Source organism: Aquarana catesbeiana, linkage group LG03 (assembly GCF_042186555.1).
Source record: "Aquarana catesbeiana isolate 2022-GZ linkage group LG03, ASM4218655v1, whole genome shotgun sequence".
NCBI lineage: Eukaryota > Metazoa > Chordata > Amphibia > Anura > Ranidae > Aquarana > Aquarana catesbeiana.
In genome coordinates this window covers 378,191,920-378,315,473 of record NC_133326.1, presented here as the reverse complement: position 1 = coordinate 378,315,473, position 123,554 = coordinate 378,191,920, and the positions used below count along the sequence as shown (strand labels likewise).

The following is a 123,554-nucleotide window of genomic DNA, read 5'->3' as shown; positions in this document are numbered from 1 at the left end:
GCAGCCACTGTGCCCATAAATTGCCACCACTGTGCCCATTAAACGCAGCCACTGTGCCCATAAATTCCCACCACTGTGCCCATCAAACGCAGCCACTGTACCCATAAATTGCCACCACTGTGCCCATCAAACGCAGCCACTGTGCCCATCAAACGCAGCCACTGTAACCATCAATTGCCGCCAGTTTGCCCCATCAATTGCCACCAGTTTGCCCATCAAATCCTGCCAGTGTCCCCCCCGCCCGGCACTTACCTGTCTCAGGTCAGCGCGTTGCTCCACGCTCCCTCCGATAGGCATCCAATCACAGCGCCTGTCGTTTCAGCCAATCAGGTGACAGGTAACCAGACCCAGTGCACCCGATTGGCTGAGAGGCAAGTCAGTGTTAGGGAAGCGATTTATTTGATTTCCTAACACAGCACTGTGTAAGCAGCGAACGCACAGCAGTGTGCCCGCTGTTTACCAATTTGGAAGCCTATTAGAGCCGACGGCTCTAATCAGGCACTTCTAAAAACACCCCCGCCGCTGTAATTCAGATGCCCGATAAGGGGCTGGACACCTGAATAGGGGGCGGCAGCAGCGAAAATAGATAGATTCATGCAATGCATGAATCTGTCTATTGAAGATTGACGGGTGCAATGGACGCACCGCCACTGCCCAGTTGTATTTCCCCTGGGTGGGGAAATCCCACCATGTTTTACATTATACATTCCTATACACCGTGTGCCCTATAAAAAGGAGGTGGGCATTAAGGGACAGAGTGGTGTGCAGACAATTTTTTTATTTTTTGTGTGCATTACTGGGCACTTTCACCCCCTTCCTTCCCAGGCCGATTTTTAGCTTTCAGCGCTGTCACACTTTCAATGACAATTGCGCGGCCATGCAACGCTGTTCACACAAATAGAGCTTTCTTTTGGTGGTATTTATTCACGACTCAGTTTTTTATTTTTTGCGATATAAGCGGAAAAAAAGAGCGCAAATTTGGAAAAAAAAAACAATATTTTCTTCTTTCTATTTTAAAAGAAATCCAATACAATCTAATTTTGTCATAAATGTAAGCCAAAATGTATTCTGCTACATGTCTTTGGTAAAAAAAAATCCTGTTAAGTGTATTATAGTTGGTTTGTGTGATCACAGACATATGTAAGCAGATGATCATGTAGAGATGTGCGCAGGTGATCACGGACATGTGTGCAGGTGATCATTGGGACATATGATTTTACTGTTACATATGTGGGGGACAGGTGTTTTTACTGTGTGGGGACAGTGTTTTGGGGACTTTGTGTGTTTACATTGTGTTGGGACATGTGTGGGGACAGTAGGCTGGTGATCAATGTGTAAAAAGCAGCTCATACTTACTGATCACTGGCCGGCTGCAGAGATCCGCTCTCCTCTCCGAGAACTTCCGTGTGAGGAGAGGAGAGCCAATTGCCTAGAAAACGGCTCTCTATTTACATCACATGACGGCTGTGATTCGACACAGCCGTCATGTGATCAGGAGGGCCAATCACAGAGCCCTCCTGCCGATCGGAGATGCGCCGTGTCCAGGTGACACAAGAGCATCGGGATCGCGCTGCTGCGCGGGCACGCCGCGCACGATCCCCCTCCTTCTGAGGGACGTTCCTGAACGTCCACTCAGAAGGAGGAAGCGCCCACCCGGCCGTATATGTGCTGTGGCCGGGTGGGATGTGGGATTCCACTTTTGAATAAATAAATATATATATATATATATATATATATATATATATATATATATAGCCCTATGTGCTTTTATATGTGTCTTATCTATATATAATGCACTCTTTAAATGTGCTTTAAAATGCATGGTTTTCCATTTTATGAACAAGAAAATAATGACGTTATGCTGTTGGGCTGGTATAATAATGCTATGGGGCTGGTATGACATTTTTTCCAGGGCTGGTTTTCATCCCCAGTCCGGCCCTGTACGGTAGTGCTTTGCGAAGGTACTGAAGTTGGACCATGTCGCTGCCCGGCAGATCTGCTCCAGAGTTGCCCCTGCTTTCTCTGTGACCGAGGTTGCCCAGGCTCTGGTTGTGTGTGCTCTGATCCCGCCTGGTGGAGTGAGATTTTGTGCCTCATAGGTCATCTGTATGGCCATTCTTATGCATCTGCTGATGGTATTCTTGGATGCCCGTTTCCCTTTGTTGACTCCTGCATAGAAGACAAAAAGGGAGGTCGTTCTTCGCCAATCCTTCATTCTTTTGAAGTATGTTATGAGTGTGTTTCTTACATCGAGTTTGTTGTGTCTCATTTTTTTGCTGTCCATAGTTTTTGGAAGCGAAGAGATGATGATATTTTGGGTTCTATGGAACGTTAAAGAGACCTTGGGTAGAAAGGCTAGATCTGATGAGAGAATTATTTTGTCTAAATGTATTAGGCAGTATGGTTCCAATATAGACAGGGCTTGGATTTTACTCACTCATCTGGCTGATACTAGGGCCACAAGAAGTGCAGACTTTAGAGTGAGGTTTTTGTCTGAGCTATCTTCCATTGGTTCAAATGGAGGGGAAAGAAATCCTCTAAGCACTGTGGACATGTCCCAAGTTGGAGTTCTATTCATTTTGGCTGGTCTAGCTCTTTTAAGTGACATTAGGAATCATTTTATCAGCGGGTCTTCTGCGAGCCTGGTGTCCATGAACGAGGAGAGTGCTGCCACTTGTACCTTCAGCGTGCCTGGGGAGATTGTTTTGTCTGCTCCATCTTGTAGGAAATCCAGAATTGTTGGGATTATTCCTCTGTTGGAAATTGGTTTGTTTTTGTTCCAGGAGACAAACTTTTTCCTCCATCTCGTAGATTGCCCTAGTCACGGGCTTCCTGCTGTCTAGGATGGTATTGATCACCCTGTCTGACAGTCCTTTGTTCTGAAGTCTTACCCTTTCAGTAACCAAGCCGAAAGCTTCAGGATTCTGTTGTTCGGGTGGTTGACTGGACCCTGCGATAGGAGATCTGGCCGGTCCATCAGTTGAGGTTGGATGCTGAGGTTCTTCTAGTGGCTGAACCATGTCCTTTGGCGCCAGTGCGGTGCTATTAGTATCACCGTTGCTCTCTCTGCCTTTATTTTTTTGAATCACCCTTGGTATTATGGCAGTTGGAGGGAATGCATAGCACAGTTGCTATCCCCAGCTTTGGCTGAAGGCATCTACTCCGCTGTTGCCATCTGTGGGGTCCAGAGAGAAGAATGTTGGTGATTTTGCATTAGCTTTGGAGGCAAATAGATCTACCTTGTGTACCCCCCACTTTTGAGTGATTTGTGCGAAGGTCGTTTGGTTCAGTGACCACTCCGTCTGTTTTATGGTCTTCTGGGTCTCAGGAAGTCTGCCAGGGTATTGTCTGTTTCTTTCAGATGGATACCCGATATTGACTATGTTTGATTCTGCCCATAGTAGGATTGTCTCCATCAGCCTCATTAAGCTTCGGGACTTTGTCCCACCTTGCCTGTTTAGGTATGCCACAGTTGTGGCGTTGTCCAATTGTAACTTTATGTCTCTCCCCTGTATTGCTGGTTTGAACGCTTTTAATACTTCCCCCACAGCTTTTAGCTCTCTCATGTTTGAGGAGGCTTGGGACCATTTGGAGCTCCATTTTCCCTGTGAGTAGAGGCCCTCCCTGTGTGCCCCCCAGCCTAGGGCGCTGGCATCAGTGGTGACCCTGACTGGGTCGGATTGAGCCCATTTGCACCCTTCAATGTATCGAAGCAGATTGAGCCACCATTGGAGTGTTTGTTTGACTGTGGTCAGAACAGGAATGGACTTGTCTAGGGATGAGTGGCTGCTATCCCACCGGGACAGAATGTAATTCTGTAGAGGTCTCATGTGAATCTGTGCCCAGGTTGATAGCTGGAATAGAATACGTCATCAGCCCTAGTACGGCCATTCCTTGTCTGATTGTTATGGCGTTGGTCCCTCTTAGGGAGGTTACTGCCTGTGTGATTTTTTTCATTCTTTTCTTCTGTTAGGAAGGTTTTTGTTAGGCTGGAGTCTAGTACATAGCTCAAATATACCACTCTCTGGCTTGGGGGTCCATCCCAGCTTTTGCAGATAGGACATACTTGTGCGCAGGTTGTTCTCTAGGGCCTCTGCTGAATCTGCAAAGAACAGTAGATCGTCTAAGTATGGTATTATGCCAATGCCTTGTTCTTGTCTAAGACTTTTTAACACTTCTGCCATTATCTTTGAGAAGCTCCTGGGTGCCGAAGAGATCCCGAAAGGGAGAGCTGTATATTGCAGGTGCAGAGTAGTTGCTGGCCCTTGTATTGCGAACCTCAGGAATTTTTGAGGATCCTCCTTTATGGGGACATGTAGGTAGGCATCCTGTAGGTCTATTGTCACCATAAATGTCTCCCATGGTAGGGTGTTTCTGATCGAGTAAATAGACTCCCTTCTGAATTTTTTAATTTTATTCCTCGGTTGAGTGGTTTGAGGTTCAGTACGAGTCTTAGCTTGCCTGACGGTTTTTTCTTTGCAAAGATATGGGAATAAAACCCCCTTTGTTCCTCTTCTTGAGGTACATGGCGAATTACTTACTGATCCAGTAGGTTCTCCAGAGATTCTAAAATGGCCTTTGCTCGATCATGGTCCTTTGGTAGCATGGTTACTAGGTACTTGGTTGGGGGGGTGGAAAATTCTATTGCGTAGCCATCCGTTATGGTGCGTATGATGAATTTGTTTTTTGTTGCTTCCGTCCATTGGTGGGAAAAGGCTGCGAGTCTGCCCCCCACCTGGTGACAGTCATTGTTTTTTTCTTTTTTCTTCTTTGGGTTAGGAGGCTTGAGGATGAATTTACCCTTGCCTTTTTTGTTTTGATGTCCCTAGCGCTTCTGTGCTCCCGGCTTGTTGAATTTTTTGAATTGCCGAAAGGGCGCCTTTCCTGGTTTCTTTTTGGTTTGGGGAAAACCCTTGTTCTTTGCTGCGATCCTGTCTAGGACCGTTTCTAGTTCAGGCTCGAAAAGTAAGTCTCCAGTGAATGGAATCCCGCACAGTCTGTTCTTGGAAGAGATAACACCTCCCCAAAATTTCAGCCACAGGGCTCTTCCGGCTGAGTTGAGTAGCGATGTGGCCCTTGAAGATATCCTGACTGTTTCAGCTGAGGCATCTACTAGAAAAGCTGCCGCTCTGGTTAGTGTAGGGATGGTTTTTATTAATTCTTCCCTAGGCGTGTCACTCTACAGTAGTTCTTGAAGCTGGGTTAACCAGATTAGTAAAGTCCAGGCTGTGCAGGTGGAAGCTATTGCCGTATTCCGATACGCAGCCCCTGCTTCCCAGGCCCTCTTTAAAAGAGCTTCTATTTTCTTGTCCATGGGGTTGCTTAAAAGGTATCCGCGTCATCAAAGGCTAAGTCAGATTTATTTGTTACTTTTGCCAGAGAGGCATCCACTTTGGGGCATTTAGCCCAGGTTTTGGTGTCTGTCTCTGCAAACGGTTATCTGCGCTTTCACTGTGGCTGGTATGAAGAGTTTTTTCTCTGGGTCTTCCCACTCTTTTTTGATGATATCTTTAAGAGTTTGGTGTACAGGGAATGTTCTAGGTTTCCTGGGTTGTAGCCCTTTATACATCTTGTCATGTATTGTGAGCTCTGTGGCTTTTTGTTCTTTAATGCCTAGCGTGTCCACTATGGCTTTTAGAAGGCTATCCGTATTCTATGAGAGAAATAAGTTGCCCTCTGAAACCGCATTTTCCCCATCAGTGTCTGAGCAAAGTCCATCCTCCGATTCGGATTCATCAGAATCCTCTTCTTGTTCTGTCTGTTCCCTGAAGGAACGCGTGTCCCGCTGGTAGACAGGGTACTGGTCTGACTGGCACTTAATGGCGCTTCCAACTTTTAAATAGCTAAGCGTAGTGGTGCCATGGTGCTCTTTATTTCTTTCCTGAAGGAGCTGAGCAGATCTTTCAGATACCCTTGCGATTCTTTGGCCACCATTTTCTCTATACATTTTTGACATAGGGGTTTTTTCCATTCATTATGAGAGCCACTTTGAGAAATACCATGCATGTAGACAAGAAGTGGTTGCATGGGATAAGCAGCACTGAGATGCAACAACGCTTTAAAAAAAAAAAAAAAAAAAGGGAGTAAACCAAGTTAATTTAAAAACTGTGGCCATTATTTAACATATACAGTGTTCTAACAAACTAAAAGATTCACTGAGCCAAATATTCCATTGGTGTCTCACATGCTCCCCCTCTCGGACAATGCAGCATACAGCGGGAGAGTTTCAGCAACAGTGCTGCCAATCCAGAATGCAGTGAGCAGGAGTAGGTGTGAGCAGGTGCTGAATGGCAACTCTGCTCTGAATTTAGGAACAGTGCAGCATTGTTGCCACACTATCACAGGATGAATATGTAACTTTAAAGTATAGTAAAACTAAATGACAGTCTAAACAAGTGCCGAATCCAGTTACCATGAAATACACAAGCATCATAAAGCAAAACAAACATTCCCTTGCCTGCCCTGACTGAGGCAAATCCCTCATTTGTCTTAATAATGTCCTCCCTCCCAAAAACTTAAGCCCCGTACACACAGGCCGAATGTCCGGCAGCATCGGCTGGTTCAATAGAAACCGGCCGACATTTGGCCCGTGTGTACTGCAGCCGGTCCGACAGAACCCGGCTGTTCGGCTGGCTTCTGTCGAAGGGGCACAACCGAAAAAGGTCTGCCAACAACTCCCGATTAGCGGTCTCGGCACTGGCTGGAGTGTTCTGGCAGGGAGGCAGTCCCCCGTCAGAACACAATGGAACAGCAAGGGAGATCACTGTACTAATATCAGATTGTTAGTACAGTGGCTCCAACCCGCTGGGTTGAATGCAAAAAAAAAAAAAATACTAGGAGTGGGTACTTTCAGCAACAGAGGCAATAGTCAATCGAGATAGTGGACAGGCGCTAATTGACAACCTGCAAGCTTGTGAATCAGCTGTGACAATGCTGATAGCTGTGCCCCTTCAAGATATTTTTTCATCCCACCATAGTACAAGTACACACAGCCTATATAAGAGTGGAATTCAGAAGCAGTGCACCATTGTTACCTCACTATCACAGGAAGCTGCATTAGGTGGATGTTACTGGCAGGCTCAACAAGTATTTGTGAAAGTTTTGCAGGGGGACTAAGAGAAAAACCAATAGTGCAAATGCAACTACAGGGGGTCCCCAGGTTACAAACAAGATAGGGACTGTAGGTTTGTTCTTAAGTCGAATTTGTTTGTAAGTCGGAACAGTACCTTTAAGTGCAAATCCAGCTTGTCGTTTACTTTTTTGTTATTTTTGTATAACTTTCCTATTTTTAAAATTATTTTTCTTATTCTTTACTTTTTTAAATTACTTTGTTATTTTATTAATTCATTACTGTATTTCTTATTTTTTTTTATTCAATTTTTTTTCACTTAACTTTATTGCTATCACACAGGAGAAAACAATTCCCTGTTTGATAGCAATTGGAGGCGACAGGTTCTCTTTATTGACCCTGTCACCTCCAAAACAGGAGTCCTAGCACTGTGCTAGATTTCCTGTCACAGCTGAGAGGGGAGCAGCACAGCTCTCCCCTTTCACTGTTTACATCGGTGGCAGGGACAGGAGACAGCAGATGGATGGATGGTAAAAGCAGCAGTGTCTGCGATCCAAGTCCAGGCAGGCAGGATGACGAGGGGGGCCCCTTAACTTCGCAGTAAGGCCAGGAACGGCTCACTTCAGCAAGGAGAGGAAGATGGCGTCGGCCGGCAGTGACGTCACTCGGGCCACGATCGTAAGTTTGCAACTCGGATGTTCGTAAGTCGGGGACCCCCTGTAATTGCAATTTTTTTCTACAAAGAGGCTACAGTTTTTAAACCTTTTTTTTTTTTTTTTTTTTTTTTTTTACAGGTATTGGGGATATTATAAATAGTCCAATGGCACCATAGCTTATATCTTCACTCAGCTTAAAAGAAAGAAAAAAATAAAAAGCAAAACATCATACATTTATTAACCAAAAAGATTGATACAATGTGACATTAATCTTCATTGTGCTGGACAAGCCTGCAACACAGGGATGTTGCAAACTTTCTTATTTACAGACATGGCACTTTTTTGTTATACAATTCAGTTTTTCAATTTGATTAAGGCCCCTTTCACACTTATACGACTTGTCCCACGATTTTGTACTGCAAAATCGTATGACAAGTCATTCTCCATGATTTTCAATGACTACCATTCATATTGGCACGACTAAGTCGTGCCAACTTCAAAAGTAGTCTCTGCACTACTTTGATCCAACTTCCATGCGAGTTGTACTCCATAGACCTCGATGTTAAACCCTCAAGTAGCATGCAAATCGTACCTGAATATTATAGACACGATTTCAGTACGACTTTGTAAGCACAAGCCTCAAACCACTCAATGTATGTTTTCATTTGTTAATGCCAAAGTTGTGGCAAAGTCGTACAAAGTAGTACTGATCCCAAATCGTGACAAAATCGCGTAAATTCGCGCTAAAATCGCGCCTGCAAAATTGCGGTAAAATCGCGCGACTTTGAAGTCACACAAGTGTGAAAGGGGCCTAATTGCACAAAAAAATTAAAAGGAAAACAGATCATCACAGAAATATAAGAGCTGTCGTTGCTGCATTTTCTCTAAAATTGCTAATTATCAGCAATCTTCTACTTTAGTGCTTTCTAAATTCCGGCTTCCAGAAAAAAAAAAAAAAAAAAAAAAAACACAGCAAGTGAACGCAGAACAACTGATCTGCATACTTGTTCTGGGTCAGTGTTTGAAACCACTAAAGCCAAAGAATTACCATGACAGGGACACCACTAGCATTTATGCCCCATTCGCACCTGAGCGATTTTCTGCTTGAAGCCTGTAGCTCTAATACGCTCAACAAACCATTCCATTCATTTCAATATCCCCTGTTCACATCTGAGCATTTTTTTCGCATGTAGCAAAACTACTGTCGCTCAAAAAAGTACATGAGTTTTTTTTTTTTGTTTTTTTATTTTTTTTAGGCAGATTGGCCCCTAGGCTTCAAAGGGAACGCCTGAAAAATGTCCAACATGACCGTTTTAACAAGTATTTTGTTGCATGTTTTCTGACAAAATAGCAGCTCTCCACCCCGAATCTCCTCCCCCTATTGCTTTCTATTGGCTAGAATAAAAACACCTGAAGCTTGAATACACATGTAAAACGCTTCTAAAAAGCTCATAATACGATTGTAATACTCTGCTTAGTTGTGAACGGGGCCTTAAGGCCATCTACAATGGCAGTTCCTGTACTTCTATCCCAACAGGTTTACAAAAAAAATAAAATAAAACCAAACTATAATACTTAAAAAGTACTGGGCATATCACTCTATTCTCTTTTGTCATAAAAATAGAACACTATAGGCCACTCAGTTATTAATACACCCTGATATCACCCAATGTTTATTCAGATAAATCTTCCGTTATATACTCCTCTATAAAAATAACTCTCAAAAGCAGTATTATAGAAGTTGTTCGCTTTGAGAACATACATTTTACACCTTGTTATCTGTGCACTGTCACTCTATGGATATGATAAAATGAACACACACTACCTACATAATGCCTATTGAACTGTGTAGAAGACCTGGTTTCTCTATTACCCACTGCTATCCCAGGCAGGTTTCTAGCACACTACACTGTGCTACAGAAAGAAAATCTGACTTGTGAGCAAACATACAAACAGATTGGTTGTATACTCCCAAAGCCCCTTGTCTAAGCAGTGTCATATGCAAGAAACACTGCTTAAAAACAAAAGCACAAAAAGCATTGTGAAGTTTAGAAAAAAGCTCACATTTAGGCCATGAGGGTAACAGAGGTATTCAGCTCTCCCTTTTTTGGTCTCTTTGCATTGTGCAATAACCACTATCTAGCATGAATAAAATAACATCATACAGATTCTGCTCTCAGGCACACTTGTTGGTTTTCAATTAAATTTATACTTCGATGCAAAACCTCCTTAAAACCAAACTGAGGAGGGCTCACAATACCCATTAATCTCCTCCCCCCACAGATGCACTCCCAACCTCTTTTCTTTTTTGTACCCTCACCCCATACAAAAAAGTTTCCAGGCATCCTCGGTCTGATCACGTCACAGGACCTCTTCTTCCATTGGTAGCTGACAGATCCTCAATTCTGCAGAGAGGAGCACCACACACTGATGTGGTGCCATGGGGGGGGGGGCTGGGGGAGAGTCTATCATGTCCTGGGCTCACAAGAAATGGCTTGATTGATGGCCTTCATCATTCAACCCAGAAGAGGGACAGCGCACCATCAATGGATCCCAAGGGACCACACCAGAGGTTGGGTACTTTTTTTTTTTTTATTACTTTTAAAGCAGAGCTCCATCCAAAAGTGGAAGCTCAGCTTGTCCGTCTCCACCCCCAATCCACTGCATTTGGCACCCTTTTGGTGGAGGAATAGGCACCTGGCTTTGACAGGTACACACACCGACTTCCGGCTCAGTTTGCCGTCAGTTTCCCTTATTCAAGATGGCGGCGCCAACACCCGACAGCCAATTGAAGCTCGGGTGAGAACACTGCTGGATGCCTGGACAGGTAAGTGCCTAATATTAAAAGTCAGCAGCTACTATATTTGCCTGGAGCTCCTCTTTAAACATGCTGATGACTGTTGGTTTATTTATTTAGCAAAATATGGAGTTGGGCTTTAAGAACACCACCGATATACAAAAGCAAGATTTTTTTTTTCCTCTGGATAACAATAAGAACAGCCAAAGACAAGCAGATGTCTCAGTGAGAATGAGAGAGGATAGGATGTCTACCTGTCCTTGAATGACTTCCAAACTACCACAAACAATGATAACTTTCAACCCAATTGGATGATTGATGTTCCATAGAAAAGGGAATGGATTAACAGTCACATAGAGATATTCCATTCTGTGAAATGGTCGTTTCTGATGATCAGACATGCTTGTTGCCCAAACTCTACACAGTCAAATGAAAAATAAGTGGGGGTTTACCTATATCCGGCAGCATTCAGTTACAAATATTGCTTTCTGTAACCTAATAATAATGTAGATCAGAGTTTTCAGCCCTTTTTAAATTGGCACCACTTAAACGGTTTGCAGCTCGTCTGGCCTACAGGTCCCTAGGAATAGAATTCCTGACAAGACTCAACAGAATGAGAATCATATTTGATCATCTGGGGTACCTAAAACCAGTTGTGCAACCCCAAATAGCATTCAGATCCACAGGTGGCACACATTTGGAAAAGTATAGTTGCAAGACATATGCCATACATATAATCTGAAAGTATTTTTGGATCAAATTGTAAAACCTCTTTATGTTACCCTACATAGCAAATGGAGTGCAGAGATTATGTTAGAGTGTTGTTTTGAACGGTAAATATTTGGTCTTTCAAAGGGAAACAAAGTCACCATTAATTCTAGAAAGTAAAATACAGGAAAAATAGAAACTGATGTAAGCAATATTTCTAGTTTGAAATAAACATTCAGTAACAAAATCTAAGGATTGAAAACTTGTACAGGGTAGGACACCAAGTTCACCATTAAAACGGTATTTCTTTAAAGTATAGACTCCAAGAATAACGTCATTCCAATGTGGATGCCTTGAAAAAAACTGAGACAAATGCTGTCATCTAATGCTTTCTTTTCTTCTTAAGTGGCTCTTCATCTGAGCTACTGTCTTCTTCACTGCTGCTACTGGAGCTTGTATCACTGCTACTGGTAGTTTCTGACTCAGATTCAGACTCTGATTCAGACTCGGAGAAGCTGTCCTCTGATGAGGAGGAGGAACTGGAAGAGCTGTCCTCAGAGGATGAAGAGGAGCTGGAGCTATCCTCGCTGTCTGAAGAGGGATCACTGTCTGAGCTGTTGCTGCTTGAGCTTTCACTACTGGAGCTTGTTACACTCTTAGGCCTGAAAATGAGGGGAAAAAATAAAAAATGAATTCCTTTAGCTAGATATGTACATTTAAAGCAAACTTCTCACCTAATGTTTTTTTAAAGGCGAAGTTCACCCTTAAGAAAAACAACAAACCGCACATATTTTTGCTGGAAAAAAAAAAATGTGCATTTTGTTTTTCCACAGAAGCCTGCAAGGCATTGCACTTGCGATCAGTGGAGCATGGGTGCAATGTCAGGATCCTGCACTACACACTTCCTCTAGCTCTTTAGCCATACCTCTGTACTGGCTTTCAAAACAGAAAGGCAGAGGAAGTGGCAATGGACTAATTCCACTATGCAACATACAGTGTATAAAATATATTACATAACAATTATACACATTTTCTTTAATTTAATCATATTAGGGTCTATTAGTGCATGTAGTGCCTACATAATCACATGCCAAATTATATCTTTGACGTACCAAATGGTGTACAGCTTTCAAAAAGGAACTGAAGTCAACAGATGTCATTCTTGATATTTACATCCCCATTTCTACCGCCCTAACACCTAACAAGCAAGAAAAGAGCTTCATAATCGACTCAGGTATTCAACTAATAACAGATCTAAGCTTGGGCTAGTTGTTGTTCTATCTAGCAATAGTTAGGGAGACGCAATAATGCCACCATAATGCAGGAACTATGTTCAGGCAAATGCTCTGACTGGCTGTCCACCTAACCAAACAGTCAAAAGCTATGCCTAAACACAGTCCTCGGATAAAGATGGAGTATCTACCAGCAAGTCTTAAAGGGGTTGTAAAGGTATACATTTTTTCACCTTAATGCATTCTATGCATTAAGGTGAAAAAACTTTTGATAATACCGCCGCCCCCAGCCCCCCCGTTTTACTTACCTGACACCTCGAAACTCGGCCGCTCGTTCCCGACCTCCATTCAGCCGATCAGCCTGGTCGCTGATTGGCTATAGTGGATGGATTGAAAGCAGCGCAGCCATTGGCTTGCGCTGCTGTCAATCACATCCAATGACGCGGCGCTCCAGGGGGGGGGCCGAGTGATACAGCGAGCGGCTATAGCCGCCGGCTGTATCACGGGAGCGCACCCGCAATAACTAACCACCATGCGAGGGAGCTCGCATTAAGGTGGTTAGTTATTGCGGGGAGGAGCTGAGACAGCCGCCGAGGGACCCCAGAAGAGCAGGTTCGGGGCCACTCTGTGCAGAACGAGCTGCACAGTGAAGGTAAGTATAACATGTTTGTTATTTTTAAAGATAAAAAAAATTTACCTTTACAACCCCTTTAACTACAGCCAAGACCTGAAAGTCAGGAGTGGTTACCAAGCCAATTATAGCGTAACCATTTTTTCCTTTAACCACTTGCTACCCAAGGAAGCTCTTGTACATCCTTGAGATGCAGTGGTTATCCCGGGATAGAGCCGCACAATTAATCGTCAAGAATCGTTATCGCAATCTTGACTAAAGGGTTTCACAATTCTTTCTATGCAAAGAATTCTCTCTGCTCTTCTGAAGCCACAGCATCAAAAGAAAGAAAGAAAAAAAACTGGGCAGTCTGCCAAGAATCAAAACATTCTTTATCAGTTGAACTCAAGTATAAACATTGTACCAATTTGTCAATGGAATAGACTGTATGAAAGTGAAAAAAGTTTAACCACTTAAACACTAAACCTTTTTCTGACATTTGTTGGTTTCAAGTTGAAATCATTTTTTTTGCTAGAAAATTACTTAGAACCCCCAAATAATATATATTTATTATATATTATATAATTTTTTTTTTTTTTTAGTAGACACCCTAGAGAATAAAATGGTGGTTGTTGCAATATTTTATGTCACACTGTATTTGCGCAGCGGTCTTTCAAATGCAATTTTTTGGGAAAAAATGACTAAAAAAAAAAAAAACACTAACCAGTAAAGTTAGCCCATTTTTATTTTTGTACAATGTGAAAGATTTTACGTCACAAGAATTGTGAGAGAATCGTGATCTTTGTATTCTAAGCAAAAAAATCGTGGTTCTTATTTTGGCCAGAATCGTGCAGCTCTATACCGGGATGATGCCTGCAGGTTTTTTTTGGTCGGCAATGCTCTCTTTTGTAAAAGTAATCCTAGCGGCTAATAAGGCGCTGGATTGCTTTTACAGCCAATGGGAGGGGGTGCCCCCCTTCGCTACCTTCCTGGGCTCTCCTGTTCCACCAGGGAAGTTGGTATTGGGATTGCAGCTGCCACTTATGCTGGCTGACCATCGAGAACCAGAAGGTCCCCAATGATCCCTATGGTCTAAGAAACCGGAAGCAACGAGTATTTTGTCACTTCCGGCTTTGTGTTTACTGGCCGTTTGCTGCCAAATAAAGCAGCTGATCAGAATGATCGGTTGCTTCGGGGCCAGAGGAGAGGTCTGGGGTCTAATAGACCCCAGATCACTCCATAAGGTGTACCTGTCACAGCCTAATCATGTCACAAGGGATGTTTACATTCTTTGTGACAGCAATAAAAGTGATCACATTTTTTTTGTTAAAGAAACAGTGTAAAAATAAAAAATTGAAAAAAAAAAAAAATTTTCGTGTCCCTATTCCCCTGTGCAAAGGCGAGCACAAACGTAGGTGCGTACATACATATATATCTGACCAAGAACTGAGCAATCAGTAGTCATGCGATTGCCAGGGGACAGCTGCAGCATAACAATGATGCTGTAGTATGGAGGGGAGTGTTTTTTTTTTTTTTGTTTTTTTTTATACAAACCAAACGTTTTCTTTAAGATTAGGGACTAATGCAACAAGAGGGTTTTAAAAATAGCAAATATGTCCAGCGACTAGTTGATTGCACGTGGTTTCATTCAGGGGATGGCATCTTATGAGAACAAGCACTGTTTACTTTAGACAGAGGTGCTGTCTTTTGCAAATAGGTGTTCATGGATTTGAAAAGATACTTTTCAGGCATTGGCTAAATACAGTTTTCACTGAACCACTGCCCACAACTTATGAAATACGCTTTACATTGTTTATAGCCGAAAAAAGGCCATGGGCTATAGCCTTGCCCTAATTTTTTTTATTTAGAAAATTGTTACAACACATTTTAATAGCCTATGAACTTATAGTCTATGTAGACCTCCCATTAACTTTGGTATGCATTGGCCTGAGTTTAGAGGATCATTTACAGCAAGTTACAAGTCTGGTACACTGCCATTCATTGTGAATGGCACCCCAATTCAGAACAATGTTGTTAACTGTGGTAAGCAATACTAGCAAAAATGCAGAAGGTTTGATTTTTTTGTTTGTTATGGTGATGGGATAGGCTTTCCATTCAAATTAATTTGCTCCCTTAATGCAATGCACCTTAAAGTGGAACTGTATTCATTTCTCTACGGTCTTCTTTCCTGTCTCTGTCCAACAATATTTAGCCCAAATTCTGGCCTAGGCAAGGTTGATCTGACAACCCCCCGCATGCTCAGGTGCAGGTCTATGCCAGAACTCTGAAACAACAACGCAGAGTGTCTGTGCATGCACTACATCTTACAAAATGCCTCCTAGAATATGAGACACGACCTGATTTCAAGAGGCCACGTATGTACTGGCAGAGATCTGTAGTATATCTGTGTATGGGCATCTCTGCCAGGTCCCGTAGACCTGTTAGAAACTTGTGCCGTTAATGCATGTGTCAGATGTCGAGTAAAGATGGCAGCGCTGGAGAAAAGGGCTGAAAATTAAAAACTCTGCTTCAACGAAAACAATGCTGGATTTTAAATGCACCGCAACAGACTTTACTTGTGTGAATGGGCCCCAATTCCGCCCTGTAGTAATGTTGCTTTGTAGCTTATGAAGGTCCCTTTGGAATTTACCCAAAACAATAACCACACAACTCAAAAAAGTCCTAAAGAGACATACCTTTTCTTCTTCATCTTTGCTTCCGATATAGTGTTGCTGCTAATGCAAGAACAAAAGAAAATCTGAATAAATAAAAATGAAACAGATACTAGGTATGTGATAGAGGACACTACATTTTTGGCAATCAGCATAATGCCAGGCATAAATACAGACCACAAAAGACAGAAAATAATTCTTTAGTGACATGTATACGCTGCATTTTTTTTTAACTCCATAATATTTTTGAGATTTTTAAGTAGAAAACATGACAAATGAGAAGGAAAAGTGTGACATATATACTGCATTTTATTGAAACAGATTCTTAGACAAGCAAGCACACAACAGTCAAGCATGATGTAACCAGACTCTAAGGCTAAGTTCACACAGTAGTACTAATCAACATGTGAAAATGCACTACCCTGCAATGTGGTGTGCTGTGTTGGAAAAAAACAGCGCATGTAAATATTTTGGTGCATTAGACAGCCCATCCATATAAATGGGCTGCCTTAACGTATAGCATGCTAAGATGTGGCATAACACGCATTCGCTAGTGCACCTGAGCAGCATGGCCTAAATTCTTGCCCTCCTGTTTGCATGCATCTTACGAGACAGTAATGTCTATCCAGTTCTCCACTTGTGCAGCTATTGATACTACTCAACCACTGCCAGTTGCCTGAGCTAACAGAATGGGTAGCTACAAAAACGAAAAATGTAGTAACTAATAAGAATGGCAAAATGCAGTATTAGCTCCTCCCTGCACCAAGAATGAGGATTAGAACTCTCTGGTGCCTGAAAATGACTTCACTGCGAACTGGGATTAAAACCCCTGCATCATCCGGTCAGACGGGAACACAACCAAGCCACACACACCAACTCAGCTACCACGTGAGCCTCCACCACAAAGTGCTCTACACTGCAAGCAGCCAGACAGCTGAGCCTATGCTGCTAATGCTGGTCCCTGTCAATGGTGTGCCTCTTCCAGACATGGCCTTTACCAGGAGAAAAGAGAAAGAGAAAAAGGGAACCAAGCCACCTCCTTCCCATACAGAGTAGGGCAATCTTGCAGAGAATCCGAGCAGCTGCTCCCAGGGGAGCCAGGTAGGAAGAGGGGTGGGTAAAGAGAAGGAAAACCAGAGAAACAGAGGTCTCCCCCATCCAAGTTCCAAGTGTTGCATCTCCCCCAGCTGGAGGAAAAGCCAAAATTGACCGGCTCAGCTGGACTTCCTTTTAAAAAATATATTTGGTGATGTGCTTCCTGTTCCCATTGGAGGAGGTGCCTATATCTCATACAGTGCATCCGTAAAGTATTTGCAGCGCTTCACTTTTTCCACATTTTGTTATGTTACAGCCTTATTCCAAAAAGGATTTTTTTCCTGAAAATTCTACAAAACAATACCCTATAATAACAACGTGAAAGAAGTTTGAAATCTTTGCAAATTTTTCATTAAAAAAAAAAATATATATATGTGAAATCGCATGTGCACAAGTATTCATAGGCTTTGCTATGATACTCAAAATTGAGCTCAGGTGCATCGTGTATCCACTGATCATCCTTCAGATGTGTCTACAACTTGATTTGAGTCCACTTGTGGAAATTTCAGTTGGACAGGATTTGAAAGGCACACACCTGTCTATGAAAGCTCCTACAGTTAAAAGTGCATGTCAGAGCATGAAGTCAAGCCATGAAGTCTGAGGAATTCTCTGTAGACCTCAGACAGGATTGTATGGAGGCACAGATCTGGGGAAGGGTACAGAAAAAATTCCAGTGAGCACAGTGGTCTCCATCATCCGTAAATGGATGAAGTAGGGAACCACCAGTACTCTTCCTAGAGCGGGCCGCCTCGCCAAACAGGGGAGAAGGGCTTTAGTCAGGGAGGTGGCCAAGAACCGGATGGTCACTCTGACAAAGCTCCAGCGTTTCTCTGTGGAAAGAGGAGAACATTTCAGAAGGACAACCATCTCTGCAGTACTCCACCAATCCGGCCTGATGGTAGAGTGGCCAGACAGAAGCCACTGCTCAGTAAAAAGGCACATGGCAGCCCGCCTGGAATTTGCCAAAAGGCACCTGAAGGACTCTTAGACCATGAGAAACAAAATTCTCTGGTCTGATGAAACAAAGATTGAACTCTTTAGCCTGAATAGCAAGCATCAGGTCTGGAGGAAACCAGGCATTAGTCATCACCTGGCCAATACCATCCCTACAGTGAAGCATGGTGGTGGTGGCAGCATCATGCTGAAGGGATGCTTTTCAGCGCCAGGAACTTGGAGACTAGTCAGGATTGCGGGAAAGATAAATGCAGCAATGTACAGAGACATCTTTGATGAAAACCTGCTCCACAGCGCTCTGGACCTCAGACTTGGGCGAAGGTTCATCTTCCAACAGGACAACAAGCTCTAAGCACACAGCCAACATAACAAAAGAGTGGCTAAAGGGACAACTCTCAATGTCCTTGCGTGGCCCAGACTTGAACCCGATTGAACATCTCTAGACAGATCTGAAAATGGCTGTGCACCGACACTACCCATCCAACCTGATGGAGCTTGAGAGATCATACAAAAGAAGAATGGGAGAAACTGCCCAAAAATAGGTGTGCCAAGCTTGTAGCATCATACTCAAGGACTCAAGGAAATTTTGAGCAAAGGCTGTGAGTGAATACTTATGTACATGTGATTTCTTCCTTTTAATTTTGAAAAATTTGCAAAGAATTCAAACAACTTCTTTAACATTGTCATTTTGGGATATTTTGAATTAAATAGAATTTTGAAGAAAACAATGAATTGAATCCATTTTGGAATAAGGCCGTAACATAACAAAGTGGAAAAAGTGAAGCGCTGTGAATACTTTCCAGATGCACTGCATGCTGTCTTGGAAGATTTTTTGGGGGAAAAAAAAAAATTTGTGATCACAGATTAAACAGACTCCCCCTTTGTTTTTTTGTTCATACTTTTAGTAGTGAGAAAGAGTTAATGCAAAAGCTCTGTCAGGTCCTATTACTGCCTGTTCCCCTTTTGAGGAGCTTTCCCCTTAATACATAACGCACACAGAACAATTAACCCTTTCCCTCCCTATCCACTTACACTTTTTTTTTTTTTTTTTACGCAATTATAAACTACTACCCATAATGAATAGGAGACCCCATTAATAAAGTTTAACAGTCCACCTTAATTAGTTTTTATTCATTCAGTCGGGCACTGAACACCACTGGATCTGTGTTTTTCCTTATGGTTGAAGTAGTGAAATGCAAGAGATCTAAGCCCATATTCCACTGATCTGGTGGTTTTGCATGAGTTAAGGATTAGGAAATGCTCAAAAGATACCTGCTGTGCTTGCAGTATCTTTGTTAATGGCATCCCAAACATGCTAAGCAAGTACTGTCTCTTTATGCATACACAAGAATGTGTTAAAAAATGTGAGAAGCTCAAAAAGATGCACAAGCTTGTTGCACTATGCTAGTGAGAATGGAGGCTTGGGGAACTCACTTTATGTGATGAAAGTGAAAAAGAGAGCCGTGCTGTAAACACATTATTAAATGTGTGTTTTATACATAAAAATTGTAAAAAGTCCCAAGTGTGCATACTTTCCATCACAACCAATACATAAATCGGTTTCATCAATAGATTTCATCATTTCTATCCAACTTTTCAAAATGACATTAGTATTCAATACCACTAAACCAATAGCATAAAAACTGTGAGCATCTCACTGCTATAAAATACAAGACAATGTACAAGTCCGAAGGCAATATTTACCTTTGACCTAGAAGCATTCTGGTTTCTTTCTCTTTCAAGGTTCTCTTTAGCTCAGCTGTTCTGGAAGGTCTGTACAGATATTTTCTTTTCCCAGTACATTCATAGCTCCAATGGCCAATCTCTAGGCACTTCTGACAACGTACATTCTGCTTATTTGCTTCACTAGGATAGAAATGAATAGCACAGAAAAATATTTTTTTACTGCTGAATATATGATTTGACATAACTGAACAATAAATTTTGTAGTAAGGCTTTGAGTGCATACGCTTTTATTCTGCACTCCAAATCCACTAAAGACAAACTATTGGTTTGGAATCTCCATCAAAACCAGCAACGGGAGGCTAGTGCTGATTTTTCCAAAAAGATTGTGATGTCATCTGCTTGTCTCACATCCTCAATCAGAAGAAGCTTAATATTCATTCATAGAAAACAAAGCTTCACATCAATGGCTGAGTAGCGCTCAGGTCAACCCAATTTTGTTCTGGAGAAATAGGCTTTAAATAGAGAGAACTGATGGACCATGTAGCCTACATTTTATAAAATGGGAGTTAAAATGCAGGCTGTAGTGTCAAGCAATACAGCATTGTCCAGCATAAACCAGAAAGTCTTATCTGCTCCAAATATCTAAAAAGAGCCTTTAGTGCATACTTTGTCTGGGATAGTAATAAACCACTTGCTTCCCAAGCCTATTCTGACTCTTCTCTCCTAGATGTAAAAATCATATTTTTTTTTCTAGAAAATTAAGTTAGAACCCCAAAACATGATATGTGTTTTTAAACAGAGGCCCTGGAGAATAAAATGGTGGGTGTTGCAAATTTTTATGTCACAAGGTATTTGCACAGTGTTTTTTTTGGGGGGAAAAAATACACTTTAACGCACACAAACAAAATATCAGTTTTTTGGTAACGTAAAAGCGATGTTACACCAAGTAAATAAATGGCTAACATGTCACTCTTTAAAATTGCGTACACCGGTGGAACAGCGGCAAACTACAGCATCTAAAAATCTCCATAGGCGACAATTTAAATGCCTTTACAGGTTACCAGTTTAGAGTTACAGTAGAGGTGTGGTGCTAGAATTATTGCTCCCACTCTGATACAATACCTCCCATGTGTGGTGTGATCGCCGTTTATGTACATGCAGGACCAAGCGTTCACTTATTTTTTTTAACACTGTTTCTTTAAAAAGTTTTTAATCACTTTTATTGCTGTCACAAGGAATGTATACACTCCTTGTGACAGCAATAGGCAGTGACAGGTACTCTTTATGGAGAGATCAGGGGTCTCTTAGACCCCAGATGTCTGCTCTGCCCTTACAAGCATCTGATCACATGAAGATCGGCGTTTTCAGATGCTTTCCAAATTTAATAATGGCGCTGTTAACATCCGGGAAGCCAGAAGTGATGAAGATGCTCATTGCTTCCGGTCTTCTAAACCAGGGGTCTCCAAACTATGGTCCTCCAGTTGTTCAGGAACTACAATTCCCATCATACCAAGACATGTCTGTGAATGTCAGAGTTTTACAATGCCTCATGGGACGTGTAGTTCTGCAACAGCTAGAGGACCGTAGTTGGAAGATCCCTGTTCTAGACCATGGAGGTGATCGGAGATGATCCGGTGTCCAGACACCTATTTTAAGCCAGCACAAGCACCGGATCGAGTACTGGGCTCCCCGCTGGCGAAAAGCGAAGATCAGGGAAAGCAAAAAAGCTGCATTGCATTGCTGCATCAATCTACTACAAGGAATAAAATGTTTATATATGTTTAGGAGAATGAAGCCTAATACACGAGCCGAATGTTGGACGGCATCGGCCGGTTCAATAAAAAAATCAGCCGACATTCGGCCCATGTGTACTGCAGCCGGTTTGACAGAAGCCCGCTGTTCGCTCAGCTTCTGTTGAACGGGCATAACTGAAAAAGCCTTGTTGGATTGAACGAAAAAAAAAAAAAAAAAAAACTAGTAGTGTGTACTAGGCATTAGAAATGCAGTATTATTTATCTGATCCTCTGTGTTGTAAGTCTGGTTCCTGCAGCCCCTTCTCCCCTATGCTCCAGCGATCGCAGGTCCTTTGACATCGTTGTGCATTGCTGCAAAGTGTGTGATTTTGCATGTGTTCCCACAACACAGTGTGAACAAAGCCTTGGTCTACCTTCATTCAGAGAATGCTCTGCCTCTGGTAAAATATAACAAATCAAACTCAAGATCCGTGTTAGTATATCTAACATGGGGACCCTGACTTTTGACACCAAATAAGTAGGAGGGGAGGGCAGCTCTAGGGGAGGAGACATGAGAGAGCAGCTCTAGGGGAGGAGACATGGGAGGGCAGCTCTAGGGGAGGAGACATGGGAGGGCAGCTCTAGGGGAGGAGACATGGGAGGGCAGCTCTAGGGGAGGAGACATGGGAGGGCAGCTCTAGGGGAGGAGACATGGGAGGGTAGCTCTAGGGGGAGGAGACATGGGAGAACAGCTCTAGGGGGAGGAGGAGAGAACAGCTCTAGGGGGAGGAGGAGAGAACAGCTCTAGGGGGAGGAGACAGGGGAGGGCAGCTCTAGGGGAGGAGGAAAGAGCAGCTCTAGGGGAGGAGGGGAGGGCAGCTCTAGGGGAGGAGGGGAGGGCAGCTTTAGGGGAGGGCAGCTCTAGAGAAGGAGGGGATGTCATCAGGTTCAAACACATAATATGTGAAAGTGTCCTTCGCGCTAATGTGAGTAAATAGAATTGTATCTATGACCATGGTGTGGAAATAGAATGTGTAGGACCAGCATCAAAACCTAAAAGTGTTCACAATACACAAATTGAAAAAGGATAATAAAGTGATCTCGTGCAGTCTTGCAAAATCACCCAAAAATGGTAAACAATTCCTCCATGTGTGAATAATTAAAGTGTGCTTTCATCAGCAATGTGCATAATAAAATATATATGACACAGCAAAAAATAAACAACATGAAGCATAGTTTCCCAAAAGAAAGTTCAAGCTACAAAATGTGCAATAAATGTTGTGAATTAGCTCTCTACACACCCACAAAAAAAAAAAAAAAAAAAAACCCTTCAAAAGTACACAGTGCATGTGTTGTACATTCGGTTCTTCAGCCCTGCTGCCATTTCCCCCACCTGCTGGCAATGTCCAGCTCTTAAAAGGATAGGTTCACCATTAAAAAATAAATGCACTTTTTTGCAGTTAAGAAAATATGCCATTAGTTGTTTTTTTTTTTTTTTTTTTTCTGGAGGCTGTAAAAGCATTGGAGCTGCGATTGTGGGCACAACGTCAGGCTCCTGCAGACTGTCTGTGCAGCTGTCTACCCATACTTCTGATATTGGCAGGCAGTTACGGAATGACAGGAAGGATCAATGAACTACTTAGGCCCCTTTCACACTGAGGCGGTTTGCAGGCGGTATTGCGCTAAAAATACCGCCTGCAAACCGCCCCTAAACAGCCTCCGCTGTTTGTTCAGTGTGAAAGCCCGAGTGCTGGCAGGACGGTGAAAAAAGTCCTGCAAACCGCTTCTTAGGAGCGGTGTATTCACCGCTCCTAAACCGCTCCTGCCCATTGAAATCAATGGGACAGCGCGGCTATAGCCGTGCTGTACGAGGGATTTTAACCCTTTTTCGGCCGCCGAATACCGCTGCAAGAACGACGGTACAGCAGCGCTAAAAGTAGCGCTGTTGTACCGCCGACGCCCCCACCGCCCCAGTGTGAAAGGGGCCTTAGAGCGCTCATCAGCACCCTGGTAGTTCACGGAGACCACAAGCTGACAGTACTTGCAATTAATTCATAAACAGAACCCTGTGAAAGAATGACACGGAGCAGAACAAAACGGGCACATGCTAAACATCTTACACTCTAAATATGGGTGTAAAATATAAAATGTTCACAAAGGTGAACTGATACTTTAAAATAGAGCAAGAAGTTGCTATGTACATAGAGCAGCTCTAGCAGTTGCATCGGTCAAAAAATGTCTGCCTGACAGTGTTTATCAACACTGTTCAGACTGGAAATATAGATACACAAACATTACTTTTGTACCCTCTTAATTACATTTATTTAAAACATCAAAAGGGAGGAGCTTCATCTGCTGAGGATGTCAGTTGAAGCAATCTGACTAGAAAAAAAACACACACACCTACCTTTGTTTACCCTAACAAGCCCCAATTAAATCGTTAACCATCAATATTTAAAATTTTTCTCATTTTTGTTTTGTTCATTTTTAATTTTATGTCACATAAAGTGCAAAACTGAAAAAAATGCTGTATTCCAAGTGTAGATAACTTTGCAATGCTTTTCACCAGAATTATAATTTCAGTGTCCTTTCAAACAAATTATAGAATTAGGTTATTATTTATCTACCATGGCACCATTTTTTAAAGCAACACTATTCCCCCCCCCAAAAAAAAAAAAAAAAAAAAAAAAAAAAAAAAACACAAACACACGAACATTAGTTTTTTACTTTTATGTGTGAGGATTTAAAAAATAAAAGGGTGCAGCGCAATAATGAGTCAATACACATCCAGCTTATTATGTAATCCACCACGTGATATATTGGAATGAGCCAAATGCTATAGTCAATGTCCGCAATGTAGCTCCTCCCCCCATGTTACGTCCGCATTGGACGTAATGTATGTACAGGGGGGAGGAGCTACATTGCGGACGTCACCCACTGTTCGCCTGTGGATCTCATTGGTGGTTGTTACACCGCTGATCACTGTTGTCACTCATTGGCGGCCGGCACACCGCTGACCACTGCTGTGATACCGCTCTCACACCGCTGATCACTGCTATGGTACTGCTGTTACACTGCCGATGCAAGTTTTTGTTTTGGCTGATAGAATCCCATTATCAGTTTGTGCATGAGATACAGTACATTGTGCTTTGTTTTTTACTTTACCCCAATAAAAGACTTAAGTGTACACTTAGATTGTGTTCACTTTTTCATTTCTATATACCTCATCTATCCACCTGGGAAGTCCTCCGTCTATGCTGCTGGATCTACTCACCTTCTTCACCTAGTGGGTAACAAGTGTGTTTGATCATTTGTTCACTTAAATGGTCCATCTTATCGGGTAAGAGTACAATTTTACTGACGGTGGAAGATCTTTCACCAAGAACGTTGGCTATAGCATTTGGCTCATTCCAAAATATCACGCGGTGGATTACATAATATGCTGGATGTTTATGGACTTTCATCATTGTGCTGCACCTTTTTATTTTTTATATCTATTATTTTACATGTTGTGGTTTGCCTTTTGGTGTTCAGCTTGCAACTGTTATTTTAATTATATTTTCTTGTTTGTGTGCACTGATTGCCTCCATTTTATTATGTTTGAGGATTGCATAAAAAAAAAAATTTCAAGCTAGATTTACCGGTAACTTGTTTTCCAAAAGTCTTTCAGGACACCACCCGAGAGATCATGGCGCCTCCTCCCACAGGAAACACCTCAATCAAATCTTTAACAGGAGGCCTCCACGCTGCTTCCATCAGTTGTTTTTTTTTTTTTTTTTTTTTTTTTTTTTTTAGAGAACCTCCAGCCCCGGCTGCAACAAATAAGCAACAGTTATATCATAGTATTACAGCAACAGAATAAAATGGCGGGTTACTGCTGTCCTGAAAGACTATTGGAAAACAAGTTACCGGTAAATCTAACTTGAATTTTTCCAAAACGTCTTTCCGGACAGCACCAGAGAAAATAATCAAGACTTACCCCATTTAGGGTGGGACAACAGCCTGTAAGACTTTCCTTCCGAAAGCCTGGTCCCCAGCCGTCGGGAGGTCTAACATATAATGACGGGCAAAGGTCGTCAGACTCATCCATGTAGCTGCCTTACAGATTTGTTCGGGGGTGACACCAGCTTTTTCCGCCCAACTCACCGCCAAAGCTCTTGTAGAATAAGCCCGAATACCAACTGGACTCTCCTGGTCTGTAAGGGAATAGGCCTCTGAGCCATTCTCAACATCTGGCAATGGTTCCTCTGGTAGCTTGTCTTCCTTTTTTACTACCGGCAAATGAAACAAATAATGCGTCTGAAAGCCTAAAGACCTTAGTGGCTTCCAGGTAACTTAAGACTGCTCTTTTAACATCCAAGGTATGGAATTCTTCCTTCTTACCCAATGGATTAGAACAAAAACGTAGGATCATCTCCTGAGCTCGATTTTGGACCGAAGCAACCTTTGGTAAAAAATTAGGATCCTTCTTCAGAACAATTCGGTCTGAAAAAATAGAAAAAGAAATGGCTCCCTGATTGACAATGCTTGCAGCTCAATAATTCTTTAAGCTGTCGTTATAGCCACTAAAACATGTTTTCAAAGTAATCAGTTTCAGGGAGGTTGAATTAATGGGTTCAAAAGGTTCCCTGGTCAGGGCCTATAGAACAACTGATCAGTCCAACTTTGGACAGCTTCTGATTACTACTGGTCTGGACCGGGTGAGGGCTTTAAAGAATCTGATCACTAGGGGTTCTGATGAGATAGATTTTTCCAAAAATACCCCCAGTGCAGCAACTTGAACTTTGAGGGTACTGACAGCTAGGCCCTTGTCTGCTCCTTCTTGCAGGAACTCCAGGATAAAAGAAATCTCTTTTAAGGATCTGCCAGATGCTGTGCACCAGGAGTTGAAAACTTTCGAGAATTTGAAATAAATTGCTCTGGTAAAACTCTTTCTGCTAGATAGGAGGGTAGCAGCCAACCTATCCGAAAATCCTTTTCTCCTCAAAAGCTGCTCCTCAGAAGCCAAGCTGTGAGTTTTAGTTTTGCTACCTCTTGGTGAAGCAGGGGGCCTTGTATCAGCAGGTCTTGTCTCAACGGAAGGTGCCAATACAGTTCGAGTTGCATCTGTAGAAGGGATGAAACCCAAGCCCGCTTGGACCAGAAGGGAGTGATGAGGATTACTGTCGTATTCTCTTTACGGATTTGTGTTATAACCTGAGGTATAAGCTGAAAAGGCATAGCAGAGGTGAAATTTCCAACTGTGCGCCAGAGCATCTACCCCCAGGGATGACTCATTTCTGTTCAGGGAGAAGAAAAGACACCTGTGAATTTTCCTGAATCGCAAACAGATCCACTCTTGGCCGCCCCATTTCTTCATGATCATACACAAAAAGCAAAGATTTTTACTCTTGTGGGACTTTGAAAGGCAGGAGTCTTAAAGCAATATTCAATTCAAAAATATAAATTTATTATGAAAAGTTAAAACACGACAGTATTAAAAGAGATGGATGCAAATGAAGTCAGATGTTAGCATACAAAATGTGTGAATCTGATACAACATTGATAAAGAGACACCATACACGGCTGTCCAAGCAATGAGCTGGGACAGGAAGCCCAACGCGTTTCAAGGTTGTAAGTAGTTAGACCTCTTCTTCAGGGGCTGATGGTGAAGTATATGTTTGTCTGGAAATATTTTACAAAAATTACAAAGTAAGCAGACATAACTGATACAGAGCAATTAATGGTCATCTACACTAGACATACAAAACATCCAATTTAGTACATTTAAAGTATTCTAACCGTATCACTTTTGAGCCAACATCAGGATAGCATCCAGCTTCAAAGAAAAATTGGGGATAGTTTGCCGCCAGGGATCGGATCCGTGGGCCAGAGCTCCATATCAGGGTACGCACAGGACCAACACCAAGACTGAACACAGAGGGCGTCCTACCACTGAAGAATGTCACCTTGGATTCAAAAGACCCCTTACCCCTTGATCATCTAAGAAAGAAAAAGGGGGGATATGGGGGGGGGGGGGGAGCGTGGTAATTTACTCCAACAGGAAAAAAGGGGGAGGAAACAGCGGTAGAGTAAGCCTTGTAAAGGCCTGCTACTGTTAAGGTTTAGCCCAATATAGAAAATATAAGGGTGGCAATAGTGGGGATTAATAAATGATTAAATCTAACCCTTACATACCTGCTGATGCATAAAGGGATATCATATATCCATGAAGAATGCCTCAAAAGTATTATGTTAACAGCAATATTAGACCACAGATGGATCAATCCCAAAGGAAGGCCGTGGGGTCATAGAGATGACAAAAAACAGCTAAGGGAAGAAAGACAGGAGTACTCAGTGATTGATTCCAGTCACTACAGACCCCAAACACGTCCCAGACATATAGTGTAGGATGTGTAAATTAACCACATCCACTGTTGAGCATAATTAGTGAAAATTTGCACATATATCTTATATAGCTGTAACCCAATAGCTCTGCCATTACTAAACAATGTTCAAAAGATAGTACTATTGGTACTATACCTGGAGGAGTGAGACGACCACACGACAGTCCGTCCCCTCTCTCTGGAGGAGGTTACCTGGTGTGGGATCCAGGGGGCTGGCTTGCACGCCAGGGACTCGGAGGGCGAGCCCTCCCACTGCACCAATTACATCATCCAGCTGTTGGCACTTACTTCCAATCAGCTGGTTGATTTAAACACACACAGGGGGATGCTTAGGTGCATGCCGGCTCAGGCATCGGACTATCGTGTGGTCGTCTCACTCCTCAGGTATAGTGCCAACAGTACTAACTTTTGAACATTGTTTAGTAATGGCAGAGCTATTGGGTTACAGCTATTTTAGATATATGTGTGAATTTTCACTAATTATGCTCAACAGTGGATGTGGTTAATTTACACATCCTACACTATATGTCTGGGACGTGTTTGGGGTCTGTAGTGACTGGAATCAAAAATCACTGAGTACTCCTGTCTTTCTTCCCTTAGCTGTTTTTTGTCATCTCTATGACCCCACGGCCTTCCTTTGGGATTGATCCATCTGTGGTCTAATATTACTTGCTGTTAACATAATACTTTTGAGGAGTTCTTCATGGATATATGATATCCCTTTATGCATCAGCAGGTATGTAAGGGTTAGATTTAATCATTTATCCCAACTATTACCACCCTTATATTTTCTATATTGGGCTAAACCTTAACATTAGCAGGCCTTTACAAGGCTTACTCTACTGCTGTTTCCTACCCCTTTTTCCCTGTTGGAGTAAAGTACCACGCTTCCTCTCTTTTCTGACCCTCTCCCCTATATCCCCCCTTTTTCTTTCTTAGATGAACAAAGGGTTAGGGTTCTCTTGAATCCAAGGTGACATTCTTCAGTGGTAGGACGCCATGTGTTCAGTCTTGGTGTTGGTCCTGTGCGTTCCACTGATGTGAAGCTCTGGCCCACGGATCCGATCCCTGGTGGCAAACTATTTATCCCCAATTTTTCTTTGGAGCTGGATGCTATCCTGATGTTGGCTCAAAAGTGATACGGTTAGAATACTTTAAATGTACTAAATTGGATGCTTTGTATGTCTAGTGTATATGACCATTAATTGCTCTGTATCAGTTAAGTCAGCTCACTTTGTAATTTTTGTAAAATATTTCCAGACAAACATACTTCACCATCAGCTCCTGAAGAAGAGGTCTAACTACTTACAACCTTGAAATGCGTCGGGCTTCCTGTCCCAGCTCATTGCTTGGACAGCCGTGTATGGTGTCTCTTTATCAATGTTGTATCAGATTCACACATATTTTGTATGCCAACATCCGACTTCATTTGCATCCATCTCTGAATACTGTCATGTTTTAACTTTTCATAATAAATTTATATTTTTGAATTAAATATTGCTTTAAGACTCCTGCCTTTCAAAGTCCCACAAGAGGAAAAATCTTGACACTACCATACTCATGATCATATTTAAGACATCTGGGTTCAATCGCCACTCCGCTTCGTATACCTGGTTTCTGCTGAGGAAATCCACTACCCTGTTTAGAGTCCCCTTTAGGTGGACTGCGGACAAGGATGGAATATGGAGCTCTGCCCATCTTATAATGCTTCCTGCTAGGCACTGAAGAACTCTGCTTATGGTGCCCCCCTGTCTGTTTATGTAGGCCACCGCCGTGGTGTTGTCTGACAGGATCTGTATATGCAGTCCCTGAACTTCTTCGGCAAAACGTCATTAAGGCCATTTCTATTGCCTTTAGTTCGTTCCAATTTGAGGACCTTACTGCTTCTCTTGTGGACCACGAGCACTGAGCCCAGCAACTGCTCATGTGAGCCCCCCAACCCCAGGACCTGGCATCTGTTAATCTTACTTGGATTGGGAAGGATCATAACAGACCTGCTGAATACCTGGTCTGGTTCAGCCACCAAGACTCCTTTTCATCGTGGTCGGAACCTTTACTAGCGAGTCCAGTGAATCTTGCTGGTGACCAGAGGTTTTTAAACAAAACAAAAAAAAACAAAAAAAAAAAAAAAAAACTTTGTAGAGGTCTGAAGTTGAGCCTTGCCCACTGAAATGCCGGTATGGAAAAGGTCAGGGTTCCCAATGCTGACATGATCTTCCTTATGGACAGGAGCTGACTGCACTGTAATAACACCACTTCCACAAACTCATATGTTTTTCTTCTGGAAGAAAAACCTTTTGCTCCACTGAGTTGATACGGAAACCCAAGAATAACGCCTCCTGCGAGGGAACCAGATTCGACATTTGGAGGTTTAAGATCCATCCTATGGATTCTAGGTGAGCCCGAGCTCTGACCAAGTTCATCTGAAGCACTTCTCTGGTTTGAGCAAAAAACAGCAGGTTGTCCAGATAAGGAATCGTTGAGATTCCTTCTAAACGCAAAGGTGCCAACGCTTCGGCCATTACCTACATGAGCACTCTTGGGGAAGATGACAGGCCAAAAGGGAGTGCTCTGAACTGCAGGTGTGCCACCTTCTTCCCTACTTTCAATGCCAACCGCAGATATTTCTGGGACCTGGCAGCAATGGATACGTGGAGGAAGGCATCCTGTAAATCTATTGATGCCATGTAGCACCCTTGGTTTAGGTGTTTTTACTGAGAAAATGAAATCCATCCGAAATCTTCTGTACTCTACCAATCAATTTAGCATCTTGAGATTTAGGATGAGACGGAACTTTCCTGAGGGTTTCTGAACGAGGAATACATGCGAGTAGAAACCCTGGAAGAACTCCCCTGTAGGGACCAGAACAATGCCTCTCTGGGATTTCAGTTCCTGGATTAGGGACTTCATGGCGAGAGCCTTGGCTAGATCCCTTGGGGCGTTTGTCTCCAAGAATCTTTTTGGAGGTTCTTCCGTGAATTCAATCACGTATCCTGGGGAGAGCACGTTTACAATTAACTGGTTTTACGTAATGCCTCTCCACTGTGGAAGAAACTCCTGGAGTCTTCCCCCAACCGGGAGGGAGTAGTCACTGCAGCTTTCCGGAAGTCGCAGGAGGATTGAAGAGCACTCCACTCCTACCTTTGGGCTTCTGGAGAGACCATGGTTTTCTTTTGCTCTGCGTTTTTTCTCCCTGCTGTCCTTTTTGAGGCTGAAAAAAACCGCTTATGGGTCTGCACCCGCTTCTTCCTGTCCGGAAACAATTTCTTTTTATCAGCCGTTCGGTCAAGAATGGATTCTAATTCCGAACCAAACAGCAAATCCCCTGCAAAGGGAATGCTACACAGCCTGTTTTTTGATGCGGCATCCCCGGGCCAGGTTTTTAGCCATAAGGCGCTCCTAGCAGAGTTCGTTAACGCTGCGGACCTGGCTGACATGCGTATAGATTCTGCCGAGGCATCTGCAATATACGATACTGCTACAGATAAAGTTGTAAAGGAGTCCAAAATCTCCTGTTTCGGGGAATCCGCAGTAACATGGGCCTTCATCTGATTAATCCAGTGTTCCAAATTCCTAGCAACGCATGTTGCCATTGCTGGCTTCAGATTGTTCATTACCGATTGCCAGGCTCCTTTAAGAAGCAGGTCCATCCTCTTATCCATGGGCTCCTTTAGTGCGCCCATATCTTCAAAGGCGAGGTCAGTTGATTTTGAGACCTGTGAGAAAGCGGAATCCAGCTAGAGTCAAGATTTTCCTCAAAACGGGAATCTTCTCGTGACCCTGAGAAAAAAATGGCTTCTTCTCTGGTTCCAGCCATTCTTTTTTTATCATGTCTGATTATTGAATGGACCGGAAAAGTAAGGCCTTTTGAGTTTCCCAGACCTGCGTACATGCAGTTGTGCAGGGAGAGCTCCTTCTTTTCCTCCTCTATCCCCAAGGTAGCATGGATTACTTTCAAGAATCCTCCAACCTCATCTAGTGACAACCTGTACTTAGCGGCAGCATCTGCTTCATTTTCCTCCTCTGAATCTGTTCGATCTGGAGCAAGGGAAGCAGGTTCTTGGGAAGTATCCTGGGAGAACGGAACCCCTGCCAGAATTAGGGAACCCCCTTGGGATACTGAAGATGGCTGCGGAGCCCTAGGTTCCCCTGAGGGACCTGGTCCTTCTCTTAGGTTTGACCTAAAGGCTTGAAAGGTGGCACAGAGCTCATCCTTAATGGTTGTAACCAGATCACCACAAATGGATGGAGACTCCTCCCTGACTAAATCTGAGATGCAAATTGCAAAGAGATTTAGTCCAAGCTTCACTTAATTTTTCTTTGCAGACAGGGAACCTTCTCTTGACTGGTTGAACAGAGCTTTTGGCCTGAACAAAAAGAAAAAACAAAGGACCACGCTAAAAAAGGTGGCTGCACAACACTCAGGTGCACTAGGAAAGAAAAACTTCTTACTTCCCTGTGCCCAAGCAAGCCATTCAACACCTTTTGTGAAGTCTCCCCTACTGCTAGGCAGAAGTGCTAACCCACTAGCCACTGAACTACAATTTCCAGGGAGAGCTCACTGGACAGGAGGGGGGGGGGGGGGGGGGGAGGGGTGAGGTGAAAACGTCCCAGAGTAACAAAAAGGACACAGTCCCCTACCTTGGCCTTGCTGGTGCCATGGCTTGCCCCCTTTTCCGCTGCATTGTCCTCCATGGAAGAGTGCACTGCGGTCGCGTGCGGTAAGCCGGTGCCTGGATTCAAAAACACTGCAGCGCTGTTCCGGAGGTTTAAGAAGGCACCAGGTGACCCTGCCCTCTCCCCTGAGCTTGCGGCCGGAAATTACGCTGCACACCCGACCCAGAAGTGCTGCCTCTACTTGGAAACTGCACAGGATGTGGCCGAGGACTCTCCTCGGCCACCAGAACAATGGCGTCTACTCAGCCCTGCACCGCTGCCGTCCTGCGATCCACTGCAAACTGCCCATCAGCAAGAAAAAAAGGCAGCACTCCCAGCAGTACAGGCTCTCCCCAAGCACGGAAGTAGGAGCAAGAGGCAAGTGGGAGGATCACTCTCCTAGCAAAAAAAAAAAAAACTGACAGGTGAGAACCTTTCATCTCCCAGGAAAGCCCTGAGAGATCATGACCCCCACCAGAGGTGTTCCTCCGGCCGGAGGAAACACAAAAAAAAAAAAAAAAAAAAACTGATGGAAGCAACGTGGAGGCCTCCTGATAAAGATTTGATTGATGAGGCATTTCCTGTGGGAGGAGGAGCCATGATCTCTCGGGTGCTGTCCTGAAAGACGTTTTGGGAAATTCATGTTTGCAATACAATATCTCAAAAAGAAAACCTTGTTCATCCTTAAAAATGTGTATTGCTTGGTCATCTTATCTCATTTCAGACAGAGCAGAATTCCGCAAGCAGATCCGCCTACTCAGCGGGGAATCTTTCCACTGAGCAGGTGGATAACAGGTCCATGGACAAAGACACAGCCTGCTCTTCTCTTTGGGACGGTCAGTTGGAAACGGATTGCCTGTCTGTTTCCATCCAATCTGCCATCCGTCTGTTTTTTGCAGCCCGGATCGGATGTCCGCTGACATCCACCGCACCATAGAGGGCTATGGATGGAAGAAAAACTGACAGGTGGACCCGATCAGTCTGTCAGTGTGAAAGGGGCCTTAAAATGTAACTAAAGGAAAAACTTATTTTAGCTTTGGACAGAGTGGAGCGGGATCAGAACCCTTGTCGGGTTCTTACTGCTGTCTGTGTTCCGGTTAGGGAGATTTACTCTATTTGTCCTGTTTACCATTGTAACTGAAGGTTTAAAAAAAAAAAAAAAAAAAAAAAAAAAAAAAAAAAAAAAACCAGAACAGTAGATGGGAAATCTTCCACTGGGGACACTAGTTCTGGTGACAACAAAGGCCTTCCTACCTTTGAAGGTGTTTCCTTTAAACCTCCTGACTATGTGACAGGAAGTGAAATCTTATCTCTGCAAAGGGACACAGATCAAAATAATAAAAAAAAAACAAAAGGATAGAAGGTCACAGGGCTTGTAACCCTACCTTACTCTACCAAAAACAAAAAAAATAAAAATAAACTTTTGTTTTTTACTTTAACGTGGAACTATACTTGTCTTAACTCCAGCGTTGTGGTGCCTTAGAGCTTCCCCCTGGTCGCTAACATCTTTGGGCAGCAGGCTTCCGAGTACCAATCGCCTCCCACGTTCATTGGACAGGCCGAGTTGATGCCACTCCTGTGCATTCATCTCACCATCGCTGGAAATGTTCACTAAGCTGGGTGTGCAAAAATATATTGCAGAATAAACCGGTCCATAGCAAAAATGTCAAATTGCTGTGGTCTATAGTGGGTATACAGATATAAGAGGTGAACTGGTTCAATTCTTAAACATTCCATAACATTCTGCCTTTTAGTACATTCGCGGTGTGTATAACATTCAAGGCATGACTGGTGATAATTTACAGTTGACAGTCCTGCTTGTGACGGGAGTCACTTTTGGGTGCAGGGTGACCAAGAAAATAATGTACCCTGTATCTGCCATATTAGAAATAGTGACTGATTCATACTGTTGGGACACATACTGTGAGGAGATGCTGATGTCAATTCCAGCCACCTGTCTCTGTTGTCTTCTATAATGTAAATGAGTCTAGTGTGGCCTCTCTTTCAGCCATTGTTGTCTGGGCTAATTAACCGCAATTGCATGAAGGAGTCTGTATTTATACTAATGTGTGAAGCTCAGTGACAACAAGTCTGACCTGTAGTAAAATCCTGATTAATCATACAATGCCCAGGAGGGCACGAAGTCACATAGGCTTCTTGAAGGGATTAGTTAATGAGCTCATGTTAATTAGGTCTGGTCACAGGTGTATTTTCAAAGTAATATGAGCAGGAGGTATACACCTCCTCCTTTTACTGTATATAAGACTGTATTTGTTTCAATAAAAATTCATTCCTGTTTGACCCTCAAGACAGAGCCTTGTCTCGTATTTGGGGGGAGAGTTATTCGTATGGGTTTCTTGTTCGGCTGATCGGAGTGTTCGGTAGCTGCCTTTGTGTTCGGAAATGGAATGTCTTAAACGGCTTTAACCCCTTTCATACTTGGGGTGCCGTAACAGTGCTTATGTCAGCTCTCAGCCAACTTTTAAGGCTCATGCACATGAAAAAAAAAAAAAATACTGATCACCGAAGCAAGAGAGCGCCGGCAGATGTTTGCAGAAACATTTTGAGAGGAAACCCCCCCCCCCTCAAAAAAAAAACAAAACAAAAACACATTAGCTGGTCCTTACAGTGATTATGTTTATACACGTATAAACACTTAAATGTCTACTTGCCGTTATATGTGTGGAAAATCCCTCTTTCTCCTAGCTTTGTTTGAAAGCCAAGATTTAAAGTAGAATTCCAGGTTTTATGCCACTTCTATTACAAAAGGATGCATCTGCTGTGTGTGGTGCAAGTCTCCATTCACACATAGGAGTTTTGAATCGTGGGCAGAATCGATTTTAAAACGTACAACAGCATGTTCAGGTGCCATTCATTTGAATGACACCTAAAACGGGGTGTGATTCTACCACGTCTGTCATGCAAACCAAATCAGGCCACACTTGTCGCCCAAAAGTTCTGGGAATTTTTTGGGCGACATACATTGTGTGATTTTTCGTGCGACAATATCGCCCCTCATTTTTAGGTGTTATTCAAATGATTGGCTCCTGAACACGATGATGTGCGATTTGACATTTTATCAGAGTGTTTTGAAATCGCAGGCAGAGTTGCGGCAACTCAAACCCCTATGTGTGAATGGAGCCTTAAGCCCGGTTCACACTGATGCTAATCTGACGTGAACCGAATGCCATAGATTTGCATGAAATCTGAAAATACATTGTTTTCTATGAAGGCCGTTCACATCAATGCAATACCCATCAATGCAATACCCATCAGCAAGAAAAAAAGGCTAAATCCGGTTAAAAAAAGGGTCCTGTGCAAATTTAGTCTCCAGCTATGCCCAGTCCCCTCAAAAACTGCATTAAATTCGCACTGCATCAGTGTGAACCTGGACTTAAAGAGGAAGTAAAGTCTTCCTCTTTAATTGTACCTACAGGTAAGCCTATAGTAAGGCTTATCTGTAGGTACTGTAAATATCTCCTAAACCTGTACGGTTTAGGAGATATTTACTGTATACGCTGACGTCATCAGCGCATGCGCACTGAAGAAATGGCCTGCTCGTGCTTCAGAAACCGTGCCATCATCACGGCTCTGGCCAATTACAGCGCCAGAGCCCGCGAACCCGAATTTAACTCCAGAAAAGATGGTCGCCATGAGAGCGGAGTGCAGGAGGCACTGCAGAGCATCGTTCCAAGGTAAGTATTTTATAATAAGCTAGCATGAAATGTTTACTAGCTCATTATGCCTTTGTTTTGTAGGTTTTATTTATTTATTTATTTTTTTTCTGAGGTTTACAATCTCTTTAAAAAAATGACTGAAGTAGCATTAGCTACATACATTAAGCGGCATTGTGTTCCTGTAATATTTACAGGCAACTTCCTGTCTGCTGCCAGAATTAAGGACAGTCAGGCTGAGTGCTTCTCCACCATTCAAGAGCAGCCTTGTATTTTTATCAATGACATCATCCACTTGACTCTCCATCTTGGACAAACAGCCCTGTATTCATTGATAAAAATATGAATTGAGGAGGAGAAGCACTCAGACCGACTCTCTTTAAAGTGGTTTTAAAGGCACAAGGTGAAAAACCTTCGGTGTGCAGCAATCCCCCCCCAGCCCCCCTAATACTTACCTCCTTCTGGATCCAGCGATGTCCACGAGAGCCTTGGCTCTCCAGGGACTCGCACTCCTGACTGGCTTTTGGCAGCAGCAGGAGCCAATGTCATTCACAGCCAGTGAGCCAATCAGAAGATGATGAAGGGGTGGGGCCGAGACGCAGCTCCGTGTGTGAATACACAAGGTTAAACAAAATTAAATGGGGAACTTGACTTGAAGGACTCAGAAACATACACCAGATAACACCTGCAAGACAATTAGCATGCATTCACCCAAGCAGAGCGTATTCTTGGCGATTTTGAAGCATTTTTTTCCCCGGGCCTTTTTTCAGATATATTGCAGGCGTTTTACAAGCATTTTTTTTTTTAAATAACAAAACACACACACACACACACACACACACACACAAAGACTTTAATACCACTTTAATTTAAGCAGCAGAAGGGAAGTCATCTGTATCGCTGCAGAACACATAGCTGCTAAGTATATGTAGCCAATGCTATAACAGTCCATTACAGCACACACACAGCACACCCTTTGTTCAGTAAGGGAAATAATTTGTTTAGGCCAGTTTGGCCCAAGCAAACCTGGAATTCTACTTTAAATTTATGCAGGAAAAGCATGTACATATATTTGCATGAGTACACGCTTAAACTAGAGCCCTGAGAAGCAAATTTTACGATTAGGGTGCAACTCAAGTTTATGGATCTTTACGCAACTGTGCGCAAGGGCCTGTACAAAACAACAGACGCTCATTTAGCACCAGAAAGCAATGCAATACTGATAAAAATGCAACTATGTGCATAAGCCTTAAAGCCCTCCAATAGCTGGTGTCATAGCTGATCAAATGCCTGGCAACGCCAGATCTAGTCACCTTCAGCTGCAAAAAGAGAGAAGGGTTTAGTTCTGCTATAGGCCTCATGTACACTGGATTTCAAATGCACCAAAGGGTGTGTAAACCCAACATTTCATATGTGCCTGCTGTACCATGTACTTGTATGAGAAAGTATATTGTTCCCTGCAAAGATGGAAAAAAACAGCCAGATCTTTGTTCCTATGTACACAGAGTTCTGTAAAAAAAAAAAGTATATAATATTTACTGGTTTTACACCTTTTTTTTTTTCTTCTGTTACTTCCTGGTTTCCAGGCCTAGGAAAATGATGTCATACATCCCAGGAGTCTTCAGGAGGGGTTTTCTCAGCTAAGCATTCCTCCTACCTGCATGCCTGTGCTAAGGGTAGATGGATTACAGGAATTAAATGCTACAGAAATCATTGGCCCTTACTCGAGATGGCTGTGACTAGAAATCCTAGGGGAAGGTTTTCAAAGTGATTTCTCAGCAAAATAAAGCATGAAGACATGAATGGATGGGCATTTTGTTTTGAATGTTAAAAAAAGAGACTTAAAATGGCGTTTGTGGTGCTCAGATGCACTGTAGTTCTGCTTTAACCACCTCAGCTCCAGAATGTTTTACGCCCCTTAATGACCAGCTCTTTTTTGCTATTCAGCACTCTGCTCCTTTAACTAGCAATTGTATCATCATGCAACACTGTATCCAAATTAAATTTTTATTTTTTCACACAAACAGAGCTTTCTTCTGGTGGTATTTGATCAACACTGAGTTCTTTATGACAAACTTAAAAAGACAGAAAATCTTAGGAAAAAAAAAAAAAATCATTTTAACTCGGTTATAAAACATATCCAATACAAGAAAATTTCTTCATAAATTTAGGCAAAAATTTATTCTGCTACGTCTTTGGCAAAAAACGTACATCAATTGGTTGGTGTGAAAGTTACAGCACCTACAAACTAGGGGTCGATCTAGTTTTTTCAGAGCCCATACAGATTTTTCGTCTGCCTTTCAGGTCAATAGCCGATATCAGGCGCAAAAATTCTGTAGATTTCTTTTTTATTTTTGCACTGTCCATTTTTTTTTTTTATCATGGTTATTGCTGTCACAAGGAATGTAAACATGTCTTGTGACAGTAATGGGCAGCACAGGTACTCTTTATGGAGGGATCTGGGGTCTATAAGACCCCAAACCCCTCCTCTGCACTTGAAAGTATTCAAAAAATGTCAAGATCGTAGTTTTTTAATACTTTCTATTTTATTAAAACTGGCGCCTTTAGAATGTCAGTAATCTGGAAGTAATGTCATGACATCACTTCCAGGTTACTAGATCTGAGACCCGAACAAAGCCGATCAGCTTTGTTCAGGTCTTAGGCCAGGCGACAGACGTGGCGGCTGGCCGCTCAGGCCTCCCGATGGGAGGGTAGACATGAGCAGAGCCGTGGGAGGGGATGACCCCTCCCGCTGCTTGTAATAACAGCCAAAAGCCGACCGTCCGCTCTAAAAAACGGTAGCCTGTAGCTGCATGCCTGTAGCTGCATGCATCAACCCGGTACAACCCCTTGAAGCAATATCGGTAACATCAGTAAGTTTGTTACAGATACCGATGCTTCAAAAAGAAAAAAGTGAATACAGGCCGCTGATAATTGGCCGACCCCTACTACAAACGGTTATATAAAATTTGTAAATTGATCAATCCTGGTGTACTGATGGCCAATCTCATTTCTTGAGGTCCTTAAAACGCGAGGGCAGTACAAATATCTCCCAAATTATGCCCTTTTGGAAATTAAACATTTAGTAGGAGGCATGGCAAGTTTTCTGAAGTTACAATTTTGTGTCACAATATTTTGGAAAATGAAGAAATTATATAAAGGTTTTTTCACTTTTTTTTTCTTTTTACATACTGTAACCAGTGCAGTACGTCATCATATGACTGGCGTGTCAGTGATGCCGATTGGTGACAGTATGTTAAAAAAATTATTTCATTTGTTTTTTTAAACATTTCTATAGCATATTTCTTTTAATTTTTACCATTTTTTTTCAGGGATTTTTTTCTTCACTTTCCTGTTGCAATAATGTTTATAACAGCAATGTACTTAACTGACATGAATGGGATACATTCATGACAGCTGTGATTAACCTGTTGCCGTTCGCCCACCATCATAGGACAACGGAGCGGTGCGGCTCTCGTTCTGGGCCAACTTCATATGAGGGTGGCACATTCACACAGGGCATGCGCGCGGCGCTCAGCCCTGCACTGTCGGTGGCGGCGTGTCCAAGACACAGCACGTCACAGACAGGGGTGAAAAGCCATTGGACATGACTGTTTACCACTTGATCGGCCGCAATTACGTCACGGCCGATCATAAATGATATTCCCCTCCTAAGACAGCGCATGCGCGCGATTGGGAGCGTGTTCCCAGGAATACTGCTCGTCATCGACAAGGGTAAACAGCCAATAGCAGGCGGCTGTTTACCACAAAATCGGCTGTGATCCATTCACAGCCGACCACTTAATGTAAACACAGACCGGTTACTAGCTGTTACTGGCTCTTCTCTACTAACACACCGTTTCCAGCGTGAGGAGAGAAGAGCCAGGAGCAGTGAATTACCGATATATGTAGTGTCAGTACCAACACCACACAAAAAAAAAAAAAAGGGAAGAAGAAAGAAGAAGAGAACCTGTCACAACGCCCCCCCCCCCCCCATATTGCAGCTGTCACCCAACAGTCACCACAAAATGCCCACAAAGTGCACCTGTCACCCATCAGTGCCCACAAAGTGCATTTGTCATAGTCAAAGACTGCCATCAGCGATGCACCTGTCACCCATTCAGTGACCATCATCAGTGACCCTCAACCTGTCACCTATCAGTTCCATAAAGTGCACCAGTCACCAGAGACTGCCATCAGTGACTGTCACCTGTCACCCATCAGTGACCGTCACCTGTCGCCCATCACCTATCAGTGAACGTCACCTCCCACCCGTCTGTCACCTAGCCCATCAGTAACAGTTGCTTCTCTGCCTTTCGGCTAAGATCAAGTGTAGTATCTGTTCTTATCAGTTTCCAGGAGGTGGCGCTTGCTTCCGTCCCTGATCTATGGCAAAATAGTGAAGGGATGGTGGTTGCTATGCAAAGCCTGCTGGAGTAAAGGTGACCTGGAGCAGTTCGTAGCTGAAAGGGAAGCCTTCTGATGGGGATGGAGAACCACGGGGTCTGATCCGGAGGCTCGGGCCCCTGGCCTTCTGGCCTAGATTGGGGTAGCTCTAGCTCCAGCCAGTTTTTCTGGGAGAGAACGCTTACTCCTCCTTCGGGGGGGGGGGGGGGGGAAGTGGTCAGTATCTCCCGAATATAATTAGGCAGGAGGAACAGAACGACAGTGGAGCCTGATGGTAAAGGGCTCTCACCAAGTTTCCTGAACTCCAGGCCTTCCTGGTTGGGGTGGGGGCTGCTGTTGTCTGGGCTGTGTGTCAGGGTTGCTTTGGAAAGCCAGTGGTGAATGTGCCCCTGAAGTGGCAGTTCAGGGGTGCCGTATAGTCACTGTGTTTATGCACTTGATTTTATGGCACCATGGTCACTTCACCACTACACACGTTTTTTCACACCTGCCTCTTGGGACGAGCCTTTTGGCTAGGACCAGGGGACATTTTTATGCCTGGCTGGAGGGCCGGCCACTGTATTACACAATGGTCACTTTCACTCTCCCATCTTACTATCTCCCTCACTCTTTTATTCACCCCGTGTTTGTCACTTTTTTGTATTTTTTTGTTTGTAATGTATACACGTTGCGTCACTGTGTGGCGAGTAGGGTGTGGGTCCTCGGGCCTACTCTGAAAGTCTTGGGAAGGGGTGGACATAGGCCTTCTGGCTTGGTTCGCCCTCTCCTTTGGGGGTCTCCCTTCGGGGGAGCCCCACTTGTACTTGGGTTGGTCTGTTTCGGCAGACCTTCCAGTAAACGGGGGTCCGCCTGGTTTCGGCCAGATGGACCCATTGTCTGAGTACCTCAGTCCCTGTCTGGAGCCTAACGCCCCGGGGGATCAGGGTAAGGTCTTACCCTAGTGGAGGACTCTGAAAAGTGGATCGGCAAATGAATCAGAGGAAGAATGGATCCCTCCTAAAAGTGCACGGTGCTCTGGAAACCAGGCAGCCACCAGCAATATACCCCAGGATCAAATTCCCAGTACCAGCAATGCCGCCAGCGATAGACCCCAAAACCAAAGGCCCACTACCAGCGCCTCCACTAGCGAAAGACCACAAGAAATGCCCAGGCCAGGTACCAGCACTGCCGCAGCATCACGCCCAAATGCCAGTACAGGAACTTCAAATTCCCCAACTATCAGCAATGGAGTGCCACGTCCCCCAGGGCCACTACACATCTTCCAGCTGGTCTTGCCAATCCAACATGGCTGCCTTCCGACTTAGGATCAGCAAGAATTCCCCCTTTCACCGCACAGCCAGGTGTGCAGACCAATACCCAAAATTTTACTGAAATCAATTGTTTTTATTTATTTTTTCAACGACCAAATGTTTCAGCCCTATTTATCAATAAGGAGGTCCCGTTTCTGGTACAAGAAAGTAGCAATCTATTTAATTAATTTGGCCATTTATAATGCCTACATAATTCACACCAAATTCACGGAAAGCCCTGCCCACTTCCTAAAATTTATTGAAGAAGTTGTCACGTTCCTCATCTACCATCAAAGACCCCCCCCCCCACTCCCCCAGAAAACCTTCGCTCTGATGCTGTTAGCCGACTTCATGAGCGCCACTTCCCGGACAACATTCCACCATCTGAAGCAGGCCAAAAATGGCAAAAAAACGATGTTGAGTAGGCAGCAAAAGAGTATTTCGAATAGATACCAGCTACCATTGTCCCCAGTGTCCCTCCGAACTTGGCCTTTGCATTGGTAAATGCTTCCGACTATCACACATCCCAAAAATATTAGCCCATGTTCTTAACCATTTCCCCATTCTCATCATCTGTGCTGACCATTTCCCATGCCTCCTCAAATAACCATGCCGCTGCCTTCCACGTGAACTGACCCTGGCCTGTTTTCTGACTATGCCTCTGCCTTCCATTTGGACTGCTTCCACGTGAACTGACCCTGGCCTGTTTTATGGACTATGCTTTTGCCTACCGCTTGGACTGATCTGTTGCCCTGCTACTGTAGTACACAGAGGTATCACATGTGAGGGGCTCCAGAAATGTTTTTCAGGATGGAGAAAACTATTTTTTTTTGTCTCCAGGTTTCGTAATTTCCAAATTAGGGTCTGGAGTACAGAGGCTTCATAGAAATTTGGGTGGGTGAAGCCTCTACCTCTGTGCCCCTGTGCACAAGTCTTACCTGATTGCGGCCTTCAGCCTGCTGCTCACTTACTGCCATCATGCCTCTGCCTGCCGCATGAAAGGACCACACCTCTGCCTGCTACCTGGACTATGCAAATAATTAGCTGTAGCAAGAGGCAGTATGTTTATGAAAGGCTGGAGAGTGGTACAATAATGAGTGCTGGCAGGTAACGGTGTACCAGGACCAATAATATGGCTGTGCTGGCTGTCTCTGCCTGGACAATTTCTAGGTACAAATGCTGGCTGACAATATCCTTGTGCTGACTATAGACAATATTCCTGCCTGGATAATTACTATTGTTATTGCTAAGCACATCTCTGCCTGCTGCCTGGACCAATTCTCTCCTCTGGGAACACTACTAAAACCACAGGTAATACTTTTTTTTTTTTTTACCCTTTCCTCAATAGAATTTGAGTGTAATTTTTGGTATGTAAATGCTATATGTTATAAATATGAAGGGCCTTCAAAAGTGATAGGTTGTCAGGAAATTAGATGGGTAATTTATGCTTGTAGAACGCCTGAAGGTGCTACTTCAATGGTGGGCCTTTATATGTGGCCAGGCTGTGTAAAAGTCTCACACATGTGGTATCGCCATACTCAGGAGTAGCAGAATGCGTTTTGGTGTATAGTTGCAAACATGCATATGCTGTGTGAGAGAAATAACCTGTTAATATGACAATTTTGTAAAAGAAAAAAAAAAAAAAAGCAAACACAAATCTTCAGTTTGCAAAGAATTGTGGGAAAAAAATTACAACTTCAAAAAACTCACCATGCGACTTACTAAATACCTTGGGTCTACTTTTCAAAAAGGGCTCATTTTGGGGGTATTTGTAATTTCCTGGCTTGTTAGTGTCTCAGTGTTTTCAGTCTTTTTATTTATAGCACAAAAATAAAAAACCCACCAGTGAGTAAATACCACCAAAAGAAAGCTCTATTTGTGTGAAAAAAAGGACGCAAATTTAATTTGGGTACAGTGTTGCATGACCGAGTAATTTTGTCAAAGTGTGAGAGTGCTGAAAGCTGAAAATTGGTCTGAGCAGGAAGGGGGTGAAAGTGCCCTGTAGGCAAGTGGTTAACCACTTGCCGGCCGCCTCACGCATATATACGTGAGCAGAATGGCACAGGCAGGCAAAATCACGTACCCATACGTGATTGCCTTCCCGCGGGCGGGGGGTCCGATCGGACCCCCCCCCCGGTGCCAGCGGCGGTCGGCATTTGGCTAGGAGCGATGAGAGACGAGGGGGAGACCATCCGATCGTGGCCCCCCCCTCGCGATCGCTCCCAGCCAATGAGGAACATCCCCTGCCTGTGTATAGTACACACAGGCAGAGGATGTGATGTCATCTCTCCTCGGCTCGGCAGTTTCCGTTCTAGCGCCGAGGAGAGAAGACATGTAAGTGCACCAACACACACACAGTAGAACATGCCAGGCACACAAAACACCCCCGATCGCCCCCCGATCCCCCCCCAATCACCCCTCCCCCCTCCCTGTAACACTGACACCAAGCAGTATTTTTTTTTTTTTTCTGATTACTGCATTGGTGTCAGTTAGTGACAGTTACTGTGGTAGGACAGTGAGTGTTACCCCCCTTTAGGTCTAGGGTACCCCCTAACCCCCCCTAATAAAGTTTTAACCCCTTGATCACCCCCTGTCACCAGTGTCACTAAGCGATCATTTTTCTGATCACTGTATTAGTGTCGCTGGTGACGCTAGTTAGGAACGTAAATATTTAGGTTCGCCGTCAGGGACCCCCATATACTATCTAATAAATGTTTTAACCCCTTGATTGCCCCCTAGTTAACCCTTTCACCACTGATCACCGTATAACCGTTACGGGTGACGCTGGTTAGTTGGTTTACTTTTCATAGTGTCAGGGCACCCGCCGTTTATTACCGAATAAAGGTTTAGCCCCCTGATCGCCCGGCGGTGATATGCGTCGCCCCAGGCAGCGTCAGATTAGCGCCAGTACCGCTAACACCCACGCACGCAGCATACGCCTCCCTTAGTGGTATAGTATCTGAACGGATCAATATCTGATTTATTTATTTCTTTCTTTCAGGTACTTATATAGCGCTGTCAATTTACGCAGCGCTTTACATACATATATATATATATATATATATATATATATATATATATATATATATATATATTATATATATATATATATATATATATATATATATATATATATATATATATATATTATACATTCACATCAGTCCCTATACCCTCAAGGAGCTTACAATCTAAGGTCCCTATCTCACATTCATACCTACTAGGGCCAATTTAGACAGGATCCAATTAACCTACCAGCATGTCTTTGGAGTGTGGGGGGAAACCGGAGTACCCGGAGGAAACCCACGCAGACACAGGGAGAACATGCAAACTCCAGGCAGGTAGTGTCGTGATCGGGATTTGAACCAGCGACCCTTCTTACTGCTAGGTGAGAGTGCTACCCACTGCACCACTGTGTGATCCGATCAGATCTATACTGGCGTCCCCAGCAGTTTAGGGTTCCCAAAAACGCAGTGTTAGCAGGATCAGCCCAGATACCCGCTAGCACCTGCGTTTTGCCCCTCCGCCCGGCCCAACCCAGCCCACCCAAGTGCAGTATCGATCGATCACTGTCACTTACAAAACGCTAAATGCATAACTGCAGCGTTCGCAGAGTCAGGCCTGATCCCTGCGATCGCTAACAGTTTTTTTGGTAGCGTTTTGGTGAACTGGCAAGCACCAGCCCCAGGCAGCGTCAGGTTAGCGCCAGTCGCGCTAACACCCACGCACGCACCGTACACCTCCCTTAGTGGTATAGTATCTGATCAGATCAATACCTGATCCGATCAGATCTATACTAGCACCCCCAGCAGTTTAGGGTTCCCAAAAACGCAGTGTTAGTGGGATCAGCCCAGATACCTGCTAGCACCTACGTTTTGCCCCTCCGCCCAGCCCAGCCCACCCAAGTGCAGTATCGATCGATCACTGTCACTTACAAAACACTAAACGCATAACTGCAGCGTTCGCAGAGTCAGGCCTGATCCCTGCGATCGCTAACAGTTTTTTTGGTAGCGTTTTGGTGAACTGGCAAGCACCAGCGGCCTAGTACACCCCGGTCATAGTCAAACCAGCACTGCAGTAACACTTGGTGACGTGGCGAGTCCCATAAGTGCAGTTCAAGCTGGTGAGGTGGCAAGCACAAGTAGTGTCCCGCTGCCACCAAAAAGACAAACACAGGCCGTCGTGCCCATAATGCCCTTCCTGCTGCATTCGCCAATCCTAATTGGGAATCCACCACTTCTGCAGCGCCCGTACTTCCCCCATTCACATCCCCAACCAAATGCAGTCGGCTGCATGAGAGGCATTTTCTTTATGTCCTTCCGAGTAACCCTACCCAACGAACCCCCCCAAAAAAGATGTTGTGTCTGCAGCAAGCGCGGATATAGGCGTGACACCCGCTATTATTGTCCCTCCTGTCCTGACAATCCTGGTCTTTGCATTGGTGAATGTTTTGAACGCTACCATTCACTAGTTGAGTATTAGCGTAGGGTACAGCACTGCACAGACTAGACACACTTTCACAGGGTCTCCCAAGATGCCATCACATTTTGAGAGACCCGAACCTGGAACCGGTTACAGTTATAAAAGTTAGTTACAAAAAAAAGTGTAAAAAAAAAAAAAAAAACACATACAAAAATATAAAATAAAAAAAAATAGTTGTCGTTTTATTGTTCTCTCTCTCTCTATTCTCTCTCTATTGTTCTGCTCTTTTTTACTGTATTCTATTCTGCAATGTTTTATTGTTATTATGTTTTATCATGTTTGTTTTTCAGGTCTGCAATTTTTTATACTTTACCGTTTACTGTGCTTTATTGTTAACCATTTTTTTGTCTTCAGGTACGCCATTCACGACTGAGTGGTTATACCAGAATGATGCCTGCAGGTTTAGGTATCATCTTGGTATCATTCTTTTCAGCCAGCGGTCGGCTTTCATGTAAAAGCAATCCTAGCGGCTAATTAGCCTCTAGACTGCTTTTACAAGCAGTGGGAGGGAATGCCCCCCCCCCCCCGTCTTCCGTGTTTTTCTCTGGCTCACCTGTCCCAACAGGGAACCCGAGAATGCAGCCGGTGATTCAGCCAGCTGACCATAGAGCTGATCAGAGACCAGAGTGGCTCCAAACATCTCTATGGCCTAAGAAACCGGAAGCTACGAGCATTTTAGGACTTAGATTTTGCCGGATGTAAACAGCGCCATTGGGAAATTGGGAAAGCATTTTATCACACCGATCTTGGTGTGGTCAGATGCTTTGAGGGCAGAGGAGAAATCTAGGGTCTAATAGACCCCAATTTTTTCAAAAAAAGAGTACCTGTCACCACCTATTGCTATGATAGGGGATATTTACATTCCCTGAGATAACAATAAAAACGATTTCAAACAAAAAAAAAAAAAAATGAAAGGAACAGTTTAAAAATAAGATAAAAAAAAAAAAAAAAAAAAAAAAGCACCCCTGTCCCCCCTGCTCTCGCGCTAAGGCGAACGCAAGCGTCGGTCTGGCGTCAAATGTAAACAGCAATTGCACCATGCATGTGAGGTATCACCGCGAAGGTCAGATCGAGGGCAGTAATTTTAGCAGTAGACCTCCTCTGTAAATCTAAAGTGGTAACCTGTAAAGGCTTTTAAAAATGTATTTAGTTTGTCGCCACTGCACGTTTGTGCGCAATTTTAAAGCATGTCATGTTTGGTATCCATGTACTCGGCCTAAGATCATCTTTTTTATTTCATCAAACATTTGGGCAATATAGTGTGTTTTAGTGCATTAAAATTTTTAAAAAGTGTGTTTTTTCCCCAAAAAATGCGTTTGAAAAATCGCTGCGCAAATACTGTGTGAAAAAAAAAAATGAAACACCCACCATTTTAATCTGTAGGGCATTTGCTTTAAAAAAATATATAATGTGTGGGGGTTCAAAGTACCGTATTTATCGGCGTATAACACGCACTTTTTTCCCCTTAAAATCAGGGGAAAATCGCGGGTGCGTGTTATACGCCAATCCCCTGCGATCCTGACCTGTCAGAACTAAAAAAATCGCCGACCGCGATTTGAAAATGGCGCCACCGGCGCCGAAATACACAGTGCCGGTCCTCGGCTCTTCTCGGCCACTTTCGGTTTCACTCGAGCGCCGCCCGAACCTAGCCGAGTATACTCGGCTAGTTTCGGATAGCTCCGCTGACCGTCCGAGTGGAGCCGAAAGTGAACGAGAGCCGCCGACCGGCTCTGTGTATTTCAGCGCCGGCGGCGCCATTTTCAAATCGCGGTCGGCGATTTTGAAGCTCAGAGGCTTCAGCAAGGCTGGACTGGGGCAAGGCTGGACTGGGGCAAGGCTGCAATGGACACTGGGGAAGGCTGCACTGACATGGCTGCACTGACATGGCTGCACTAGCAAGGCTGCACTGGGGCAAGGCTGCACTGGGGCAAGGCTGCACTGAGAAGGCTGCGATGATGGGCATTTAAATGTAAGTTTTTTTCCCTTCAAGTTCCCTCCTAAAAGTTTTTTTTCCTTAAAATTCCCTCTTAAATTGGGGTGCGTGTTATACGCCGGTGCGTGTTATACGCCGATAAATACGGTAATTTTCTTGCAAAAAAAATTAATTTTTTCATGTAATCAAAAAGTGTCAGAAAGGGCTTTGTCTTCAAGTGGTTAGAAGAGTGGGTGATGTGTGACATAAGCTTCTAAATGTTGTGCATAAAATGCCAGGACAGTTCAAAACCCCCCCAAATGACCCCATTTTGGAAAGTAGACACCCCAAGCTATTTGCTGAGAGGCATGTCGAGTCCATGGAATATTTTATATTGTGACACAAGTTGCGGGAAAGAGACAATTTTTTTTTTTTTGCACAAAGTTGTCACTAAATGATATATTGCTCAAACATGCCATGGGAATATGTAAAATTACACCCCAAAATACATTCTGTTGCTTCTCCTGAGTACGGGGATACCACATGTGTGGGATTTTTGGGAGCCTAGCCGCGCACAGGACCCCGAAAACCAAGCACCGCCTTCAGGCTTTCTAAGGGCGTAAATTTTTGATTTCACTCTTCACTGCCTATCACAGTTTCGGAGGCCATGGAATGCCCAGGTGGCAACCCCCCCCCCCCCCCAAATGACCCCATTTTGGAAAGTAGACATCCCAAGCTATTTGCTGAGAGGCATAGTGAGTATTTTGCAGACCTCACTTTTTGTCACAAAGTTTTGAAAATTGAAAAAAGAAAAAAAATTTTTTTTTCTTGCCTTTCTTTATTTACAAAAACAAATGAGAGCTGCAAAATACTCACCATGCCTCTCAGCAAATAGCTTGGGGTGTCTACTTTCCAAAATGGGGTAATTTGGGGGGGGGTTGTGCCACCTGGGCATTCCATGGCCTCCGAAACTGTGATAGGCAGTGAAGAGTGAAATCAAAAATTCACGCCCTTAGAAATCCTTTTAGAAATACTTTGTGCAAAAAAAAAAAAAAAAATTGTCACTTTCCCGCAACTTGTGTCAAAATATAAAACATTCCATGGACTCAACATGCCTCAAAGCAAATAGCTTGGGGTGTCTACTTTCCAAAATGGGGTCATTTGTGGGGGTTTTGTACTGCCCTGCCATTTTAGCACCTCAAGAAACGACATAGGCAGTCATAAATTAAAGGCTGTGTAAATTCCAGAAAATGTACCCTAGTTTGTAGGCGCTATAACTTTTGCGCAAACCAATAAATATACACTTATTGACATTTTTTTTACCAAAGACATGTGGCCGAATACATTTTGGCCTAAATGTATGACTAAAATTGAGTTTATTGGATTTTTTTTTAGAACAAAAAGTAGAAAATATCAATTTTTTTCAAAATTTTTGGTCTTTTTCCGTGTATAGCACAAAAAATAAAAACGGCAGAGGTGATCAAATACCATCAAAAGAAAGCTCTATTTGTGGGAAGAAAAGGACGCAAATTTCGTTTGGGTACAGCATTGCATGACCGCGCAATTAGCAGTTAAAGCGACGCAGTGCCAAATTGTAAAAAGTGCTCTGGTCAGGAAGGGGGTAAATCCTTCCGGGGCTGAAGTGGTTAATAGTGATCTGTGATTGGCTACAGCTACATCACATGGTACAGGGTGCTGTGGTTGGCCCAGGTACCATGTGGTAGCTGTGGGCCAATCACAGATCACTCTGCAGGAAACACAGCTGTTATGAATGAGATTTATAACAGCTTTGCTGACATTGTGATCATATGATTGCATGGTGGACACAGCAGTCGTGGGAGCGGTGTGCAGTGCACCCCTAACCCGGATCAGGCTGGGTCACGTACAGAACCCGAAGAACCCAGCCCCAGTCCTACCTTCCCGATGCCCTGGCAAACCACTTGCCTGCCAACTCAGGATCCGCTATCATCCCCCCTTTCACCGCACAGCCAGGTGTGCAGTCCAACACTACTAATTTTTCTCAATTCGATTATTTTTGTTTATTTTTCCCACAAGATTTGCTGCAAAATATGGTGGATCAAACAAATCTGTATGCATCCCAATTTATTGCTGCCAACCCCAATTCTTCCTACGCCCGCATGTTCCAGTGGCGACGTCTTACACTGGATGAATTTAAATTGTTTTTGGGCCTTACGTTTAATATGGGGCTTACGAAAAAGAACGAAGTCCATGCATATTGGTCCACCAACCCCATCCAACACATGCCCATATATTCCGCTGTCATGTCCAGGACAAGATACGACATGATTAAGCATTTTCTCCACTTCAATGACAATTCACAGTGCCCTCCCCGAGATCATCCCAACCACGACAAATTGTACAAGATATGCCCCTAATCAATTCCTTTTCCCAGCGATTTAGAGACGTTTTTACCCCAGACCAAAAAATTTGTGTGGACGAGTCCCTCGTACATTTCACTGGTCGACTGCACTTCAAGCAGTATATACCAAGCAAGAGAGCCAGGTATGGGCTGAAATTAAATAAATGAGATTGAGCCACTGGATACGTCTTCACATTCCGGATCTACGAAGGCAAAGACTCCCAGCTCCAGCCCCGTGATTGCCCCACATATATTGGAACCAGTGGGAAAATTGTCTGGGAGCTGGCATACCCCCTGTTCGAAAAAGGATACCATTTATAAGTCGACAACTATTATACCAGCCTGCCCCTTTTCCGTCACCTTTACAGTAAAAATACCCCGGCCTGCGGTACCTTAAAAAAATAAATAAAAACACACAGGAAGGGATTCCCACAAAATTTGTTGTTAAAAAAAAATTGCAAAACGGAAAATCGGCATTCATGAGGAATGAGGAGGTGTTGGCCATTAAGTGGAGGGACTAGAAAGATGTCCACATCCTCTCTCCCATCCACAATGACACCATGGTGGAGATCCAAAGAAGACGCGGCCCCATTGTAAAGCCTGTGTCCACAAATGCAATATGTACATGGGGGTGGAATTAAACGATCAGATGCTATAGCCCTATTTATCAACCAGAAAGTCCTGTTATTGGTACAAGAAAGTTGCGTTTCACATGGCCTTTTTTAATTCGTTTGTCTGCTACCAAAAAGCAACTCAAACCAACAAATCACCTACCTCAAGTATATTGAAGATATTGTCACTGCCCTCATTTACCAACAAGGTCCTGTCCCAGGAAGCATTCACTCTGATGCTCGTGAAGTCGACTTCACGAGCAACACTTTTCCTAGAACATTCCCCCCCACAGAATCTGGAAGAAGACGCCAAAAGAAATGCAGTGTATGCAGCAGAGTAAGAAGAGATACCAGCTATTATTATCCCCATGTCCCTCCCAACCTGGCCTGTGCTTTGGAGATTGCTTCAAAAATTATCATACATACATCCAATATTAGTTCCCCTTATTAACAGACTGCCATTTCCCCATTTGCCTGCTACCATGTTACTACCTTCCATGTTAATTAACTGACCCTGGCCTGTTTACCGACGATGCCTCTGCCTGCCGATTTAAACCACGTTTCTGACTTCCACATGCACAGACCATGGTCTGTTACTTGACCATGTTTTTGCCTGCCACTTGGACTGATCTTTTGGCCATCTACTTTAGTACACAGGGGTCTCACATATGTGAGGGGCTTCAGAATAGCGTTCTAGAGAAAAACAGTTTTTCGTTTTCTGTGCTTCCAGAACTGGGTCTGGTTGCCCAGAGGCTTCAAAGCAATTTGGGTGGGAGAAGCCTCTACCCCTGTCCCCCTGGCCCTAAGCTTGATGGTCCTTCCTGCTGCCTGGACCAATACTTTGGCTGTGCTGACCATATTGCTGCCTGTAATGACCCATGACATTATGGACCATGTTTCTTCCTGCTGCTTGGACCAATACACTGGCTGTGTTGACCATATATCTGCCTGCTGCCTCTACTGACTTTGGACAGCATTTCTGCCGGGACACCTCTGCCTGCTACCTGGACCTGTGCTTTGGCTGTGCTGACAGTATCTTTGCCTGTACGAACTATGGACAGTATTCCTGCCTGCTGCCTGGATGATTGCCTTTACTGTCACTGACCTCATTCCTGCCTGCTGCCTGGACCGATGCTCTCCTCTGTGGACCACTGCACTTCTAAAATCACATGTAATCTTTTGTTATTTGGTATGTACCTGCTATGTGTTAGAAATATGAAGGGCCTTCAAAAATGTGATCGGTAGTCAGAAAATGATATGTGTAATTAATGCTGCTAGAATGCCTGGAGCTGCTACTTGGATGTTGGGCCTCTGTATGTGGCCAGGCTATGTAAAAGTCTCAAACATGTGGTATCGCCATACTCAGGAGGAGTAGCAGAATGTATTTTGGGGTGTCATTTTTGCTATGTACATGCTGTGTTAGGAATATCTTATAAATGGACAACTTTGTGTAAAAAAAAAAAAAAAGAACCGTTCAAGAGACTCATTATGCCTCAGATTATACATTCGGGTATTTGCTTTCCAAAATGGGGTCACTTTGTGGACAATTCCATTGTCCTGGTGCTCCAGGGCCTTCAAAAGTGTAATAGGTGGCTGAGAAAGGATATGTGCAATTTATGCTTGTAGAACACCTGAAGGTGCTACTTCAATGTTGGGCCTCTGTATGTGGCCAGGCTGTGTAAAAGTCTCACACGTGGTATCGCCATACTCAGGAGTAGCAGAATGTATTTCGAGGTGTAGTTGCAATTATGCATATACTGTGTGAGAGAAATGATCTGTTAATATCTCTCTCTCATATATATATATATATATATATATATATATATATATATATATATATATATATATATATATATATATATATATATATATAATCTATATCTCTATCTATATCATCATCTTAAATTTCCCAAGAATTGCAGGAAATAATTACAACTTCAAAAAGCTCACCATGCCTCTTAGTAAATACCTTGGACTGTCTACTTTCCAAAAAAGGGGTCATTTGGGGGGTATTTGTACTTCCTGGCTTGTTAGTGTCTCAAGAAATAAGATAGGCCTTCTGTACATCAGGTGTGATCAATTTTCAGTGATTGGCACCATAGTTTGTAGACTATAACTTTCACAAAGACCAAATAATATACACTAATTAGGGTTATTTTTACCAAAGATATGTAGCAGTATAAATTTTGGCATAAATTTGTGAAGAAAAATGACTTATTTGCAAATTTTTACAATAGAAAGCAAAAAAAACGTTTTTTCAAAATGTTCGCTGTTTTTTCGCTTATAATCGCAAAAAATAAAAAACTCAGTGGTAAATACCACCAAAAGAAAGCTCTATTAGTGAGAAGAAAATGATAAAAATTTTGTTTGGATACAGTGTAGCATGACTGAGTAATTGTCATATAAAGTGTGAGAGCGCTGAAAGCTGAAAATTGGTCTGGGCAGGAAGGTGCATAAGTGCCTGGTATTGAAGAGGATATTGGTTTGTGCGAAAGTTATTGCATCTACAAATGACGGTATACAGCGGGTAAAATAAGTATTGAACATGTCACCATTTTTCTAGGTAAATATATTTCTAAAAGGTGCCATTGACATAAAATTTTCACCACATGTTGCTAACCAATACATACAAAGAAATCAAAATAAACAAGTTCAGAAATGTAGTTATGTGTAATAAAGTGGAATGACACAGGGAAAAAGTATTGAACATGCTAACTTAAATTTCGTACAAATCTTTTGTTGGTAATGACAGCTTCAACACGCCTCCTGTATGGAGAAACCAGTCGCATGCATTGCTCAGGTGTGATTTTGGCCCATTCTTCCACATTAATGCCGCGTACACACGGTCGGACTTTTCGTCTACAAAAGTCCAACGGACGCCGACGGACTAAAGCTGGCTGGTAATCCGATCGTGTGTGGGCTTCCCTGGACTTTCAGCAGACTTTTTCAGCCTCAAATCCGACGGACTTTAGATTTGAAACATGCTTCAAATCTTTACGTCGTAACTACGACGGACCCCGAAATCCGCTCGTCTGTGTGCTAGTCCGACGGACAAAAACCCATGCTAGGGCAGCTATTGGCTACTGGCTATGAACTTCCTTATTTTAGTCCGGTGTACGTCATCACGTACGAATCCGTCGGACTTTTGTGTGGTCGTGTGTAGGCAAGTCCGTTCGTTAGAAAGTCTGCTGCAAGTCCGCCGAAAGTCCGCCGGAAGTCTGTCGGACAGGCTGTCGGACTTTTGTAGACGAAAAGTCCGACCGTGTGTACGCGGCATAACAGTCTTCAAATCTTGAAGGTTCCGTGGGCCTCCTCTATGAACGCTGATCTTTAGTTCTTTCCTTAGAATTTCTATTGGATTCAGGTCAGGTTATTGACTGGGCCATTCTAGTAGCTTTATTTTCTTTTGAAACCAAGAGTTTCCTTGGCTTTGTGTTTGGGATCATTGTCTTGCTTAAATGTCCACCCTCGTTTCATCTTCATAATTCTGGTAGATGGCAGCAGATTTTTATCAAGAATGTCTTGGTACATTTTTCCATTCATCCTTCCTTCAAACCATATGAAGTTTGCCAGTACCTTATGCTGAAAAACAGCCCCACACCATGATGTTCCCACCTCCAAACTTCTCTGTTGGTATGTGGGGGTGTTTCTGGGGTGATATGCAGTGCCATCTGACCTCCAAAGATGGTGTGTATTATGGCATCCAAAGAGTTCAATTTTGGTCTCATCTGACCAGACTGACCAGGCTTGTCTAAAGTGAGTCTTATGTGGTGAACGTGCGTACAGGCCATGGCTGTTGAGTGCATTACTTATTGTTTTCTTTGAAACAATAGTACCTGTTAATTCCAGGTCTTTCTGAAGCTCTCCACAGGTGGTCCTTGGCTCTTAGACAACTGGTCTGATAATTCTTTTCACTCCTCTGTCAGAAATCTTGGCCGGTTTATGATGAAATTATGTTCTTTTCACTTCCGGATTATGGCCCCAACAGTACTCATTGGAACATTCAGAGATTTAGAAATCCTTCTGTAACCAATGCCATCAGCATGTTTTGCAACAATAAGGTTGCAAAGTTCTTGAGAGCTCTTTGCTTTTACCCATCATGAGAAGTTTCCTGTGTGACACCTTGGTAATTTATAGGCCATCAGTTGAGACTGAACCAGCTGATATTAATTTGCATGACAAGGGGAAGGATTACTAATTACTGATAGATTTCATCTGGGGTCTTGGCTTTCCATCCTTTTTTGCACCTCCCTTTCTTCATGTGTTCAATACTTTTTCCCTGTGTCATTCCATTTTATTACACATAACTTATTTGGTTTTGGTTTATTTGTAGGTATGGATTGCATGGGTTGTTACCAACATGTGGGGAAAAATTGACAGTTACTTACCAGTAACTGCTTTTCTGGGATATCTTCCAGGACGGCAGGCCTGAGAGATAACTGGTCCACCTGACAGGAAACAACACAAGGTTAAAAGGCTCCTCCCTTCCCCCTGCACCTCAGTTCTACCAAAGTAATAGGTTATCTGGGTGCCAAAGAGACATTCTTCCCGTAGTACTTAAATCAAACCAGGGGTGCGAAGTAGGCCTGCCCTCCTGGAAGATATCCCAGAAAAGCAGTTATTGGTAAGTAACTGTCAATTTTCTCTAGTCATCTTCCAGGACGGCACACCTGGGAGGATGGACAAGAAGTTCAAGGCCTACCTTAGGGTGGGACCACCGCTTGTAAGACCTTCCTTTCAAATGTCAGATCCTGAGGCGATAGCAGTTCCACTCTATAGTACTTCAAGAAGGTGTCCTGCTTTGCCCATGTGGCTGTTCGAGATCTGTTATATTGAGGCCCCAGCTCTTTCTGCCCAAGAGGCCGCCAAAGATCTCGTTGGATGAGCTTTAAGGTTAACTGGTACTTGGAAATCTGTCTGCTCATAAGCCATTCCTATGGTTTGTCCGATCCACCTAGCCACGGTAGATCTAGATGACTGCCCTCCCTTACTAGGGCCGCTAAATAGAATCAAAAGGTGACTCGACTTCCTGAAATCTTTCACTCTAAGTATGTCAGCAAACACCTCCTGACATCTAATAACTTAAAATTTTTTTCTCTCCCTCGTTTTTTGGGTTTTCACAAAAGGAGGGCAAAATGATCTCTTGAGATCTATGAAACTGGGATGTAACCTTGGGAAGATATAGTGGGTCTGGTCTCAGCACCACTCTATCTTCCAGTACCAACAGAAAAGGCTCCTTAATCGACAGGGCCTGCAAGTCGCTTACCCTTCTGGCTGTAGTGATGGCCAATAAAAAGGCTATCTTAAGCGTCAAAAATTTTATTGAGATCTCCTAAGCTGGTTCGAAAGGCACTTTCGTCAACTCTTTCAGGACCAGCTTTAGATTCCATGGTTGGAATCTATACATTTTTACGGGGGTTAACCTCTCCCTTACTAGTAGAAGTCTCTTTTAATCAGGGGCTCTAGCACAAGCCTCAGGAAACAGACAGGGCTGCTAGCTGTAACTTCAGGGTGTTCGGGGCAATCCCCTGATCCACCCTAGCTTTTAAGAATTCAAGTACCACTGGTACCGAAGGATTAGAAATCTCTCTATCCTGGCATCAGTGTGTGAAGAAATTCTAGATTCTTGAGTAGATCTTCCTAGTCTCAATTACTCTATCGGAGCAGAGCCATGCCGTCAACTTGAAGAACCCCGGGTCGGGGTGAAGGACTGGCCCTTGTAGAAGGAGATCCTGCCTGGGCGAGAAACGGAGTGAAGGAGAAGCCGACCATTTTCTCTGAGAAGCAAACAATGTCCTCTTTGGCCACCATGGGGCTATCAGGATCAGCTTGCACTCTGAGTGGCCCAGCCTCTGTAGAACCCGAGGTATTAAGGCTAGTGGAGGGAAAGCATATGCTAGGTGGCAATCCCAGTCCTGAGATATAGCATCCACTCCCTGCGATCCCCCCGGGTAAGAGAAAAAAAACACTCCACCTTTCTGATCCCTCTGTGGGCAAAAAGGTCTAGCTATAGAAATCCAAACCTGTGACCTATCTGGAGGAATATATCCTGGTTTAATTCCCATTCCCCCTGGTGGATGGGCCGTAGGCTTAGGAAATCTGCCACCTCATTGGCGGTCCCCTTTATGTGGACCGTCGATATGGACTGAAGATTTCCTTCGGCCCAATTTAGAATATCCAAAGCCAGGTTCAGTAGTTTTCTGGACCTCGTGCAAACCTAACGGTTCGGATAAGAGACAGCTGTCATGTTGTCCGACAGGACTTGGACCTCTAGTCTCTGAATCCTGCCTCCGAAAGCCTTCAATGCCTGACCCACCGCAAGGAGCTCCCTGGTATTGGAGGAGGCCCTTTCTTGGATCGGGGTCCAGGATACCTGTGCTTTCAGGTCCCCCAAGTGAGCGGTCCAAGTGCTTGCATCGGTGGTAATCCTTATAGGGTTACATTGGGCCCAGGGACGACCCAGCCGACAATTTAGGAAGGCCATTACCCTTGCTGGAATGGACACCTTTCCGTCCAGCAACTCCCTCTTTCTGTCCCAGGAGGATAGTAGGAAAAACTGCAACTCCCTGGAATAAGGCTGATCCCAGGGAACCGCTGGATTCCAGGAGGTCATTAAGCCTAAGACCCTCATAACCTGTCTGCGAGAGCAGTCCCTGGGTTCCATTAGAGAGGAGACCGCTATTACCACTTTTAACCTTTTTTCCTCTGGGAGAAAAAAAGTTTCTGAGCCCCTGCATCCACCAAGTATCCTAGGAAGGTTTTTATTTGGGATGGTACGAGAGGATCTCTCCCGGTTCACCATCCAGCCCAAGTTGTCCAAAAGTGAGTATCACTCAGTCTACGTATGCTCTCACTTGTTCTAGAGACTGCCCATAGATCAGGAGGTCATCTAGATAGGGTATAAGGGATACCCCCTGTAGATGCAGGCAAGCTACAACCTCTGCCAGGACCTTTGTGAAAACTCTTGGGCTTGCAGATAATCCAAAGGGAAGAGCTTGGAATTGGCAGTGTTGTATCCCTTTGCTCGTAAGGACTGCGAACCTCAACGGGGATTGGTGTTCCCGGGCAATCGAGACATGGAAATACGCGTCCCTCAGATCTATTGTGGGCATAAAAGTATCCTTCAATAGATGCTTGTGCACAGTGTATATGCTCTCCATCCAAAAGCTCTTTTGTCGCAAAAACCTGTTCAGCTTTCTGAGGTTTAACATCAGGCGAAATTTCCCTGATGTTTTTGGAGTACAAAAACATGGGAGTAAAATCCCTGGTAGAGCTCTCCAGGTGGAACGGGGACAATCACCTCCTGGTTCGCCAATCCCTGCAAGTTGTCTATCAACCCTGCTGCACTCAAAAGATCCTTGGGGAGATTGGTCAGGATAAAGTTTTGAGGGAGAGGGGAAAGAAGTTCTAGGTGATAACCCTCTGTCAGAATCTGTAAGATATAGGGGCTTTCGGAGATCTTACTCCACTGAGGGACAAAGCGAGAAAGTCTCCCCCCCACCCTGACTGTTTGCTGGTGTCTTTAGGTCCAGAAAAGAGCAGGCCACCCTTCTGTAACAATATCATGTACGGGACATGAAAAGCTGTAGCTAGTTGCCATGTTGTGTGGAAGCGGCCATGACAGCTTGGCTAACCATGTACATTACAGAGAAATCTGAACTCCCTCCTCCCTTGTCTTAGGAATTCAAAGCTTAAGTTCAACAGAAAAGGTTATCTCAACAGAGAAAACAGAACCAGGCTAGGTCAGTAAAAAACAGCTTGTTGAAAGGGCAGAGTGTTCAGGCCTGTCGTAAAACTGTCACCCTCTCCATTCAGAGACCCAACAGGCCCCGGTTGTAAAATATCTGAATACACATCAAGCTTAAAACAGTGGAATAAGTATGAAATTTCAGCATGTTTCATAACTTCCGACTTAGTAATAGCACAGCCATAATATGGAAATACTTAGTTTCCTCAGATAATATGTAACGTTTCAAGTCCAGACACCCCTATGTCAGGGCATACGGGAAACCACTGGGACCACTTATTCCTCCTAAGCAGACTATACACTGGAGATATGGCATGTTTAGTTTTGTTTTGAAGGAAATCTCACGCTGAATAATAACAACATAACAGTAACAGAAGATAAGTAACCTTTAAGTGTATTTGTACTATTATAGACCATAGGCTGTTCAGTTTGCTAGGCATTTGTTGTTATAGATATCTGTCAGTCTTGTACTGTATTCCTAATATTGTAATAGTTTTTTGTAAGTACAGCATCTTTGTATAGTAAAGCACATTTACACACTGCAGAAATCTCAGCTTCCTTGCTTATACCACAGAGTAACCTTGCTAGATAGACGCAAGCAAAACAGATGAGAGAGGTGGGTGTCTCAGAGGAGATCCCCACTGCTGTGTTTTTGGGTTCTGATTTAGGTACCCTCGTACCCCCTGCTAAGAGCACCCAGGATGATCCCACGGAACTCTCTGGACCTACCAAGGTACCGTTTACAGATGTTGGGGTAATATCTGGGCAACCTGTAGATGGACAGAGGGAGGGGGAGGGTGGAGTTGAAGTGTAAGGTCCTCCTTTTTCAAAGACAGGAGAGGAGGCCCCCTTGCTAGTGAAGGTAACTGATGTATGTTCCAATGATTCTGAACTGATAAATGTTAAATGCGATGATGATGGTGATGCATTGCCAGTATTGGTGGTCACTCGCAGTGCTGCAAAGGCAGCCGAGGTGCAGGCCCTGATCGCAGAACAGCAGGAGGAGGTCTCTGGGCCCTCTCCCTGTTCTGACCCAGTGGACTCCACCTCTGAGCCTCAGCAGCCATCCTTGTTTGCCACAGGACTGCTGGCTGGGACCTATTGTTCCACCTTTGAAACAGCACTGCAGACAGACCAAACACTAGCACAGCTCAGGAGTCTAGCTGATCGCCCCCCTGCAGAGAATAACAAAAGGTCTATTGGGACAAAGGTAAACTGTACAGAGAATATATGCCTGCAGAGGGGAATGAGGCTGACCTAGGTAGCAGGCAGCTGGTTGTACCCAGTCAATTTAGGGGACAGCTGCTAAAAGTGGCTCATGAGAGTCCCTTGCAGGGCACTTGGGGATCACTAAGACCCAAGGGTGGTTGATACATAACTTTTATTGGCCTACGATGCTCGCTGACATAGCTGACTACTGTCGGTCCTGTGTTACCTGCTGGCGAGTTGGCAAGGTAGGTGATGTACACAGGGCTCCGCTAAAACCTTTGCCTGTGAGTGACAAACCTTTTAAGAGGGTGGCAGTGGATTTCGTTGGGCCTTTGGCCATCCCTAGCAGTTCAGGCAAACGTTATATCCTTACAGTTGTTGACTATGCCACGTGTTATCCAGAGGCAGTGGCTCTCTTCTGCCTCCAGACAGACAAAGTCACTGATGCTCTGCTGGGAATCTTCACAAGAGTGGGATTCCTGGCTGAGCTCATTAGCGATCAAGGCCCTCAGTTTGTGTCCGACTTGATGCAAGCTCTCTGTCGGAAAATACAGATGACGCATATCATGGCCAGTCCTCATCACCCACAAATTATAATTGGTATTGCTAAAATTACGAGTCTCCCCCAGCTCAGTCCTTTAAACGGGGGTGCTGGCAGTTAAAGGGTTAATTGTGTAATTAGCCCAGTGACAGTCACTCTCAGGCTGCTCGCACCTAGATTGTGTTCCCGCAAGCTGGAAAATCTTTGTGCTGGGCGCAGCTGAGAGTGGCATTGTTACGTAAGTGACAGCGTGGTGTGAGGTTGGCCGGTCCTTCGTTGCAAGTTAGCGAGGAGGGCAGGGATCTGACACCCGCGTTCGTCACACCTTCTGTCCGCCCTTTCCATTCCCCCACATTCTATTCGCATCCTTCTTGGCCTTGAATTGGCCCTGGTTGGGGGGGGGGGGGGGGGGCACAAAAACTTTTTGCCTTTCTCTCTCCTGGCTCTTACCGGGAACTTTTTCCCCTTCTCCGCCGATTGTGATAAGACCTGATCCAAGCCAGGCCCAAAAAGCTGGGTACCCTCAAAGGGCAACCCTCAGAGCCGTGACCTGGACATAGGGTCCCCTTCCCACGATTTAACCCACAGGGCCCTCCTAGCGGAGTTAGCTGTGGTCCTGACAGTTTCCACTGCCGCATCTGCTAAGTATGCCACAGCCTTGCTTATCTCTAGAGAGTCTGACTTCTTTGGAGCCACAATTGCGGGAAACAGATGCCCTCCAGCGGCCTGGACTCCAGCTGACCCTCCGACTCCTTCAGCCCCCATGCACGTGGTCTGGGTGGAAGGCAAGAGAGGAGGTATGTGCCCACAGGAGCTCAAGGATACCCCTCTGTGCCAGGAGGCTCCGTGCTGTAAATGTGGTGAGTACCTGGGTAAATTATTTTCTCTTTCCTGTAAAGTTGCTACAATATAGATGGAGATTTGACTTTGAGGTGACTTCAATTGAAATCTATGGATACAAGTCACCTTGAAGTAGTACAGGAACCTTTTCGAAGCAACTTCAGTAGTGTACATTAAGACAGCTCTCATTCACTCCTATGGCATTTCTTATGTCCAGCGACTTGGGGCAACTTGAGGACTTACAAGTCGGATCCCAAGTCACTAAGTGTTCAATACATCTCTCCTGTTTATACACTGGAATTTTCTTTTTTTATACTAGCAATGGGGGAGATCAGCAACTTATAGTTGGACTGTGATAGTGAGGAGGCCAATCTGACACTAATACAGTGATCGGTGCTAATAATATGCACAGTCACTGCACTGACGACACTGGGTAGAAAGGGGTTAACATCTGGGGCAATCAAAGGGTTAACTCTGTGCCTAGTAATGGGTATAGAGTTTACTGTGTGCTGATTTTACTGCAGAGACAAAGACCGGTACATGCCCGTCATCAATACACAGATCTCTCTCCTGTCATCCGCTCCGCTGATCGCCAGGACCCACTGATCAGCATGTGCTGGAGCCAGCGACACCACAGCCATGTGCTGCTATCATTAGTAAATGGATCAGAAAGTATATCATATTTGCTTGTTTTGAACTTTTTTTTCTTACATTTCCTCAGTTACTGCCTGGTTTCTTGCCTAGGCAAATGATGTCATACATCCCAGGAGCCTTCAGGAGAGGATGAGGTGTTTACTCAGCTAAACACACTCTCCTTCATGCATGCCTGAGCAAAGAGCAACAGTGGCGATTCTGCACAGCCAGTCCGCACTGTAGCGGTAAAATTCAGTGGGCAGTTGGCAAGCAGGTAATTAATTTTTATGGTTAAATCAGATTATTGATGACCTTGTTGCTGGCGGCTTTCTTCCTTTCCGCCAACTCACATATTTTACAAACTTCCCGATACCTAACTGGAATGTTCCCAGGACGTTGCTAAGTGAGGCCTAGTCATTACTGCTCACCTTCACCATCACAGAAGTGAGCTCTAAAAGTCTGAGCTCACAGCTACTGCATCAGGTAAGAGAAAGGGAATGTGAGGGGGTTTGAAATCAGAGAAAAACGCTCATTTCTGTGATGTTGAACAGTAATGATTAACCACTTATGGACCGCCCACCATTATAGGTCGGTACTTTGAAGAAAGGTATCGTTATGGCAGCAGCTAGCTACCACAACCCCAGTATCCTCTTCAGCAGGCGGTCCTCTTTCAGATAGAAGTGGTCTCTGCGGCAGATTCGCTGCGAGATCACTTTTTATCGGCGGCGGGAGAGGGCCCCCCACGCTCTGGTGCCCTCTGCCGCTTACAGGAGCCATCGGTAGCGACGGAGGGCACCGGAGGCGATCAGGTCCTGTGAGGTATGGAGACGAGTGAGGGGAAGATTGCCCCCACCAGTCTCCATACCATTGCAGGGCGGAAGCGACATCAAAACGTCACTTACGCCCATAGCTCTTTTTTATTGCATTTTAGTGTAGTCTTTTTGACCCCAGATCTCATATTTAAGATGTCCTGTCATGCTTTTTTTCTATTACAAGGGATGTTTACATTCCTTATAATACCAATAAAAGTGACACAATTTATTTATTTTTAAAGAACAGTGTAAAAAAATAAAAAAGTGTAAAATAAATAAGAAAAAAAATGTTTTTTTAAATGCACCCTGTCCCGCCGCTGAGCTCACGTGCAGAAGCAAACGCATACGTGAGCAGCGCCCGCATATGAAAACCGTGTCCAGACTAGAGGTCGATCGATATATCGGCCGATATTTGGTGTTTTTTACTTAATCGGCATCGGCCGATTGTGCTGATAAAAAAGGCAACTTCAGCACGACTTGCAAATGACTTCTGTAAGGCCCCTTTCACACTGGGGCGGTGGGGGCGTCGGCGGTACAACAGCGCTATTTTTAGCGCTGCTGTACAGTCGTTCTTGCAGTGGTATTCGGCCGCTAGCGGTGCGGTTTTAACCCCCGCTGGCGGCCGAAAAAGGGTTAAAATCCCTCGTACAGCGCGGCTATAGCCGCGGTATTGCCGCGCTGTCCCACTGATTTCAATGGGCAGGAGCGGTGAAGGAGCGGTGAATGCACCGCTCCTTCACCGCTCCAAAAAAGCGGTTTGCAGGACTTTTTTCACCGCCCTGCCTGTGCACCGCTTCAGTGTGAAAGCCCTGAACTCTGTGTGTAGACCTCAGTTTAACGACAATCTTTTCTGACATTTGTTGCTTACAAGTAAAAATCCTGTGTTTTCTGCTAGAAAATCACTTAGAAACCCCAAACATTATATATATTTTTTTAGCAGAGACCCTAGGGAATAAAATATTGGTTATTGCAATATTTTATGTCACGCGGTATTTGCGCAGCGGCCTTTCAAACGCAATTTTTTTATTAAAAATACACAAATAAATTTATAAAAAAAAAAAAAACTAAGCAGTAAAGTTAGCCCATTTTTTTTTGTCCAAAAGTTTTGATTTAAATGTAAAAAATTTTCTGTATCACTTAAGGTTGCTTTCACACTGGAGCGAGCATGCGTTGATGGTAAAATGCTGCTAGTTTTAGCGGCGCTTTACCGTCATTTTAGCGGCGCTATTCGGCTGCTAGCGGGGCACTTATAACCCAGCTAGCAGCCGAGGAAGGGGTTAAATGCTCTCCTGAAGCGCCGCTGCCGAAATGCTTTGCAGGCGCTTCGGCAGCGGTGCGCATTCGTTTCAATGGGCAGGAGTGGTGGTATACACCGCCCCAAAGATGCTGCTTGCAGGACTTTTTTTTAACATCCTGCCAGCGCATCGCCTCAGTGTGAGAGCACTCGGGCTTTCACACTGAGACTGCAGGGGAGCCGTTTTACAGGCACTTTACAGGCGCTATTTTTAGCCCAAAAGCGCCTGAAAAACCCCCCAGTGTGAAAGGGGTCTAACTGTTAGATTTTATGAGATGAAGGGAAATATATATATATATATATATATATATATATATATATATATATGCCTAATATATCGGCATCACATATCGGCCAACGCGATTTCTAAATATCGGCATCGGCCAGAGAAAAACCCATATCGGTCGACCTCTAGTCCAGACCACACGTGAGGTATCGACTCGATCGTTAGAGCGAGAGCAATAATTCTAGCCCTCCTCTGCAACTCAAAACATGCAACTTGTAGAATTTTTTAAACGTTGCCTATGGAGATTTTTAAGGGTAAACGCCTGTCGCCATTCCACGAGCGGGCGCAATTTTGAAGCGTGACATGTTGGGTATCAATTTACTCGGCGAAAGATTATCTTTTACAATATAAACAAAAAACAAAAAAACTGGGCTAAAATTAATTAAATTGTAGCGCTAAAAACACCTATATAAATGAACTCTGTGCACATAAACATAATGTCCCAATAGTGACGTGTTATTGAAGCAGCAAACAGTCCACAATCGATGTATATAATCCGTGTGGCAGTTTATTCAGCTTCTCAACGGTCAGCTCAGATATCTTCAAGATAAATGGATAGATAGAATACGCTTACCGGATAAGTTGGATTCTACTACCATGAGCATAGAATCAGTAAGGCTTTGTGCCACCACGGGCAAAGATGTGAAGTAATGGATGTCCCTCTCGGTCCACTAGAACTGGATCACACTGGTTCCCAAAGGTAAGTGGTTTCTCAATTCACCGGAACATATGGAAAAAAAGAGGGATGCTTCCACATAGTGTAACTCGGTAAATTTTTATTGCTAAAAAAACGCAATACATGGAGCATAAAACGTGATCACGAATAAAAGCAGTGTATGGGGTAAGTAAAAACGCCCTACGCGTTTCGATCCAAAGATCTTCAACAGGGGCATGTAGGACCCTCATAACACTGCCAATATTTATAAATTAATGTGTGCAATCAAACAAATTCAAAGACCAATGGGCTGCCACAACCAGGAAGTATCCAGGGTGCACGTGGAGGTTGCCCGGCAACGCTGCACGCTGAATGCGGAAAGCCTGCGAACACAAACCACGTGGTTTGTCACGTGACGGCCGCGAGAACACGTGGTTTGTGTTCGCGGGCTTTCCACATTCAGTGTGCAGCGTTGCCGGGCAACCTCCACGTGCGCCCTGGATACTTCCTGGCTGTGGCGTCACATGCGCAAGTCCCGCTCGGTTCCCGGGCTCACAGCATGTAGACGCCTCGAGTAAAATCTACCAATCCCAAGGAATCTTAAGGAGAAGATCTATCCCCATTTGTAGGAAGTTAATAGTTGATCCTGTTATAGATACATTGATTGTTTTCCAGGAGAAGGAGGGCCATATTCTATTAAATGACCTTCTCCTCCCCCTTGACCAATAAGATCCATCATTGTTCAAAATTTGACAGCCCATTGGTCTTTGAATTTGTTTGATTGCACACATTAATTTATAAATATTGGCAGTGTTATGAGGGTACTACATGCCCCTGTTGAAGATCTTTGGATCGAAACGCGTAGGGAGTTTTTACTTACCCCATACACTGCTTTTATTCGTGATCACGTTTTATGTTTTATGCTCCATGTATTGCGGTTTTTTAGCAATAAAAATTTACCGAGTTACACTATGTGGAAGCATCCCTCTTTTTTCCATATGTTCCGGTGAATTGAGAAACCACTTACCTTTGGGAACCAGTGTGATCCAGTTCTAGTGGACCGAGAGGGACATCCAGTGGACCAAGAGGGACAGATGCTCTACCCTTGCCTCCATTACTTCACATCTTTGCCCATGGTGGCACAAAGCCTTACTGATTCTATGCTCATGGCCGTAGAATCCAACTTATCCGGTAAGCGTATTCCATCTATCCATTTATCTTGAAGATATCTGAGCTGACCGTTGAGAAGCTGAATAAACTGCCACACGGATCATATACATCGATTGTGGACTGTTTGCTGCTTCAATAACACGTCACTATTGGGACATTATGTTTATGTGCACAGAGTTCATTTATATAGGTGTTTTTAGCGCTACAATTTAATTAATTTTGGTACACATTCTTGTCACATGGTTTGTAGCAGCTTAATTTTTCTTTTCTTTTTAGGGTAGCGCATTAACCATCCCCTTCCTTTTTTGTACTTCATAAAAAAACTGGGCTAACTTTACTGTTGTCTTATTTTAATTCAAAAAGGTGTATTTTTTCCAAAAAAAAGTGCGCTTGTAAGACCGCTGAGCAAATGCTGGGTGATAGAAAGTATTGCAATGACCGCCATTTTATTCTCTAGGGGTGTTAGAAAAGAAACATATAACGTTTGGGGGTTCTAAGTAATTCTCTAGCAAAAAAAAAATGATTTTAACTTGTAAACACCAAATCTCAGAAAGAGGCTCGGTCCTTAAAGATGGAGTCCCGCAAACATTTTTTTTTTTAAGTCAGCGGCTACAAATACTGCAGCTGCTGACTTTTGAAATAAGGACACTCAACTGTCCCAGGGTCCAGCGATGTCGGCACCCGAGACCGAACTGTCCCTCGGTAGCTGGCGCCGCCATTCTCTCTGAGGGAATCAGGAAGTGAAGCGTTGCGGCTTCACTTCCCGATTCCCTACTGCGCATGCGCGAGTCTCGCTGCGCTTCCTAATTGGTCCCCGCTATCTCCTGGGACCTGTGTGTGTCCCAGCAGACAGCGCAGGGGGAGGGGAAGAGGCATAGACTCCCGTGGGAGTCTATGCCGGAAGTGGGTGCAAATACCTGGATTAGACAGGTATCTGCACCCCCCTCCCCCAAGGTGCCAAATGTGACACCAGAGGGGGGGGAGGGGTCCAAAAAGCTGAGGTTCATTTTTTGGGTGAACCTCTGCTTTAAATGGTTAAGCCTCATTGAGCAACATCTCAGGAGTATTCTAGTCAGGCTACATGAGGTACGTAAATGGCCTACACCTATATTAATGGCAATTATTCAATTTTAGTCAAAGCTGTCCTGCTTGTTTTTTTTTTTTTTTTCATAGACACCCCTTATTTGCATAGGCAGTTTTTTGATAAACACACCCTTTCAAGAGGGTTCTGGATTCATAGGCTTGTATAGAAATACAAAACCAATTTGTAATGAACTGATAAAGGCCCATAGACATCTGTGCTGGTTCTGCCTTGAATAGCCCTGCTATGGGAGACCCCCAAATCAATGGGTTCAGTTCCTCTTAAAGTATGTAGAGTACACCACCATGGCAGCCTGTGCTTTGCCTGCCCTCATATCGCACACTAGCAGACGACACACTCTGCCAGCACCGCTACCATCCCGTACTAAGCTCCATCCACACCCACAGCACCGAAAATTCAGCCAGAGTCAGTCAATGGCCCACTTAGACCGCCCCGTATGACGCCATGACACCCCAGCGAGCCTTAAGCCGACGTCTCCCGGATATCCCCCACCCCACTGCGTCCTAATGGAAACTTACGCCTGCCTGCGAGCGATCAGCCGGTGCATGGGGGTAGCCATGTTGCTGAAGGCCAGACACTGCCCCCGTTGCATGCTGGGCATTGTCAGCTACTGGAGAGCGCGACACGGGGTACGTCGAGGCTCCGGCGGCCATATTTGACACGGGCAAGAGGTCAGGGCAGTCTGCATCTGTTATGTGGTGTGGTGTGGCTGTCTCTGAATCTTTTTTTTTTTTTTTTCGCTGGTCAAGATGAAACAGAGAAGTTAAAACACATATGTTTATTCATTGTGACTCAATAAAAGTAAACTGAACGTTAAGTCTGCATTTTATTAATGACCACATGATTCCATACATAGACCTCTTTCACACTGAGCCGCGGCTGTGCCAAAGCGCCACTCGTTTTAGTGGCGCTTTACCGCTGTTTAAGCAGCGCTTTTCGGCCGCTAGCGGGGAGCTTTTAACCCCAGAGAAGGGGTTAAAAACGCCCGTTTTGTGGCGCTTCGGAATCACTTTTTAAGCGCTTTGGAAGCACTGCCCAGTAATTGCAATGGGCGGGGGTGTTTGGGGAGCGCTAAATACACCACTCTCAAACCTCCCCAAAGATGCTACTTGCAGGACTTTTTTTTTTTTTAACGTCCCGCAAGTGTACCGCCCGGGTGTGAAAAGTCACACTGAAATGAATGTGAAACGCTTTTCAGGCACTATTTAGAGGCTATTTCTAGCTCTAAACTGCCTCAGTGTGAAAGGGGTTATAGGCTACTGTCACACTGGGGTCGCCTGAGCATTAGAGCTAGAGCGCTGCTTATTTAAGCGGCTCTTTTCGGCCTCTTGCTGGTCATTTTAACACCTGCTAGCGGCCAAAGAAGGAGTTAAAAGCGCCCGTGTTGTGGCACTTCTGAAGCGCTGCCCATTCATTTCAATGAGCAGGGTGTTTTGGGAGCAGTGTATACATCGCTCCCAAACCGTCCCAAAGATGCTGCCTGCAGGACTTTTTCTAACGTCCCGCAAGCACACCGCCCCAGTGTGAAAGCATTTGGCCTTTCACACTCGGGCAGCATGGGAGGCAGTTTTCAGGTGCTATTTCTAGCGCTAGAATGCCTGAAAACTGCCTCAGTGTGAAAGGGGTCTCAGGTCGGGTTACACTGGAACCGGCTGCAGATCGCACAGGAGCACTGTGCGTCCCTGTTCCCCGTTTCAGTGACGAATCAGGGCCGAATCTATGCCTGAATTCGGCCCTGAAACGGAGCCAAAGACGCACAGCGTTTCTGTGCAGTTTGCTCCGCAGCCGCAACGGAGATATATGAACCGGCTCCATAGGGAGCCAGTCACATTCTCCTGCTATGGGAATTGGATGCGGGGAAAGCAGCATCTAATTCGCATAGGTGTGAACCCGGCCTTAATGTTATGCCAGATCTGCAGGCTGCAGCTAGGGTAGCCAATGTTTCTTCCCAAGAATAAATATGTAATGGATTGCAGCTTGCCAGGCCTTGGAAGTGGAACTTTGCTCTCCCAATCAACATTAACCACTTCAGCCCTGGAAGGTTTTACCCCCTTCCTGACCAGGCCATTTTTTGCAAGTTTTTGCAGTGCGTTACTTTAACTGACAATTGCGTGGACGTGCAACGTTGTAAATAGCGTTTACCTGTGTGTAATTTATTCTCAGTATAAATACAGCTGTTCTGTGAAGCCCTCAGAGGTTTGTTATAGAACCTTAGTGAACAAACAGCATCATGAAGGCCAAGGAACACACCAGACAGGTCAGGGATAAAGTTGTGGAGAAGTTTAAAGCAGGGTTAGGTTATAAAAAAAAAAATCTGAATCTTTGAACATCTCACGGAGCACTGTTCAATCCATCATCCGAAAATGGAAAGAGTATGGCACAACTGCAAACCTACCAAGACATGGCCGTCCACCTAAACTAACAGCATACCTCCTAACGTTTTGAGATGGGAATGAGGGACACCTATCAGCAAAAGTATGAAGGCATAGGACACATCCCTTGCTACGCCCTCCTTAAAGGAGAATTGTACAAAAAAAAAAAAAGAGATTGGTTAACCCCACAAATGCTTTTTTTACCACTACTATTCCTTTATATTGGCATTTGGAATTTACAAATGCAGCAATTTAGAAATTAGATGAAAGGTTTAGCACTGGAAAACACTTTTTGATAGATAAAAAGTGCATTTTATATACATCTATATAGATCAGACCAAAATGAAGGACAAATGAGGAGGAATGAGGGACATTGCTCCAAATCAGGGACAGTCCCTTGAAATCAGGGACAGTTGGGAGCTATGTAACAGGCCGGGCAAGAAGAGCATTAATCAGAGAAGCAGCCAAGAGGCCCATGGTAACTCTGGAGGAGCTGCAAAGATCCACAGCTCAGGTGGGAGAATCTGACAAGACAACCATTAGTCGCGCACAAATCTGGCCTTTATGAAAGAGTGGCAAGAAGAAAGCCATTGTTGAAAGAAAGCCATAAGAAGTCCAGTTTGCAGTTTGCGAGAAGACATGTGGGGGACACAGCAAACATGTGGAAGAAGGGGCTCTGGTGAGATGAAAATTGAATTTTTTGGCATAAAAGCAAAATGCTAAGTGTTCTGTAAAACTAACACTGCATATCACCCTGAACACATCATCCCTATTCTGAAACATGCTGGAGGCATCATCATGTTGTGGGGTGCTTTTCTTCAGCAGGGACAGGGAAGCTGGTCAGAGTTGATGGGAAGATGGATGGAGCCAAATACAGGGTAGTCTAATGCCGCGTACACACGACCGGACTTTACGGCATACTTAGTCCTGTGGACTGGAGTCCGTCGGACAATTCGATCGTGTGTGGGCTCCAGCTGACTTTTTTTTTTCAGTTCGTTTCTGAACGGCCGTTCGTCAACCAGACGTGTTGCGGAAACGGAGGAGATAACATGTTATTTATTTATTATTGGCCTTGGAGTTATTGCCTTGACATTATATTTTTGGTTAAATAATGATTTGATTTTGTATATTTTCTATATTTTTGGATGCATAGAATGCACTTTTTGGTTAAGTTCCATTGGCAGATAACATGTATAATTTTATTTGTTTTCTTTTTTTAATGCACAATAAAAAAATTGTGTAGAATAATACTTGGCTATGTGTTTTGCTTAAAATGACAGTTTGGGAGTAGGCAGTTACATTTTATAAAATACAATGTAAAATTAACAAGGGACACCAACATAGTTGTATCTTTGATCCTAAAAACTACGGGATAATGGTGTTGTGTTGACTTGCCCAAAAAAAAAAAAAAAAAAAAGCATAATAATATTATAATAATAATAATAAAACAGAAGTACAGTCCACAGAATTTACTTGCCCCCAAGTGATGCAAGCTCCCTCGCTGACACTTTCATCTTCACCTAGTCTTCTTCTGGCTCTCTTGATTGGCTGGTCCAAGATAAAATAACTCCCACACATGCACACGGGTGTCAATTCATCCTGGCACCAAGGCAAGCTGATCTTGTACATCAACTGTGTATGTACAGCTCAGTGTACAATTAAATGCAGTTTTCTGCCAGGCAGGCTAAAAGCATGTATTGCAGAAGAAACATAGTGGGGTTTCATTTACTAAAATTGGGGTGTGCAAAATCTGGTGCAGCTCTGCAAAGAAACCAATAAGCTTCCAGGTTTTTTGTCAAAGCTTAAGGCTCGGTTCACATAGGGGCGACTTGTCAGGCGACCTAGTCGCCTGACAAGTCGCCTCCCGTTCTGTGCTACGGAACCGTTCTAATAGGAGCGACGCAAGTCGCTCCGACTTAGAAAAAGGTTCCTGTACTACTTTGGGGGCGACTTGGGGCGACTTGCATAGACTTCTATACAGAAGTCGTTTTGCAAGTCGCCTCAGAAGTCGTTTGCAGGTCGCCTCGCTGAGGCGACCTGCAAGTCGTGCCGCCCCTGTGTGAACCGGCACTAATTGAACAAGCTAAAGTTAGAAGTTGATTGGCTATTATGCACAGCTGCACCAGATTTTGCACGCTCCAGTTTCAATAAATCAATCCACGTTTGTCTTTTCTGCAATAAAAAGCCTTCCCACTAGCATTTTTTTTAAAATGCAGTTCTATTACCACTTAATACCCGGGCCACGTCTGACACTTTGCCCCTACATGTGAAAATCTACTTTTTCTTGCTAGAAAATTACTTTCAACCCCCAAACATTTTATATAGACTAAAATGGTGGGTGTTGAAATGTTTTATATCACACGGTATTTGCGCAGCGGTTTTTCAAACACAACTTTTTGGGGAAAAAAAAAACACTTTCATGAATTAAATTAAAAACAAAATATTAAGGTTAGCCCAATTTTTTTGTATAATATGAAAGATGATGTAACGCAGAGTAAATAGATACCTAACATGTCACGCCTTAAAATTGTATCTGCCCGTGGAATGGTGGCAAACTACAGTGCTTAAAATTCTCCATAGGCGACGCTTTAAACGCCTTTACAGGTTACCAGTTTAGAGTTGAATGGGAGGTCTGGTGCTAGAATTATTGCTCTCGCTCTGACATTCACAACAATACCTCACTTGTGTGGTGCGATCACCATTTACATATGCGTGCGGGAGTAACGTATGCCTTTGCACATAAGCACGGTGTAATAGTTGTACTAACGAACAACATCCCTTGTGACAGCATGGGCCATGACAGGTCCTCTCCTCTGGCCCCCCCATGCCGGCGATCAGACAGAGATCAGTCCAATTGGCTGCTTTCCTGGCCACTGGTCGCAAGGTAAACAAAGGGGTAGAACCGGAAGTGACAAACTACTTGTCGCTCCCCTCCTGGTTTCCAGAGTTACAGAGAGAGGGGAAAGATGTCAGTTTCTCTCTCTCTGTACAGGGCAGCCATCGCCGCCAGCTGCATCGCTCTCAGCCCCTGGGATGGGAAAGGAGAGCCTGGGAGAGGCGGCAGCAGGAGGGGGGTGGGGTGAACCCCCTTCTGCCACCCACAGAATTGATTGAGTAGCTAATTAGCCACTCAGATCACTTCTGCCTGAAAGAGAATCGACGGCTGAAAAGAATGATACCAGGATGATGCCTTTAGGTGCAGGCATCTTCCTGGTATAACCACTGAAACCCAAGGACCGTATGATGCCTTAAGTAGTCAAAGAGGATCAATTTCCTCCCTTTAAAAAAAAAAGACTAGATAAATATTGCTAAACAAGTACTTACATAAGTCCTTGTACTTTTTTTGTTTATTGTTGGCATTTTTTATGTTGCCTCAATGCTGCTTGTGCCCCTACGCTACCATTTTCAAAATAACGTCAGCTGGCTTTTTCCTTATTCCCTGTGCCAGCACATCATTTTTGCACTTTAGCTTGCAGTACTGTACTGAGCAAGCACGAGATGAAGTACATCTCCCTGAAGGTGCTGGTGACATTGCTTTCCCATCTGTGAGGCCCTGGTTACATCACCAGTGCCTAAGTAAAACCTGGACATGGAAACACAAAAGGAAGTAACAGCAAATTTTTTTTTTTCTTTTTTATGAAATGACTGTTAGAGGATTTCACATTAGAGCTGCATGCTGATGTGAATTTTAAAAAAGGAAAAGGTCCACTATAAAATGAACAGGGGACAGGGAGGACGAGTTGAAGAAAATTACTATACTCTTCTATTCAATTTTTAGCTGTTTTGGCCCAATTTTAATATATTCAGACCTCTTTAGAAACAGACTTATTTAGAAGGCAACCACATACTATGGGGGAGATTTACTATAATTAGGAGCACTTAGAACCTGGTGCAGTTGTGCATGGTAGCCAATCAGCTACTAACTTCAGCTTGTTCAATTAAGCTTTAACAATAAAACTTGGAAGCGGATTGGTTTCTATGCAGGGCTGCACCAGATTTTGCACTCTCCAGTCTTAGTAAATCTCCCCCTGTGTGTTGATGTAAATGATCAATATGGCCTATAGAAGAAATTAAATCTGTGCTAAAAACAAATACATTGAGTCTACACCTAGCTTACATTATTTTTAGAGGACCTCCAAAGTTTAAAACTCTGGAAATGATAATGCAATGTATTTTGCTACATATTAAATCCCCATGCTGTTTTTGAGTACTGGTGCACTTCAAGACGTTCTCTACATCTTCACTCTCCATAACTCAGTTTTAACAGTGCACACCTCCTTAAAAAGCTACAAGAAAAGAATGTTGATACTAAACTCTAAATATGGTGGCACATCTCCAAGCTTTCCTCAGGAATCATGGTTTTCTTTTCAGGACACAATTCTTCAGTTTGTAAGAAGCAGAACTTAAAAGGCTAGTTCACCTTTACAAAAAAAATGAAAAATGCAGGTAAGAGATGTTTGTAGATTAAAACAAACTGTGCAGCTCTGACTAAAAATGAATAATACCCTTACTATAGATATAGGTGTAGCGGTAAACCCGTAGGGGACTGCTGGTTTGTTCATCATCATTTTGTCAATCTCTCCGCTTCCGATCTCCCATACACACACATCAATACAAAGCTAGGGATGTATCGTGACACGAAGTGGCACCGTGGATACACCAAAAATATACCTGTGCCGCGTCCTTCAAATACGTATTCAAAAAACAAGCAGGAGGGACTTTTGGACTTTTTAGGCACAACTACAAAGATAGTCTATAAAAAAGTTACTTTATTTAATTAGAAAATTACATAACAACAAAATTTGATTAAAAACCACAAATCATGTATATATATGTTAGAGCGATAGCTATACAACACCATCTAAGTACATAATTCTTCTGACATCTGGATAACCACCCCAAGTAACAATCAGTCCGAGAAGATGGCTAGATAGCAAGTCCGCAATCGATTAATTCATATCATGTAGGTATTCGATGCTCGACATGTTTCGCGTGTCTTCACGCTTCTTCAAGAGCGAAACAGTATATATTGTGGCTATCAAAATACATAACATAACAAATACATGATTAATATATAAAACCATAAACCGGCATCTACAATTACACCGCATATTTTAGTCTCAGAAAAAATTCATTCACGCTTGTTCAGGCAGTGCAGTGATAGGTGCGCAAACCAAAGAGGTGATGAAAGGCTACCATGGGGGCGTGCACAACATAATCTAAAATAGTAATTTGGAAGATGTGACAAAATAAAGAGACTATGTAGAATATGTTATAATTCTATATATTCTCGGATCCCCAATGTCCTGGAGCAGGAAGGGAGAAAGGGGAGGCGGGGGGATAGGGGGGAAGGGAAAAGACAAAGAGAAAGGAAGGGGGGGGGGGGGGGAGGGAGGAAAAAAAGGGGGGGAGGAAGAAAAGGGGGGGGAGGAAGAAAAGGGGGGGAAAGGAAGAAAAGGGAAAGAAAGACGACAAGGGAAGAGGGGAAAGGGAAAGGAATAGGGAAAGAACAAGGGAACGGGGGAAAAAAAGGGGGGAAAAAAGAGGGAAAAAAAAGGAAGGGAGATGAAGGAAGGGAGAAGGAAAGGGAGGAGGAGAGGGAGAAAAAAGAAAGGGAGATAGAGAGGAAAAGGGAACCAAGGGGATATTGTATACACAGAAAATACTCACATCTTAAACATATCTAAAAACATGAAAAAACAGCCCACAGGTAAGGAAGAACCGGAGAAGCGGCAATGTGGTATATCCATGCACGTCGGGATGGATGTGAACTGGTACTATCTCCTACACAGACCCATTCCTAAAAAGAAAACAACTGACTTAAAAATCAATAATAATGATGCCTGAACAAGCGTGAATGAATTTTTTCTGAGACTAAAATATGCGGTGTAATTGTAGATGCAGGTTTATGGTTTTATATATTAATCATGTATTTGTTATGTTATGTATTTTGATAGCCACAATATATACTGTTTCGCTCTTGAAGAAGCGTGAAGACACGCGAAACATGTCGAGCATCGAATACCTACATGATATGAATTAATCGATTGCGGACTTGCTATCTAGCCATCTTCTCGGACTGATTGTTACTTGGGGTGGTTATCCAGATGTCCGAAGAATTATGTACTTAGATGGTGTTGTATAGCTATCGCTCTAACATATATATACATGATTTGTGGTTTTTATCCATACACACACATGACACCAAACAGTCAATGTTTAGTTTTTTTTACCTCTTTATTCGCAGAGTTAATTTGGGGTTGTTCATAGGTAAATATGAGATGCTCCGCCAAACCCCACTTGAAGAGGGTGTAATCCATAGCCGTAGCTTTTTGTCACTGGATTTCCCTAGTACCATCCTTTCCTGAGTCTAATGCTTCCTCTTGTACAGCACTCCAAAATTGAACAGAAAGTCATTACTCTGAATAATTCCCTCTGCTTGACTGATAGAATTCCTTTGGAGTATTAATGCTGAGTCATAGGCCATCACTGCCTATTTCCATGACCCACATACTAACGCTCCTCAGTCCTTGAAAGTTACTGTTCTTATGGCTCCTGCACTTGTTTCTCTGGGTTCTCACTGACCTGTTTCCTCCCGATCAACACTCCGTGTTTCACTCACGTAAGTCGATCACCCTCCACTTTACTTCTACTTCCTCCTCGCACGCCCAGCACATCCCCGCATGGGAATGCCCAGCTTTTCCCCAGAGTTACATGCTGGCTCCGCTGTACTCCAGTCGCCCACCTGGACCTCCTGGAACACTCCTCGATCTCCTTTCTCTCTCCCGGGCCCTCGACCCTCTCTCTCTCCCGGGCCCTCAGACCTCCTCTCTCTCCCCCGGGCCCTCGCCCCCCCTTATATGAGAGACCTCCTTTCGACCAAACAAATTAATGATTGGTCAGGACTCTCACATGAGCTTCCTTCCACTCAAGTCTCAGCCCATTCCCTCCTTCTGGAACAATTCACCGTCAGGCAGAGGAGGAATCTCTGAGCTCAAGTGAAGGTGGCCACACCCCCCACTATTCTGACACTCCCAACCCTGAATCAAAACAACCAGGCCTGGTAAAAGACCACAGGCCTGGCTAAATTTACCTATACTAACCCTATACTACCAAATCCTACACTATTACACCTACCCTAAGGTTGAGGGTGCTACATCCACCCCCCCACTAAAAATCACAACTGTCCTCAGTTGTGGAAAAAAAACTAATTGAAAAATGCCTCTTTGGTTTAAATTAGAGAGGGGATCGAGGCAGGGATGCCCTTTGTCTCCCATGATTTTTGCCCTAGCCATGGAGCCATTAGCCACAACAGTAAGACAAGATAGGAAAATAGTGGGGTTCCAGAGGGAAGATGGTGAGGAGCGGATCGCATTGTATGCGGACGACGTCCTCATATTCATTCGAGACACAGAGGGATCCCTGAATCAAGTAATGGATATATTATCAAGGTTTGGGAAAATTTCGGGATTATCCATAAATTGGGAAAAATCAGTTTTGTTGCCATTAGACCCTGATAGTATAGACACCCCCTCAAATAATAACAAGTTAGAAATAACAACGCTAACAAAATATCTAGGTATTAAGATAACCAAGGATCCAGAGAGTTACTTAGATAATAACTTAGCCCCGCTGTTAAAAAAATTTAAAGATAAGATCGAAATATGGAAAGGCCTCCCGCTTTCAACGGCGGGGAGGTGCAATTTCATTAAAATGCTATGGCTCCCCCAATTGTTGTATATAATGCAGAACTCGCCAATATGGATAAGCAGGAAATGGTTTGATAAAATAGAAACAATATTTAGAGACCTTATATGGAAGGGAGGATCTCCTAGGATAAGATTACAGACCTTACAACTACCCACGCGGGAAGGAGGGATGGCAATACCGCACCCACGTAGTTATTTTTTGGCAGCCCAGCTACAGTACTTGGGGAAAAATAGCAACGAGAGATTGACGATCACGGGTTCCCCCCATAGGACGGTGATAGAGACCTTGGAAGCAGACTCCTTTGTATATAAAACTCCTACGGTCAAATTAATAAAAAAAGTTTGGAGAAATGCCAAAGAACTGTTGGGAACGAGTGGCTGGACCAAACACACTCCCTTGTGGAACAATAAGAATCTACAAGAACTACAAGAAATAGGAACAATTAAAATATGGGAAAAAAGAGGAATAGAGAAATTAGTTCAGCTATATAATCAATCTTTACTTAAACCCTTTTCTGCATTAAAAAAAGAATTTGATATACCAGATAGTTCATTATATAATTATATTCAAGTCAAACACGCCCTTAAGTCACAGTTTGGGGACCAGGGTCCCGCCTGGAATGAGTCCACCGTGCTTCAGAAACTGGGTGACCAGGAGGGCCAACGTGGGTTTATAGCTGAAATATACCCACACATCTGTAAAAACAGCATAGAGGATCCGGGAAAACTTAAAAGTAGAGGTAAATGGGAGAGAGAGCTGGGAGTACTTTCAGATGGGCAGTGGAGGGAGATACTAGCTGGGGGACATCAGGTGTCGATTTCCCCTGCCCAGAAGACTTCACATTTAATGGTACTCCATAGGACATATTATACCCCCAAAAGGCTATTTGAGTTTGGGAGGAGAATGGATGCCAACTGCCCTAGATGTCAAGATGAAGGGGACTTGTTGCATATGCTATGGAAGTGCCCGAAACTATTTCGGTACTGGTCAGAGATTATAGAAACTTTAAATAAAGTTTTCTCACTAGAACTTAAAATGGACCCGAAATTATGTATCTTGGGAGTAGGGGAGGATATGGACATAGGATCTTGCAAAATTACAATAGTTCAGAGATGTCTCTTTCAGGCAAGAAAGCTAATTGCTCAAAGATGGCAGGCAAGAATCCCCCCACGGAAAGATGAGTGGTTTAAAGCAGTGACTGAAACAATGTGGAAGGAAAAGGCAGTATATATAAAAAGGAGGAACCTAAAAACTTTTAAAAAACTTTGGAGACCTTGGCTGGAGGAAGTGGGATATCCGTTATAGTGGAACATAGAGATAATGCCCGTACGAATAGGAATGTTAAAATGGGTTGGAATGTTGTGTATGGGGGAGGGTGGGTAGGGGAGGGAGAGGAGGGGGGTTATGGGGAGGGGGCGGAGTAGGGGGATAGGGTTATGGAAAAGGAGGGGGGAGGGGAGGAGAGGGAGGAGGGGTAAGGGGGAAAAGGGAAAAGGGGAATAAATAGAGCACTTTTTGCTATGGGTTTTTTTTATGTGCATCCAAGAGTGTAGGTTTGTTTGATTGGTAACATGTCACTGTAAGAATATTGTACACTGTGATGTATATTGTATGAATATAAATAAAAATGATTAAATTTAAAAAAAAATGCCTCTTTGTTTGAGTGGCAGTTCCTGTAAAACAGTCATTGGGAAAACCCACCCTAACCCATCTGTGGCTACTTAACTGTGGTCCCAACCACAGGTAGTACTGTGGGTCTGGCAATCTTCGACTGTCCCCTATTCCTCTCACAGAAATGGAGAAGGACCGAGTATGCTGTCCTTGTATATGGCTCTCCCGAGCTTCCACTCCTTGCGGATGTCCTGAAACCGGACCCAGACCTCACTATCCGGTGTCCACTTTGTCTTTGGGACATGGAGATAGTGGAGAACTCCTGGGAGAAGTGGGAGGATGACTTGGTCTGGGACTATCTCCATGACATGGTCTGGAACGTACGGGTAATCCAGACCCCACTCCTGTGCAACTCTCTTCTGCACATCACGCTAGAACCGTAAGAGCCGCGGCAATTCTTTGGGCCTTCCTCTCCCAGACAGAACACAGGAGTCTGTTGACTTGTTTACCCATTTGTTGTATGTTGGCACTCCCCCTGAAGAAATACTTGGGGAGCTGGAAAAATGCTTAGGGGTTTGGATGGGAGTAGGTGGTGAGCATAGTGGCTCCTCCAGCACTGCTGCTGTGGCTCCCGTGGATGAGAACTTTACGAAATCACACAGTTCATCCTCACTAGACGATTCTTCCCTGGGGTATGACCACTCGAATAAGTTCTCCATGGAACCGTATTGTTTAATATCTGTGGGGACCCCCAATTCACAGCCCGGCCCTTGCTCACCCGGTCTGGCTCACCCGAGGGATCCCCCTCCCGTGACTGCGGCTCCTTCCTGACTGGCACAACAAAGGTCTTAGAACCAGCCGGCTCCTCAGGGGTATCCTCCAGAGTCTACCCACTGACAATGACAACCTCCAGGTCCTTGGCCAGGCCACAGGCCTCCCCAGCGTTACCTTTTGACTTTGCCTCCAAGATCTCCGAGATAGACGATCCAGGGGACATCTCCCTCACCGCAGGGGTGGGCGACACGATCCTCTCCTTTCCAGGCCACCTGTGTCTGTGGTGGACAAAGTCTGGTAGTCGGGTTGACGGTATAGTATTGCGTCTCTCGCTGCACTGATCCCAGCTGGGTCAGCGGACTTCAACAATGGCCGCACCGGGCCCAGGCACGAACTCCAATAGTGGGCCGGTGGCATTCCGGACATAGCATGCACAGCCTCTCCACCCCAGCGATCACTCCCAGGGCTAGTCCTTCGGTAAACTCCAAAAGGATGCCAGTATCTACCAACACCCGATCCTGCTGTTCAGTCGACCACTGCATGGCAGATGCACTCTGAATACTCTCCGCCATCTTCCTTTGCCTCGTGTATGGGCGTTGCATGCTGAAATTTATTAGCTTCTCCTCTGGGGCGTGACTCCACCCTATACTTGTTGGTTCAGCGTGCAAGGAACTGCAGCTATACATTTTCAATGTGATTCCCAGCGACACCTGGCAGCAAACACTGTTGAATTGCTAGCTAACTGGCAGCAGTCTCTAATTACACAGGAAAATGTCTCCTTGTGATGTCCCACTGTAAGGGACCGACCCTCTGCAGTCCCCATCCAACGACACCCCCCTGTGTCTGTGTTTCCCAGGGCAACAGCGCCATCCACAAGCCTCTTCCACATTCTCAACTGTGTTAGCACGACAAATTTTGCAAACAGTGAATTGTTGTCCGCGCTGTACCCACGCCGGACATCTGTAATTCAATGTCACGATGCCGCTGTGATTGCTATGTATGACAGCACATATCACAGCCACTGAATGCTGGATTTCCTACCATAGCGAGTGTCCAATAATGCAACTGGGTGCAGGATGCGCGCAGACCGCTTAAATCCTGAAGGTTGCAACGACACTAGGTGACAAATCCGATTTGGTTGCTATGGGCAATGACACTAGGTGACAAATCCGATTTGGTTGCTATGGGCAATGGGCAGCGGGTTGGTAGTGAAGGCAAATCTCGGTGGGACCTCCAAGTGTAGCGGTACCCCCCTAGGTGCTGCTGGTTTGTTCATCATCATTTTGCAAATCACTCCGCTTCTGATCTCCCATACACGCACATGACACCAAACAGTAAATGTTTAGGTTTTATACCTCTTTACTCGTGGCGTTAATCTGGGGTTGTTCATAGGTAAATATGAGATGCTCCGCCAGACCCCACTTGAAGAGGGTGTAATCCATAGCCGTAGCTTTTTGTCACTGGATTTCCCTAGAACGATCCTTTTCCTTACCTATTAATGCTGAGTCACAGGCCATCACTGCCTATTTCCATGACCCACATACTAAAGTCCCTCAGTCCTTGGAAGTTACTGTTCTTATGGCTCCTGCACTTGTTTCTCTGGGTTTTCACTGACCTGTTTCCTCCCGATCAACACTCCATGTTACACTCAAAGAAAGTCGATCACCCAGTTCGCTTCCTCCGCTTTACTCCTATTTCCTCCTTACTCGCCCGGCACATCACCGCGTGGGAATATCCGGCTCTTCCCCAGTGTTACATGCTGGCTCCGCTGTACTCCAGTCGCCCACCTGGACCTCCTGGAACACTCCTCACTCTCCTTTCTCTCTCCCGGGCCCTCGACCCTCTCTCTCTCCCCCGGGCCCTCGGCCCTCCTCTCTTTCCCGGGCCCTTGGCCCTCTTCTCTCCCCCGGGCCCTCGGCCCTCCTCCTTCCGGAAGCATGTGACCCCCCCTTATATGAAAGACCTCCTTTCGACCAAACAAATTAATGATTGGTCAGGACTCTCACATGAGCTCCCTGCCACTCAAGTCTCAGCCCATTCCCTCCTTCTGGAACAATTCACCGTCAGGCAGAGGAGGAATCTCTGAGCCCAAGTGAAGGTGGCCACACACCCCCACTATTCTGACACTCCCAACCCTGAATCAAAACAACCAGGCCTGGTAAAAGACCACAGGCCTGGCTAAATTTACCTATATTAACCCTATGCTACCAAATCCTACACTATTACACCTACCCTAAGGTTGAGGGCGCTACATCCACCCCCCACTAAAAATCACAACTGTCCTCAGTTGTGGAAAAAAACAAATTGAAAAATGCCTGTTGAAAAAATTGAAAAATGACTGTTTGTTTGTAAGGCCTTACTTAGCAACGTCCTGGGAGGACTTAGCAACATCCTGGGAGTATTCAAGTCAGGCTTCATAAGGTATGTAAATGGCCTACATCTAGAGCAAGAGTATTATTCATGTTTAGTTAGAGCTACACAGTTTGTTTTTATCTGCAGATGCCCCTTATCTGCATAGGTAGTTTTGTGGTAAAGGTGAAAAATCCCTTTAACCACTTACGGACCGCCTGCCGTCCTTTTATGTCGCTAATTTGAAGAGGAATACCGTTGTTATGGTTGCAGCTATCTACCATAACCCTGGTATCCTCTTCTTCAGCGGGTGGTCCGCTTAAAGATAAAAGTGGTCTCGCCGTGAGATCACTTTTATCGGCGACAGGAGAGGGCCCTCCTCCCGCCACTCTCCGGTGCCCTCCGCTGTTTACAGGAGCCGTCGGTAGCGACGGAGGTGATCGGATCCTCTCCCTAGCCTGACATGGAGACGAGTGAGGGGAAGATGGCCCTCACCCATCTCCATATCATTGCAGGGCAGAAGCGACATCAAAGCATCACTTCCACCCACTGCTCTTAAAGGGACATTTTATTTATTTTTTTTGCATTTAAGTGTAAATATGAGATCTGAGGTCTTTTTGATCCCAGATCTCATATTTAAGAGGTCCTGTCATGCTTTATTTCTATTACAAGGGATGTTTGCATTCCTCGTAATAGGAATAAAAGTGACACAATTTTTTTTAAAAGAACAGTGTAAAAATCAAAAATAAAAAGGTAAAATAAAAAAAAAAAAAAAGTAAACTTGCCCCGTCCCACTGAGCGCGCGCGCAGAAGTGAACCCATATGTGAGCAGGTGTTCAAACCACACATGTGAGGTATCGCCGCGATCGTTAGAGCGAGAGCGATAATTCTAGCCCTAAACCTCCTCTGTAACTCAAAACATGCAACCTGTAGAATTTTTGAAGTTCACCTATGGAGATTTTTAAGGGTAAAAGTTTGTCGCCATTCCACGAGCAGGCGCAACTTTGAAGCGTGACATGTTGGGTATCAATTTACTTGGTGTAACATTATCTTCCACAATATAAAAATACAGTTGGGCTAACTTTACTGTTGTCTTATTTTTTAATTCAAAAAAGTGATTTTTTTCCAAAAAAAGTGCACTTGTAAAACCGCTGCGCAAATATGGTGTGACAAAAACTATTGCAACGAACGCCATTTTATTCTCTAGGGTTTTAGAAAAAATATATATATAATGTTTGGGGGTTCTAAGTAATTTTCTAGCAAAAAAAAACAGTTTTTAACTTGTAAACACCAAATCTCAGAAAGAGGCTCGGTCCTTAAGTGGTTAAAGTGGATGTTAACCCACTGATGAAGAAACAAAGAGAAAGCGCCTCTAAGTACAAGTGTTTAATACAGTATAAAAAGCACATATTAGCACTTACATCAAGGTATGTGGGTAACAGCTTCCAATGGGAACTATTTCCAGGTATAGTCGAAAATCCGTGTGTAGGGGGCTTTGATGTAAACCGAGCGGATGGCCGCGGACCTCCGCGCGGAGAAGCCGGCTGCAGTGCGGTAAGGCTGGATGGACACTTCCGCGTTCCAGCGAGACACACGTGAGTGTTGACGTCACCCGGACAGTTCAGATAGACGGGGATCTGAACTGTCTGGGTGACGTCAACACTCACGTGTGTCTCGCTGGAACGCGGAAGTGTCCATCCAGCCTTACCGCACTGCAGCCGGCTTCTCCGTGCGGAGGTCAGCGGCCATCCGCTCGGTTTACATCAAAGCCCCCTACACACGGATTTTTGACTATACCTGGAAATAGTTCCCATTGGAAGCTGTTACCCACATACCTTGATGTAAGTGCTAATATGTGCTTTTTATACTGTATTAAACATTTGTACTTAGAGGCGCTTTCTCTTTGTTTTTTCATGGTTGCTATGGAGAGCTGACTTCACTCAACAGGAAGCTGCCCTTAGTACTGTGTCTATCGAGATCCCCCTGGCTTTTATATCTATCTCCCATCACGAATTATCCATAGACTTTACAATAGACTTATATTTTATACGTCTCCACTATACAGCATTGGACTATCTTTTATATTAATGGACTTGAGCGCTGCTACATAATACACTTTGTTAACCCACTGATGACCCAAATAAAACTAAAGGCAAAGTATGAAGCTGTGTGTGTGTATGTGTAATATATTATATATATATATATATATATATATATATATATATATATATATATATATTCAGACCCTTTGCTCAGTATTTAGTAGAAGCACCCTTTTGATCTAATACAGCCATGAGTCTTTTTGGGAAAGATGCAACAAGTTTTTCACACCTGGATTTGGGGATCCGCTGCCATTCCTCCTTTGCAGATCCTAATCAGTTCTGTCAGGTTGGATGGTAAACATTGGTGGACAGCCATTTTTAGGTCTCTCCAGAGATGCTCAATTGGGTTTAAGTCAGGGCTCTGGCTGGGCCATTCAAGAACAGCCACGGAGTTGTTGTGAAGCCACTCCTTCGTTATTTTAGCTGTGTGCTTAGGGTCATTGTCTTGTTGGAAGGTAAACCTTCGGCCCAGTCTGAGGTCCTGAGCACTCTGGAGAAGGTTTTCGCCCAGGATATCCCTGTACTTGGCCGCATTCATCTTTGCCTTGATTGCAACCAGTCGTCCTGTCCCTGCAGCTGAAAAACACCCCCACAGCATGATGCTGCCACCACCATGCTTCACTGTTGGGACTGTACTGGACAGGTGATGAGCAGTGCCTGGTTTTCTCCACACATACCGCTTAGAATTAAGGCCAAAAAGTTCTATCCTGGTCTCATCAGACCAAAGAATCATTTTTCTCACCATCTTGGAGTCCTTCAGGTGTTTTTTAGCAAACTCCATGCAGGCTTTCATGTGTCTTGCACTGAGGCTTCCGTCGGGCCACTCTGCCACAAAGCCCCAACTGGTGGAGGGCTGCACCGATGGTTGACTCTACAACTTTCTCCCATCTCCTGACTGCATCCCTGGAGCTCAACCACAGTAATCTTTGGGTTCTTCTTTACCTCTCTCACCAAGGCTCTTCTCCCCCGATAGCTCAGTTTGGCCGGACGGCCAGCTCTAGGAAGGGTTATGGTCGTCCCAAACATCTTCCATTTAAGGTTTATGGAGGCCACTGTGCTCTCAGGAACCTTAAGTGCAGCAGAATTTTTTTTGTAACCTTGGCCAGATCTGTGCCTTGCCACAATACTGTCTCTGAGCTCTTCAGGCAGTTCCTTTGACCTCATGATTCTCATTTGCTCTGACATGCACTGTGAGCTGTAAGGTCTTATATAGACAGGTGTGTGGCTTTCCTAATCAAGTCCAATCAGTATAATCAAACACAGCTGGATTCAAATGAAGGTGTAGAACCATCTCAAGGGTGATCAGAAGAAATGGAAAGCACCTCAGTTAAATATATGAGTGTCACAGCAAAGGGTCTGAATACTTAGGACCATGTGATATTTCAGTTTTTCTTTTTTAATAAATCTGCAAAAATGTCAACAATTCTGTGTTTTTTTTTCTGTCAATATGGGGTGCTGTGTGTACATTAATGAGGAAAAAAAATGAACTTAAATGATTTTAGCAAATGGCTGCAATATAACAAAGAGTGAAAAATTTAAGGGGGTCTCAATACTTTCCGTCCCCACTGTATATATAAATATAAATATATATACCTTCTGCATGTATCCTTATCTTTCAAATCTTTTTTTTTTTTAATCAATAAAATTTTTATTAAGGAAAGGATGGTTTACAGAGTTCAAAGTGTACGTGAGTACAGTAAATCAGTACATTGAGCATAAACAGTCATGAACTTTTCAAGACAAGAAAGGAAAACATAACAATAAAAAAACAAACATATACAATGAAATGGTAGCTAGTCTCTAGCCGGACCCTGGCCTTGGATCACAGCAAGGCCTGCGACCTAATACTTTAGTCTTGTTGGCTTATCTGGGCCCTGGGTCAGTACGATGAGCTATACAAAAAAAAATTAAGGGTCTTCGATAAAAGGTCCTTGGTAAGAGAGCCTAATGACAGATTTGTCAATAGAGCGAATATGAAAATCGTTAGTGCCTATAAAAGAAACAATGACATCAATCTTCTACAGTGGTGAACTGTCAGTCAGTGTTCCAACCTACTAGAGGTGGTAAAGAGTAGTGATCCAAGCTACAATGATGATTTCAACCAGTATCAAGTTTTAAATATTGGTCTGAATACCGGAACACCACCCAGGAAGTCCATAGTTTGTTAAATTTTTCAAAGGATTCCCTGGCAATGGCTACTGTTTCCTCCATGTGATAAATGGAGTTAAGCCATTCAGAGATGGAAGGAATGTCCTTCGATTTCCAGTGCCTGGGAATCAGGATTTTTGCTGCATTCAGCAAGTGTCTTGTCAAAGACTTTTTGTAACGTCTCATGGAGCAATCCGCAATATGCAATATGCAGCACATGGGTGTGAGAGGGATTTTTGTGTCTCTGATGAGTTTAATCAGTTCACACACCTTATTCCAGAAGGGCCTCAATAGGGGACAGTCCCACCAGATGTGTAGTAACGTGCCCTGAGCTTGCTCACATCTCCAACAAGACTCCGAGGACAGTGGGTACCACTTTTTAACCTTAACCGGTGTGGCGTACCAATGTGTTAATAGCTTATAAGACATTTCTTGCAATCTTGTACAAATGGAACATTTGTGTGCGAAAATTGAGGCTTGTCGCCAATGTTTGTCAGTAAAGTTTGCTTCAAGAGCTTTTTCCTACTGTGCTCGTGCTCCATGGGTCTCGCCTCCTCTGTCCCCCTGAAGCCAAGAGTACATTAGGGAGGTAGATTTGGCTACCGGGGTTCCAGAGTGGCAGACCTGTTCAAAGGGGGTGGTGTGTCTGATTAGCTGTTGTTTGGCAGGAGAAGTGTGAATATAGTTGTGTACTTGGCGATAAGTCCAGTATGAGAAATAGTTTTGGGAGCCCAAGTCTTGCTTCAGAGAGGCAAAGGGTTTTAGCTTGTTAGCGTCAACACAGTGTGTTATTAAAAGGGGCACTTGTTGGTCAGAGGGTAAGGATAATCGTAAATCCATCCCGGGTGGGAAATCTGGTGAAGGGTGTGAGGGGGCCTGGGGATGAAGACAGTTTGAAGCGTCTTGTCATCGCGTAGAATGCTTTCAATGTTGCTCCCACAAGTGGGTGATGTTGCAGATTGTGCAGCAGTTTCTTCCAGGGAATCCAGGGGAGGAATCTCAGGTGCAGTGTAGACGATGCTTCCTCCAAGGAGACCCAGTCTTTCTGCCCCCTATGGCAATTCCAATCCAGGATTCTGGCTAAGTGTATCCCAAAGTGGTAAAGTTTGAGGTCAGGGAGTCCTATACCCCCCCCCTCCCTCTTCAATTTTGTAACGGTATCAAGTTTTATGCGTGATTTTTTTCCCCATCCAGATAAAGGTGGGTATGATAGCCTGGAGTCATTTAAAAAATTGACAGGGGACTGGTATGGGCAGGGTATGAAAATGGTGGAGAATTCTAGGCAGTATTACCATCTTAAGTATGGCAGCCCTGCCAAACCATGAAAGGGGTTTAAATGTTCAACCCTTAAGGTCCGTTTGTACGTTGTTTAACAATGGAGGAAAATTAGCATTATAGATGTCTACTAGGTTGTCCATAAGTTTTATTCCCAAATATGTGATGGATAAAAGGTACCCACTTAAAAGAGCAAGAGGTATGTGCTCTGGCTAGTATGTCAGGTGGTAGCGTAAGGTTGAGGGCTTCCGACTTGGTGTAATTTATTTTCATATTGGATATGTAGCCAAAAAGTTTAAAGGCCTTGATCAGGACTGAAACATGTGGCTGTGAAAGCGAGAATAGGAGATATGCGGCTACTTTATAGGTGCGGTCACTTATCTGGAACCCTCCTTTGTCTGGGTTTGCATTAATTAAACAAATAAAGGGCTCTAAGGACAAAATAAACAAAAGAGGGGATGGGGGCAACCCTGCCTCGTGCCATTGTTGATAGCTACTGCCTCCGAGAGGGTACCATTTATTTTAAGCCACGCCTGTGGTTTGTGATATAAAGCCGCTATCCATGCCATCATGTGCGATCCTAGGCCAATGTGTCTACAGGTAGCAAATAGTCCCAGGCCACACGGTTGAAGGCCTTCTCTGCGTCAGTTGACAGGAGAAGGCCTTCGATTCTCTTTGTGTGCGCGCAATGGATCAGGTTGAGGGTCTTTATGACATTGTCACGTGCTTCCCTTCATGAATCCCACCTGTTCCGGCCCAATAAGATTTGGGAGAAAGGATGTCAGCCTAGTGGCCAGAATTTTGACCAGAAGTTTTAGGTCTAGGTTCAATAGCGAGATTGGCCTATAGCTTGAACAGTCCGTGGGATCTTTAGCCGCTTTGGGAAGCAATGCGACATGTGCCGACGTGAAGGTATTTGATGTAGATGGTGAGGTCTTGAGGTGATTGAGGGTGCGGAGGAGGGGAGCCTTTAAGATGTCAGTAAAGGTTTTATAATAATGCGCCGTGAACCCGTCAGGGCCCGGGCTCGTACCCGTTTTTAGAACCTTAATAGCCAATAAAAGCTTGTCATCTGTGATAGGTGAGTCTAAGGATTCACACTCAGACGGGGTTAAAGTGGGCATTCCGCTCTCCTCAATATAATTACACAAAATGTGTTCTCTAGTGCCCTGGAAATCTGGGGGTTTGTGGGGCGAGGGCAGATTATAGAGCTTCGTATAGAAGGTGTGAAGTTGTGATGCGATTTGATCCATTTTGTGTAGTGCTTGACCTTCTGAGTTTTTAATGGATAAAATAGATTGAGCGTGGGTTATTTCTTTGAGCGCTTTTGCTGAAATTTGCCACATTTGTCTCTATGTTCATAATAGAAGCCTTTCCTAAAATAAAGAATGCGTTTTGCTTTAAGATTGAGCAATGAGTTTAATCGTTCCCTAGTTTCTAGTAATTCCAAAGAGGTGGCTTCTGCGTGAGATTGCTTATGTTGGGTTTTTAATAACGCAATTTTTTCTGCCAGCAATGCAATGTCTTTGTTGGCCTCCTTTTTCTTATGGGTGCCCAAGCGAATAAGTTTGCCACGTATGATGCACTTATAAGCTTCCTAAATTGTCATGGGTGACATGTCATCTGTTTCTTTAAGTTGGAAATACATTTTAAGCGCTGCAGCAATTTGTGGACAGGTGGTGGGGTCAGATAGAAGTGCAGGGTTCAGTCTCCAGCTACATGTTTTGTGGGGTTTGTCAGTCTGTGTCGGGGTGATCGACACATCGGGCAATGGTACGAGAATGTTTGTATGCCTATGTTGGCTGCATGTAGCAGGGGAAGGTCACGTTGAGTGATGAAAATATAATCAATACGAGAGCATTTTTTTATGTAAAGATGAGTAATATGTAAAGTCTTTACCTGTTGGGTTTACCAGGCGCCAAGCATCAACCAAGGTCAGAGAGTTCAGCAGAGTCTTAATTCTCTGTAAAATAGGATATGAGATACTAGATTTGCCATTGGAGGTATCCTGCAGAGAAGCAAAGTGATATTAAAATCCCCGCCCCGGTATGATACAACCAGGGAAAAAAAGGGGGGGGGGTTAGAGAACACAAGAAAGAAGGGAAGGAATGGGGGGGGGGTCCCCTGATTAAACAGGAGGATCTAGTACAAATGTAACAACGAGCACACGTCTACTAGCCGTAGAGGGGCTCTTCTAGTTGTGCCTACCTTAGGGCCCCACGGGTGGTAAGAAATGGGGGAGAAACTGGGCAAAAGGAGAAAAACACTGTGGAGGCACCAAAGGTAGGGCACAGTGTGGGGTACGTGGGAGAAACTGGTGGATTAATTAGGGAGTCAGTATGCCCCTCTCAAATCAAGCTTTGTGAAAACCGTTGCTCCCTTGAGGCGTTCAAATAACTCCATAATCAACGGAATGGGATAGGCATTCTTAATCGTGAAACGATTAAGACCCCTATAATCGACACAAGGTCTCAGCTCACCACTCTTCTTCACAAAAAAGAAACCAGCACCAGCAGGAGATGAGGATTTGCGGATGAAACCTCGAGAAAGTGCGTCTGCAACATACTCCTCCATGGCCTTATCCTCCAAGACCGACAAACGGTAAACCTGGCCACGAGGGGGTATGGCACCAGGTTGAAGGTCAGTTGCACATTCATACAGCCGGTGCGGAGGCAAAGTACCGGCTTGACCTTTGTCAAAGACATCGCTAAAATCGCGGTACTCATCCGGCAGGGTGGAGAGTGAAGAGGTGCACAGGACCTTGGCTACCTTCTGGAAGCATCTCTCACTGCACTGTGGCGACCAGGACAGAACCTCAGCACAGAGCTAATCAAAATAAGGGTTGTGCCTCTGTAACCAAAGATAACCAATAACCAGCGGAAACTTAGGTGAGGAAATAACTTGGAATTGGATTATCTCATGGTGAAGGGCCCCTACGGCCATGGACAACGGAACAGTCTCATGAGTCACATGGGCATGCTGTAGAGGTCTCCCGTCAAGAGCCTCAATGGCAAGTGGAGTGTCACGCAGCTGCAGCAGAATCGAGTGCTTCCATACAAAGGCAACATCAATGAACAGGCCTGCAGCCCCAGAGTCGATTAGAGCCTGTATCTCGACGGGTGACTCAGCCCAAGACAGGGTAACGGAAACCAGGGGCTTATCTTTCTGGGAAACTGGAGATGAAACAACGCCACCTAAGGTCTGTCCGTGACAGAACCTCAAGGTTTGGGCATTCCTTGGACGGGTAGGACAAGACTTCAAAAAGTGACCAGCCTGGCCACAATAAAGGCAAATCTCTCCCACCTCCTAAGGGCTCTCTCATCCGCAGAGAGACGCGTGAAGCCCAAGTGCATGAGTTTATCTTCACAGACCGACTCGGTACCAGGAGGCATGGGAGGTGAGGGAGGCAAGGGTGGGACTGCAAAGCTCGGAGACAAATGTACAGGAGGCTTGCGCCAGCGCTCCTTAAAAGAGAGTCTTTCTCTGAGTCTGGAGACAATGAGGATGGCAAATGTGATCAACCTCTCCAGCTCAGTGAGTATATCTTGGCCTGCTATCTCATCCTTGATGTTATCCGAGAAACCATGAGAGAAGGCAGCCACGAAGGCCTCATTGTTCCAGGCAACCTCTGCTGTCAGAGTACGGAATTCAACAGTTCTCGTACTCTGTTTGATGGACATGAGGCTCTTGGCAGCAGAAGCGGAGCATGCGGGAACGTCTAATACCCTTTTGAAGGAAGCCACAAATTCTGGGTAACTCAGGACCACGGTTTTTGCGTCTCCCATAGAGGGTTTGCCCAGGCCAAGGCTCTCTCAGAAAGCAAAGATATCATGAAACCTACTTTGCTTGGACTTCCGGCCGGATGTGATCGAGGCAGAGCGCGATCCTCTACTGCTCCGTCGCCCTATCATCATCCGACCATCTGGAGTGTCTCCAACTACTCCTAACCCATACCTCAGTGTAGGTGAAGGTGCCCTGAGTTCAGCGATGCCCTCATCGACCACTAAAAAGACCGCTAAGGCTAACACGGTCGCCCGGAATGCCCGCTCTGCAGGAGACGCTGGAAGAAGCTCCGCCCACGCCATCTTGTCTTCTTCCCCGAAAGATCAGAGCGCCAAAACGACGGCGGGTAAGATGACACAGGCACAGGGGACAGCGGTATGCATCCCGGAGGGGGATCCGGTCATGGCGGTGGATGCAGAGGCAATCACAGGACCCATTCTTGAAGCGATCAGCGCCAGTAAAGCAGAGCTAATGGGGAGGATAGATCATTTATCCTCAGAATGCACACTCATAAGGCATGATTTAGATAAGATGCGGAGCAGACTGACCACTGTGGAGACCAGAGTTTCAGATGTGGAGGATGTCTCTCATACACATGATGGCCGCATAACGGAACTCCGGGAGCAGGTAGAGGCACTACAACGCAGAGCAGATGACGCAGAAGACAGGCAGAGAAGGAATAACGTCCGAGTGGTCGGTCTGCCAGAGGGGGCTGAAGGTGACAAGACCACACAATTTGCTGAGCTTCTGTTTAAGCAGCTGCTGTCATTACAGGATCTCCCTCCTACATACGTGGTAGAGAGGGCACATAGAGTACCCACCGGTAGCAGACCCCCAGGTGCCTTCCCAAGACCTTTCTTGGTCCGATTCCTGAACTACCGAGATCGAGACATGATCCTGACACAGGCCAGGAAAATTCAAGACCTACGGTATGAAAATACAAAAATAATGATTTTCCCTGACTTTTCAGCTGCAACACAGCATAAACGCAGATCCTTTAATGAGATCCGCCGACGCCTGCGGGAAAAGGAAATAAGATACAGTATGCTATATCCTAGCAAACTCAGAATTCAATACAAGGGGTCGGTAAAATTTTTTGAAAACCCGGAAGATGCCTGCGAATGGATGGACAAGGAGTTCTAACAGCCAGTCAATTCCAAGTTTTAAGCCTGTAAAGGTAAATACTACCTGATGCTTTACACTTAAGCTCTTCTTTCACTTTGATTCCCCCCGTGATACATTCAGCACCTGGTTCAAGATGGCGCCATAGACAGAGGTTGTTGCCAAACACACGCACATGTACAATCCTGTGCATGTCTGAGGTACCACTTGGCCGAGAGAAGCTTACGTTATCAGCCATTGAAATGGAGAGAGGGGTCCAGGTACGCTGATCCGGGAAATTTATTGGCAGGGGGAAAAGTACTGTGTGATGTTATCAGCAAATTCTTTGGTATGGCAAAAAGCCATCTTTACCATCAAGGCTCCAGTTCTTGTTGTTAGGAGCAAACCATGAGGATACGGATTCGTCAACGGAAATGCCAGACTTTCGACCACGGCGGTGGGATTTCAACTCAAGTTTTTTGTTTTTTTGTTTCGGGATTAAGCTATGTGCTGGACTGAAAAGTTTAGTTTCTAGCATAATGGCAGGGGTGGGTTCTGATTATTTTTTTGTTGTTAGAGTCACAGCTCGATTTAAAATAGTAATAATGCTAATGGTATATACACCTGCTTTACTTTATAGTATATTTACTGGGAATGTCATAATGCAGTTTTTTTCATGGGGGCAAACAATTGACAAGTCAACTAAATATGGCTAGCAAAGTTAAAATAGTGTCTTGGAACGTTCGAGGCCTCAACCACAAGCTAAAAAGAGCCTTGGTGTTCCAATATCTTAGGCAACACAAGCCGCATATTGTTCTCTTGCAGGAGACACATCTGGATGGAGCCAGGATTCTCTCCCTCCGCAGGCCATGGATTCAAAGAGCTTTGCATTCAACCTACTCCACATTTGCGAGGGGAGTGACAATCCTAATTAGCAAATCCATTCCATGCACGATCCATCAGGTGCTGTCAGATCCGGGGGGTCGTTATGTGGCAGTAGTAATGGATGTATGTTTTAAGACAATAGTGGTGGTAAATGTATATGTGCCCCCTCCTTTCCAGGGTCAAATCTTATATGATCTAACAACTAGGTTGGCGCCTTTTTCTCACCTCCCTGTAGGGATAATGGGGGATTTCAATGCTGTGCTGGAGGGGGGGGGTTGGACTCCTCCAATCCAAATAGAGGGGTTTCCGCTGGTTTAGTGGGATGGGTGTCGGTGACAGGATATAAGGAATTATGGAGATGGAAACATCCCCTTGATAGAATTTATTCACATGTATCTCTGTCCCATGGATCCGCAGCTAGGATTGATATGGCCTTCGGAAATGACCTTATCTTACCATTTGTGACTGACATAGACTATTTGGCCGGGGGCCTGACTGACCATAACCCTCTTTCTCTTCTTCTGTCTTTTGAATCGGGGTTAAGGGGGGGAGGGTGGCGGCTTTCCCCTAGCTGGCTGCAGAATGATCAGGTTGTGGCACAGGTAGGGGAGGCTATGTCCACATATTGGTTGGTAAATCTTGACTCCGCGGATCCCCTGACGGTGTGGGATGCTTTTAAAGCAGTCACTAGAGGGGAATTTATCTCAGCCATTAAAACCGCAAGAGTACAGGATAATGAAGAAAATGTTAACCTACAGACAAAGGTGAAGGACAGTGAAGAAGCATATGCTAAATCTCCCTCAGGGGAAGTATATAAAACACTATTAGAGGCGCGTCGCTCCCTTTCCCTGCATATCACGGGTCAGGCCCGTTCTGAGTTCACTAGAAGGGCCCATACAGTTTTCGCAGAGGGAGATAAGAATGGGAGGCTCTTAGCGATGCTAGTCGCTGATTATCATCCCATTGTTAATATCCCGGTGATTAAAAATATAGGGGGAGATATGATTAGGGAACCCAAAATGATTATGCAAGAATTCGTTGAATTCTTTTCCTCCCTTTATGCTCCTATTCCACAGTATGACGAATTAGATTTAAACACCCTCCTGACGGACTTACCTTTACCAAAATTATCAGAAAACGATTTCAGTAAATTAGAGGCTAAAATCACGGTTAAAGAAATCCAGCAGGCGATTTTCGCATTTCCTCCGCATAAGGCCCCTGGGCCTGATGGTCTACCTGCGGACTTCTTTAAAATAAATGTAGAGACCCTAGCCCCTAGGATTAATACGCTACTAGAATACTGCCATGAGCATGCAACCCTACCAGACTCCATGCTAGAAGCATATATGGTCCTCATTTTGAAGCCAGACAAAGATCCCCTGGAATGTGCATCGTATCGGCCTATTGCCCTCCTGAACATGGATTTGAAAATCCTAACCAAAATACTAGCGACTAGATTGGCCACCATTATACCGTCCATTGTCAACATTGATCAGACAGGCTTTATGCTGGGTAAGTCAACAGACACCAATTTGAGGAGACTATTTACCCATCTACAGATTCAGAATAAATCCCCAAAAACCAGAGTAGTAGTCTCAATAGACTTTGAGAAAGCATACGATTCTGTCGACTGGGGGTACATGCTCAAGGTACTGGAGGTCATGGGATTTGGGCCGCGGTTCAGGAGATGGGTTTCCATGCTCTACAAGTCCCCAAAAGTAGCGGTTAGGTTAGGCACATGGATCTCAGACTTCTTCACAGTGGGGAGGGGGACAAGGCAGGGTTGCCCGATGTCCCCATTCCTATTCGCGCTCGCCTTGGAGCCACTGGCAGTGGCACTCAGGAAGTCAGAGAGGATAGCGGCGATTAAAGTAGGCACAATCACAGAAACTGTAGCGTTGTATGCTGATGATATGCTACTATTCCTTAGTGACCCGAGAGATTCCCTAAAGGTAGCTTTGGGAATCATAGACCATTTCACAACATTTTCAGGCCTGAAAGTGAATTGGGGCAAATCTTCTATACCACCTCTGGACCTGGAGGCTCGGGACATGGCAGACCCGGACCTCCCGCTTCAGTGGGTTACCTCCCTTAAATATTTAAGAGTTAAGATCACCCCTAACGTACAGGACTACATGCACCTTAATTTATTGCCATTGATAACGTTACTGAAGCAAAGAGTCCAGGCCTGGACGAATCTGCCTCTATCCCTAATAGGCAGAATAAGCTTGCTAAAAATGAAATTCCTCCCAGTGATTCTCTACTTCCTGAGAAATGCGCCAATATGGGTCCCAAAATCTTTTTTTTTTTTAAATCGATAGCATAGTGTCCTCTTTTCTTTGGGCTCCCAAGCCCCCAAGAATTGGTCTTAAAACGCTGCAGGAACCGAGTGATCAAGGGGGACTAGCACTACCGGACTGGCAAAAATATTACTTAGCTGGGCAAATGGTTTATGCACGTAGATGGTTAGTGGCGGATGATGGAGATGCGGCCACGGTGTTGGAGGCGGCACAGCTGGGATCATATGAAAGTCTTAGATTCGTCCTGTTTAGAGGAACCAGATCTGACCTACCATTGACGACTACAATGAAAGCGACAATTAAAGCCTGGGAGGTGGCGGTGAGACTGGCAAGTCCCAGTTACGGGGGGGTCTCACCGTCGGCCCCTATATGGATGAATCCGGCCCTGCCTCACTTCTATAACCTTCCAGACCCAGCGATATGGGCGATTAAGGGAATAAAAACATTAAAGGATATCACATGCTTTGGAGAACTGCTGACATTTCCTCAACTAAAATCAAGACATGACCTCCCAAACCAGTATCTGTTTAGATTCCTACAGCTCAGACATGCATTTCAGGTTCAGTTTAGAGAGTTGGGGGCGGAATCTCTGCCCTCATCCCTTGAGTCAATATTATCAAGTGAAGAGCTGGCAAAGCCCTTATCGGTATCCTATAAAGAATTTTTCAAAAGTACCCCGAAGGGAGTAGCTAGATGTCGGGAAAAATGGGAAGCAGAGATACAGGATGTGCAGGGGGAGGAATGGGACGACATGTGGACACAACCCTTTAAACATCTCGTATCCGCAAGGGATCGCTTGATTCACTTTAAATTTCTACACAGGAGTTATTATACTCCGGCAAGATTGGCTGGGATTTTTCCAGGTGTTCAAGCAGAATGTTGGCGATGTTCTTACTCTCTGGCAGATACTGGCCACATCTTTTGGAGTTGTATTCAGGTCCGGAAGTTTTGGTCAGATCTCACGTCATGTATAACTGATCTGTTGTCGGTACCTATACCGACAACTGTAAGGGTCTGTTTGCTGGGCCTGGTAGATGAAGTAGTGCCATCTCGCGCTCTACGAACCATGATTAACATCTTACTATTCTATGGTAGAAAAGCCATTTTGCTACACTGGAAAAAACCTGGAGCTCCAACAGTGGAATTCTGGAAGGGTTTGGTCAATGCTATGCTGCCCCACTACAAGCACACTTACGAGAGGTTGCTTGAATAAATTTGATAAAGTCTGGCACACTTGGTACAACTCCAGCACCACAGTGGGATAAGAGAGAACATGTATTACTTGTTATATGCACCAACAGAGACCCTTGATCATGTAGAGGGAGAGAGTTGGATGTAACCCCTGTTGGCCTATAGATGTTACACAATAACCATACATATGCCCTATTTGTTATGTTATGCCTATGGTGGAAAATAGCAGGAGAACAAACCGAAAGTTACTATGACTATTGAGAGAATTGCATGGATATAAGATGTGAATACATAAAGTCTAACTAAGATTCTTTTTCATTAATTATGCCTAAATCCATGTTATAACAAGCTGTGACTCAAGTTGGGGGATTTCAGTAGTGGGGTGGGAGGAGGGAGGGGGGGGGGAGTTCTAGGTTGTTATAATTTATTTATTTTTTATTTATTTCAGGTACTTATATAGCGCCGTCAATTTACGCAGCGCTTTACATATACATTGTACATTCACATCAGTCCCTACCCTCAAGGAGCTTACAATCTACGGTCCCTAACTCACATTCATACATACTAGGGACAATTTAGACAGGATCCAATTAACCAACCAGCATGTCTTTGGAGTGTGGGAGGAAACCGGAGTACCTGGAGGAAACCCACGCAGGCACTGGGAGAACATGCAAACTCCAGGCAGGTAGTGTCGTGGGTGGGATTCGAACCAGCGACCCTTCTTACTGCTAGGCGAAAGTGCTATCCACTGCACCACTGTGCCGCCCATAATACACTAGACAGCTGAAATATGTTAGTTAGGACAGGAACAGGCCATGTTGGCCATCCACGGAAGGTGTCCATTGGTCACCTTAATGTGCTGTTTTGTGTATTGTTACTTGTATTAAAAGAAAAACCAATAAATAGAATTTAAAAAAAAAAAAAAAAACCTACTTTGCTTCTGTCCGTGGCAAACGCCAGGGGCAGCATCTCAAAGTATATCTCAACTTGGTTGAGAAACCCTCTGCATTAAACTGGATCGCCCCCAAATCGCTGGGGAAGCGGAGCGGAACCAGACATGCCTCTTATAGAGGTAATACTCAAGACGGGTGCCTGCACAGAGACTGGAGCAGCAGCAGGGATGGCCTGCAACACAGGTTGTACTGGAGCAGCCATAGTGGAAGATTCCAGGTGAACCGTGCAACTCAGGAGCGTTTGTAACGCCAAGGCAAACTGATCCATGCCGTGATCCTGGTCATCCAATCTGGAAAAAATATTACCAACAAGTGGACTGACTGCATCTTCTGAATTCATGGCCTTCGCCTACTGTCAGAAACCATGAATCAGACCGAGACAGAAGTACAGTTTTTTTTTTTTTTTTCTTTTTTTGCCACGTCAGCTAAGTACTATTTGTGGGAGAATGTTGTTTCAACTTTCCAGTCAAACTTATCCCAGAAGACAGAAGTACAGTTAATCACACTTGTTTAATAATAATAAAACGGTAAATAGAGTAAGCGTAGTCAGTACATAGCCAGAGTTCAGTAACCAGATCGAGTAGTCAGCCAATGCCAATGTCAGAGAGCCAGAGATCAATGTAGTAGTACAGCAAGCAGGATCCAGAGGCAGAAGGGACGTCAGTTGAGCAAGTCTTCAACAGGAACGCAGGAGAAAGTCTTAGAGGTGTGACCAAAGGCGAAGGCAGAGATGAAGTGAGCTGGATGGCTTTAAGTAGCCAGGACTGATGAGCAGATCATCAACAGCTGAGTCACTGTGTGTCAGGTCACCTGAGACCAGGTGACAAATGCACTCCGTGGAAGTCAGGAGTGCACCGCTAAGGTAGTGGACCCTAGGACTGACTGCTGCGGATTGAACCCTGGGAGGTTCAGGTAGCAGATCTACTGGAACACTGACACAGATCCCACTGGGAGCTAGAGCATAGATTCCTCAGGGCGCGGAGTCTAAGAGCCAGCAGGTGTTCACCAAAGCCTCTAGTGGTGGCGCTGCAGTCTGGCCCCAGGTTTTCACAGCTAACGCTCACGGTAGACTACAGGAGAAGAGGTAGGAGGCAGCAGGCTAGAACAACAAGGAAAGTAAGGGATAAGACAAATGTTGGGGCGACTAGCAGACAAGGATAAACATAACACGCCAAAGGTCAGGGTCACAAGCAGACAGGGATAGTCAAGAACAGGCTGAGGTCGGTAACTGGAATCAGACATAGGAAACACAGCAAGTACACACGAAAGCTAACACACAATGGTTGATCAGCAAGGTTGGCTTGCAATGCCCAGGTTAATATAGTGTTCCTAATTAGAGACCAGGGTGGAGCTATGCTGAGAGAAGATTATTTAAACAGTCAGGTGAGGGTGGCTGGGCTCTAAAGGTGAACACAGAAGGAAAGGTGAGCTGACAGACACACATTACTGCATAACCATGACACTGTGGAGAGAAAGGAGCTGGCAATTAGCCGACAGCTGAGCGGCCAGCTCAGAGAAGGAAGGGCTGAGCCCAGCCCTGACACTGGAATAGTGTGATTTTTTGCTCATTAAAGGTGATCAGCTCATTTTGAAGTGCATGGGCTAAAATGTCCTCTTGAAGCTTATAGTTTGGAATACAACGTATTATGTCTCTAGGCTGTGCCGGTTTTCTCGGCTTGGGCCTGAGGGCCCGGTGTGATCGCTCAAAATCAATGGTAGTGTCCACAGGCCTCTCCAGCAGGTTGTTGAATATGGAGGTCAGAGCTGGGATAATTTGTTCAGGTGAGATTGTCTCCGGCACCCCCCTCACCCTGATGATGTGCCTCCTACCTCTATTGTCCAAATCTTCCAGGTGACGATTAACTGCTATTAGTTGGGCTGTATGGGCATCAGAGACAAATTCTAATCTGGCGATTGCTATATTCCTCTTTTGCCCTAGGCGTTCGGCATTATGAGCCCTTTCATTCAGGGCCAGCATATCTGCTTTTAGCTCCATAACAGCAGAGGAGAAGGTATTCTTTATGTCAGCAACAAATGCTGACATATCAGCGTATGTCAGGGGCTGGTCGGGAGGAGAGCAGTGTCTCACCATATCATCTGATGCTGCCTGTGAATCTTCGCTGTAATTGTCCTTGTGGTCGTCGTGCGCCATCTTGGAGGTGTCTGAGCCCCGAGCCGACTGATGCCGGGACCTGAAAAGGTCCAGTATGCCGTGCGATAGCAGGACCTCGGACGAGCTCCTGGCGGGTGTACCGAACTGAGACTGATTCGGTTTGCCCATGATCTGGATTTGAGCGGTCAGTGTGTGGCTGAAGGGCTGTCGGAAGAGCGGAGCTCCTTCTCTATGCTGCTATCCGCGTTGTGTGCCAAGTGACGCCCCTTATCTTTCAAATCTTGACCCCTTTTGCTGTAGGAGCCCCGCAAAACTCGGGTATCGTGGGCGGGTCTCTTTGCTGGTGCTCGGGGGCGGAGTCGTGATGTCACATGACTCCCCACCTCTACACTCCCCATTGCCAGGCAGCGTCGCAAGGCCAAACCTCGCTCCTGAAGAATAAAAAGTGCACGCAGATCAGTCCTACCTGCATGCACAGCACAAGCAGAGCGTGCTCACTGCCCCCACCATTGTGCGCATGTCACATCTACTCGGCCCTGGTGGAGGATTCCTGGCTAGTAGCTTTGTGAAGCTGGAATCAGACACATTCCCTCTGCTCTTATGCTTGCGCAATGTATTTTTTATTTTTATTATTTGTAAATGTATTTTTTTGGGATTTTATGTGATTGACCGACACAAAGTGTCACATAATTGTGAAGTGGAAGGAAAATTTAAAGTGGTATTCAAAATTTGTTACAAATAAATATGTGAAACATGTGGGGTGCATTTGTATTCAGCCCCTCTGAATCAATACTTTGTAGAACCACCTTTCGCTGCAATTACAGCTACAAGTCTTTTTGGGGATGTCTCTACCAGCTTTGCACATCTAGAGAGTGACATTTTTGCCCATTCTTCTTTGCAAAATAGTTCAAGCTCTGTCAGATTGCATGGAGAGCGTTTGTGAACAGCAAATTTCAAGTCTTGCCACAGATTCTCAATGGCATTTAGGTCTGGACTTTGACTGGGCCATTCTAACACATGAATATGCTTTGATCTAAACCATTCCATTGTAGCTGTGGCTGTATGTTTAGGATTGTTGTCCAGCTGGAAGGTGAACCTCCACCCCAGTCTCAAGTCTTTTGCTGACCCTTAACAGGTTTTCTTCTATTATTGCCCTGTATTTGGCTCCATCCATGTTCCCTTCGACTCTGACCTGCTTATCTGTCTCTGCTGAAGAAAAGCATCCCCACAACATGATGCTGCCACCATCATTTTTCACGGTGGGGGTGGTGTGTTTAGTGTTAGTTTTCCTCCACATATGGCGTTTTGCTTTTAGGCCAAAAAGTTCAATTTTGGTCTCATCTGACCAAAGCACCTTCTTCCACATGTTTGCTGTGTCCCCCACATGGCTTCTCGCAAACTGCCAAAGGGACTTCTTATGGCTTTCTTTCAACAATGGCTTTCTTCTTGCCACTCTTCTATAAAGGCCAGATTTGTGGAGTGCACGACTAATAGTTGTCTTGTGGACAGATTCTCCCACTTGAGCTGTGGATCTCTGCAGCTCCTCCAGAGTTACGAAGGGCCTCTTGGCTGCTTCTCTAATTAATGCTCTCCTTGCCCGGCCTGTCAGTTTAAGTGGACGGCCATGTCTTGGTAGGTTTGCAGTTGTGCCATACTCTTTCCATTTTCGGGTGACAGAGATGTTCAAAGCTTGGGATATTTTTTTTTATAACCTAACCCTGCTTTAAACTTCTCCACAACTTTATCCCTGACCTGTCTGGTGTGTTCCTTAGCCTTCATGATGCTGTTTGTTCACTAAAGTTCTATAAAAAACCTCTGAGGGCTTCACAGAACAGCTGTATTTATACTAAGAGTAAATTACACACAGGCGGACTCTATTTACTAATTAGGTGACTTCTGAAGGCAGTTGGTTCCACTAGATTTTAGTTAGGGGTATCAGAGTAAAGGGGGCTGTATACAAAAGCATGCCACACTTTTTACATATTTATTTGTAAATAATGTTAAAAACCATTTATCATTTTCCTTCCACTTCACAATTTTGTGCCACTTTGTGTTGGTCTATCACATAAAATCCCAATAAAATACATTTACATTTTTGGTTGTAACAACAAAATGTGGAAAATCTCAAAGGGGTATGAATATTTTTCAAGGCACTGTGACTAATAGGCAGGCTTGATCCACCCACTGGCTTGTATGCAATTTTTGGGCAATTGCTAGGCATTTTGCCAAGGCACCCCTGAAGACACCCTGGTAGAAATAGGTAGCTTTACTGAACCAGGTAGAAGGCTTCATTACATTTTTTTCAGGTTTACATCTACTTTAAAGGGTAACTCCACTTTTATGGGAAAAACAATTAGCAAATTTAAAAAAATATATAGCATATACAATTGCTACACAAGCCATTTTGTAAAAAGATATTAAACCTAAAACCAAAAACGGAAAATTGAATTCAAATACTTACCGTAATTTTCCTTTCCTGACAAGCTCCATGGCAGCACAGCTGGGTATAGGCTCCGCCACCCCCATGCCTCTAGGACTTGACTCATATAAATTTGAGCCCACCTACAGCCTCAGCGTTCTGTAACTAGTCCTACCAAGTTGGGGTGAGATCTGTGCTACCATGGAGCTTGTCAGGAAAGGAAAGTTATGGTAAGTATTTGAATTCAATTTGCCGTTTTCCCGACGGTTCCATGTCAGCACAGCTGAGAACTAACTAGCCAAAACAGGGGAGGGATAATGCTAGACACGCCTCAATTCTGACTAAAAAAACAGAAGCAAGGATGCCTCTGCCAAACTCAACTGTCATTAAGCCACGTAGCTGCCTTGCAGAAGGTTTCAGACACTAGGCCTGCTGCCACTCTCAAGGTCGAGACCCTTCTAGTGAAGGGTGCCATGATTCTCCTGGCACGACTAACCCTTTCAACCCGTAGGCTAAGTAGATGAGCTTTACCAACCAAGAGGCAATAATCTTGCTGGAAGCAATTATGTGTTCCACCTGGAAGGACAAACAGATGCTCCGACTTCCTGATGGCAGAAGTTGCCTTGATTAAACATTTTAAAGCTTGGCCTATATCCAATGGGAAAAAAGGAGATGCAGCTCACAAACACTCTTGCTCTGGAATGACACCGCCCTAGTAAGGACTGGTTCCAGGTGCTGGCTTTGCTGGTTTGCAGAGAGGTAGAAAGAAATCCTGGATAGCCGCACTCTGGGATAAGGACATCTTTATTTCAATAAAATCCAAACATACAGTCAAAAGCAGAGACGTACAGGGTGGTAGACTGCTAACGCGTTTCACATCATTTGGATGCTTATTCGTAGCGACTATCCAGGATTTCTTTCTACCTCTCTCCTATATCCAATGGGCTAATTTCTTGAGTACTCCCCAAAAGGAACGTAGGAGGACAACCTCTTGTGTGATAATGACTCTGAAGGTCAGTTCAGGCACAACATTCGAGCATTGCCATGAGTACCACCCTGTCTGGGAAGTACGCAAGTATGGGTTCTTTAAACCCCCAGGCCACCAATGCTGTCTCTCTTCTGGCTAATGTTATTGCCACCAGTAAAGCAGTTTTCAGTGATAGGTACCACAGGGTGATTGAAAGCATATGATGCAATAACGTCCAATGGCAATGGGAGATGCCATTTTGGAAATAATTTGAGGTTTCAACCAAATCGCATCTTGAAAAACAGTATAATTAGGTGTTGGATGCCCACTGTATGCCGGTGAAGGCAGAGATAGCTGAAATGTGTGCCTATAGCATACTTACGCATAGACCTAAATCCACGCCTGCAGGCATTTCAGAACAGACTTCTGAAGAGTCCAACGTAAAATCTTGATCAGCAATAATACTGGGAATTTATACAATCTTCACAGAGCATTCAAATCCATTAGCTTCTGCCTCTCTAGACCCAGGCCATCAGCCTGAGCCTGTCGGATGCTGGATGAATGGGACTTTGGAGAAGATTTGATCTTACATAAAAAGGGAGTCAATCCTTGACACTTATAAGGATGAGCAAAGGGTACCAAGGCCCCTTCGACCAATCTGGGATCATCACCAGAACTGTCACCTTCCCCCACCACAGCCTCAGCTGGAAGCTAAGAATCAGAGGGAGCAGCATAAAGGCATAAGCTGTCTTGGAGATCCACTCTGCAGTCAGCACCTCCACCCCGATTGCTTGTGGATTCTGGGCCCTGGAATGGAACTTCAGCAACTTGGTGTTGACTGCGGATGTGAGCGGTGTACCTCTGGAAGAAAAATAGCAAGCTCTGTTAGTTCTTGAAAGACTCGTAGTAGTCTGGACCATTCATTTTCATCCAGACTTGTCCTGGACAAATAGTTTGCCTGAAGATTCTTCTTACCAGGCACACAGGCCGCAGATAGCTGCCAAAGATTGACTTGGACCAATTCTAGAATTAGAGAAACCTCCTTCAGAAGGGAGAGACTGAGCCTTGTTTCCAGATGTAGGCCACAGTCGTTGTGCTGTCCAACTTTACCAGGACAGGCTTACCCCGGAACATTGCAGACGATTTAGTTTCTTCAACCAAAAGTTTAGGCCACTGGTCCAGAAACCCGACTTGAATGGGAGCGATAGTTAAACTGAGCCTACCTGAGCTGCTGGAGCGAAGTGATTTCTATGGCCCAGTCTGAGACATGAAGGATGAAAGATCTCCAAATATGGCCTAAAATGCTTGCCTTGATGGACTATGTGTCAATCACCAAAGCCGTACTTATGTCCACAGAGGAGCCACATAGTGCTCATAAGGCATGTATGGGTGACACAATCCCAAAATAACAGAAAGCATCCTGACGTGGAACTCTTTACTGACTTCAGTCAGAAATGCAGAAGCTAAGCTCTCTGGAGTGAGAGTGAGCATGGAAACTGACTCTTGAGTTTTTTCAGTCTCCTTTAACTCAGCAGACATTCATCTTGAGGCAGGAAGCCAAACTGACCACTATTAAATTTAGGCTTGACCTTCTAAGATTAATAAAAAATGCAGTGATAGCGTTTGTCCTTGAAGTCCACAACATCTTCTGATGGTAAGGTCATATGGCCAATCCCACAAGGGACACACACTGACCAGAGGGGTGAGCCCAACCCCTGGACATTTTTCAGTTCAAAAGAGCATAACTTTGACATCCTGCTGTGACAACATACTCCAATCTTGTAAAACGAGCACTTGATCCATCCAACATGACATTGTCAAGCTGTCCTCTGGAGGTACTTAAAATATTTCCAAAGCTTCACTTCTACTCAAAGGCATTTCATCAACCTTACCAATCTGGACAAAGGCCGTCCTCATCTTCCTGTTCAGAAGAGACTGAAGAGGATTAATTAGCTTGAGTAGGCCCTGAAGAGAAGACTGGACATTGCCAGAATAGATGGCCCTTGCAGAAGATGAATTCAGCAATTCCTTTAGAGTGTCCTGACCATATGCTGAATTGTGACAACTTGGTCACCATCATCTTAATCACAGCCTGCCTGAACAAAGTAGGAATCACGTTTATTCACCTCTACTTGGGAAGAAGCAGACAAGGGTTAATTTGTCTGAGGAGGTTCTGAGACTACTCATTGGCACCATATATGACCCCTTCACAGAGTGAGTGGAAAAGACTCCTTTAGAGTGTATTGACCACATGCTTAATGAATGTGACAACCAGTTAGGTGTTGTTGTCATCTTTATCCTAGGTTGCTTGAACAAGGTAACATTCTTGCAGTCATGTTCTTCTGTCTTCTCTTTGGAATAATCTGAAGCAGATTGTTTGCCTGGGAAGGCTTGGAGACTGCTTGGTAACTCTTTCACAGGGTGAGTGAAAACACTCCTTTAGAGAGTGTATTGACCACAGGCTTAATAAATGTGATAACCCATTAGGTGTCGTCATCTTTATCCTTGGTTGCTTGAACAAAGCAAAATTTATGCAGTCATGTCCATTCGGAAATTCAGAAAATGGGCTGTTTTGCCTGGTATAGCTAAGCAGCTTCTCATTGCCAGAACAGATAACCCTTTCAAAGGGTGAGCAGAAACCACTCCTTTAGAGTGTATTGACAATGTGTTTATTGAATGTGACATCCTATTAGGTGTCATCCTTATCCCTGGCTGCTTGAGCCAGTGGGACACATACTGTCATGCTCATCCGTGTATTCCTCTTCTAAAGTCTGAAGAGGGATGTTTGCTTGGGAAAGCTATGAGACTGCTCCTTGCCAAAGAATTTAACCCATTCACAGGGTAAGTGGGAATAACTCCTTTGAGTGTATTGGCCACTTGTTTAATAAATAAGACAACCTGTTAGGTATCATCATCCTCATATCTGGTTGCTTAATCAAAGCATGATTCACACAGTCATGTTCATCCACGTCTTCTTTATTGAAGAGCCTGAAGAGATCTGTTTTGTTCTGAGACTGATAATTACCAATAGATAACCTGATGACATCACTAAGGGAGCTAGGGAGGCGGTGGAATCCTTATGGGTAGAGCTCCAAAGGGATGAAGCTAAGGGGAAAATAATACTGGGAGTATGCAATAGGCCCCCTAACCTGAGGGACTAAGGAGAGACAGATCTCCTATCACAAATTGGATTAGCAGCAAGGATGGGAAGTGTTATCATAATGGGGGATTTTAATTATCCAGACATAGACTGGGCGGAGGGAACCACGCATTCATCTAAGACTCGCCAGTTCCTAAATGTCTTGCAGGACAATTTTATGGGTCAGATGGTAGATGCACCAACTAGAAATAAAGCATTACTGGATCTACTGATTACCAACAATATAGACCTGATCAGGGATGTGGAAATACGGGGCAATTTAGGTAACAGCAATCACAGGTCACAGGTCACAGGTCACAGGAATACAAAGACACTGAATTTCAAAAGAGCTAACTTCCCTAAACTATGAACCTTGCTTGAAGGCATAAATTGGGATAAAATCTTAGGAACAAAGAACTCGGAGGAGAGATGGGTTTGCTTTATGAGCATATTAAATAAGGGCATTCGCCAATGCACCCCATTGGGTAAAAAATTTAAAAGAGCGAACAAAAGTCCCAGGTGGCTTAAATCCAATGTAAAAGTGCATATAAAAGCAAAGGAGAAGACCTTCAAAAAATACAGGGTTGAGGGATCATCCTCAGCATTCAGACTAAAGTGCATAAAGAATGCAACAAGAAATGTAAGGGTGCAATAAGGACGGCTAAGATAGAACATGAAAGACACATAGCGGAGGAGAGCAAAAAAAATCCCAAGAAATTCTTTAAGTATGTAAACAGTAAAAAAGGGAGGACAGATCATATTGGCCCCATAAAGAATGAGGAAGGACATCTGGTTACAAAGGATGGGGAGATGGCGAAGGTATTGAATTTATTCTTCTCCTCAGTCTTCACGAGGGAATCGGGGGCTTCAGTAACCAAAACTGCAGTGTTTATCCTCATGACACATCACAGGAAGCACCTCTATGGTTAACAGAGGACAGAATTAAAATTAGACTTGGGAAAATTAACATTAATAAATCACTGGGACCAGAAGGCTTGCACCCGAGAGTACTTAGGGAACTCAGTCAAGTAATTGCCAGACCATTGTTCCTAATTTTTACTGATGGTCTACTGACTGGAATGGTACCAGCTGATTGGCTTTTCTCCAATGTAGCACCGATATTTAAAAAGGGCCCAAAATACATCCCTGGGAATTACAGACCAGTTAGCCTAACATTAATACTATGTAAACTCTTGGAGGAGAGGATAAGGGAGTATATACAAGATTTTAGTAATGAGAACGTTATCATTAGCAGTGATCAGCATGGATTCATGAAGAATCGTTCTTGCCAAACCAATCTATTAACCTTCTATGAGGAGGCGAGTTGCCAGCTAGATAAAGGAAGGCCCGTAGACGTGGTGTATCTGGATTTTGCAAAAGCATTTGATACAGTCCCCCATAAATGTTTTTTATTGTACAAAATAAGGTCCGTTGGCATGGACCATAGGGTGAGTACATGGATTGAAAACTGGCTTCAAGGGTGAGTTCAGAGGGTGGTGATAAATGGGGAGTACTCGGAATGGTCAGGGGTGGGTAGTGAGGTCCCCCAGGGTTCTGTGCTGGGACCAATCCTGTTTAATTTGTTCATAAACGACCAGGAGGATGGGGTAAACAGTTCAATCCCTGTATTTTACGGACGATACTAAGCTAAGCAGGGCAATAACTTCTCCGCAGGATGTGGAAATCTTGCAAAAAGATCTGAACAAATTAATGGGGTGGGCAACTACATGGCAAATGAGGTTCAATGTAGAAAAATGTAAAATAATGCATTTGGGTGGCAAAAATATGAATGCAATCTATACACTGGGGGGGAGAACCTTTGGGGGAATCTAGCATGGAAAAGGAGATGATAGGCTCAGCAATGGCATGCAATGCCAAGCTGCTGCTAACAAAGCAAACATAATATTGGCATGCATTAAAAAGGGGAATAATTCCAGAGATAAAACGATAATTCTCCCGCTCTACAAGACTCTGGTCCGGCCGCACTTAGAGTATGCTGTCCAGTTCTGGGCACCAGTCCTCAGGAAGGATGTACTTAAAATGGAGCAAGTACAAAGAAGGGCAACAAAGCTAATAAAGGGTCTGGAGGATATTAGTTATGAAGAAAGGTTGCAAGCACTGAACTTATTCTCTCTGAAGAAGAGACGCTTGAGAGGAGATATGATTTCAATTTACAAATACCATACTGGTGACCCCATAATAGGGATAAAACTATTTTGCTGAAGGGAGTTTAACAAGACTCGTGGCCACTCATTAAAATTAGAAGAAAAGAGGTTTAACCTTAAACTACGTAGAGGGTTCTTTACTGTAAGAGCGACAAGGATGTGGAATTCCCTTCCACAGACGGTGGTCTCAGCGGGGAGCATCGATAGTTTCAATAAACTATTAGATAAGCACCTGAACAACCACAACATACAGGGACATACAAGGTAATACTGACATATAATCACACACATAGGTTAGACTTGTGTCTTTTTTCAACCTCGCCTACTATGTAACTATGTAACCTTTCCGCAGGGTTTTGTGTGTCAATTAACAAACCAGCTGTAACGAGCCCCTTGCTCGCTCGGTTCCACTCTCCCGACACTCCTCTGCAGCTATTGAATCAGATTGCAACGTCTGATGGTTCGGTCATCCAATGCTCCGGGAGTAGAACTTCAGCTATGTGCGTTCTAACCCAGTTGTGATAGCTCAGAACACCAGGCAGGCTGTATGTAAGTTCTCTTTTATTGCAATATACAGGCTCTTTTATACACTAAAAGTGGAGGTGCATACCTCCGACTCATATTACTCTAACAATACAGCTGTAACCTAATTAACCTAATTAACATGAGCTAATTAACCACTTGCCGACCGCCTAACGCAGATATACGTCGGCAGAATGGCACGGGCAGGCAGAATCACGTACCTGTACGTGATCTGCCTCCCGCGGGCGGGGGGTCCGATCGGACCCCCCCCCGGTGCCAGCGGCGGTCGGCATTTCACTGGGAGCGTTGGGAGGCGAGGGGGAGACCATCCGATCGTGGCCCCCCCTTGCGATCGCTCCCAGCCAATCGGAATCCTCCCCTGCCTGTGTGTAGTTTCACACAGGCAGAGGATGTGATGTCATCTCTCCTCGGCTTGGCAGTTTCCGTTCCAGCGCCGAGGAGAGAAGACATGTAAGTGCACAAAACACAAACACACACAGTAGAACATGCCAGGCACATAAAACACCCCCGACCCCCCCCCGATCGCCCCCCGATCCCCCCCCAACCACCCCCCCCCGTCACAAACTGACACCAAGCAGTATTTTTTTTTTTTTTTTTTTCTGATTACTGATTGGTGTCAGTTTGTGACAGTTACAGTGTTAGGGCAGTGAGTGGTAGCCCCCTTTAGGTCTAGGGTACCCCCCTAACCCCCCCTAATAAAGTTTTAACCCCTTGATCACCCCCTGTCACCAGTGTCACTAAGCGATCATTTTTCTGATCGCTGTATTAGTGTCGCTGGTGACGGTAATTAGGGAGGTAAATATTTAGGTTCGCCGTCAGCGTTTTATAGCGTCAGGGACCCCCATATACTATCTAATAAATGTTTTAAACCCTTGATTGCCCCCTAGTTAACCCTTTCACCACTGATCACCGTATAACCGTTACGGGTGACGCTGGTTAGTTCGTTTATTTTTTATAGTGTCAGGGCACCCGCCGTTTATTACCGAATAAAGGTTTAGCCCCCTGATTGCCCGGCGGTGATATGCGTCGCCCCAGGCAGTGTCAGATTAGCGCCAGTACCGCTAACACCCAAGCACGCAGCATACGCCTCCCTTAGTGGTATAGTATCTGTACGGATCAATATCTGATCCGATCAGATCTATACTAGCATCCCCAGCAGCTTAGGGTTCCCAAAAACGCAGTGTTAGCGGGATCAGCCCAGATACCTGCTAGCACCTGCGTTTTTCCCCTCCGCCCGGCCCAGCCCAGCCCATCCAAGTGCAGTATCGATCGATCACTGTCACTTACAAAACACTAAACAAATAACTGCAGCATTCGCAGAGTCAGGCCTGATCCCTGCGATCGCTAACAGTTTTCTTGGTAGCGTTTTGGTGAACTGGCAAGCACCAGCCCCAGGCAGCGTCAGGTTAGCGCCAGTACCGCTAACACCCAAGCACGCACCGTACACCTCCCTTAGTGGTATAGTATCTGAACGGATCAATATCTGATCCGATCAGATCTATACTAGCGTCCCCAGCAGTTTAGGGTTCCCAAACACGCAGTGTTAGCGGGATCAGCCCAGATACCTGTTAGCACCTGCGTTTTGCCCCTCCGCCCGGCCCAGCCCACCCAAGTGCAGTATCAATCGATCACTGTCACTTACAAAACACTAAACGCATAACTGCAGCGTTCGCAGAGTCAGGCCTGATCCCTGCGATTGCTAACAGTTTTTTTTGTAGCGTTTTGGTGAACTGGCAAGCACCAGCGGCCTAGTACACCCCGGTCATAGTCAAACCAGCACTGCAGTAACACTTGGTGACGTGGCGAGTCCCATAAGTGCAGTTCAAGCTGGTGAGGTGGCAAGCACAAGTAGTGTCCCGCTGCCACCAAAAAGACAAACACAGGCCCGCCGTGCCCATAATGCCCTTCCTGCTGCATTCGCCAATCCTAATTGGGAACCCACCACTTCTGCAGCGCCCGTACTTCCCCCATTCACATCCCCAACCAAATGCAGTCGGCTGCATGAGAGGCATTTTCTTTATGTCCTCCCGAGTACCCCTACCCAACGAACCCCCCCAAAAAAGATGTCGTGTCTGCAGCAAGCGCGGATATAGGCGTGACACCCGCTATTATTGTCCCTCCTGTCCTGACAATCCTGGTCTTTGCATTGGTGAATGTTTTGAACGCTACCATTCACTAGTTGAGTATTAGCGTAGGGTACAGCATTGCACAGACTAGGCACACTTTCACAGGGTCTCCCAAGATGCCATCGCATTTTGAGAGACCCGAACCTGGAACCGGTTACAGTTATAAAAGTTAGTTACAAAAAAAAGTGTAAAAAAAAAAAAAAAAAAAACACAAAAATATAAAATAAAAAATAATAGTTGTCGTTTTATTGTTCTCTCTCTCTCTATTCTCTCTATTGTTCTGCTCTTTTTTACTGTATTCTATTCTGCAATGTTTTATTGTTATTATGTTTTATCATGTTTGCTTTTCAGGTCTGCAATTTTTTATACTTTACCGTTTACTGTGCTTTATTGTTAACCATTTTTTTGTCTTCAGGTACGCCATTCACGACTTTGAGTGGTTATACCAGAATGATGCCTGCAGGTTTAGGTATCATCTTGGTATCATTCTTTTCAGCCAGCGGTCGGCTTTCATGTAAAAGCAATCCTAGCAGCTAATTAGCCTCTAGACTGCTTTTACAAGCAGTGGGAGGGAATGCCCCCCCCCCAACGTCTTCCGTGTTTTTCTCTGGCTCTCCTGTCTCAACAGGGAACCTGAGAATGCAGCCGGTGATTCAGCCAGCTGACCATAGAGCTGATCAGAGACCAGAGTGGCTCCAAACATCTCTATGGCCTAAGAAACCGGAAGCTACGAGCATTTTATGAATTTTGCCGGATGTAAACAGCGCCATTGGGAAATTGGGAAAGCATTTTATCACACCGATCTTGGTGTGGTCAGATGCTTTGAGGGCAGAGGAGAAATCTAGGGTCTAATAGACCCCAATTTTTTCAAAAAAGAGTACCTGTCACCACCTATTGCTATGATAGGGGATATTTACATTCCCTGAGATAACAATAAAAATGATTTAAAAAAAAAAAAAAAATGAAAGGAACAGTTTAAAAATAAGATAAAAAAGGAAAAAAAAAAAAAAGCACCCCTGTCCCCCCTGCTCTCGCGCTAAGGCGAACGCAAGCGTCGGTCTGGCGTCAAATGTAAACAGCAATTGCACCATGCATGTGAGGTATCACCGCGAAGGTCAGATCGAGGGCAGTAATTTTAGCTGTAGACCTCCTCTGTAAATCTAAAGTGGTAACCTGTAAAGGCTTTTAAAGGCTTTTAAAAATGTATTTAGTTTGTCGCCACTGCACGTTTGTGCGCAATTTTAAAGCATGTCATGTTTGGTATCCATGTACTCGGCCTAAGATCATCTTTTTTATTTCATCAAACATTTGGGCAATATAGTGTGTTTTAGTGCATTAAAATTTAAAAAAGTGTGTTTTTTCCCCAAAAAATGCGTTTGAAAAATCGCTGCGCAAATACTGTGTGAAAAAAAAAAATTAAACACCCACCATTTTAATCTGTAGGGCATTTGCTTTAAAAAAATATATAATGTTTGGGGGTTCAAAGTAATTTTCTTGCAAAAAAAAATTATTTTTTTATGTAATCAAAAAGTGTCAGAAAGGGCTTTGTCTTCAAGTGGTTAGAAGAGTGGGTGATGTGTGACATAAGCTTCTAAATGTTGTGCATAAAATGCCAGGACAGTTCAAAACCCCCCCAAATTACCCCATTTTGGAAAGTAGACACCCCAAGCTATTTGCTGAGAGGCATGTCGAGTCCATGGAATATTTTATATTGTGACACAAGTTGCGGGAAAGAGACAATTTTTTATTTTTTTAATTTTTTTTTGCGCAAAGTTGTCACTAAATGATATATTGCTCAAACATGCCATGGGAATATGTGAAATTACACCCCAAAATACATTCTGTTGCTTCTCCTGAGTACGGGGATACCACATGTGTGAGACTTTTTGGGAGCCTAGCCGCGTACGGGACCCCGAAAACCAAGCACCGCCTTCAGGCTTTCTAAGGCCGTAAATTTTTGATTTCACTCTTCACTGCCTATCACAGTTTCGGAGGCCATGGAATGCCCAGGTCGCAAAAAACCCCCCCAAATGACCCCATTTTGGAAAGTAGACACCCCAAGCTATTTGATGAGAGGTATAGTGAGTATTTTGCAGACCTCACTTTTTGTCACAAAGTTTTGAAAATTGAAAAAAGAAAAAAAAAATGTTTTTTCTCGTCTTTCTTTATTTTCAAAAACAAATGAGAGCTGCAAAATACTCACCATGCCTCTCAGCAAATAGCTTGGGGTGTCTGCTTTCCAAAATGGGGTCATTTGGGGGGGGTTTGTGCCACCTGGGCATTCCATGGCCTCCGAAACTGTGATAGGCAGTGAAGAGTGAAATCAAAAATTTACACCCTTAGAAATCCTGAAGGCGGTGATTGGTTTTCGGGGCCCCGTACGCGGCTAGGCTCCCAAAAATTCCCACACATGTGGTATCCCCGTACTCAGGAGAAGTAGCTAAATGTATTTTGGGGTGCAATTCCACATATGCCCATGGCCTGTGTGAGCAATATATCATTTAGTGACAACTTTGTGCAAAAAAAAAAAAAAATTTGTCACTTTCCCGCAACTTGTGTCAAAATATAAAACATTCCATGGACTCAACATGCCTCAAAGCAAATAGCTTGGGGTGTCTACTTTCCAAAATGGGGTCATTTGGGGGGGGGGGGGTTATGCCATCTGGGCATTTTATGGCCTTCAAAACTGTGATAGGTAGTGAGGAGTAAAATCAAAAATGTACGCCCTTAGAAATCCTGAAGGCAGTGATTGGTTTTCGGGGCCCCGTATGCGGCTAGGCTCCCAAAAAGTCCCACACATGTGGTATCCCCATACTCAGAAGAAGCAGCTAAATGTATTTTGGGGTGCAATTCCACATATGCCCATGGCCTGTGTGAGCAATATATCATTTAGTGACAACTTTTTGTAATTTTTTTTTTTTTTTTTGTCATTATTCAATCACTTGGGACAAAAAAAATGAATATTCAATGGGCTCAACATGCCTCTCAGCAATTTCCTTGGGGTGTCTACTTTCCAAAATGGGGTCATTTGTGGGGGTTTTGTACTGCCCTGCCATTTTAGCACCTCAAGAAACGACATAGGCAGTCATAAATTAAAGGCTGTGTAAATTCCAGAAAATGTACCCTAGTTTGTAGGCGCTATAACTTTTGCGCAAACCAATAAATATACACTTATTGACATTTTTTTTACCAAAGACATGTGGCCGAATACATTTTGGCCTAAATGTATGACTAAAATTGAGTTTATTGGATTTTTTTTAGAACAAAAAGTAGAAAATATCATTTTTTTTCAAAATTTTCGGTCTTTTTCCGTGTATAGCGCAAAAAATAAAAACGGCAGAGGTGATCAAATACCATCAAAAGAAAGCTCTATTTGTGGGAAGAAAAGGATGCAAATTTCGTTTAGGTACAGCATTGCATGACCGCGCAATTAGCAGTTAAAGCGACGCAGTGCCGAATTGTAAAAAGTGCTCTGGTCAGGAAGGGGGTAAAACCTTCCGGGGCTGAAGTGGTTAACTAATCCCTTTAGACAGCCTAGATGACTCAGACATGACCTTTAGGCCAGACTGGCCGTCTTGTAGTTCAGAAAATCCAATCAATATTATCACAATAGCAGAGTTAATTAAACACAAACAACAATGGGATCTAATGACTCTTAGATCCCATACTAGAGACTTATTTACAATACACATTTTAGCAGACAACAGACAGGTAGCTGGAATTGATGACATTAGCATTTAACAGTAGGAGTCCCAACGGTATGAATCAGTCACTATTCCAATATGGCAAATCCAGGGTCCCCAGAGTCTGTGTGTCCTGGGGGACCAGGACCCGAATCCACAGTAATACCACCTCAAGGGTCCCCAGGCATACAGCTCACAAAGAGCACCGTTCCCCCAAATGTCAGGGCCCACGATCGATCGGCAAGAGGCTAGCATACAGTCCCCTCCAAAAGTCTCTCTCCCGGCTAGGTCTGTCACACCAGCCCATAAAAATAATTAAATGCAGTAAAATAGTTTGCTTAGTAACAAACCTTAAGGTGTTAACCACTGCTAGAGGGAGGCGGAAGCCTCCATCTACAGCCCTGATTCACCAGGTGGTTAATGAGCTAAACCTTGCCCTGAAAGGAATCAGGACATAATGAAAAAAATTGTTCAGAACATCAACAAAAAGGTAGGAATTTTCAACAGAATTACACTAATATTCTGCAATGTACACAAATCAAGGGAATTGTAGACCTCATAAACATGCTTCTCCCTTTTTTTCTGATGAAAAACTGGAGAGCACATAGAAATATAAAAGGATATCCCATACCTCAACAGGCCAAGCATAGGCGTGCGCAGCCTATTGCATTAGGGTGTGCACCCAAAAGCTCAAGCACACATACGTGTGTATATGTATGTATGTGTGTGTATGTATATATATATATATATATATATATATATATATATATATATATATATATATAGTCATAAGTATTGGGACACCTGCCTTTACACACACATGAACTTTAATGCCACCCCAGTCTTAGTCCATAGGGTTCAATATTGAGTTGGCCCACCCTTTGCAGCTATAAAAGCTTCAACTCTTCTGGGAAGGTTGTCCACAAGGTTTAGGAGTGTGTCTATGGGAATGTTTGACCATTCTTCCAGAAGGGCATTTGTGAGGTCAGGCACTGATGTTGGATGAGAATGCCTGGCTCGCTGTCTCCACTCTAATTCATCCCAAAAGGTGTTGAGGTCAGGACTCTGTGCAGGCCAGTCAAGTTCCTCCACCCCAAACTCGCTCATCCATGTCTTTATGGACCTTGCTTTGTGCACTGGTCCAAATCATTTGATGGAGGGGGGATTATGGTGCGGGGTTGTTTTTCGGGGGTTGGGCTTCGCCTCTTAGTTCCAGTGAATGGAACTCTTAAGGCATCAGCATACCAAGACATTTTGGACAATTTCATGCTTCTAACTTTGTGGGAACTGTTTGGGGATGGCCGCTTCCTGTTCCAACATGACTGTGCACCACTGCACAAAGCAAGGTCCATAAAGACGTGGACTTAGCAGGGGTGGTGGGAAATTAACTTCAAGTACAATAATTCACATTATAACCGTAACTAAAACATATACAATTAAGTGTAACACTCTAAAAAATAAAAATTCCAAAGTGCTATAATTGTGTGAACCTCCCAACTAAAAAGTTGCTGCACTTGAAGGTAGTTTGTATTGCAATTATCTGTAGAGGGGTTTCCACCATCCCTGCTAAGACAGCACTGATGGGCACTAATAGGCTGCACTGATTGGCAGCATTGATGGGCACTAATTGGTAGCACTGATGTGCACTGATAGGTGGCACTGATAGGCAGCACTTATTGGCACTGATAGGTGGCACTGATGGGTGGCACTGATTGTCAGCACTGATTGGCACTGATAGGCGGCACTGATATGCATTACTGATGGGCTCTGATTGGTAGCACTTATGGGCACTGATAGGCTCTAATAGGCAACACTGATGGGCACTATTTGTCAGCAATGATTGGCACTGATAGGCAGCACTGATGGGCGCTGATACGCAGCACTGATGGGCACTGATTGGCAGCACTGATGGGCAGCACTTATGGGCACTGATTGGCACTGATAGGCAGCACTGATGGGCATTGATATGCAGCACTGATAGGCAGCATTGGTTGGCACTGATTTACAGCATTGGTTGGCACTGATAGGCAGCTCTGACTGGCACTGGTTTTGCACTGATGGGCATCACTGGTTTGCACTGATAGGCAGCATTGGTTGGCACTGATAGGCAAAATTGGTTGGCACTGATAAGCAGCACTGGCATGGATAGGCAGTACTGGTTGGCACTGATAGGCAGAATTGCTTGGCACTGATAAGCAGCACTGGCACTGATAGGCAGCATTGGTTGGCACTGATAAGCAGCACTGGCACTGATGGGCAACATTGGTTGGCACTGATAAGCAGCATTGGTTGGCACTGATAAGCAGCACTGGCACTGATGGGCAACATTGGTTGGCACTGATAAGCAGCATTGGTTGGCACTGATAGGCAGCACTGGTTTGCACTGATAGGCAGCACTGGTTGGCACTGATAGGCAGAATTGGTTGGCACTGATAAGCAGTACTGGTTGGCACTGATTGGCAGCATTGGTTGGCACTGATAGGAGAGGGGGGGGGGGTTTCACATTCAGGAGATCGTGAGAATTGCCAGAGTTATTCAGTGTATGAAACTGTCAGATAATGACACTGCATGCAGGGAGAGACATCAGCTGTTAAAACTCAGCGATGATGTTGGTGGTGGGCAGGACTGAACAGTTACCAAACACCAGCCAATAGGATTTATCTGGCTCTGGCCCCTCTCTGAAGCAGCCCAATCATTGGCTGGTGTTGGCACTTGGTCCCGCCCACCCCGACATCGAGGCTGGGTTATGATGACTTACAACTCAGCCGCGATGTCGGCGGGTGGGTGGGACCAAGCGCTATAAACACCAGCCAATGTTTGAGCTGCTTCAGAGATGGGGCGGGGCCACATAACGGTAGCGGCCCGCCCAGACCCCATCCCATTGGCTGGTGTTTGATGGCCATTCGGCCCCGCCCACCCCCGACATCACCCCGACATTTTGACAGCTGATGTCTCTCCCTGCATGCAGTGTCATTGTCTGACAGTTTCATACACTGAACAGCTCTGGCAATTTTCACGATCTGCTGCCTGTGAAACTGTTTCACAGGCAGCGTGGGCCACACACTCTCTTGGGTGCAGCATTTTGGGGCAAATCTCTGGAGACATCACGGGGTAATTAGGGTGTGCCCAGGCACACCCGGCACACCCCGTGTGCACGCCTATGAGGCCATCGCTGGCCGAGTAGTCATCCACAGGTGACTCCTCTACCTTCTCTGGAAATGCTGGTCTTTTGAGGGGGTTGGCATAATGGCACAACAGTAAAGCAAACATGAGAAGCCACCAACAGGTTATTGCCATGTGTGAACAAAGTGTTACTTTGTGTACTTGTTTTGCAGAGTACTCCCTGTGGAGGAGCTCAGGCTATGCATAGTGGCTGCAGGGAGCAAGGCACAACAATACCCAGCATTGCAGCATTCATTTGGATACAAAGCATTTTTCAAATTTAGCTCACCCATCCTCCATCATCCGACCATAAACACTGGCACAGCGCAGGTGCGCGTGCATAGGGGAGACTCTGCCAACACCGCTGCCCATTTTACATGGACCCAGCAGACCCCACAGCCAGGTAGAAGAGCACACCTAGGTCCTTCGGTTAGGGCTCAAATTTATATGTGTTAAGTCCTGGAGGCGTGGGGGGGCGGAGCCTATACCCAGATGTGCTGACATGGAGCCGTCAGGAAAATGCAATATATTGCAGCTTACCAATCATTAGATGTGATGACTACATTCGTTTTCTTTTTTTAGGCTTTCTTCCCTCTGTTTTCACCTGGGTGGGGATCAGCTCAGTAACAAACCTACTGTATTAAGCCCCATACACACGATAGGATTTTGTACAAACTTTCCCTTGGATTTTTGTAAAAAGGGCGTTGGCTAGAAGTTTGTCTTGCATACAGACGACAAGACTTTTCCAGCCAACTTTCACCAAATCACGTGGTTTTTCAGCTCTTTACCACCACCCTTTGGTCAACTTCTGTATTGTTGTCTGATATTGTGTCAATCTCGCCACTTTTATTAGCGAGATTGACACCTTGTGAGCCGGGTTCACACTGTCAAAGCCAGTCACTGTGTTTGGTATGAATCTTGAGGGGGAACTCTACGCCAAATTTTAAATTAAAAAATGGCATGGGTTCCCCTCCAGGGGCATACCAGGCCCTTTGGTCTGGTATGGATTTTAAGGGCAACCCCTTACGCCGAAAAAAACGGCATGGGGGTTCTCCCCCAAATCCATACCAGACCCCTATCCAAGCATGCAGCCCGGCTAGTCAGGAAAGGGGGTGGGGATGAACGAGCGCCCCACCCCTCCTCAGCTGTACCAGTCCGCATGCCCTCAACATGGGGGGTGGGTGCTTTGGGGGAGGGGGGTGCCCTGCGGCCCCCCCCACCTCAAAGCACCTTGTCCCCATGTTGATGAGGACAAGGGCCTCTTCCCAACAACCCTGGCCGTTGGTTGTCGGGGTCTGCGAGCGGGGGGCTTATAGGAATCTGGGAGCCCCCTTTAATAAGGGGGCCCCCAGATCCCGGCCCCCTACCCTATGTGAATGTGTATGGGGTACAGCGTACCCCTACCCATTCACCTAGGCAAAAAAGTGTCAATCAATAAAACACACTACACAGGTTTTAAAATTAATTTATTAGGCAGCTCCAGGGTCTTCTTCTGACTTCGGGGGTCTTCTTCCGACTTCGGGGGTCTTTCCGGCGTCTTCCCCCTCTCTCCGGTGTCATCTCCGCGCTCTCTGGTTCTTCTCTGGTGCCTTCTTCCTTCTGCCGGGCATCTGGCTCGTCTTCTTCCCTCTTCTCTTCCAGAGATGTTGACACGACGCTTTCTCCGGCTGTAATGCTGTCTGTGCGCTCTGCTATGACTTATATAGGCGGTGACCCCGCCCCCCCATGACATCACAGTCCCGGGGCATGCTGGGACTGTGAGGTCATAAGGGGGCGTGGTCATGTCATCCTATGGCATGACCACGCCCCCTTATGGCGTAGGGGGTTCCCCTTAAAATCCATACCAGACCTAAGGGCCTGGTATGCCCCCAGAGGGGAATTCCCTCTCGCGCTTGCCGCAGTAGGAAAATGTATTTTTCCTATTGCAGCCAGCGCGAGATGTACAGTACCCTGTCGCCGAGAACCAGCACGATGGGTTCGCGCTGGAAACATTCTCGCGGCCGCGTACTGTAGTTTGTACAAAAGTCCGATGCTTTTGTGTACACACGATCGGACTTTGCTCCATCGGACTTTTGTTGCCGGAAGGTGAGCGCGTCTCCGCCGAGGCAACGAACGGGCTCAGCTGAGTAAAACGGGGGGGCTAGGGGGCCGGTCACTGGCAGAAGTTTTTTCACCCTAATGCATAGGATGCATTAGGGTGAAAAAACACAAGGGTTTACAACCCCTTTAATACTGATTTAATGTTGATAAAAATTAACTTTCCTTCTCAATCTGCCACTGCTGTAATTTTCTGTAAAATTCAATGCAATATGGCTACCTGAAGGCGATCTGTACACATTTGTTTTACAGAACACCCCCAGAGATGTCATTTCCTGCTTGTGTGATTGACTCACTAGATTTCCCAGACATCTGCACTATTTATTTTTATTTCAGGTACTTATATAGTTCCGTCAATTTAAACAGTGTTTTATATATTTATTATACATTCACATTAGTCCCCATCCTTAGGGCTAGTTCACAACACATGCAGTCCAGTGCGTTTTTTTTCTGCATCAAAAATGCATAAAAAGTAGGTTATATGGTTTTTAATGGCATACAGTTGTACTCATAAGTTTACATACCCTGGCAGAATTTATGATTTCTTGGCCATTTTTCAGAGAATATAAATGATAACACAAAAACTTTTCTTTCACTCATGGTTAGTGTTTGGCTGAAGCCATTTATTATCAATAAACTGTGTTTACTCTTTTTAAATCATAATGACAAACTACCCAAATGACCCTGATCAAACATTTACATACCCCAGTTCTTAATACCGTGTATTGCCCCCTTTAACATCAATGACTGCTTGAAGTCTTTTGTGGTATTTGTGGATGAGGCTCTTTATCTTCTCAGATGGTAAAGCTGCCCATTCCCCTTGGCAAAAACCCTCCAGTTAATGTAAATTCTTGAGCTGTCTTGCATGAACTGCAATGTTTGAGATCTCCCCAGAGTGGCTCAGTGATATTGAGGTCAGGAGACTGAAGTGGCCACTCCAGAACCTTCACTTTATTCTGCTGTAGCCAGTGACAGATCAACTATCCTTGTGTTTTGGATCATTGCATTGTCATGTTGGAATGTCCAAGTACGTCCCATGTGCAGCTTCCTGGCTGATGAATGCAAATGTTCCTCTAGTATTTTTTGATAACATACTGTATTCATCTTGCCATCAATTTTGACCAAATTTCCTGAGCCTTTGTAGCTCACACATCCCCAAAACATCAGCGATCCACCTCCGTGTTTCACAGTAGGAATAGTGTACCTTTCATCATAGGCCTTGTTGACTCCTCTCCAAATGTAGTATTTATGGTTGTGGCCATAAAGCTCAATTTTGGTCTCATCACTCCAAATGACTTTGTGCCAGAAGGTTTGAGGCTTGTCTCTGTGCTGTTTGGCGTATTGTAAGCGGGATACTTTGTGGCATTTGCGTAGTATTGGCCTTCTTCTGGCGACTCAACCATGTAGCCCATCTTTCTTCAAGTGCCTCCTTATTGTGCATCTTGAAACAGCCACACCACATGTTTTCAGGGAGTCCTGTATTTCACCTGAAGTTATTTGTGGGTTTTTCTTTGCATCCTGAACAATTTTCCTGGCAGTTGTGGCTGAAATTTTAGTTGGTCTATCTGACCGTGGTTTAGTTTCAACAGAACCCCTCATTTTCCACTTCTTGATTAGAGGTTGAACACTGCTGATTGGCATTCTCAATTCCTTGGATATCTTTTTATATCAAAATAGAAGAAATGGCAGGCACCCCGCAATCAATCAAAATTCTTTATTGGAACATCCCAAGTGCTAACAAGAACAGAGAGCTGGTAGACGCATTTCACACACTTCAAGTGTGCTTAATCATTACACAGAAATATCGTCATGATCATCCTTCTATAACCCCACCTAATTCTATAACAGGTGACACAGATCATTAATTTGCAGACTTCCTGTTGCATGTGATTCCCGTAAGAAACAGAAGACGAAAAACCCGTATAGAATATATATATATATATATATATATATATATATATATATATATAAAAATACAATGTTAAACTAGAAAACGCTAACACTAACCATAAAAGCATTGTTGTCACCACCATTGAATAAAATTGATCCGTGTCTCCTATATTCCAATATACTCTGATATATGTGCATAAATATGTACATTATGTTTCCCCATAATAAAATCATTCATCAACATATATGTAGTAACCATAGGGAAATCATCCAAAGTATAGTGTCCTCCATGATCTAAATGAAAAGGAGGAAGAAATATATAGCACAACTGAGACAAAAAAGACAAAAGACATATGGCCACATACGTAATAAAGATATAGGTACGGTTGGTAAAGACTGATATAATATTATCATATGCGGCCACAGGCTTATGACAGGTAAGATAGAATGGAACTAGTCAAAAATAAAATCTAGCCAAAAAAGAGGGAGAGAGAAACAAGGGCGGTAGAAATGAGGGCAAACATAAAACTACCCCCCCACCCCCACCCTTGTGAAAATCAATATAACAAAAAACGAATACCATAAACACCTCACCATGGTAAATTACTTATGCAATAGTAAATGTTCACATAGCTAGACATCTGTGGATGTATAGCCATGAGAATGCATCCAGCCTAAAAAGCAGGAGTAGTTCCCACATGTACAGCATATGTATATATAAGGACACAGTATATATATGTGAGCAAATCGGTTGTGCTATATATTTCTTCCTCCTTTTCTTTCAGATCATGGAGGACACTATACGTTGGATGATTTCCCTATGGTTAATTATATATATATATATATATATATATATATATATATATATATATATATATATATATATATACAGTGGGGATGGAAAGTATTCAGACCCCCTTAAATTTTTCATTTGTTATATTGTAGCCAATTGCTAAAATCATTTAAGTTCATTTTTTTTCCTCATGAATGTACACACAGCACCCCATATTGACAGAAAAACACAGAATTGTTGACATTTTTGCAGATTTATTAAAAAAAGAAAAACTAAAATATCACATGGTCCTAAGTATTCAGACCCTTTGCTGTGACACTCATATATTTAACTTAGGTGCTGTACATTTCTTCTGATCATCCTTGAGATGGTTCTAGACCTTCATTTGAGTCCAGCTGTGTTTGATTATACTGATTGGACTTGATTAGGAAAGCCACACACCTGTCTATATAAGACCTTACAGCTCACAGTGCATGTCAGAGCAAATGAGAATCATGAGGTCAAAGGAACTGCCTGAAGAGCTCAGAGACAGAATTGTGGCAAGGCAAAGATCTGGCCAAGGTTAAAAAATTCTGCTGCACTTGAGGTTCCTAAGAGCACAGTGG

The 123,554-nt window shown here is 44.3% G+C and overlaps 1 protein-coding gene and 1 pseudogene across 2 annotated transcripts; one reads left to right on the top strand and one right to left on the bottom strand.

Moving 5' to 3' along the window:
- Positions 1-7,937: 7,937 nt before the first annotated feature.
- ZCCHC10 (zinc finger CCHC-type containing 10) lies at positions 7,938-67,943 on the bottom strand. Of its 2 annotated transcripts, none has more exons than XM_073620655.1 (4): positions 67,817-67,943; positions 19,498-19,659; positions 15,769-15,807; positions 7,938-11,892 (listed from the first exon to the last, which is right to left on the bottom strand). In XM_073620655.1, the coding sequence occupies exons 1-4, from the start codon at positions 67,897-67,899 to the stop codon at positions 11,613-11,615; spliced, it is 564 nt and encodes a 187-aa protein (XP_073476756.1). In that variant the 5' UTR covers positions 67,900-67,943; the 3' UTR covers positions 7,938-11,612. The 2 variants fall into 2 exon arrangements, with proteins under 2 accessions (XP_073476756.1, XP_073476757.1); XM_073620656.1 differs by having other exon boundaries at positions 15,769-15,804.
- LOC141135863 (U2 spliceosomal RNA) lies at positions 40,229-40,360 on the top strand (annotated as a pseudogene).
- Positions 67,944-123,554: the final 55,611 nt, after the last annotated feature.

Bases quoted from the DNA above. Each gene is read 5' to 3' on its own strand.
- ZCCHC10 (XM_073620655.1), bottom strand. From the start codon at position 67,899: ATGCCCAGCATGCAACGGGGGCAGTGTCTGGCCTTCAGCAACATGGCT. The intron at 19,660-67,816 runs GTAAGTTTCCAT...TTTCTATCCTAG, and splicing joins CTGATCGCTCGCAGGCAGGC to TGAAGCAAATAAGCAGAATG. The intron at 15,808-19,497 runs GTAAATATTGCC...TTCTTGCATTAG, and splicing joins AGAATGCTTCTAGGTCAAAG to CAGCAACACTATATCGGAAG.